The sequence below is a fragment of the Eucalyptus grandis genome, chromosome 6 (assembly GCF_016545825.1).
Source record: "Eucalyptus grandis isolate ANBG69807.140 chromosome 6, ASM1654582v1, whole genome shotgun sequence".
Lineage (NCBI taxonomy): Eukaryota > Viridiplantae > Streptophyta > Magnoliopsida > Myrtales > Myrtaceae > Eucalyptus > Eucalyptus grandis.
This window is the reverse complement of record NC_052617.1, coordinates 6140049-6282953: the sequence shown is the minus strand read 5'-3', so window position 1 is coordinate 6282953 and position 142905 is coordinate 6140049. Positions and strand designations below refer to the sequence as shown.

At 40.3% G+C, this 142905-nt stretch overlaps 10 protein-coding genes, 1 long non-coding RNA gene, 1 other non-coding gene and 3 pseudogenes across 14 annotated transcripts in view; 9 read left to right on the top strand and 6 right to left on the bottom strand.

Annotated features, from left to right (window-relative positions):
- Positions 1-951, bottom strand: part of LOC120294262 (proline-rich receptor-like protein kinase PERK14) — a 984-nt gene extending 33 nt beyond the window's left edge. Inside the window, exon 1 of the mRNA XM_039314255.1 lies at positions 1-951. This exon is cut by the window's left edge and continues 33 nt beyond it. Within this exon, the coding sequence (XP_039170189.1) occupies positions 1-951 (951 nt within the window).
- A 6237-nt stretch (positions 952-7188) lies between these two features.
- On the bottom strand, positions 7189-10074 carry LOC104456650 (DNA-directed RNA polymerase I subunit RPA12). Its single transcript, XM_010071502.3, has 6 exons — positions 9835-10074; positions 9517-9642; positions 8546-8586; positions 7696-7755; positions 7546-7602; positions 7189-7429 (listed from the first exon to the last, which is right to left on the bottom strand). Exons 2-6 carry the CDS (start codon positions 9632-9634, stop codon positions 7355-7357), a joined length of 351 nt encoding a protein of 116 aa, XP_010069804.2. The 5' UTR covers positions 9635-9642; positions 9835-10074; the 3' UTR covers positions 7189-7354.
- A 19214-nt stretch (positions 10075-29288) lies between these two features.
- Positions 29289-29943, top strand: LOC120294713 (annotated as a pseudogene).
- Positions 29944-30230: 287 nt separating this feature from the next.
- LOC120294712 (ABC transporter B family member 13-like) lies at positions 30231-35116 on the top strand. Its single transcript, XM_039315144.1, is given in 11 exon segments — positions 30231-30449; positions 30669-30928; positions 31026-31339; positions 31436-31659; positions 32249-33011; positions 33184-33276; positions 33279-33424; positions 33628-33896; positions 33898-34238; positions 34241-34306; positions 34309-35116. Coding segments are annotated over 11 exon segments (3081 nt in total). The 5' UTR covers positions 30231-30386; the 3' UTR covers positions 34851-35116.
- A 170-nt stretch (positions 35117-35286) lies between these two features.
- Positions 35287-46633, bottom strand: LOC104430034 (vacuolar protein sorting-associated protein 35B). 2 transcript variants are annotated; one of them, XM_039316108.1, is made up of 22 exons: positions 46336-46633; positions 46104-46200; positions 45784-45907; positions 44518-44703; positions 43750-43837; positions 43505-43561; positions 43333-43422; positions 43086-43208; positions 42130-42204; positions 41995-42054; positions 40845-40961; positions 40470-40709; positions 40334-40399; positions 40091-40180; positions 39406-39495; positions 37958-38047; positions 37385-37453; positions 36664-36744; positions 36442-36549; positions 36254-36357; positions 35859-35972; positions 35287-35786 (listed from the first exon to the last, which is right to left on the bottom strand). In XM_039316108.1, the coding sequence occupies exons 1-22, from the start codon at positions 46426-46428 to the stop codon at positions 35576-35578; spliced, it is 2373 nt and encodes a 790-aa protein (XP_039172042.1). In that variant the 5' UTR covers positions 46429-46633; the 3' UTR covers positions 35287-35575. The 2 variants fall into 2 exon arrangements, with proteins under 2 accessions (XP_039172042.1, XP_039172041.1); XM_039316107.1 differs by having other exon boundaries at positions 43505-43567; positions 46336-46632.
- A 272-nt stretch (positions 46634-46905) lies between these two features.
- On the bottom strand, positions 46906-49404 carry LOC120294954. The gene is made up of 3 exons (XM_039316109.1): positions 49094-49404; positions 47636-48023; positions 46906-47512 (listed from the first exon to the last, which is right to left on the bottom strand). Exons 1-3 carry the CDS (start codon positions 49139-49141, stop codon positions 47013-47015), a joined length of 936 nt encoding a protein of 311 aa, XP_039172043.1. The 5' UTR covers positions 49142-49404; the 3' UTR covers positions 46906-47012.
- Positions 49405-65405: 16001 nt separating this feature from the next.
- LOC120294261 lies at positions 65406-67753 on the top strand (annotated as a pseudogene).
- A 32-nt stretch (positions 67754-67785) lies between these two features.
- On the top strand, positions 67786-69213 carry LOC120294956. The gene is made up of 2 exons (XR_005552311.1): positions 67786-67839; positions 68818-69213. It is a non-coding gene; the product is annotated as an uncharacterized LOC120294956 (long non-coding RNA).
- A 4034-nt stretch (positions 69214-73247) lies between these two features.
- Positions 73248-93162, bottom strand: LOC120294955 (annotated as a pseudogene). Its single transcript, XR_005552310.1, has 26 exons — positions 93024-93162; positions 91822-91917; positions 91496-91639; positions 90706-90815; positions 89732-89896; positions 87880-87980; positions 87694-87766; positions 87484-87619; positions 85081-85241; positions 83855-83978; positions 83675-83773; positions 82880-82986; positions 82697-82748; positions 81474-81575; positions 81242-81387; positions 80958-81139; positions 80619-80857; positions 80386-80540; positions 79113-79241; positions 78853-78970; positions 78537-78732; positions 78311-78422; positions 78070-78224; positions 75601-77019; positions 74779-74995; positions 73248-74080 (listed from the first exon to the last, which is right to left on the bottom strand). The product of XR_005552310.1 is annotated as an uncharacterized LOC120294955 (transcript).
- A 2478-nt stretch (positions 93163-95640) lies between these two features.
- Positions 95641-99437, top strand: LOC120294694 (prostaglandin E synthase 2-like). The gene is made up of 6 exons (XM_039315096.1): positions 95641-96043; positions 96655-96789; positions 96926-97025; positions 97173-97267; positions 98752-98919; positions 99014-99437. The coding sequence occupies exons 1-6, from the start codon at positions 95701-95703 to the stop codon at positions 99178-99180; spliced, it is 1008 nt and encodes a 335-aa protein (XP_039171030.1). The 5' UTR covers positions 95641-95700; the 3' UTR covers positions 99181-99437.
- Positions 99438-99588: 151 nt separating this feature from the next.
- LOC104416370 lies at positions 99589-122723 on the top strand. The gene is made up of 12 exons (XR_005551738.1): positions 99589-99656; positions 102632-102717; positions 115828-116865; positions 118817-118903; positions 118984-119115; positions 119903-120034; positions 121270-121335; positions 121417-121527; positions 121669-121761; positions 121925-121958; positions 122128-122198; positions 122297-122723. It is a non-coding gene; the product is annotated as a protein FREE1 (transcript).
- Positions 105183-107181, bottom strand: LOC104416034. The gene is given in 6 exon segments (XM_018861809.2): positions 105183-105238; positions 105241-105451; positions 105454-105687; positions 106085-106423; positions 106800-106925; positions 107016-107181. Coding segments are annotated over 6 exon segments (1125 nt in total). The 5' UTR covers positions 107175-107181.
- LOC120294826 (prostaglandin E synthase 2-like) lies at positions 109356-113128 on the top strand. The gene is made up of 6 exons (XM_039315512.1): positions 109356-109727; positions 110340-110474; positions 110645-110720; positions 110867-110961; positions 112467-112634; positions 112729-113128. The coding sequence occupies exons 1-6, from the start codon at positions 109385-109387 to the stop codon at positions 112917-112919; spliced, it is 1008 nt and encodes a 335-aa protein (XP_039171446.1). The 5' UTR covers positions 109356-109384; the 3' UTR covers positions 112920-113128.
- An 8769-nt stretch (positions 122724-131492) lies between the features above and the next one.
- Positions 131493-131930, top strand: LOC120294260 (MDIS1-interacting receptor like kinase 2-like). Its single transcript, XM_039314254.1, has one exon. It carries the CDS (start codon positions 131493-131495, stop codon positions 131928-131930), a length of 438 nt encoding a protein of 145 aa, XP_039170188.1.
- A 56-nt stretch (positions 131931-131986) lies between these two features.
- On the top strand, positions 131987-135006 carry LOC104416367 (MDIS1-interacting receptor like kinase 2). Its single transcript, XM_018860081.2, has 3 exons — positions 131987-133957; positions 134043-134481; positions 134595-135006. Exons 1-2 carry the CDS (start codon positions 132133-132135, stop codon positions 134444-134446), a joined length of 2229 nt encoding a protein of 742 aa, XP_018715626.2. The 5' UTR covers positions 131987-132132; the 3' UTR covers positions 134447-134481; positions 134595-135006.
- The last annotated feature ends 7899 nt before the right edge of the window (positions 135007-142905 follow it).

Below are 142905 nucleotides of genomic sequence, written 5' to 3'. Positions count from 1 at the left end.
GACAGACACGGAGACACAAAACATCACCATACCACCAGAACAAAACCATACTAAAAGCGGTTCAGGTCGGGCGATCATGTGGACCCCTTTTAGCTCGAGTTTGTCCCTTCTTGAGCTTCGGAAGAAAGTATGCAGAAACGTGTTCAGGGGAGACGGAGGATCCGCCGGAGATTGTCGGTCGCGCCGGCGTCGACTCCGGCGGCCTCGGCGTTGCAGCTGAGCTGCTTCGGCCTCAGCAGAGAACTTGGGCAACGGCAAGCTGCTCGGAGGAGGCGATATCGCGTACATCACAGAGCCAGAGAACTTCTCCAAATCTCCCAAAACAAGCGAGCGGAAACCCCCATCGCCTCTCAACGAACCTTTGGACACAAAGACGTGCCTTGGGAGCTCATCCGGGTCGGGACCCATCGAGCATGTTGACCCGATAATCGCGTCCCCGTCGTCGGCTGACGGGTTATCCGAACGTGGGGCGGGGGGTGATTTCACGGGGTTCTTGGTGTCCTTCTTTTTGTTGTTGGGGTCTCGCCTTTTCGGCCGCTTCGGAGAAGACTTCTTGGGGGTGAGCGGCGACGACTGGGGCTTGTTGGTCTTCACGTTAGAATTAGGGGGTGGGAGAGAGAGGGAAGAGTAGGGTTTGGGCAAAGGGAGCAAAGGTGGCTGGCCCTGGTGGTGACGAGGAGGGACGCTGTTGAAGCCGAGAGGGCTGGAGACCGGCTGTGATGACGGAGGAGGGTGAGAGAAGGAGAGAGAGCGCGAAAGAGGAGGTGGATAGAAGAGCAGCACATGACCCGCTCCTCCTCCTGCTCCGCCGTGGACGGTGCTCGTGGGAGACGGTTTCGCTGTGAAGCTATGGTGGCTGTGGTGGTGGTTTCTCTTCGGCATCGTCTTGATTGGCTTGCATGGGGGGATCGGCTGGTGATCCGGTGCGTAAGATGCAGCAACTGCTTCCATGGCGGCGGCTCCTTCACGAACTCGCAGTAGAGAGAGAGAGAGAGAGAGTTCTTTGATCGAGATCTGGGAAAAAACAAGAAACCTATGCTATCAAAGGTTTTCAAACTGATTCACAAAAAAGACAGTTTGATGTCTGAGCAGCCTGAGCTCTTAGGGAAAATCCGTACGGATCAGCTTACAGAAACCTACGTGAGGGGGCGGAACGAGAAAAACGAGACTTGAAAATCAAAACAACGAAAGATATCGACGGCCTCTCGGGTATCAAAAGATCAAGAATAGAGAGAGCGGAAGAGAAGGCAAGATATATAGGACTCCGAACATCAGCTACATGCGTCGATTCACGATCGACCGATACGAGCACCCTTTTCCTTTAGAGATTCCACAGGGTTTCCCTGATCTCTAGCTAGCTTTTCTGGGAATGAACGCAGCTTTCTGTCAGCTCGCCCCATCATTTTATAGGCCAAATATCACCAACGGCTACACAATGCAACCTCGGTCTTCTTCTTTTAATTAATCCCCCATTCTTCATTTGTCTTTTTTTTTTTTTTTTTTTTTTTTTGCCTCCTTAGATCTCGTCCATCACGGACCTCTTTCGACCAATGAGAATTGAGTAAGTATCAAGACAATACATCGTGTAATAGGGATTATAGGAAAAAAAAAAAAAAACTCTTTATGTGGCTTGATTTTATGGTCACGCCTTTTAAAAGCCGTCAAGAGTTCGGAGCTACAAGTACGGTTATAATATACTCTTTCCATGTTTTCGTGCTGTATCAATCAATATTTAAAATCGCATGCTTTTACTTTTTTCAATAAATGAAATGAATTTTTATCGAATGATGCGATATCATTTTTGAAAATTCAAACTTCATGCTTAAGCATCTTGATCGCGCAATCCCGACGTCAAATATACTGTCGCCCTTTCGCCCGTACAATACGTTTGGCCGAATACGATGGAATAACGTGGCTGTTTACTGCTAATTTACCCGACAACCGCTGCGGTCGGTCCACTGTAGGGCGGCAACCGCCATTCGTATTTCGGCCGTCGGATCGCGTCTGGGGGAGATAGCCGTTGGGGGGATCCGGGCCGTCGATCGGCCCTTCCTCGGGGTCCTCGAAGTTGGTGTGCGGGGGCCGGGGGACCGAGCGAATCCTGGCCACACACGATAAATAAAGGCAGTGGGGCCCGCCGTGCCGCTTCGTCGCCCTACCCCCCCTAGGCGTCATGACCTCATGTGCGGGGAATTCAAAAAGGTGTGGTCGAAACAAATAAAATAATAAAAAATATATATAAATATCCCGATATAAGAGAGTTTCTTTTTTTTTTTTGGGTGCCCCTCCCTCTCTCCTCGAGGCGTTGCTAGGGTCCCACAGGAGGCACGGTGGAGGCGCACGTCTGTGGACACGTGGCGATCGAGTGGCCAATCGGGGCCTTCCCGTGATGAGATCTTCCCCCGCGAATGATTGGTTGGGGGAGAGGGGGAGCTGGCGGGGCCTCCCCGGTCTCGGCAGTAGAATATGGTCCTGAGAGTTTGCCTATTATTCGGGTTGTTGGTGTTATTATTAGTAGGTCGCAACAAATAATTTTTGGTTTTTATATGGTCCTTGCTTTTCTGTTTAAGTTTCTGTGACGTGACAAGGCCGTCGACTTCCTTAATTGTTTGGTGTTTTAATTAAGTTATTGATAAAACCTTTAGTTTATAAACTATGGAATTGGATATATATAGTTCATATCTCGCATTTCTAAGTGAAGATCGTCATGCATATTTTCTCATTGCTCCCTCTGGTCTATTATGTTTATGCTTCTACTACTAAGTTGAGCTGAGGAATGGGGGACTACTCTCTTCAACCCAGATAACACTAGGTAGCATTGTGAATGTCAATGTAATCACGTGGCTAATAAATTGCATGGAAGTAGAGCTTTCTAAAGGTTTATTTATTTATTTATTTATTTTGGGGGGGACATTCAGATATCAACCATAACATGCAAAATGCAATGAGTATTACATGTGGAATTAATATGCAGACTATATTCTCAGTACAGACAGAGTTGAGACGAATTGTTTATGGAAAATAAAAAATCGATATTCAGATCCAGAGGGTTCGGCAAAAAGTGCAAACACTTTGATTACGCCTATCAACTTGAGTCATGGTTCGCATGTTGCACGGCTCATGGTTGAAGATAAAGTGATTCTCTGGCTGAAAATTTACCTATTTAGGTAAGTATTCTCTTGGGAAGGTGCCATAGTGTCAAAGGGTACCGGCCAAGATATTTCACACCCCATTGGTGACTTCGCTTACCAGAAATTTCCTTTGGAATCTATAAAGCTCATGTGGACAAGAACGCGTAAAACGACAATACACAAAACACAGACAACGGCTGCGGACATCACGACTTCAATCTAAGAATTAATAAATCCGTCATCAATCAAATTTCGGGTTAAACTATAAGCACGTGAAGCACCGCCTTGTGGACTTGTAGTTGAAAACTAAGGCCCCAACGAAACCATGAATATTGCTATTGGAGGAGCAGCCACCACAGTTTTCCGACCACAAATAAACAAATGAGGAAGGAGCTGGAAACCCTAGTTGGGGTATATATATTCATGAGGGCTCCCAAATTATCAACTAGGCCAACGCCAAGATTGCCGACTTTCTACGGTTTCTTTGAGGAAGACGCGAGATATCCTTATCAATCCGTCGAGACGACTCTTGGCACTAGACTATAAATTGTGGGGTTGACCCAAAATTGGGGGATTTAGATTGGCTTGGGTTGTGTGGAACCATGTCATCTAGATTGTTAAGAATATTAAGAGTTTCTAGTAGAATTCTTTTTAGTAGATCTAAGATTTTTTTAGAAAACGGGAAAGTGATGCGTATATAGTCGATGGACTTTGTCTAGGTGTATGATGTAGTTCCTAAACTTTTGATTTGTTCAATGTCGTCATTGAACTATTAATAAATGTTCAATGCAATCCTTTTGTTTTCTCAAATGACAAGTTGGACTTTAATTGATGACATGGATTATTATATGCTGAGTTGGATTTTTAGGAAAGACGAGTGAAACATGTCTATCTTTTTATCCATATACTTTGGCAAAGTAAAAAGAAAAAAAGGCTTTAACATTTCCATTATTATTTGATGACGTGGATTGTCATAACTTGATTTTAGATGAACATCTTACTTGGATAATGCATGCGCAATTTTTTGTTGCTGTTGTCCACTGTTCAAACTTAATGGATTGGAAGTTATTAAGTTGGATCAGCAAAATGATGACATCGAATATTTTCTTATAATTTAGGAACTTGATTAAACATTTACTAATAGTTTAAGGGCCACATTAAACAAATTAAAAGTTTAGTAATGGCATTGCATATTGGACCAAAGTTCACGAGCAATTTGTGTAATTTTCCATAATAAACTTGGCCACAAAGAAAATAAATATTTTATATCCATTTTCTTTCAACAAGCGAAATTATTAAGATGGATAGGGCTAACCTATATTACATGCGTGGAAACTATTAGTGTAATTATTAAGGAAAAAGTTATCAAAAATCCTACATTATATTCACTGTGACACATTTATCATAAACTTTTTTTTTATAATATCAAAAGTCTCAAATTATGTCAATTATAATACAATTACCTTAAAAAATTTTGTGATATAAAAGAGTCAAATTTGTACTTATGTAACATATTTATTCTCAGTCAAGATTCCCTCAAATGATTTTTCAGTCAAAATAACGTTGTTTTTATTTCACTTATTGGTGCTATGTCAATACTTGTTTGCCTTTCAGCATTTATTTTCAATGATGCTTATTGACAGAATCTTGATAGAGTATAAATGCGTCGCACAAATACAAGTTTGAGATTTTGGGTATCACAAAAAAATAAAATAAAATAAAATAAAATAAATGTATAATAATAGGTATAATTTGGAGTTTTTTAAAACTTTTTCCCGAATTATCATTGGTTTCCTTCTTCTCTAATTTTAAATTATGTTATCATAAATATTTTTATCGTCTTATGTTAGACGACCGGCCGGGCGGATAGTATTAGGTAATGTGGGTCCAATCAGATTTGGGCAGTCCATACGCGCATATTGATTCATATTTTTCACATAGTGCATTAATTTAGCAATTATTATCCGGTGAGAGAACCGCACATTTTTCTTGCCTCTCACTAAAATTCAAACTTCCATTCATCGACTGTTTCCCTTAATCTGCAGGACTGATCCCGTGTAATATTCGCTTTTTGTTTTTTTCTTCTTAATTTTAATTTTAATTGAAAGACATGCCCTTGGCAACATCTTCTTGGCCTCACTAAGTAGGTTCCATACCTCGCATTTTTAGCCTATACAAAATGCTCCTAAACTCTTACTTCGTTATATCCATCGATCTTCAATGATCTATTTAAAGAAATTAAGACATAAAAAATGTAATGATCTTTATTTTTATTTTATTTTCCATATATATCCTCCACTAGTTAGTACTTTAAAAAGACCAAGCCATTGGCATGGCATAATCATGCACTATTGTAATTTTAGACACTATTTTACTTAATTATGCACACTAAAAGAGTTATGAATACAAAACTAAGTGATGAGATTCTTAAAATGCTGGAAGAAACAAAAGAGAATCAAATGGAACCATCTTTCCATTAGAGAAATATCATTTACACAATGTGAACGAATAAACGACTTTGTGACAATGACGAGCAATGTTGACTTCGCCAGAGTAATTTCTTAATTAGAAAATAGAAGATGAGATAAATATCTTTAGAATAAAATTGTAATCAAAGAAAAAAACTAAAAGGAAACTAAGATTACAATAATTATTATTGTGGTTGTTATTATATTCTATTTATATATCATCATACATCCATCCCTTCATTTGGTTTTTCTTTTCTCCTCCTCCTTCTCCTCCTCATCATTCTTAGTATTGTTGTTCTCTAATTATTTTAAAAGATATTTCTTTTTCATATTACTACATTTTTCTCTAGTATTAAATTTATTTTTGCGCAATTAGTGCCGCGGCAGAGGAGTTATTTGACTGAAAATAAAGAAGAATTACAGTTTTACCCTTGGAAATTGACATATCAAGCGCGTGCAAACAAGAAAAAAAAAAAAAGCATGGCAGGCGTGACAAAATGAAGATCTTTATTATTGAAGTTTGAGAGGCAGGCGTGCATCATCTTGAAAAGTTCAGAAGGATTTCGGCTAAATCCCCCTTAAAGTATTACTAGATTGATGACAGCTCCGTTGCTAGCTGTCTTCCATATCTGCTTGGAAGCGCGGCCGGCATGCAATTCAAACCTGGGATGCATTCGATCCGGCTCGGGCCATTTGGTTTAACTTTAGTATATTTAAATAAATGAGCATTTTGTGAAAGCATTTTGTGAAACCAAAAGTATTTGGATACTATTTTTTGTGTAGATTTACAAAGCAACTTTAAGGGTAAAAGAAAAAGGAAAAAAAAAAGAAAAGAAAAGAAAAAAAAGGGAAGGAGATGCAGCTGCATGCAGGGAGAAAATCGCAGGAGAGATCGTGCAACCTAGACAAAGCCCGAGGTCGAGCAGCCTTAGGCAACGCCGCCTAAGGTCGAGTGGATGAAGCAGTGTCACCTGAGGCCGTGCAACCTCAGGCAGTGTCGCTTGAGTCACATTGCTCGACCACCTCGGGTGGCGGCGCTTGGGTTGTGCAACCTAGGCGACGCCTGAGGTCACCCGACCTCAAACCACCTCGCTTGAGGTCACGCGACCTCAGGCGATGCTTCCCAACAGCCAGATTTAGCTGCTCATGGCTGAGCGCCACCCACAGGTTGAGCTTTGCAGTGGAGCAGCGAGTCTGAATCCAAGGAAGAAGATGATGAACAGTGTTTTCAAAAGCATTTGACAAATAGAGACTCAAAAATTTGAACCAAACGCCTAATATTTTTCCCAAAGCCCCTTAGGAATGTTAATGCTGAACCAAACGGTCACTTCCATTTGAACCTACGTATACATACTCCCTAGAAGAATCATCAAGCCAACAGTGGCTTTTATCTCTGGCCCCTATACGTTTTCAACCCTTGTTTCCTATGGACATGAACTACAGTCTCACTGATGATTTAGACTTTAATGCTTGAATCTATCCATAAGAAAGAAAAAGGTAATATTGGTTTCGGACACAGTACAGCCCGTTTTGCTTAAGGGGTTATTTTCATCTTCTCTTGAGCAGTGAGTGAGCTTAGACCACTTGAGAACAGCAAGAGCAATTGCTCCAGTGAAACTCTAGGAAGCTCATTCTGGAAATTCCACAAGGAGATGCACATGCTTGAAACAAGAAACTTAGCAGTGTAAACATCACCACACAGTACAAAGCTCCCTGCGGACTCAAAATTGCATAATAATCCCATAAGTCGTACAGTTAATTTTCCGTAATGGTATCCCTGCATTTGGTACATGTCAAAAATGTAGTTTGCCCTTCATCTGCCGATCTCATCTGCAACAGGGTCAAATATCAAGGAGTGAATGACGAGAAAAGGGAAGATGGGAAATACTTGTGTTAGGGAAGATTGGCATGAGAGAGAATAGCAGCGCGCTGAACTTGTACATTACCTGCTTCCGAGTATACTCGAATTCATCGTTGCCACATTTTTCACACTTCCGAGCTATCTGAGAGGCAAGGCCGATATACGAGAACATCACAATCGGTCCACAAAGAAAACATCATGCCGTTATACTAATATAGCAAAATGTAGCCACTACCGTTGCCAATTTCAGCTCCCCCTCCTCGAAGGTAGACATGCCAAGCTCCCTCCTTATGTCCTGAGATATGGTAGATGACCATGAGAAGCTTGACATTTTCAAATGTGTGATCCAAAGCATAGGCAAGATTAAGGAGGACAAAGCCTTTTCCCAACTAAAGTACTACTCTAGGTGTTGCTTCAAAGTAGATAAAATAAGGGTCCGTGATTCAATGTGTTAATAAGAAAAGGTTTAAGATGAAATTATTATTATTATTTTAATCCTCTTTTAACAGGACAAAAACAGAAGTCTAGTGATCCCTACCAAATTCACTCACCAATGTCATGAATTCTACATGATGTGGGCACTGTTTAATTCAATAATGTTAGAGAAACCTTCAAGAGGTATACGCATCTATTTTGCAGCAGAACCACTCATCTCAGTACCTTTCAATCTCAACATCAGAGGTCAGTAATTGGAAGCAACAATAGTTAGTTGTGAAAAATTAAGCTTCACTAACAACAGACAGCCTCATATTTAGGTTGTGGCCAGTGAATTGAAGGCCTTCCAGAAGCGAGAAAACTTGACGTATTTTTCCATCGTGAGTAGGAGTTCACATTTTTGCCAAGTTGGTGCCCTTTCTAAGCCTCAAATGTTCTTCAGTACTGAAGAGTCACCATAGCCATTCAAATTTTTAGCATTTCCTATATTTTATGTTCACTCTACAAATGACTATCTAGGCAGGAGAACACGATGAATTATAACTATATTCTCTTAAATTGTTGAACTAGTAGAACATGTACGCACTTAACTCATGTTTTAAGATCCAACAGAGTGCATGCATCAATCAGTCAGCTAGTTCAAGGCATACCTGAGCGGTTACTCTGTACTTAATTTCTTTTCCAGCAATATCTGAGAGCAAAGTCATCGATAAGGCACATTATTGAGAAAAGTAGAAATTGACTCGAAGAGCAAATTGGTAAGGTCTAATAAATAGCTAACCGGCAACTACTATTTGAAAAATAACAATAAAAACACACAATGACTGAACAGCCACACCACTCCAAACAAAAAGACAGCAGACATAGTAAGAGAATGAGACAACCGTGCTAGGATATGCATTTCACATTAGTGGTTTGACCTGAAATGGCTAATTTTTCCCCAAACTAGTGGTCTCGGCTGTAACCAGTAACAAATTCTGTGAAAAGCCTACTGAGTAATGATTTTGGCCAGCACAATAGTTTCTCCAAATTCATATTAGCCAGTATTACAGGTAGGGTGGCATAGAAAGAATTTTTCTTCAGCCTCTTCCTTTTCCTCCTCAATTATCAAATTCTCAGGGTGTCTCTCAATGGATCATCCTCCTCATCATCCTAAATCAAGAACTGAGATACTTCTAACCCATACAAACTTACAAGGGGAATTGTCCCAAGGTATGCAGAAGGCTCAAAATGGAACATTTGCAGATGGAAAGATGAAAACTTTCTGATATCCTAGGCAAAGAAACTATTTCTTTCCAATGCATCACGAAAAAAAAAAATCAAATCAAATCTTTGCAGTGTAAAAGAACAATGGTGAATCCTTAACAAAAAAAAAAAGAAGAACAATGGTGAACAATGCCACTATAAAAGGGCAGAACACAGACAATAGCATTATAAAAAGAGCAGAACACGGAAAGAGCAGGACACAACAGCCTATCCTGAGAAGCAACACTTAACAATCTTGAGACTTCATATAAAATTCAGTCTCATGCCAACTTCAAGACCCAGAAAAATAGACTCCAAAAGCAGAACCATCTCTATAATTATTAATCAAGCAGAGATTGAAAACAGAGATCCCAACCTTTAGTGCTCCGCTTAAAATTGCACAAAGGGCACTTGGCAAACTTGACCGAACTTAGCGTAAGCATCGTCCCACAGAAGTCGCAAAACAAGAAATCACGATCTCGGGAACGCGCCATGAGTTAGCCTGCAGAGGACAACTCAAAATCAGATTTTTTTCCCCTCCTCTGTTTCCCTTACAAACAGCCGAAAGCACACAAATTCATACGAGGGTGTCGCCTGCAGAGAAGCATTCTAGAAAAAATCGACATGTCTCCAAACTGTTCTACTTCTTAGAACCCAACCCATTCAATAGCTTCAAAGGGAGAACGAGACTCACCTCAGCGTCGACGTCGAATCAGCGAGCCAGGCGCGGGCGACGGCAAAGACCAGCGGCGAGTCGGAGCGGTCGAGCTGCAGAAGAACGGGAGGCGGAGCTGGGTTGCTGCCGAGAGAGAGAGAGAGGGAGAGAGAGAGACGGCAACCGCGACGGCGACGGCGACGGCGACGGCCGGAGCGAGAGGCAGGGAGGCTGAGATTTTGAGTGGAGCTGTCCATGTTCCACCCTAAAACTAAATAGACGCGTTCTATAGATTATAATTATCGAGTATATTATTTTGTTAAAATTGTTTATCTGTTTTTCAAAATTTTATATGCATTTCGAGTCTTCATCAACAAACATATCATCAAAATCCAAATTTACGTATTTTAAATTTTCACTATCAATATGTGAAATTATAGATGAATCGTGTCATTATACTTATTTTAGATTTTAGACAATTTTTTTTTTTTTGTATATTTCATTTTCATATAATATTTACATCCTAAAAGTAAATAGATATTGCCTATGATTATTCAGTGCATTATTTTGTCAAGATTGTTTTATTTAATTTCTCAAATTATCAAGAGAATCATATAATCGTTGTTGAAAGGCAAGTTGATTATTGTATATGATACATAGCAAAAATTATATGTCAATATCTACCATATCATATAGAACTGTTAGCGTCATATCATATAGAACTGTTAGTATCTATGTTGGCAATTTCTAGTCAAAATTGGCAGAATGAATTTTATAGACAAAACGTGAAAATATTTATTACTTAAATGAATAATTGAAACATTTAAAATTGAATTATGTCATATAATGAATTTAATATTTTTTTGGTAATTTTCCTGATTGCATGCTTGGGTTGACATGAAAGGGGGCCACTGTCCCTTTGGGCTGATTGGTTTTAGGTATGCCTTTTATCAAAAATATATAATAATTTATGAAATCACCGTATAAAATTTTTATATCTCAAGTTTTGTATTTGGAGTTGACTTTATGTCCCCTCCCCTAAGCTATGTTTCTAAATTTTTCACTGACCTTCATCATCACAGAGTTGACATGTAACATTCATTTGCCAAATACCAGTGGAGACATAAGGGGAGTTTTACGTGATAATTATGCAGACTAATAACTTAGTAATCATGTTGTGCATGTTGAATAGCACGCAATGGTCATTTAAAATTGAACTGATAAAACTAAAATATGCGTGGTGTTATTATAATTGTGTTGCATTGTAACTATGGTATAAAATATAAATATTGCAATTATGTATTTGGTATTATATATTTTAGAGCTACAACATCTCTAAGTTACAATATCTTTGAGTTGTGTGAGGTAGTTTCTCGTAGCCATAAAATTTTGACAAGCACTTTATTCAACTTAAAAGATATTAAAAATTAAAAGTATGTACAAACTCAAAGTTATCTTATAGGAAAATAAATTTATAAATGACTACCTCTTCATAATGGATTATCCATTTTATATATTAGATGGCGATGACGAGCCACACATGTTTGAAATGAAAATGTCATCATAGACTTGACTCATATGCCTGTCAAATAAAGTGAAGAAGGTTTTTGTCTCATGTATGTATAGAGCCAAGTAGGTCATGAGCAAAAGACCTTAAAAGGTTCCAGCCATCAGGCAGGCTGCCCCTCTCTGGGGGAAGTGGAGCTGAACGGGGCTTTTTATCATCAGGGTTTCCCCCCACAAGAAACCCAAGGAACAAGCCCGAGGAGGGCAATGAAGACAACCCAGGGGAAACGAAGCCCCTGGGGGTGGGCTGAGCCTCCCCGAGCTCAAGTTAGGCTTGCGGTGCCCCAAATTCTTCACCGAATCCAAGATCTAAAGTCTGCTTAGCCCCCATTTACGGGGTTTAACTGGATTACGGGATAACGTCCCACGTATCCCCGCCAACTCCCGTCAAAGGGAGGGGACCCACCTTCGGATCCATATGAAGCCCTTCTCCTAGCCGCATCTTAGGGCCTGTTCGGAAATGAAAAAGGCAGCCCCCACGTGAGTGGGCTGCCCGGGTGGCGGCGTAAATAAGAATTTCTCACATCCAAGTAACCCTACCAAGACAATAAACAAAAATTAAATTCGTGACCCATTGTGCTCAACCAAATAACATGGAATTCTACCAAACCCAGCGGGAGTCCACCAATATGAATGGGAGTCTACCAATATATTTCAAAGTCTCTTGGCAATATAAGTCTATTGGGACTAATTTGGCCCGCAACAAAACATCACTATGGTAATGATATAGTCAACAAAAGATGCCACAATGTTTTGTCATAAAAGGCAACCTTATTGTTCACATTGGACTTGTTTTTTATTATAAAAAAAAGCCATGTAAAGCTTTTTATTGAATTTTTTCGCCAAAAGCACTTAAGTGATCATTTTTTCTTCAATGTGACATTAAAGTGATTTGATGAAAAGTTTTTACACTAAAGTAATTGCTATATGGAAATTATGACACTTTTAGTGTTATTGTCTTCTTAAGAATCAACACTAAAGTCTTTAAAGTTGCAAAGCAGTGGTAGATTGAGGACTGAATGCTATTATAGATCTGTCTTTAATGGAGAAAATAGGTCAAATTGAAAGAGAAATATGTCATGTGAAATATTAACTACTGTTCAAATTCCAAATAAATCTACTAAAACATTAAAAAAGGAAAAAGAAAAGAGAGTGACACCTCCAATCATTAGCCGTACAAATTCAAAGTAATTTGTCTACAACAGGGCCATTCCCAATAATCAGCCGTACAAATGCAGCTTCAGTCAATTCCAGCTCAAACCATGTGGATTTTCACATTTGCGGATGACTCATCAATTCATTTGTTCTAGCAGCGCTACGTTCCAGCAAGTACCTCTTCTCCTCCATGAGCATCAACTATTCTTTTTATTTATTTATTTATTTATTTTTTTTTTTTTGCGGGTTGTGAATAATATAGGAGGAGTTGCTCATGGTCTTGATCTGCTATACTATAGAGTTTGCCTTCGCCACTTTGAGAGATGACTGTTTTTGTTTCAACAAATTAATGTTTGTTTGCACTATTGGTGCTGGATTGACGTGAATATGCACGAATTTTGGTAGTCTTTATGATGCAATTAATCGTTCCCTGTCAATTGAATTGTAACTGTAAAATATTGTTTATGAGTTGATATGCGTTGTAATGCTTGCCATATAATCAAATGGTCACCTTATTTGAGTTGAATTTTATTCCATATGATTTGACAATATCAGAGATATAATTCAGTAAGCAAGCAAGCTGCAAATCTCAGGTTAAGTTCTTTGCGAAAACATATCATAAGGACTGCACTTTATCATGAATAACTGAAATTTTTGAGACTGTTGTCAGCGGCCGAGTAGCATGTACATGGGGAAAGCTACTGTAGGTAGAAAAAAATTTGATGGACAAATGTTTTGGTAGATAAGCTTTCTGAAGCGTCGTGTCTTCCAGAACCAGTAATGACTTGTTGCAACAAACAGACTTTTGAGAAGGCTAATAATGGAAAAGACAAATCTACGAACAGGGCAATATACGTTTCTCATCTTCATGGTATCTTTATACGTAAATAAATTGTCATCTTGGCAGTGACAAGATTACTTCACTGTGCTTGGGAGAGCTTTCTAACCGCAGTGATGTTTTGGTGTCAAAGTGGGATATAAGTCGCCTTCGGTAGCAACAGACATACCTGGGGTTTTTCACATGTCAAAATGCTTTTCTCAAAAATGCACAGTATGATGTTTCTGTGAGGACATTGCATGAGGATTTTTATATTGTGTCTCATCAATGTTATGTTGGGATGCCTGAAACAGACAGTGACTTTGGAAGATGCGGTTGAGGAGTGGGGCGGTGAAATCCTCTATGAAAATGATTCCAAAGTAAGTCACAATGACTGTGGAAGATGTGATCGAGGAATGTGTTGATGAGATACTTTGATGAAAACGATTCAAAAGTAAGTCTGTTAAGACTTTTTATGTGCTCATCTGGCATTTACGAAGTGTAGTGCCTGCTCCTACTTCAGATTTATTAGCTTTTCTTGAGCTCCATGGGTACAGGCACCTTTCAAGACATTGCAAAGAAAACAGGAGTAAAGCCATGCCGTAGCTTGCTAAATCAAACTTCGATCCAGCCTGGAAAAAAATTAGAACCGCAAAAATGACAGAGGGTTGGAGACAACCTCTCTACCCCTTAAATTACGGTTGGATTTGAGACGCAACTCATTCTAGGGCAGCTCTGAAAAATAATACCATCTATGCATGTTATTGTGGAACTGCCAATAGCAGGACTTGTACTGAACTAGAAGAGTCCTGAAACGTTGAGTTGCATCTTTGGCTGATTAAGCCGGAGCAGTGATTTCAATAAAGGCTCTGAGTTATCAAACTTTTAACGGTGTGCATCTTAGGACACTAAGTATTATCTCCAGTTGCAATGTGTTTCGTCAGCAGATACAAAAACTGCGGCGTCATGAAGAATAAGACACCGAGTATTGTCTCCAGTGGCGATGTGTTTCGCCAGCAGATACAAAAAATGTGGCTTCATGAAGAATAAGACGGACAAGGATATCCTCATGGCCAAGGAAAGTGCAAAATTCGATCCTAAAGAGCATCAAGCTGCCATTTTAGCTTCATTTCAGTTGAAAAATTAATTGATATGGTATTAATTAATATCCAAGAATCAAGTTTCCTAAATGGCTAGCCAATAATGACACATTTAAAATTATGTGGTGAATTTCTCGCAGGCTTTGTAATTATTTCTGATTTAGAATAGAACTCCTTCTCACACTTGTTTTCTCAATACAGACTATCAAAAAGAAGAAGTATGATAATCAAGTGTGAGATTTGAACTCGGCATTGTTATATCCATGAGCCAATAGATATGACATGAGGCTGAAACATTTCTTCGCGTACATCATTGAATTTGCTATTCTACAGGATTTTATTCCCAGTGATATCTTGGGTATAACAGGAGGAAGTCGAGAAGAAAAACTGGCTAGTAACAATGTGATCAGATGGGATATTTGATGTTGACGATAACACAGCCATCAATCAGATTTCAGAAGAGTTGAATATCAAAATACCAGAGGTAATATCGTCACTTTAGTCCTAAGATTTGTACCCAAGATTCTTCATTGCTTGTATCTGCCTCCTGAGCTTTGGATCCTTTTCCGCTCATCTCTGCTTGAAGTAAAACTATCCTTTCAAACACAGCATGGGATTTAGAGTTTGATTGGTAAGAGGAGATCTCTGCTTAAAACTGTGCTAAAGCTTGCTTGGAATGGGGCTATCTATCATATCTGGAGGAAGAGAAATGATGTCTTGCATGATCATGTTGTTCCTCAGATTGTTCGAGTCATTAAGTTGGTCGTTTTCTCTGTCAGGGTTCGAATTCAAGCCGTGTTGCAGGAAACGAATTTCTTTTTGACAGATGCAGATGAAGCTTCGCGTTCGAGATGGGGGCATTGGGCTGTGGTTGATAAGAGCAAATCTGATTTTGGGCTTTGGAGAAATTCTGGATGTTCTGGCGAGCCCTGTGAATTTGGGTTTGTAGGTTGTTGATAGATTTGTAAGTCGTAAGGACTTGGTACCATTATTGTGATATTGGGCTTGTATATGGGCCTAGTCCGTCCAGTTCACCTCAGAAGTTTTTTTTTTTTGGTCGGTAGTTCACCTCAGAAGTTGAGCAACGAAAGGGTTACCAAAAATGTTAACATGAAGATTCTAGACATGCTAATCCTCCATAGATCTTGATATTCTGTATATATAAACCATCATGCACATGAGATTAAATTTCTCATGCTCCTCTTGTTTGCCCTGATAAGAAAAGATGGCTGGGAAGATGAGAAGACTTGAGGGTAGTAAAGGACATAATGGCAATTTAATTAGCACTTGATTTATTTCAATGATTTTTAAAATCTGTCTCTCTGTAATTATTTGCGTTTGTGCATTCAATCTTGTCATTGCACTGAAACAATTTACAAGAGTTTAAAATTCTCACGGGGCAACTCCATATAAGCTTAGAGCATGATCATGTAGAAATTTTAGGGAGTTTACTTTGTCTCGAGAGTGATTTAGAGGATATAATATCTAATCTATACGTATATATATGTATATATATAGATATATATATACATATATATCTCAAAGTAAGAAATCACCAACTCTTCTGCTTAGCTAATGATAATAGTCCCTACCATGATTATTAATGACTAAAACGGAAAGTGTAATACATTAGTAATTTGTCATCAAACATAACCGGATAAGTTAAGTTGGGCAAGGGCAACGGTTATAAGCATATTGATCCATGTAGAAAAGCAACTAATAGGATGAGGGGATTATCATGAATTATAATTAATTGAGTGATTAAAGGATGCCATCGGTCCAAAAATTATTGGAAGAAAAGACAACACTAAATACAATGTTTCTCTGCAGATGACAATGGAAGTTACACAACGAAAGACATACGACAACTGTGAAGAACAATGCATGGAGGCTTGCCCCGACTTTTGGCTTATAAAAGATGGAGGAGACTTGACTTTGCAAGTTGGATGGATGAAATAAAAAGCAGAACGTGGACGACTTGAGTGCATTCTCACTTTTTGTGAAGCCACTTTCTATTCCCCGTAATTAGGACCTTGTCCCATAGAATAAAGTGTGTTTTACGATACTTTTGCCATGTAAAGGCTGACTTTTTGACTTAGGATATGAAAGCGTGGGTCATCAAGAGTCAATTTGCATGAAAAAATTGATGATGATTTGATTCTTGGTTTTCACTTTCCACCAAGTCCAACACAATAGAGTTCGAACGGCAAATATTAATTAAAAAAGAAAAGTAGGATGCCAGTTAAATTGCCAAACATGCCTTCAATTATGCCAAAATCAGATATTCGGGGCTTCCTTAACTAGACGTTTGTCGTCTTCTAGTCTCTGCGGCTGATGGGCGGCTTGCCAGATGCAGAGATATCCCAAACCTGCAATTCTGGCCATCCTCTTTAATTATGCATCCTTCTGCCGTGGAAGATGGGTGACTTCATCCATCCGTGGGTAGCGCAGTTGGTTAAGATCTCTCCTTTAGCAAAGGAGGTCAAGGGTTCGAAACCCTACGTTGTTAGCGATTAAAGCGGGGCTCCGACGGTGGGTTGCTAGATCAGTTTTCGCCGAGATATAGTCGCTGTTGGGATGAGACCCCAAATCGGAGTAAGCCGACAAGGACAGGCTTCGACAGATCCTCGGTTACCAAAAAAAAAAAGATGGAGTGGCGTCAAATCCTCGCCCTCTTGAGCAATTACGCAGACCTTTCCACAAGGACTTTGTGCAGGTCTTTGGATTCCGCCCCGAAATTGAGTCTAAGACTAGACTCTACGGGAGGAGGAAGAAAGTTCCCGGAAATGACGGTAAAGATCCCCACGTTATTGCTTGAGACAATTCCATGACTGTCAATCCTAATCTTTGGACCGATTGTTGATCTTTATTGTCTTCTTGCGCTGACGAGGACAGGGACCGCTGCCCCTCAGAGCTGCTTGCTTTTTTGTCCGAATTTTATCAAATACGTATCATTTTATGAAATCATCGTAGGACATTTTAATATCTCACCTTCGTAACTAGTTACTTGACAATAAAACCCAAACCTACAATTCTCGCAAAATCCTCTTTAATTATGTGTAATTCTGCAGTGGAAGATGGGGGTGGCGTCAAATCCTCATCCTCCGGAGCAGTTATGCAGACCTTTCCACAAGGACTTTATGCAGGTCTTTCGATTCTGCCTTTGAAATTGAAGCTAAGACTAGACTCCGTGGTGGAAGGACGAAAGTTCCAGGAAATGACGATACGACGTTACAGCGCAATGCGATTCCATAACTGCTTGGGTTGACAAGGACGGGCACCGCCGCCCCTCAGGGCTGCTTGCTTTTTCGTCAAACTTTTACCAACTGCCTATTATTTTTGTGAAATCATCGTGGAAAATTTATATATCTCACTCGCATAACTAGATACTGAAGTTTACTTTACGTCACCTCCCCTAAGCTATGTTTCTACGTTCTTCTTCTTTCATATATTTAACCTTCATCTGCCAATTACAAGTGGATACATAAGGAGATTTGACTTGACAATTATGTAGAATAGCAACTTAGTAATCAAGTGAATTTATGTTGTGTATATTTAGCATCATGCAATGATCACTTTAACTTTGAATCAAATTAATAAAAAATAAAATATATTGAATATAGTTGCAGTTGTGCTGCGTTGTAACCATGGTGCAACAAGTATTGCAATCTGTGTATTTGGTTAAAGCATATTTTAAAGCCACAACATCTTAAAGTTGGGCAATTCTCTAAAAGTTTGAAAGTTATTATTGTAGCTCTTAATTGTTAAAAGAAGCACAATATGAAACGAGAAAGGATATTGGAGATTCAAAGTATCTAGAAATTCAAAGTTATCTTAAAGGAAAAAAATTCATAAATGACTACCCACTTTACAATGAATTTTCTAAATTTGTTTACCAATAGTGATGACCAGCGTCATACATATCTTTTAAAATGAAAAATGCCATTACAAAGTTACTAATAAACTTTTCAAGAAAGGCAGAGAAGACTTTCACATCATGTATATAAAGAACCTAGCAAGTAAGAATTTTCCACAACCAAGTAAATCCACCAAGAGAATCAAACTTGTGACTCCACTAATGTCATCTCAAGGAGACTTTGACTTCTTTGCATTAGAATTTAAGTGCATTGCTGTCCTAGAGCCACTGTGCTGGACTGAAAAACAATGAATTCTATCAATATCAGCCCACCGATGTGAAGTGGACTTTGCCACTATATTTCAAAGTCTCTCGGTTAACATCAATCAATTAGGACTTATTTGACCCGCAATAAAACATCATTATGGCAATGGTATAGTCAAGAATCCGACCAGCAGAACCTTTAGAACGGGTAACACACGCTGTGAGCCCACCAGCAGACCTTAGAGAGAAGACGTGTGTCCATCAGCATCTGACAGACTTTTCTAGCAGGGTTAAAACTAATAGATGATTCCAGAAAAATGGGGTGAGTCTAATAGCTATCTAAAAGGGGTAGGATCTTGCATATTAAATTAAACCCCAACCCGCGGGGCAAGTTGATCACGTCTTATTGGGGACGACGGGAGGAGGAGAAGTTGGAAGGCTATGTGAGCCCACCAACAGCCCTCAGATTAGACTTGTGTAGATGGCTTGGCTTATTAGAAGAGTCTAAAAACTTGACGGGGCAACTCCATATAACCTTAGAGCATGATCTGGAATTGTTTAGGGAGCTTATTTTGTCTTGAGAGTGATTAAGAAAATACAATATATATATACACGCACATATCTTAAAAGTAAAAAATCATTGACTCTTCTACTTAGCTAACGTTAATAATCCCTACCATGATGATGAATGCTTGAAACAGAAAGTAAAATACATCAGCAATTTGTCGTCAAACTTAACTAGATTAATTAAGTCGGGCAAGGGCAACCGTTATAAGCACACTAATCTATGTAAAAAAGCAATTATTATTAGATGCATGTAGGAACATCCGAATAGGATGAGAGGACTACCGCGCTTGATGCGAAATATAATTAATCGAGTGCTCCAAGAATTCTGTTAGTCTAAAAATCGTCGGAAAAAAAGAGTAACACCAAAGGAAAAACAATGCTTCTCTGCTAATGATAATGGAACTTGCACAACGTACAACGTACGACAACCGCGAATAGCAACGTATGCATGGAGGCTTACAAAAAATGGAGGAGACTTTGACTCTGCATTTGGACGGATGAACCGAAAGGCAGAGCACTGACAACTTGAGCGCATGTAAAATGGGGAAAATTATCAAGATAGTGCTAAACCTATTACAATTTTTTTTTTCGACTTAGTCATAAATCTTTTTTTTTAGGCCAATTCGGTCCTAAACATTTTATATTTATGTCAATTCAATCCCGTTGGCCAATTTTATTTGGTTGGCGTTAGCCATCCGGCCAACACTAATGTGACAATTTTTTTAACAATTTTTATTTTTTTTTTTTTCTTATCTTCTTCCATTGGCCCATGAGGTCGACCTTGCTAGCCACTAACGAGGCTAGCCCTCGTGATGGCCACTTTTCTTTTCCTTGATTTGGTTTGTCGTACAAACGATTAAGGTGTGTTGAACAATACTTGATGATGGGGCGGCTTGCAACCTGCAGATATCCCAATCCTGCAATTCTTGCAACGTCTTCTTTACTTATGCCAACATTTGCAGTGCAAAAATGGGATCGTATCAAATCCTCACCCTCCCGAGCAATTATGCAGACCTCTCCACAAGGATTTTTTTATTTTATTTTATTTTATTAATTGCAGTTGATTGTCGCCCTAACCCATTCTAACGCCATAAAAGAAACAGATTCTGTCGACTCCGGCACACCTATGGCAACAAAATCGAATTCCGTCGCCTTAACTCTACCTAAGGCAACAAAAGAACAGTTTCTTTCGTCGCCTTAGGCATATCGACGGCGACAAAATTATTTTTGTCGCAAAAACTTTTGCGACCTTAGGTAGCTTTTCTATTGGTGTAATTAGAGCAATTTAGTTGTAGTGGATTGTTAAATCATCTATAGACGTTTCAATAACTTAAAGCAATTTTTACCTATTTCATGGAATAGTAAGATGGAGAAATGCAGTGCCCATTGATGCCGGGAAGAAAGCGCTTCCAAGTTACATTCACAAACACGTGCAGTACTCGTTTTCTAAAGCACCGAAGTAGGCCTGATCAAAGAATATCGTCGATAAGAGGGACGATTCTACGATGGAGAATTTATAACCCAATTCACCGACTATGATCTATGACCGGTACTTATAAGATGACTGGAAAAGTTAATGTCACTTTGGTGAAATTACTAATCTATAAATATAAAAAAATCACCTTGGATAATAAAAAGTTAGTAAATCACATGTGAAAGTAACATATGATAAAAATTCCTTTTCATTCTGAGTGTAGCCTTCGATGTTAAGCTGTTGCGGTGTTCATCTCCGGCATGTAGTGTACGCCCTGAGAGTCGGCATGACAAAGCCGACATCAGATATTATTCCGTGTTAATGTTTCTTTCTGTCCATCCTCCTCATGATTGATATAAAGTAACGAACACTGTAACGAGTATATGTCTAGGAAATAAAAATTCTTTTAACCTGAATATTTATTTTACCGGCTTGTGCACCTATGGCTAAACTAACTTCGACAGAAATTCCGATCTTCCTTAACCATGACAAAATGAGAAATCATTTTGACTAAATTGTATATGAAATTACTCGTGTGTCGACCAGACCAACAGAGCTTTTAGAATGGGTAACACATGTTGTGGGCCCACCAACAGACCTTAGAGAAGACTTGTTTCGATGACTTCACACTTGAGAAGGGCTATATAAGTTGAAGCACTCTCCATTATCAATAAACTCACTTGCATACTAAATTACAAAATGGGGTGGCATCAAATCCTCGGCCTCCTCCCTTTTCTCCTTTTCTTACATTCCTTCGTTCCCTTTGCCTCACCCCTTTGCCCTCCTAACCAGCGTGATGCCTTGCTCCATTTTAAGAATTCCTTCGTGCTTGATGTCGTGGCATCGGACTATTGTCATTCATATTACTCATCTTATCCAAAGACAAACTCATGGGCCAAGGCTGTAGATTGCTGCTCATGGGGTGGTGTCACTTGCGACAATGTCACCGGTAACGTCATCAATCTTGATCTCACTTGCAGCAGGTTTTGTGGCGCTCTTTATTCCAATAGCTCCCTCCTTCTCCCGAAGCTTGAGAAGCTGCTGTTGCGATCTTGTAATTTGACCAAGTTTCCCTATTTCTTGAATTCATTCAAAGGACTAACATATCTAGACCTCTCTTCCAATATGATTAGAGGGAAGGTCCCAGAGTGGTTTTGGGGAATAAGCCATGGTACATTGGAAAAATTAGATATTTCTCATAACCTTTTGAGGGGAGGTATACGACCATTGCATTGGAAGCGATTGTGGTATATTGACCTTGGGAACAACTCATTACAAGGACCACTCCCAATCCCTCCACCTTCTACTTCTCACTTTTATGCCTCCAAAAGTGGTTTCACCGGTGAGATCCCATCTTCAATTTGCCAGTTGAGTTTTCTCAAGTCTTTAGATTTGTCTAACAATAAACTCTTTGGAAATATGCCACCATGTTTTGGTAATATATCCAATCTTGTGGATCTAGATTTGAGCAACAATATATTACAAGGATCAGTACCACGCTCCCTAGTCAAATGTGTGAAGTTATTTTCACTAGATCTCAGTCACAACGAGTTCAGTGATATCTTCCCACATTGGCTAGAAGCACCGAAATTGTCCTCCCTTCATTTGAGTTCCAACAACTTTTATGGCAGGATCAACCTCACTACCTTTGGACTCTCCTTCCCTTCTCTTGCATATTTATTTCTATCCAACAACAACTTTTCGGGATGGTGGCTCACAGAGGATTTCTCAAACACCTCATTGATTGTAATAGATCTAGCCAACAACAAGTTTGGAGGGCCACTTCCACTTCCATCTCCCATCACCATTTACTACTCCATGGCAAGTAATATTTTTGTAGGGAAGGTCCCTTCTTTGATATGCAATGCCACCAAGCTCGGGATGATTGACTCGTCTAACAATAGCTTAACGAGTAGCTTGCCTCCATGCATAACAAATTTTAGCACCCATCTATCAATTTTGAACTTGGGAATGAATTACCTTGAGGGCATAATTCCTCAATCATTTTCTTGGAGAAATGGCTTGATGACTCTTGACTTGAGTCAAAATCGGTTTGAAGGAAAATTGCCCCAGTCCCTTGAAAAATGTGAATTTCTAGAAATTCTGGATCTCAGTAACAATCGGATTAAGGATACATTCCCAGAATGGTTGGGAACACTCTCGCAACTAAAAGTTCTTAATTTGAGGTCCAATAATTTTAAGGGTTTTGTGGATATTCCCATGCAAGTTGACCTCTTTCCCAAGTTACATATTTTAGACCTCTCCAACAATAACCTTGGCGGTCCTTTGCCAGCCAAATTGATTATGAACCTTAAAGCAATGATGAATGACAATTATGAGCAAGAAACATCATTGTACATGACACAGTCTTTTGAAAAGAGTTCATATGAAAATTCTATGTTCATAACCCTAAAAAGCTTAAGATTGAGGTATACGAAAATCGGCACCTACCTCAAAATCATTGACTTATCACACAACTCTTTCAAAGGGGATATCTCAGGACTTATTGGACATCTCAACTCTCTCAGAGGGCTCAATCTTTCTCATAACCACTTTACAGGTTCCATCCCTCAGACTCTAGGAAACTTGACCACTCTTGAAATGCTTGATCTTTCTTCAAACAAGCTTTGTGGGGGAATTCCTGAAGCACTGAGAAATCTGTCATACCTTTCGTCCTTAAACCTTTCGGACAACCAACTCGCTGGTCCAATTCCTCGTGGCATCCAACTCAACACTTTTGAAAGTGAATCATTTAGTGGGAATCCAGGCTTATGTGGACTTCCATTATCAAAAGAATGCTCTCCAGGATTGTCCTCGTTAACTTTCAATTGCAAACGGCATGAGGATTGGTTCAAACAGAAAACAGTGTGGATGGGCTATTCATCGGGAATTGTAATTGGGATTTCCATAGCATATATTGCAGTTGAAACAGGAAAGCCTAAATGGCTTGCGCAAGGTGTGAGAATGCTAGAGAGAAGAGCAGCTAAGTGGATGGAGAAGCCAAAAGCGAAGACCATTAGATTTCGTAGACAATGAAATTGTTTGAGGAGTAGTTTCTTTAAACTATACAATGTAGATTCATTGAATAAAGATGTAACTAGACAAGCTTGAAATGTCATTTCCCTTATTGAGGCTTGTTTCTAATGTCTTCTATTCTTGTTTCTTTGTGCAACTGTGTATCACATTAATTGAGAAAATTAATAATGAGATTAAAAAAAAAGAAATAGAAAAGAGATTCATTGATTCTTGTTTCTTTGTCAAGCACACAGCTTTAAAGAAAAAAAGAAGCTAAAAATAGAAAAATGAAAAGGCCATTAATCTCTAGTTATCTTTTCTATCATCATGTTGGCTTTTATTTGTCCATGAAGTGAAAACGCTTTAACCCATTCAGCCAAAGTAATTAATAAATTAATCTACCGAGGAAATATGTCCCCAAGAATCAACACTAAGGTGCGAATGGTAACGTTTCTGTTTTTTTATTATAGGGAACAAAAACAAAAAAAGTGTTTCTGTTCTAAGGAACAATTTTTGAATAAAAGAACGCGTTTGGTAACGTTTGTTCCGGGAATAAAAAATGAATAGAAACACGTTTGGTAAATTTTATTCTTTTTTTATTTCTTTTAATTTTTAAAACATTTTTATTTTATTTTTCATTTTTCCTTTCTTTTTATTTTTTATTTTTTCGGCCGCCACCGGCCTCCGCGACGGCCGATTTGGTCAGGGCCTCGCCCAACCATGACAAGGCTCGCCGTGGTTGGGCGAGGCTTGGCCTCACCCGCGCGGCGACGCTCGACCTCGTCGGGGCCGGCGACGCTCCGGCGAGGTTGCCGACCCTCAAGGGCGTTGCCGGCCCTCGATGGCCTCGCCGGCCATGGCTGAGGCCGGCGACCGGCCAAAGAAAAAAGAAGAAGAAAAGAAGAAAAGAAAAGAGAAGAGAAGCGTTTCTGAAGAAGTGTTTCTTTTATCCGTAAACAACTATTTTGTGTTTCTTTTTTTTGCTCCAATTTTGTTTCTGAAACAAAAAACAAAAAAGAACAGAAACGCAACCAAACGCGTTTCTGTTCTTTTTTTGTTCCCGGGAACAAAATCCGTACAGAAGTGTTCTAGAACGTTTCTTGGAACGTTTCCATGCACGCCCTAAAATTTTAGAGTTTCAGATCAGCAGAAGATTGTGAACTGGAAGCTATAATACGTTGTCTTTGATGGATTAGAAAAATGTTGAGTGCAATATTCAAAGTATCTTTAAATTCCAAATAATCCCACGAAAAATTCTTTGAGAGAGGTCGATGACATGCGGTTTGGGGGACTCGAAATGACTTGTAGCTTCTCCATGTAGCCCATGAAACCTGTTGGACTAATAATTAAAAATAATAATAAATTTGAGGTTGTCACAGTTTGTGAATCCTTGGGAATGGATCTTGCAGGTTGGTTATTACTCAAGAAGACCATCTTCGGCGCTCACGTTTTGTTCCCATTTCAATCGCATTGGTAAATTTGTCCAATTGATGACCTACCGGTCATGTTATCCATTGTAATTTATGAAGCGACTCACGGAGAGATTCCATCTTCCGTCTGCGTATTACGCTCCCTTGATACTCTACGCTTGGTTTGTAACAATCTCTTTGTCTCTATTCCTGATTTTTGGGAAATTTGACAAACATCCCTGAACTAGACTTGAGTGCCAATAAGTTTGAATGGACATTACTCCAGTCTTTAGACAACTCTGCACGATTGTTCAATCTAAATTTCAGTCACAACTAAATCAGTGATACTTTTCCAAAGTGGTTACTAGAAGCACCTTCTTTAGGAAACATCAATCTGCGGAATGAATTTTATGGCCAGATCGATCCTCCGACTGCTCAATTTCTTCCATCGTCAATGGGCCGATAAATATTTTCTCCACAGGTTGAACTTGTGAATGGTTGATCTATCCAACAATGAATCTGAAGTCCTCTTCCAATTCCACCGCCCACCACTCTCTTCTATTCCAATGCAAACAGCAAGGTAAACGTGATGAGCACCTGGACATATAGTTGAACATGTTTGGATTGAGCTTGATTAAGTTCATGTAATAAACAAGCAATCCGTTCAGACATGAATGAGAAAACCTTTTGTTCATGAGTCAACCCTTTCAATATTTATACTGTCAGGTAAACATGTTCGTGTCAAAAATTGCCAGCCCTATTTAAACATGTCATATATGAGCTCAAAAGGTCGATTTGCACACGACGCGTTTAAGCATTCTTGTTTAAAAAGGGTCACCTGTCTAAAATTGGCCAGAAATACACGTTGTGTTTGTACTTTATATTGACCCGGTCGACAACCATACCACCCCGAGACATGCAGCAACACTTTTGACAGATCCTGTTCCTCTCTCTTTTACATGCGTTTTCAAGATCGTGAACAGTAGGATAAATCACGGGCTACTTGGACCAGTTGATAGTTGTAACTTGTAAGTGAGAAGTAGGTACGGACTTGTGGCTGAACCTTTTCCTTCGTGAAGCGCAAAACGCTGGAGTTGGTTTGATCTTAGTGTGAAATCAATGAATCCTGAAAGTGACATGGTTTCCCGCTGCGTTCTTCGGTTGTTCGAGGAAACCATGAATTGTCCAACAAGGTCAATATGGACCTCTGAAATACCTTAATAGCCTCTCCATCCAGTTGAGACTGCAATCCATAGTCCAAATAGGTCGCCCAGACGTCTTGTTTGCACTCAGTTTCATTCGTCTACCTAAACCTGGCACATCCTTCATCTGTTTAGCAAAAGATGCATGTTTGGATCGAGGCTCCAAAAGGCAGTTCTGATTTTTTTCTGAGATAATTAGAGATGGAGAGTGCGATCCCATAATCAACGTGGTCATTGTTCAACACTAAACCCACATTTCATAATAAGTGATAGATGGTTGCAACATCTTGATGTCTTGAGATATACAATGATTGAAACATCTCTTTGTACATTGAGATATACACTGATTGAAACATCTCTTTGTACATAGAATTCTCACTACTTTAGATTATATTCCGTTGGAAACCCAGTCATATCATTGAACGACACTTTTGGTCTAGTATTGGCCAAGCCACCTGCACAGCAGGCCCAATATAAGTTGGGTTAGTCGGCTATGTAGAAATACATTTCACTCAACCAAAGAAAGATAATGAAAAATTGGCCATAAATATCACTAAAGACCATCCAAGATATCTCCGCATGATTAGTATGTTTTGTATGTAATTTTCAGGTCGACGTGGCAGGGCTAGGGCAGATTTTGCTCTAATGACTTCAATAAATTCCTCCACCTTTCAAGAAGAGCAACGTGGAAGAGAAGCGGTTGGATTGGTACTCATGAAATTGGTCTGCATCTCCATCTACAAAGTCTTATCAAGACATGACTCCCTATCCAAGGATAACACCGCTCGTGCACCGCTTTTGCAGCTAAACAGTCGGCAAAATAATGGCATCAACCATGGCTAAAAACCTGAAGTCGTAGGATGTGGACATATTTCCATTAATTGGAGGCAGATCCATAAGTCGGATTAAGTTTGAGTCCGATGGAAAATTATTCGATTCAAATTAATTACATGTAGATTGAATAATTTATACACGATCTAATTCATATTACTAAAAATATTTTTATATTTAACTAAATATAAGAAAACTCATATCCAAACTGAATTTAGAGATATGAGTGAGTGAGTGTGAAATCAGGTGAGGACAAGAAGGAGTGAAGAAAGTCATAGAAAAGAGTTAGGTTTAAATAAGTTGCGAACCCCTTTAACACCTATATTATATTAGGTTTTACCATTCTAAACCGATTTATAATTCATTTAGTGAATATAACTATCCCATATAACAATTCAATCAATCAAACATAGGCTAAAAAAATAGGTTTATGATCCATTTTGACAGGTCTAATTGGAGGTAATTTATCCATGACGAAACTTAAACCTCAACAACAAATTTGAATAATAATGTTGTAATAAACCACTGGCTCTAAGTCCTGTGGCAAAGCACCCACTCGGGATCTACGAGGTGAGGAGTTTGACCCCTCACCTCTTGCATCTCGCCCCACGAGTTGATGCGTATATAGAGATGCGGTTTCGATCCCACATTGAAGTACCCACTTCGGATCCTCCCTCATGTTCTCAATTCAGACAAACTCGATAACATTCGATTTGGACAAGGGATCGATCCAGCCACCTCCCTTATGTTCTCAGTTCGGACTGATCCAGTAACATTCCATAGGGACGAGGGATCGGTCAGGCCACCTTTAGACGTTTGGTTCTACGTATCCTAACTTCTCCTCCCTCCTTTGCTAAGAACAATCTTATTCATCCGCACGTCATGTGACAAATTGCCGCGAAATCGCCTATTTCCTAGAATTTCGTCCTTTTTACTGATTGAATTTTCACATTGGAATGGGAAAAAGGGCTAGCCTGAAAAGGCCAATATCATGGTCACCTAAGCTTCTACAAATAAATTCTGACCAAACCCAAATTCATGACAAATTGTACGGTCAGTCGAGACGCTGACCCGCAGTAACTACCTTTGGTGGATGAGTCGTCAATGCCACAAGACTTAGCTGTCCTACAGCTCACAATGATGCATCCGTAATATATGATACTAGCTAACTCGACCACGCTTGGCTCACATTTTCCATGGCGCCTAAATGGACTGATGAGAATTCCTGATCCTCCAATCCATGTATGCAAATTGCCGGTTAGGTTTAGTTCTACTCCTGTCCATCACCATACCCGCGGTGATATGAGATCGCCTCGTTTTATATGACATAGATGCAACATGCCTTGAAATGTAAGTATACTCTCCATTAACACACGGTGAGAGAGATGTACAATTGCACGCCTCGTGTCAATTCGAACCTCTCCCTCTAGAATGGAAGATTTGAAATCAATATCGTCTAAACGATCCATTCTATCCAAAATCAAGTCGATTGTATAATTCAGAACGATAAAGTTTGTTAGTACATGTTCGGGGTACTTTGCTCCAATCGCAACTCTATCAAGACATGTACACCGAGCAGAACGGGTTCATGGCTTTGTGATCCGATGGCTAAGACGATCCACATTCAGCACTTTTAATCAAACCGGCCACTGAACTCCGATTTCAATCATGCCATGCACCGGACTTTCACTTCTTAGGGAAATTATACATCTATATAGATTCCTAGTTGAGCCATGAAGTAGTGATTCTAGAGAAGTTTTGACATGTATGTGAACATGATATCATGTGGGTCTGCTGAAAGCCCGCAACATCGTAGTCGATGGTTTCGATCGGACAAATGTCCCCTGGAAAAAGACAGAGGGACCACATTGAATACGAGGGACCTCCGTAGCCGGAAAAGCTCTGTGCAGAAGCGGCAAAACCAAACTGTTCGAAGCTTCATGGGTACGACACTCTCTCGCCAGCCAATCGCTCTTCGTCTTCTACATTCTCATCCTCACTGTCTCTCTCCGTCTCTCTGTCGCTCTGTCTCTATCTGTCTGTCTGTCTCTCTCTCGAAGCTGCAGGTAGTAATGAAGCCGGGTTTTGGTTGGCCAACTATTTCCTGTCTGCATTTATTGGCGGGAAAGCTGGCCTGTGAGGTTTCCCCCTCCCATCCTCGCACGAGCTGCCCATGACCACGAAAGTGAGCTCTTTCTCATGCTCTGTTCTCGTCTCCTGAAGCTCTGCATTTCAAATCCTCTGTGCCCGTTGTCGTCGTCGTTGAGCGATCATGAAAGCACCTGAGCTTGAGCGCGAGCCTGCAAATGACCCGGTTCGTGATGATCGGATTCCGACGCTGCCGGAACCAACTAAGGAGCAGGAGAAGGAGAAGGAGAAGCCGAGCACTTCCTTCTTCGGCTTGTTTGTGGCTGCCGACAAGATTGATTGTTTTTGATGCTCTTTGGAAGCGCCGGCGCGTGCATCCACGGTGCCGCGCTCCCTGTGTTCTTCGTTCTGTTTGGCCGGATGATCGATTCTCTCGGCAAGCTGTCTTCCGATCCCCACGGATTGTCTTCGCGTGTTTCTGAGGTAATGCGTGGCCGTCTGGCTTCATTCTCCTCGGAGTAGAGACCAGTGCGATCAGTCGTGCTTTCAAATAGATTTATGAGAGAATAGAGTACAGTTTTCTTAGGAGTTCACAGGTTTAAATTGATGCTTTCTTTTGCAAGCTAATACATCGTCAAAAGGCCAGACGCAAGCATCTGACATCCTTATAACATTGCAGGATGCTCTGTACCTCGTGTATCTAGGAGTCATCGTGTTCGCATCGGCATGGATAGGTATGCATCAAGCTTGTTATGGATGAATTTTGTTCTTTCAACCGAACAAATTCCAATAATCCATCCCTATCTGAGCTTAATTCCTGGTCATATAAGTCTTTAGGTGTTGCATTGTGGACACAAACCGGGGAGAGGCAAACAGCTCGTTTGCGGCTTAAGTATCTGCAGGCAGTTCTTAGGAAAGACATCAACTTTTTTGATACTGAAGCTAAGGACTGTAACATTCTTCACCACATTACAAGCGATGCAATACTAGTACAAGATGCAATTGGTGACAAGGTATATGACGAAAGAAATCTGCATGCATATGTGTATTCTCAATCCCTGTTGCGATAAGGGTACACTTCCACAACTTATTCCTTTTATGCACTGCAGACAGGCCATGCTCTGCGTTACCTTTCGCAATTCATCGTAGGATTTGCTGTCGGATTTACGTCGGTGTGGCAGCTCACGCTTCTGACCTTGGCTGTTGTTCCGTTGATAGCATTTGCCGGAGGAGCTTATACTGTTATCATGTCTTCTCTATCAGAGAAAGGTGAAGCTGCATATGCTGAAGCAGGGAAGGTTGCAGAAGAGGTAGACACTAGCTTTACCGATGAATGTGTTTCTCTTAGTAAGCAATAGCATTGTCTTCTTTTTTCAATCCAAATAATGAAAAATTCCGTTTCAGACGCTTCACCCAACCTCTCCTCCTAAAACCCAAATTATGTTTTACTTAGCTGCTTACTTCACCCCACAAGTTGATTAAAGTAACTGAAGGAGCAACTCTTTTCTACTCCACTTTGCATGGATCAGGTTATCTCGCAGATTCGAACGGTATACTCTTTTGTAGGGGAGGACAAAGCAGTCCAAGCATATTCTAAGTCACTTAAAGTTGCACTAAAACTGGGGAAGAAGAGCGGTTTTGCCAAAGGAATGGGTGTCGGCTTTACATATGCTCTCTTATTCTGTGCTTGGGCATTGCTACTGTGGTATGCCAGCATTCTCGTCCGGCACCACCATACAAACGGAGGGAAAGCATTCACGACCATCATAAACGTTATCTTTAGTGGTTTGTAAGTCTAGCACACCGCTGTAACATCCGGCCTCCAGTTTTCTCAGGACACTGTTCATTGTTTCTTCTGATAAGATTAAGTACTTTCATCTTCGCAGTGCGCTGGGTCAAGCTGCCCCAAACCTTGCTGCCATCGCAAAAGGGCAGGCGGCTGCTGCCAACATCATTAGCATGATACAAACGAATAATAAGCCATCTAAGGGATCTGATGAAGGAACGAAATTGTCAGAAGTAGCTGGAGAAATTGAATTTCGCGAGGTCTGCTTTGCTTATCCATCCCGTCCCAACATGGTATTTGAGAATTTGAGCTTCACCATTGGGGCCGGCAAGAGCATAGCGATTGTTGGTCCGAGTGGTTCTGGAAAGAGTACCATAATCTCCTTGGTACAACGGTTCTATGACCCAACTTCAGGTATCTATCATCATGCAGTTACACTGATCGTCATATGGTCAAAACTCTTATCGCTGATGGCTAATCAAATCAATCTGTCGGTTATGATGCTTGTAGGCCAAATTCTGCTTGACGGACATGATCTCAAGACTCTTCAACTAAAATGGCTGAGAGAGCAAATGGGATTGGTTAGCCAAGAGCCAGCACTGTTTGCCACTACTATAGCCAATAACATTCTATTTGGTAAAGCAGATGCTGAAACAGAGCAACTCGTAGAAGCTGCTAAAGCTTCAAATGCACATTCCTTCATCCAAAAGCTTCCCGATTGTTATTACACTCAGGTGCGTTCCTCTGATTATCAGAGCTCGTCTCTCTGGAAGAGCTGCAGACTAAAGGTTTCGACATTTAAGTTCACTTTGCTGATGGTGCAGCCATTATCCACGTTCTAACTTTTAACAGACAAGATATTCCCTTTTGCTTTTAAAATGTTCAGTCATTTCCACTGCTCGCTCTGTAGAGGCAACCTATTCTGTCAAGTCAAATCCTGAGAAAACCACCCGATCCATCTCCTACTTGAAAGTAATCAAACTACCTCTTTTTTCTAACATTTACATCCAGAAGATTATTATTTATGGGAGCTCCACTTCAGAGTCCCTTTGAGCGGAACGAATGAAACGTCTTTACATGGGAAAAACACAAGAGAAACCTTCCTCCCATAAATGGAGTTTCCCTTCAGTCATCAAATGCAGTCACTGAAGTATGTGCATAGAAAGTTGCTTACCTATACTTTTCCAATTTGCCCGGCCTACATAGAATATGGGAGTATAGTTCATCTGATGAGTGCACCGGATAGTACCCTTTTTTTCTGTCCAGACTGTCACTTGGTAATTGCTTCAAATGAATGATACTTGACAACTAACATTAATTCAGGTGGGAGAGGGAGGAACCCAACTTTCTGGAGGACAGAAGCAGAGGATTGCCATTGCAAGAGCTGTGCTACGGAACCCAAAGATACTACTTTTGGATGAGGCGACCAGTGCCCTTGACGCAGAATCGGAACTTGTTGTCCAAGAAGCACTTGACAGAATAATGACGAACAGGACAACAATAATCATTGCACACCGCTTATCCACAGTCCGAGATGTTGATTGTATCGTTGTCCTGAAAAACGGCCAGGTCGTTGAAAGTGGAAACCATTCAGAGTTGTTATCTAAGGGAGGCGAGTACGCGACCCTTGTGAGCTTACAGTTAACTGAAAATGACACTCAATCGAGCGCACTATGCCGCTCGGGTTCTTCTGCAAATTCTAGCTTCCGAGGAAGTTTTAACAGTGAGCACACTACACTGCCACAGAGGATTTACCAAAACATTCCCCCAACGGACACTGCTGCCTCGGTATCAATCTGGGAGCTGTTAAAACTGAATGCCCCTGAATGGCCTTTTGCATTGCTCGGGTCGGTTGGTGCGGTCCTGGCAGGCATGGAAGCTCCTCTATTTGCGATTGGGATCACCCACATCTTGTCTGCGTTTTATTCACCTGATGCTCATCGTGCTAAGCAAGAGGTCGATCGGATCGCGCTCTTATTTGTCGGAGTAGCTGCTATTACCATCCCGATTTACTTGATACAGCATTTCTTCTACACACTGATGGGGGAGCGCCTCACAACCCGTGTTCGCTCATTGATGTTCTCAGGTTCTTTTGCTTCAGCTAACTTGATTTGTAGAATAATTTGAAAATTTTACTTTCAGATCCAGATAATCAAATCAATACAAAAATGAACTTCACTAGGCTTCATAAGTATTTCCATTCACCAGATCAATTCAATTAAAGACTATCTTGGAATAATGCATTACCTTTAATGCAGCTATCCTCACCAACGAGATTGGGTGGTTTGATTTGGATGAGAATAGCACCGGTTCCCTAACAACAATTTTAGCAGCAGATGCAACACTGGTGCGGGTGCACTGGCCGACCGTCTATCGACCATTACGCAGAATGTAGCACTCACAGTGACGGCATTTGTCATTGCCTTCAAATTAAGCTGGCGGATAGCGGCTGTTGTCATTGCTTCCTTCCCGCTGCTTGTTGGAGCATCAATAACTGAGGTAAATTTCTGAAACCATCCTAAATAATGATAGAGGTTGCTTGCGTGAATTCATCATCTGGCAAATAGGCCAAAATGAACTTGTCGACTGAATTTAGCTCATCCCATTCGGCCCACTGATGTTTTTGCTTTCAAGACTGTTGAGTGCTCAAAATAACTTCTTGAGTGTGTCCTTGCATCCCCCCACCCCCCAAAAAAATGCAGCAATTATTTCTAAAGGGATTCGGAGGAGACTACAGCACTGCCTATTCTCGGGCCACTTCATTGGCACGTGAAGCAATTGCAAACATTCGCACCGTCGCTGCGTTTGGTGCTGAAGACCGGATCTCAGATCAGTTTGCTTCTGAATTAGCCCAACCAAACCGGCAAGCACTTATCCGAGGGCACATATCGGGGTTCGGCTTTGGCATGTCACAGTTCTTTGCATTCTGTTCCTACTCACTCGGCCTTTGGTATGCTTCCGTTCTAATCAAGCACAGAATCCAACTTTGGAGACATCATCAAATCCTTCATGGTTTTGATAGTTACTGCACTAGCCGTTGCAGAGACCCTGGCTCTCACGCCAGACATTGTGAAGGGCAAGCAAGCGCTAGGGTCAGTTTTCCGTGTCCTCAAGAGGCGGACTGCCATACATCCTTACAGCCACATGTCGAAAATGGTGCTCACGGTCCGAGGAAATATAGAATTCAGGAGCGTCAGTTTTAGGTATCCGGCCAGGCCGGATGTACGCATCTTCGAAGATTTGAATTTGAAAGTTTCGGCGGGGAAGAGTCTTGCGGTGGTGGGACAAAGTGGGTCGGGAAAGAGTACGGTGATCTCCTAGTGATGAGATTTTATGACCCCACCTCTGGATCAGTTCTTATAGATGGCTGTGATATAAAATCCTGAACTTGAGACAGCTAAGGTTAAGGATAGGTTTGGTCCAGCAGGAACCGGCATTATTCGCCACGACGATATATGAGAACATAAAGTACGGAAATGCAGAAGCTTCGGAAATAGAGGTGATGGAGGCGGCCAAAGCGGCGAATGCCCATGAGTTTATAAGCACGATGCCGGAAGGGTACCAAACAAACGTCGGCAATAGGGGAGTGCAATTGTCGGGAGGACAGAAGCAGAGGGTGGCCATAGCAAGGGCAATCCTGAAGGACCCTTCAATCCTCCTCCTGGACGAAGCGACGAGTGCTTTGGACACGTCGTCGGAGAAGTTGGTCCAAGACGCTCTTGATAAGCTCATGAAAGGCCGGACGACGATCTTAGTGGCGCACAGGCTGACGACCATCCGAGACGCCAATAGAATCGCCGTGCTGCAAAATGGCAGGGTAGCAGAAATAGGCCGTCACGACCAGCTCATTGCGAAACCCAGTGGACTCTACAAGAAATTGGTCAGCCTGCAACAGGAGGAGAAGAACCCGGAAGCAATTTCTTAGCCAGCATGTGGCGAGGCAACGATTATCGAGTTATTGAAGCCTAACAGATAAGATAGTAGCCAAAACCTACCGGTGAGCTTGAATACGTCTCTCATTAAGAATTGTTTAGCCTTTGAGTAGAAGTCCTGAGTAATTTGTCCAGGGCATAAGAAGATGCATGCACAGGTCAAAAAACCTGATTACATTATAGCTTTATTGGCAGTGTAATTGGTTAAATAATTTTCTTGATTTGTTCAATAAAACTCAAAAGCATATCGCTTTTTATACGCTAGCCAGCACTACCAACAGCACAAAATCTCGATTATTTATAGCTGTCGTCGTTATTTATTTATTGTTTTCTTGGAGGTAACGTGTTTGGTTTTCGTCAAAGCAAGAAGGGAAAATGGGTATGCATGTAATGTAACTCAAGCGAAAACACAAAGAAATCTTGCCTCACGGGAACGAAAAGGTCTAAAAGAACAAAAGAATAGCTGTACAAGAGAGGCGTGTTTATCTCATTCACATTCGAATTACAGTAAACCACTTGTTGATCTGAACCAAATAACTTATTTTTCCCCGACCATCATAATCTATGTCGAAGCAAACCAAGCCACCTCTTTTCTTGAAGAGTCCATGCCAAAACTCTGGTCAGGCTTCTTCTTCCCCAAAAACATGTGCCCCGGCCAAAGAATCACACGCGTACCCGCATTGTGTTTTGAATATATCATCTACGATTCAACTGGAGATCACACCTTAATTGGCTCGTACTTCTCGCCCATCATGCCTCCCTTCTCTTTTTGATATTGGATGTACCGAACTGTGCTGACAAAGAATGTATCTGAAGCTGGATCCTGGGTTGTGGAATCGCTTTGCATCTCGTTCTTTATTAGCTCAACCAGGCTCTGAATTGCAGAGCTTGTGACCTGTGGGTTGCCTTTCTCAAAAAAGTAGAGGTACCTGAAACACAAATTCTCGTCAACTGCACCAAGGAACCAAAAAAGAAGACTGAATTTTTATAATCTCACTCACTTGTTCAAGATTTCCACAAAAAGTGTGACTGGGCCAGCGCTACCCCGTGTAACGCTGGCCATCTGTTGTGCTGCATTTGCTATTCTCAAAGCACGTTTAAGACAAAGTAGAACCCTGCAGTTACAGGAGATAAATCCAAAATTTCATGCTCTTGCAAAACATTTGAAATGAGGAGCACATCCCAAAAACTAACGAAGGTCAAATACAATGAAGAAAATTATACTCGTCATCCCAGCAAAGGAATGACTTCCTTGATTTTGATCCAATCGCAAAAATGAATCCCCCAAAGGAGAATATTGACACAAGTATTCCTTTTCCTTTTCCTATTGCATAAACACAAACAAGTCCCCAACAGAAGCTGAAAAAAGTGAAGGTAAAAGTAGGGAAGCGGGCACCTTTCTCCATCTTTAATGCCTTCCTGACTGTCGACCCAGAAAAGGTGGGAACATGCATAAACTGCTCTGCACTGGTCATGCTTCTTCAGAAGCTTTGCAGAATACTGACAGACATGGGAGAAAATTTAGGCTATAACCTAAATAATTTAATTAGAGAAAGAAGCAGAAAAATCTACAAGCATTATTACCCCAGTTGCCTTGTGTGTTAAAGTATCTCTATTCTCAACACCAAATACAGTCATCCGCTGGAGACTCCCAATAATTAAATGTATTGCTGTAACCTGGGCTTTGGAGTCCTTAAAAATATTGCAAAAGAAAATGGGTCCAAAGCATACAGTCTTAGTTCCTCATTTGTCAGTCAAAGAGTCGAAATCTCATAACTAATCATATTAACAGTGTGAAGCAATTACCGCAACTTCTTCTTCATATAGTACAAAAGCCTGGGTAAAAAATTCATAAGCCACTGGTTCAAGATCACAATCGCCGGCAGCCTAGCATTCCACATGCAATGCCAAAAAAGTAATGCAAACTGAAAGTTAAAATTGTTGCACATAGCACAGCCTTGTTTGCCACTACACACAATTACTGATAAGGAAATCACGAGTCTCTTTGTAATGGAAAATATTATGAGTATTAGAGTAATGTACAAAATCTATGCAAATGATCTGAAAGCCTGAGACATTATTTTCCTGACTAAACATAGCAAGTGAAAGGGCAAGACTAACATGGAACTCATTTAGACACTGACAAGGGCTCAAATTAGATAAAGGCTTATTACTTGAAAGAAACAGAATTTTGGGGTATCTCACGAAAGTGGTTACCCAATGTTGGCTCTATCTTGAATCAGGTCACTAACACTTTTAAAATCTTCAGTCAGGTAATGTTGACAAAAGTGATCCCAATTGCAGTAATTTCAGAAGTAGAATAAATTCTCTTAAAAGTCATGAAAATTAGGGTCACCTATATCTTTCTGAAAAATCTAACGCATATGATGTTAGAAGCATTAGCAGCTTTTCAGTTCTGAGCAAAAATAAAAGAAAGGAATTCTTTCTTCTACCTTGATGAGGAACTAAATCATACTACACCTCATTTGGTAGAAGAGGACGGGGAAAGGAGAAGGTCATAGTGTACCTCTGCACATTGCAGATATAACCTTAGTGCAAGTTCAGGTGATGGTACAGATGAAAGAGCCTCAATTATCTGAAACAAAAGTGATGAAAGGTGAGAATTGCATCTTACTTTTTTTTTAACAAACAGGTGAGAATTGCATTGGTTCCAGTAAAGACTTTGCCCAACAATGTCCAATTTCGTGGTAAAGAAGAATGAGCTATCAATGGATCATCTGAGGTCGAAACCACTACAAGTCATATGGAACAAGCTGGGAAGGCTGACCAATCCTTAGAAGGGTTTTTTGTTTGTTTTTGGGTTGCGGGTGGGGGTGGTTGGGGGTTCCTCCCCACCTATGCCAGGGCAAGCAAGAAGAGCAGAGTTGTGAAAAATTAGAACAGTGGGGGCATGGGCTCCTAGGATGCGAATTCATACTAAGAAAGAGGACCAGGTATGGGGTTGTTCAAGTTTTAATCATTCAGTACTAGAATATTAAAATTGCCAAAAAACTGAGAATGGAAAGATGAAAAAGTCCATGTGCATAACAAGGTAACTTGACCTACAAAGAGTTGCAGTAACAAACTTAAATAACTACACCTGGCTCAAAAGCTGGAAAAGTTTTCTAGGAGTTGCAGGCAATTCTTCTCCCACAACTTCACCATCTTGACTTTGCAATTGCCTGACCAACTGTAGATTGCAACACAATGTCCCACGCAGTTAATATATAGTTTTCAAGATCAAACTACACACTTCCAGGTGAAAATTGAAGACCAACTGCTGGACCTAAATCTCTGAAGATGGCCAACTACTCCGGATAAGTCTCTTTGGGTTAACATTTGTTCCATTCTTACAGAATTAGTAAGTAGAAATATTTTAAGCTTACATTCTTCAAAAGTTGCAGTATTTATCCTTGTGTATGCTCCCAAGCAGGTTTAAAAATCATATTCATATCTCTCCAGAGTACAGATATTTCTCAAAATCCAACTCACGCTTACATGGATACAACAGGGGAAAAACACGGATTACATGAAATGCAAGCTGACAAAAAACTGTCGCCTTAATTCACTTCCAGTTCAGAATATTCAAATTGATGCCAGAGTACAGTCACAAAACTAAAGAAATAATAGGATTTATCATAGAAAATTATCCAGCTGGTTGAGAATATTTAAGCAAAGAAAATCTGAGCTCATATTGTCTGAAGGTGGGTAGGGGACAAAAGGGGAAAAAGGAATTTTAACAAATGCAAAGAGTAAATAATCAATAAAGTAATGACTCCAAGCAATCGGCTATCAAGCTTTTGATTGTGACTGTTGTAGCAACCCCCTTTATATGTTAAAGTAATGGGAGCCACGTAAACATTTTGTTTAAGCATCTGTGATGCATCTCCTTTTTATATTGGAATAGACGATGCTGCCAAAAGAAACTCTACCTCACAATTCCTGATATATTCAGCATAAAAGAGCTCTAATGGATGCATAATGCAGTATTAATTCATGGCAACCTGGAAACTTTTGCCTAATGGATGCATTGTCTTTAGGTTGTTAAATGAGAGACCAAAAAGAACTCAGATTCAAAAGTTAGTGATGAAGGCTGAAGCTAAGCAGGTCTATCTACCCGCATTCAGTTTGCTATTTCATCTAAAACACAGATTATCTAGACTTTAATTAGTAAATTATGCTTCAGATGTAGTGATACCATTACCCAGTTGTTCCTCCATCAAACACTGAATTCTAGACCTCTAAGTAATTTACGCACATCAAATACCTGCTAAAAGGGGAGATGAAAATCAGCAGTTAGAGAACCCGAAAGTGACTAATATAAGCTACTTACTTTGGAGGAGTCCCTTCTTCGCATAAATATGACGGGCAATCCAACAACAAAGTAAATGGAAAGGGGGCAGGAATAAAGAAACATATTATACCAATTCTCAGATGATTCTATTTCTGCGAATTTTTATCCGTTTCGGATCTCACTGTCTACTTTCCATGTGGATAATCAATTAAAAGTTTTCAACAGGTCAGTCAAGAGGGGGAAATAAAGCATACCCTGAGGGCAGAAAAAACAAGCGAAGGAACTGTAAAAGGCAGGCGATTTGGACCTCCATCCATAATGTGCTTTTGCACTGCACATATAATCTGCAAATTAGAAAAATTATGGAATAAATTACCAGCCGTTTCATGGTCAAAGAAACATTAAGCAATGATAAAAGCAGAGGACACTGGATGATACCCATTGTTGCTTGAAGTTAGAAAAGTATTGGTTACATCATAAATAACATATTAAACTTAATTAAATAACCCATTAATCAGGATCAGTTCTAATCTCTACTCAAGATACCCAGACCACATTTCTCCCTATGATAAAGCTAACCATCATAACTCTGTAAAACACTATCAAAAGGATTTCTTCATCAGTCAAAATGTTAAAAAATATTGTTCCTGAGCTGGAACTCTTAACAGATATACAGCAGTAATTCACAAACAGATATGAGACAATCTAACTTTTCCATAGTCCAAGATGTACACATGCGACGTGATCAGACCACTTTTTTAAATTTCCCAGGTGATGTCATTTGTCCTTAACAAACAAGACAAGTTGTCTCCCTTCCTGTCAAATCCCCATTCTGTTCATAAAAGCACATATGCAGACACCAATAACAGATAACTCTTCTCTCTAAGTCATTATTACCATAGAGAATTAGCATAAAACATGCATCAGAACATGATTTACCTTAAGCATTTCTTCTGGGTCATTGTTATATAGCATATGTATAAGGCGAGCAACAGAATTTTGCTCTTCGTTGAAGTCTTCCTCATCAAGCTACAGTAAATGTTTGATATGATAAAAGTGAGCAGGAAAGAGCATGAAGTGAAGTAATGTTGAACAAACAAAGATATATGTCAAATAACATTATTTAACAATACCTATTGACACAATTTGCAAATAAAAATATGATAACATACTTATCATTACCTCATCCTCAGCTATTCCCTCCACATCTTTAACAAGTCCTTCAATTAATTCAAACAACACCTCAACCTACAAACCAAATTCAGAATTTAGTCACAAATTCATAATAAGAAATACAAAGCGAAAGGGTGATACAGACCTTATCAGCCTCCTTGATGCAGGTGTTATTCTTCATGATGCTTTGAATTATAACCAATGCCATTTGTTTGTTTGTCGAACTATCAAGGTATTCCATGACGCGTGGATAATTAGGAAGCGTCAAGGCTCTGACAACATCATTGTATTTCTCTATTGGAGCACTCAGGAGTGCAACAATTTGTTTTGTTGCTCTTCTGTCTTCAAGCTTTGGTTTGCCAGAGAGCTTCTTAACACATGCTCCCTGCACAACAGTTTTCACAGAATTGATAGATCATGCCCACACACCTCTCTAAATTGATGGTGACATGAAGTATGATCTCAAGACATGATCCATTGTCACTGGAATCAGTTTAATAAGTATCAGAAGAGCACATACCAGAACTTGATCCACATAATCAAGCCGATCAGGGTGGACACGGAGAGTAAATGTGAGAAGAGAAACATACAAAGAAATTGCTCCAACAACTGGCATCTCAGCGTGGGCATCTATAACCTGCCATTAGATTGTAACTCGTTAACCTGGATCCTACATACTTTAAGTTTCAAAATTTTTCCATGAAGACATAAAATCATTGAAGGAAATAGAGAAGACCTAGATTTGGTTTGCTCTAGGTATTTCCTATAGGCTTGGATTATTTGGTTCCTCAGACTTTTAAAGTTGTAATCTAATGCTCTCGAGCAATATGAATTCTTCGTCTCCACATATTTGTTCACTGTTTCAATGCATTCTTGTCAAACTCAAACAAGTAAATGCAATTAGCAGTTACATGTTCTAGAATACATCCTTACTAGGATAAATTCTTTCCTATAATTACCTCATTTAAGTATAAAAAAATGCTTTCATGTAATAGCCTAAGCTTTCAAATCAATTTACTGTCATCCCTTAAATTTTGCATAGTGTCAAAATAGGTCCTTCGCTCAAATCTCTCTATGTTTTTGCTTGCCTCCCCATTTATCAATTTCCACACTTCAATTTTAGTCCCAAATTTTATACATTAGAACATCTAATTCCCTCAATAATCATTTAGAATCAATTGGTCCCTACCCTAGACCTCATATTAAGTACAAGCTGATAGTGTTTCTTCCATGTGAAGCATATAATGGGAGAAGTTTAAATTTAAATAAAGTATAACTGCAAATCTTGGGTTCCAACCAGGAAGCTGCCATCCAAAACACACGACTCAAATTCACCTAAATGAGGATGAAGACCAACTATTGTCAAAATGAATACTTAAGGGATAGTTTGCAAAAGAAGGAGCATTAAGTTTGGGTGAATTTTTTAAGGACCACTGGCTATATATCCCCAAATTTGTTTTTGTGATTAATTGTTCAGCTACTCTCATAAAGTCTTAATGTCCTTTGAAATCCAGATCTATATTTTCCATATGACTACCTAAAATTTGGGAGGAGTCTGCAGCTTGGTGTAAGCTCAGAACAGCTAAAAGAACTATCATGAATTGAATTTTGGGATCTTTACAAGAAACTGATGCCTGAATTTCCTTCAGGACACAAACTTAGCTATTCACCTTCCAAATGGCACTGCTCAACTTAGCAAATGCCTCCACTTGCAGAAATTCTGGTAATACCTGACATTAACCAAAGAAAATGTCAATAAAGTTGGAGAAAGAAGATCTGCACAAGCTTTTATTAAGCTAACTTACATCTGGGCTTGAGGCAGCATAATTTGACAATCTATCCATCAACTGAGACAGCAGCATCTTGACGTCAACAGTTGGCTGAGTATCAAAACTAAGTCAGATGAATGAAAGAATAAAAGTTCAAATCTCTACGGGATCTATCAGTTTATCTTTCTTCAACGACTAGCAGCATTAATTATATCGTACTAATGGGTTCTTGAAGATGACATATACCTACTTATGAGAAGCTCTACCACACAGTCCTGCATAATATCAGTTGGAAAGGAAAGGAAAGGAAAAACTTGAAAGTATACTGCTCAGTGCAGGATGACCATGGGAGAGGTCACGTTTTTCTTTCTTTTAGAGAACAAATAAATAAGCCATTGTTTTTCCAAGATCCACCGTTTTATATCTTAAGATGAGCTATAAATAATATTTGCAATTTGGCAGTAATAAAGAGCCAGTTTGAAAAGAAATTTTTTTGTATCTTAAAATGAGCATGTAAATTGATACTGACAATTTCGCACTGCCAAAGAGCCAGTTGAAAGGAAATCTGATACTCATCAGTGAATTCGAAGTTCTGATAGAACGTAGCTCCCAATTGCAAAGCTGGCAAGCTTCCCATCCAATTTAGTGATACTTTGATCTTCCCATGCAATAGTTGTTTTTACTGGCTAAAAGATCTGGATGTTCAGGCAAGTCTCATGGAAACTGTAATAGTATGACTGCTACACTGAAATAATCGACCAGGAACCCTATGCCAGTCTCACAACAGTAAACTCGTTTTCAAATACATAAGTAATCTTCATTTAAGTTCAATTTTGTGAGAAATAGAGTCAATACACATAGATAAGGGAAAAGGTGGTAGAAGCAATGTCATCATAGCAGCAGCAGCAGTGATGGCAAGATGCTGTGTTCTATTCATAGCAACAAACATGCTAATTAAATCAATAAGGTAAGTATACAAAAGAGCTGCCCACCTGAAGCTGAGAGCAAGAACCCAATAACGCCTCAAGGGTCTGCAAATGGTATACATCTGGGAAGACCTGGATCAGGCATTCCATCAGATAATACTGGGCAAGATCATCTTTACAGTTGACAACCTGTTCAAAGACAATTTTATCATGATATTATCAAAGACTATGATCCAGGCTTTGGAAGAAACAAAATTCAAAGTCAGTAACCAGAATGAAAATGATAGTCAATGCCTATAATCAATCATGATACCTGCTCCAAGACCCCAGGAAGAACAGTTTCTTTGTATATTTCAAGATCCACACCCTCTATCTGACTAAGAACATGGAGGTTTTTCCCTACCTGGGAAAATTAGTCATGATTAATTTATGTGTCTTAATATAACAGAGCTGAACCTTGGATGGAGACAATGTCAGATTATTACAAGATCACGAAGCTCACTCCTTTCTTTTTCCTGCTTCTCTCTAATCCGACCAAGACCCTGCGACTAGAATGTCAAATTGAATGCCTCAACCCAGGATCACCAAAGACAATGAATGACAGACAAGCACCATAAGACCTACATGCCAAAAAAATTATAATTTCATGATTCACTTGTAGCATGTAATTGCAGATACCATGGCACCATAAATGTCATTGAAGTATATCATAAGGATGAGCAAGGTTCACCTGATGCTGCATGCGGACCCAAAGCTTATTCATTTCAGTAAAATTTTGCAGCACAAATTCAACAGCATCCATAACAGTGTCGCCACCTCTGCAGGTTGACATGAAAGCTGATAAATCAAGAGGCCAACTGATCGAGACGATTGACTTGTAGCCAATCACTAATCATGTCCAATTTGTTACTATATACTACATAAGGATATATGAAGCAACTGACATTCCCAGAAAAGATACAACTACGAGGCGAAACTAATGAAGCCACAATACCTCAGCACTAGATGTATTCTATAGTTTGGATCTATAAGAGGATTTAATTACCAATAAACAACTCAATGTATGTAGAAGAAGTACTATTGAACTACAAGCTTGCCAAACACAGTATACAGAGAGAATGCATCAAATCTGACCACATTATCCTGGATGGGAAGAAGAAAGGAAGGAAGGAAGAAAAAGTTTGCATCTTAGTGAAATTTCACTACAAGTACAAACTCAGACATGATTCTCTGTCTCTTCGTACTTTCTTGAAGAGTCAATCTCCACCTTGAACAGAACCAACAAGGGACAGAAATAAGAAATAGAGCATGAGTCGTTAACATGTATTTTGTGACTTTTTCATTAAGCGAGCAGATACCAATATATTTGCCTATTAGAGTACAAGCCTCATCATAATGTCAGCCTGTCTCGCATGCAGATCTGTATCCAGGAAGAGAAGGCCGGTCCTATTAATGAACTTGAATGTGAAGTGGAAAAGCATAGAACAAGTACTCATACCCTTCATATTCAGAACCAATGTCAGGTAACTTATCTCTACTGACTTGAGATAGGTAACTTCTTAAAAACAGGCCCCGTATTGGATGCTGAACACCACGGCACATCTCAACAAGATCTTTAAGGATATCCTTGGCAGGTGCTTCCTTGGACTTGATGTACACAGATCCCACAGTACATAGGAGATAGCTGAAATTCCAAGATAAAAGCTCAAAATGCACTCAGAAGAGATTGGCAGGGAAACAATTATGTGATCTAAGTGTGAGTGAAGGATACACATAACAAGATGAAGATAGTAATACAGCTACAGAAAAATGTCAACGAGAAAAAAGATGCATTCCCATGGAGTTAGAAACGAAGCATCGTAATAAAGAAAAAGTTACTACAGATGTAACAAGTGCATTGGATGAGGCAACATCAACTCCTGGAATTAAGGGTCATTTCATATGAGAATCTTGATTGGCATTCTTCTCTGGCAATACAGTGAAGTGTGATTGATTAACATACATGCTATGACTTGATTTGCGTACATGGTGCGAAACAAATCGCACTCAGACATAGTTCTCTGATCCACATGGTCATTGTGTGAAATAGAATGTCATTGCCACCTTCATGCATATTACAAACATCCAGACTTTATTTTTTCTGGCTACCAATCCACGAAGTATTAAAGGTAGTGCCTTTTGGTGGTGGGTTGCGCACTTATGTACCACTATAAATTTCAGGTAGGATAATCCCACACTTTCGGCTGGTGCACTGCTCAGATATTGTTTATAACGACTCAGCCTGATTCATGTGGGCCAAGCCCCCAAGGAGCACTAGAGGTGGTGGCCTTTCAGGGTGGGGCTCACTTATATATCGGCCGATAATCGATCTCTCTATCAAATTGGGACTACTCCAGCTCATGCAAAGGACAGTATGAGCTAATGCTTTTTTCTCACACTTAACAACTTCCAATAATCACCTGACTTTATACATCATGGCTACTCATAAAAAGGGTTTGTAGATGGATTGCAGGGGTAGAGAAGGTTAAACCACACACCAGAAGCTACCATGCTGTAACAGCTGAATTCAGTTATGAAGATCATGGATTAAATTCGTATGGTCAGCAAATCAAAACAAACACGTTATAGCAAAGCTGAGAAGACACAAATAACCAAAAGAAAGAAGTTCCGCCCAAAAAGAATGGAAAAACAGAAGAGAAGAATGAGGCCATAATCAAAAAGCTTTGCCAACCAAATGGCGTTTATGCACATTCCTGTCACTTACAGTCGGGGCAATATGTTGCCAGCATGCTGCACGAGCTCATACAAATCGACTATGGAAACGCCGTGCCTGCCCTCGTCCTTGAAGAACATCTCCAGCCCCCTCAGTTCATCGAAAGCTCTCATATCTAGTGGTCAACCAAACCGAAAAACGGCTAAATCACCGACAAAACAAAACCAAACCAAACGAGCACACCTTGCTCAATCGCCTTCCAAGTTCAGAATCTACCGAACCACATCGAAAGAGAGCAATTTCGATAGCAACAGAATCACTCCACGCCAGCAAGTCCAGGGAGGGGGACAGAGAGATCGAGAGGGACGTACAGAGATCGTAATACTTGTGGGGAGAGAGATTCGAAGTCCGGAGCTCGGACAGCATCAGGGCCGAGTACTTGAGAGCTTCTCTCAGGTTGTTGGCGTCCTGAAACGAGAAAGGATCGAGCGAGAACAGCGAGATCAGAAAGCCAGGTTTTTAACGACACCCCGACGCGGCGGCGGCGGCGGCGATCGGGGGAAGGGGGAGGAGGAGTTCGGAGACGGGGCGGCGAGAGAGTACCAGGGCGCGATGCATGTAGAAGGCGTTCTGCTGGATGGCGGCGATCCCTTCGGCCAGCCATTTCTCCTCGTCCTCGGGTCTTTCCAGCACCATCGACGCCGGTCCGAGAGATTGGACCCCAGAAGGAAGAGAGAGAGACGGAGAAGGAGCTGTTCGTGCTTAATCACGGGCGAACGGGAAGAAGAACGAATGATGCCGGGAGCCGTACGCGACCCTGATCGGTCACCACTCCCGAATTAGCAGAAGCCAATTTTTCCTGCGCTACGAAATGATTCGCCGCGCGGCGGGCCTACAAAACGAGTCGGTAAGACTTGGAGAATGTGATGTCGAGATCTACCAACCAACATAATAACCGTTTTTCAACGCCCGCATTTCCAGTTGCATATGAAACGCAAATCACTTCCATTCATCACATCATGAATCATTGTCGTCCAACAGCAGCGACATTCAGCACAGTTCGGTTTTTGAGCAGGGTCCACGAGATCGTACGACGGACCTCAGGTTTATCCAAGCGCCATTTCTGATCATCTTTGAATCAAAGAGCGACAATTTCCATACTACTAGATAAGGTAAAGGGACAAAATTTCTCTTTCATTTTGCTCAAAATTTCTCTTTCGTTTTGCTCAATTTATGTACATCTGTGCCGCTTTACAAAGTAATTTGAACGGAAAAAAAAATTAAAATGGAACAGTATAAGGCAAGGCGTAAATCTCGGCCTCAGGTAAATAATGGGCTTGCGGCGGCCAAGTAAAAGAAATTGCTGTGTCGTCCCCTACTTTAGGCCGCTGAGATTTACCCTCTACGCGTTTCGTCTTGAAAAGCCAGTCCTCATCATCAGGTTCACCAAGTCTGTGATCCAAAGGAAGGGGCACCCAATGCTCTATCAGAGTTTCATATGTGGATTCAAGCTCTGACAATTCATTTCTGGCTGATGGAGGGACAGTCGGAAATGCTGTATCTAATTGAGGAGAGACTTCTGGCTTCACCAATAAAGCCTCCTTCGCTTCCTCCTTCGCAGTAGCCGAAGGGATGTTTATTTGACAAGGCGCATGACTCGTCTCATGCAAATGCTGCTTAGAAAGAAAATCTGTTCTTCCGGATGTAGTGCACTCAGGTTGTCCAACAAATGGACTCTCAGGTGCTGCTGCTCGTTTCAACCGGATTCTGAGAATGTTGCCTATAATGTCAAAAAAATAGATCCGTCAAATATAATCACCAAGACCAAACACCAGAACCAAACAAATGCAAATGAACAAAACTTTACCACGCACCAAACAAATGCAAATGAACAAAACTTTACCACGCCGTTCAATGCTAGAGGTCGAGGCATCTTGTCTACTCTTGTTGCTGCTGCTCTTGCTCCCATCAGATAGGTAACCAACTGGTTGCTCATGCTCTTCTGTAATTGAACTCTTCTCCCCTTGCTCAGAGTAGTCTTTACTCATGGGAGGGGAGTCTGAATCAAAAACTTTTTTCTTCCCCATTTTGGAGTCTTTACTCACTGGAGGGGAGTCTGAATCAAAAACTTTTCTCTTCCTCATTCCTGCCGGTGTCGGTGGTTTCTTTACCTTGCTAACATTACCAACATTACCAGCAAAGGGTTTCAGGGGGTTTTCGGTCTCCTCCTTTTCCCTCTTGTTTGGCTTACTTCTTTTTGTCTCAGCCACCTTCTGCTTTTCCTTCTGGAGCTTTAAAGCACCAGAAGACATTTAGCACAGAGACAGGAAACCAGGGACCAGGAAACCAAGAAGCAAGCACGACCAAGCATTATCATAAAGCATTGGTCGCAATAAGACAAGTTTTCTTGTTCTTTCCACATGAAAGAACCGACACATTCAGGTCCAATCAATCCACTCACCCCCAACCAGCAGAAAAAACAACATAGGCAGAGGTAGATAACATTATTTCTACCTGTTGCTAGTGAACATCTAAAAAGGCTAGCATCAGCAGCCAATATGACAATTTTTCGGCACCATCAAATCCGATCGATAATAAACCAATTTCGGAAATCTATACAAGGATGCCAAACCAGTACAAATAAACAGACAAAATTGAGTGTGTTCGTCAATCTCAGGAAATAACTTGGAGAATACATGAAACAGATGTCGCCATTTAAAACAAGCCATACACCCAGTTTATTGTTAATCATTAGCAGGATTAAAGATTAGATGCACGATAAGACATCTCACAAAACGGTTTTAGTGTTTTTTTGGGTCATAAGTTTTAGTCCAAATCACTGAAATTAACCCAACAAAGAATAGGTGCAAGTCCGCATATTTCGCATATTTGAATAGGTGCAAGTCCGCATATTTCGCATATTTCGTAGATGCATCAAACTATTTAGTATTTAAGTTCAAATTACTCGTGCAACAAATACCAAACAAAGGCACCAGGCAGGAACTACAATCTTTAAATCTTTACAAGAATGGCACCCAAGCTGGGTACGTCAGAAAGCATTGCCTCACTAAACACTAAACACAGAATATGGACAAAGTTTGCTCCTTTCACTTCTTGCCCCCATCATGTACAAAACATAGAACCCCATAATTACAAGATCCAGAAAATACACAGGCAACCAGCGTCTACCACTACGCGCAACACAACCTTCCACCCGGCGGCAACCTCAAGATCCAGGCAAACCTCACATCACATGTACAAATCGCTACCCAGACCCCCGCCAATCACGGCCGGAGCAAACCAAGGCCGTAGACAAAACCGAGAAATTGCGAGACAAAACCGAGAAATTTGCTCAACCAACCTTAAGAGACCCCATCAAAGTCTCCTCAGCGTCCCTCTCTTCACGCATCCTCGCGAGGCGTGTAGGGAAAGCAACGAGACATCGTTCCAAAAGACTTCGCCTTTCGCCCACACGAGAGAGGTCACCCACACGAGAGAGGATCGCGAGGCACGCGCTCGGATCGAAACCCCGATTCGAATCGGAGAGGAGGAGTAGAGGACGGAATCCCGCCTGCAGGCGCGCGCGCGCGACGGAAGGAGGAAGATGGAGAAGACGAGAACGCGCGAGAGAGGAAGAAGAAAACCCTAGCCCCCAAAAGATTCTGATTTCTGTACCGCCTTTTGCTGGGAGGCAGGGGTCGTATTTATAGCAGAGGTCGACCGACTTAAGGTTGCGTGGCTGTGATGTACCGATAATACCCTTTTGTTATGGTTCCGTCTCGGCTTAGTCTTCCCCACCGGCGCCGCCGGGTCGGGCCTTACGTTGGGCCTGACGATTTCTTAGTTGGGCCCGCCCATTATCAGAGATTATTAATGCCTCTAAATATCCTTGACCGATCGAAGTGGACAAGTGGAACTCCATTCCGCGAAGAGATTACTCGTCCAGGCTCTCCAAATTAATCCTTCCAGCTGATTGATTAGGCTTACGCGAGTCTAGCGGGTTTTCAGGCTCATGAGTCATGACCACCTCTCATTATTGGAAAAGTTCCAAAGGATAAGGTTAGGTTAAAATGTCGAGACCGATTTCGACTCTTGTTCGAATATAAGGTCATTGAAAAATCGAATCTAATTGCTTAAATTAACAAAATAAATGCGGTGCTCTTTTGATCTCTCATAATCTCAAGCATAGGTGTACTTACTCGTATAGGTTTTTCTTTATATTCTTAATTTGCACCATGTAATTTGGCCATATGTTATTGACCAGAAAAAAAAAACTATATGTTGCTTTAGTATTTAGATAATTGTATAAATGATCCCTTAATTTTAGATCAGTGTGTAATGTGTTCATGAATTTTTAATTTGTTCAATACATGTTATTGAATTTTAAACTAATATTCAATGCCATAGCTTGTCGATTTTTATTTTATTTAATAGGTCCACAAACTTTAGCATATATTTAATCTACTTCTTGTATTATATAAACATGTTCTAAATTATTTCTTAATTTGAACTAATGAAAGGATGTTATTAAACGTTTTTACTTTTGGACTAAATTGAATATGTATTAAAAGTTTATAGACAACATCATATAAATTAGATTTTTAAAGACCGCGTTGCATGATGTGCAAATATTTATAAATTATATTAAACAAACAAAATTTGAAAAATTATACTTTTCATTAAAATTTTGAGGTCTTTTATGTAACTTCCTTTCCTAATAAACCGTGATATTCAATGTATTGGTGCCAAACAAACAAATTGCAAAGAACACGCGCTAGTTCCAAGGAGAACCTTCCACGGGTAGACTCTTCAACTCGTTTGGTAACCATCCAAACAAAGGTTCAAATTCTAATTCTTTGTTTCCCAATCGCTTAGAGCCTAAAATCGCGTTTGGTAAAAAAAAAAAAAATTTTCACGGGAATAAATTTGTTCCGAGAACAGATTGTGAATAGAATTAAGAACAAAAAAAAGTTGATTTTTGTTCTAAGAACAAATTTGAGAATCAAAATCAAGAACTCCTCCCTTCGGCCATCTCGCGATCGCCGTCCACCACCGCCCGCCACTATTCGCTATCCGCCGTCCACCATCCTCTCGCCATTGCTCGCCGTCCGTCGCCGCCGGCCGGAGACTCGCTGATTAGGGGCGAGATCCGGCGAGCTTGTCGGGAGGCAAGCCCAGCCACCGATGCTAGCGAGGCCGAGCCTCGCTGGGGCTGGGTGAGGCCCGCTTGGCTACCGGCGAGGTCGAGCCTCGCCACCGTCGGCGAGGCTCGACCGACGAGGGCCGACCTCGCCGAGGTTGGCGACGCCGATGAGGTTGCCGACCCTTGTCCGGCCTCGGTGGTTGTGGCCCGACCATAAGAAAAAGAAGAAAATGATAAAAAGGAAAAGAAAAAGGAAAGAAGTAAAAAAAATTACTTAAAAATTAAAAAGAAATTAATTTAGAATAAAATTAATAAGTATTATACTAAGCACAATTCTATTTCAGAATCAGAAATTTTAGACAGCTATTAAATGACTTAAAATACTTAAAATCAGTTCTTAAGAACAGAATAAATTTTTTTATTTCTAATAATCAACTCCAATTCTTACCAAATGCGCCCCTTCCATGCCGCCGCTCGCCATCACTCTTGCACCGAAAAGTTCCCTCCTGCCCGGACTCGGACGATGACGACGAGGTCAATCAGGAGCCGCCGCTTGACCAGCGCCGCGGCGGCCGGCGTGAGCAGCCACTGCGGCGCGCGTCCCAAAGACCACCGCTGAGCCGCGCTCCGCGATCTCCGGCGGGCACGAGCTCCCCGTGGCTCCCCGAGGTACCGAGCGGCCGGCGCCGGCCGCCGATCCTCCTCCGCCCAATGGCGCCGCGGGGCCACTCAGTCCTCCGCCGCGACACAAAAAAAAATTAAAAGTTATCATTTTCACCACCGGCAAACAACATGCAGAGAAAAGATTATAGGAAATACAGACATTTTCCCAAACTGGGCAAAAGGAAAGTATTATGACATGTAAAAATTCTGGGTCAAAAAAGAGAAAATGAATGTAGATGATTATTGACATGGCAGGCCTCATGAAGCTAACTAATGTCTTTGTCGATCAATGGAAGTTTTGCCACTTCTTCCGAATCAAGGGAGTTCTCAAACATTGTAACTTCTAAGCACTAATTTTTTTAAATGAGCCCAATGTGCCAAACTTGTCTAGTATGTGGTATTATTTACACATCCGATCTAGCATTGCAATCGATAGGAAATCTACCCAAGAAAACTCTTTAAGCCGTACTTGAGTTAGCGAGTAGGTTAGGCATTTGAGTAGCAACCATCCTTGGGTAAAACCGTATTTTGCCTCAAATTCTCTCTATTTTTATTCATATCCATACAAGAAACTTTACAAACTTGGCTATCTTTATAGAAATGAGAAATTTCATCTTCTTCACAACAACAAACCCGACTAATACCGCAATCAAATGACTCCCCAAACTACTTCAAACCAAACATTTGAAACATAACGCAAAACAAAGCCGTCGAAGCGAGACAAGAAAAATCATGAGAGCGGCATTTACCGACGACATGGGTTCCGATAGCCGCGGCGACAATCGCCCGATGGGGATGGAACGCCGCCGCGTGAGGCTGCGAGGGCTTGAGGCCTCTCCCTATGTGCCTCAGATCCAGATGCTGCACCGTCGACCACTCCATCTCCTACTCACCTGAAACTCCGATTCCCATCCTCAGCATCGATTCAAAGAAAAATCAAAAAGGGACGTGAGTGCCCAAAAACAGCAATCACGAACAACAGCTGCGCACGGAAACATCCTCGATCGTCCGCATTAAGCTCAATTCCGTAGCCGAATCGGTCGATGGCGCCAGCTCGGAGATCGCCATGCCGTGAGAAGTACACGAAACTACGACCGGCGTAGCTCCGATCCACGAGCAGGCGCTTGCGCACAGGGATGGAGGGAGACCGATCTAGCAGTGATGGAGTTCGATCGAAGAGGAGTTGCGGAATTACCTGGAAGATCGCTCCTTAGATTCGAACGCGCATTTGAAGAACCGATCGATGGAATGCCGAGAAGCTACCAGAGAGATCCCAGAGAGAGATTGAGGAAATGAAGACGGCTGAAATCGAAGAAACAGAAAGCTTCTTCCCGTTCCTCTTTTTTTTTTTTTTTTTTTTTTCCTTTTTTTTCTTTGATCGTACATGGGCCCAAGGGTGGAGCGGATCCGCCGAATTAGCTCGCACTCTGGGCCGAACGGCCTACACAAACAAACTTCCTCGGTTTGAGTCCATTTAATTATTTAATCAAAATTTTTGAGTCAATTTATTTTTGTAAAATCTTTAATGCGGGTCGAAAGGGTTAAAAATAGACCCAATCTCACCCTGAATGCTGCAAAGCGTTTACCCGCCACAACCGGTGCATATAAGAATAGCGCAGGATCCCTCACATTTATCAACAATATATGATCCCGGGTAGAATTTTTTTTTTTTTGGTCGGAATCCCAGGTAAAATTAACTAGCCACAAGCAATGCATAAAAGAAGAAATACAAAGTTCTCTCACCATTATTGAAATATACATACACGATTATTCAGTCCCGTGCCACGTGAAAATTCCATGTAAAAATTTCGCTTCAAAAACATTTCACAAATATCATGCTTAAATATATACGTGATAAGTATAAAGCATAATTATTTATTAGTCAAGTGAAAGGACGGTGCTCAGAGAAATCATCCTTAACTTGATATTCCAAAATGATTTTGTCCAACATTTTGTTGATTTTTGTGTCATCATTGTGCAATTGCCAAGTGAAAATGAAAGAGCTTCCCGGACAGATTTACAAAAGTTGAAAATACAATTTCATGGAATTTCCAGCATATTATGGTCTCTTGCTATTTTATATGCAATAGTTTTCCTAAGCGTATTTATTTGGTTTCCATCATCGATCAATATATCGTTTGCAAGTTCATCCTGCATAAGTTCAAACAACATCATCTACTAGCTCAATTCAGCTAGAACATCAATAAGTCAGAACAGCAAATCAATCTAAAATTGCTACAGAATTGACAGATTTCAAATGTGCTTTTCAGCAACCAAACGACATCCACTATGGGTGTGTGACGTATCAAATCAAAGCTCTAGAAGTGTATTTTTTATGTCTAGAAGGGTTCGAGGTCAAAAAAACCTCATTTAGCACTTCATTTTTAGCCAAAACAATAAGTCCATCATAAAGGTATGAAATTGCAGATTAACACAAATCACGCTCAATCAACCTCAAATTCATGATTATTGATCGTCAATTCATAGACAATCACCCAATAACATTGTATAAAAGTAATCAACCGAATGAAGCACTCATAAGAGAAGCAAAGTCAACAAACAAAACCTCCTCGCATGCTCAACAATCACAGCAGCATACTTCAAGTCATATTTTCAGAATAGTGTGTATATTTTTTAGATGGATTCGAGTTGACAAATGACTTACATTCGGGGGCTTTAATACACCAAATCAAAGCTTAAGATGTGCACGTCTAACTTCTAGCTCATCACTTCACAAAACAACGACATTTAAGAGTTCAAAATAAACCTAACAAAAACATACTCATCCATACTTTGACTTGAGCTACATTTAATGTACTAACCTTGAATGAATCGGCGAAGGATCGAAACCCTATGTGCCTCGGGATCCGCATGCCGACCGTTCTAGAGGGTAGTGGGAAGGTAAGGAACTTATCATTGCATTTCCTCTGCTTAAGATTCTAGTTCAACTTCAACTCCAACTTTACCTTTACCTCATTGATTGATGGATATGCCTAGTCGATCTAACAATTTTCAATAAAGGTCATCATTCAAATATACCATCTTGCAAAACGGTTTCAAGTCGACATCTGTAGCCATGTTTGTAAGTGTACGAAAGTTAAATTACACTAAAGAAGAATTGAATAAAGAGATAAAAGGGGAATGAAAAAGGAAAGAACACATATACTAATAACCGGAACTCAACTAAATCACCGCACCACGTGCGAAGTTCTACTCGGCCATTTTAAGTCGAAACCAAACGAAAAGTAGCAAAACTAATCACACCGAGCAGCTTGATCACAGCCAATCACAACAAACCCGACTAATACCGCAATCAAATGACTCCCAAACTACTTCAAACCAAACATTTGAAACATAACGCAAAACAAAGCCGTCGAAGCGAGACAAGAAAAATCACGAGAGCGGCATTTACCGACGACATGGGTTCCGATAGCCGCGGCGACAATCGCCCGATGGGGATGGAACGCCGCCGCGTGAGGCTGCGAGGGCTTGAGGCCTCTCCCTATGTGCCTCGATCCGCATGCCGCACCGTCGACCACTCCATCTCCTACTCACCTGAAACTCCGATTCCCATCCTCAGCATCGATTCAAAGAAAAATAAAAAAGGGACGCGAGTGCCCAAAAACAGCAATCACGAACAACAGCTGCGCACGGAAACATCCTCGATCGTCCGCATTAAGCTCAATTCCAGAGCCGAATCGGTCGATGGCGCCAGCTCGGAGATCGCCATGCCGTGAGAAGCAGTACACGAAACTACGACCGGCGTAGCTCCGATCCACGAGCAGGCGCTTGCGCACAGGGATGGAGGGAGACCGATCTAGCAGGTGATGGAGTTCGATCGAAGAGGAGTTGCGGAATTACACTGAAGATCGCTCCTAGATTCGAACGCGCATCTCGAAGAACCGATCGATGGAATGCCGAAGCTACCGTAGAGATCCCGAGAGAGATTGAGGAAATGAAGACGGCTGAAATCGAAGAAACAGAGCGCTTCTTCCCTGTTCCTTTTTTTTTTTTTCCTTTTTTTTTCTTTTGATCGTACATGGGCCCAAGGGTGGAGCGGATCTCGGGCCGAATTAGCTCGCACTGGGCTGAACAGCCTACACAAACAGCTTCCTCGGTTTGAGTCCATTTAATTATTTAATCAAAATTTTTGAGTCAATTTATTTTTGTAAAATCTTTAATGCGGGTCGAAAGGGTTAAAAATAGACCCAATCTCACCCCCGAATGCTGCAAAGCGTTTACCCGCCACAACCGGTGCATATAAGAATAGCGTAGGATTCCTCACATTTATCAACAATATATGATCCCGGGTAGAATTTTTTTTTTTTTGGTCGGAATCCCAGGTAAAATTAACTAGCCACAAGCAATGCATAAAAGAAGAAATACAAGGTTCTCTCACCATTATTGAAATATACATACACGATTATTCAGTCCCGTGCCACGTGAAAATTCCATGTAAAAATTTCGCTTCAAAAACATTTCACAAATATCATGCTTAAATATATACGTGATAAGTATAAAGCATAATTATTTATTAGTCAAGTGAAAGGACGGTGCTCAGAGAAATCATCCTTAACTTGATATTCCAAAATGATTTTGTCCAACATTTTGTTGATTTTTGTGTCATCATTGTGCAATTGCCAAAGAAAATGAAAGAGCTTCCTGGACAGATTTACAAAAGTTGAAAATACAATTTCATGGAATTTCCAGCATATTATGGTCTCTTGCTATTTTATATGCAATAGTTTTCCTAAGCGTATTTATTTGGTTTCCATCATCGATCAATATATCGTTTGCAAGTTCATCCCGCATAAGTTCAAACAACATCATCTACTAGCTCAATCCAGCTAGAACATCAATAAGTCAGAACAGCAAATCAATCTAAAATTGCTACAGAATTGACAGATTTCAAATGTGCTTTTCAGCAACCAAACGACATCCACTATGGGTGTGTGACGTATCAAATCAAAGCTCTAGAAGTGTATTTTTATGTCTAGAAGGGTTCGAGGTCAAAAACCTCATTTAGCACTTCATTTTTAGCCAAAACAATAAGTCCATCATAAAGGTATGAAATTGCAGATTAACACAAATCACGCTCAATCAACCTCAAATTCATGATTATTGATCGTCAATTCATAGACAATCACCCAATAACATTGTATAAAAGTAATCAACCGAATGAAGCACTCATAAGAGAAGCAAAGTCAACAAACAAAACCTCCTCGCATGCTCAACAATCACAGCAGCATACTTCAAGTCATATTTTCAGAATAGTGTGTATATTTTTTAGATGGATTCGAGTTGACAAATGACTTACATTCGGGGGCTTTAATACACCAAATCAAAGCTTAAGATGTGCACGTCTAACTTCTAGCTCATCACTTCACAAAACAACGACATTTAAGAGTTCAAAATAAACCTAACAAAAACATACTCATCCATACTTTGACTTGAGCTACATTTAATGTACTAACCTTGAATGAATCAGCGAAGGATCGAAACCCTATGTGCCTCAGATCCAGATGCTGACCGTTCTAGAGGGTAGTGGGAAGGTAAGGAACTTATCATTGCATTTCCTCTGCTTAAGATTCTAGTTCAACTTCAACTCCAACTTTACCTTTACCTCATTGATTGATGGATATGCCTAGTCGATCTAACAATTTTCAATAAAGGTCATCATTCAAATATACCATCTTGCAAAACGGTTTCAAGTCGACATCTGTAGCCATGTTTGTAAGTGTACGAAAGTTAAATTACACTAAAGAAGAATTGAATAAAGAGATAAAAGGGGAATGAAAAAGGAAAGAACACATATACTAATAACCGGAACTCAACTAAATCACTGCACCACGTGCGAAGTTCTACTCGGCCATTTTAAGTCAGAAAACCAAACGAAAAAGTAGCAAAACTAATCACACCGAGCAGCTTGATCACAGCCAATCACAACAAACCTGACTAATACCGCAATCAAATGACTCCCAAACTACTTCAAACCAAACATTTGAAACATAACGCAAAACAAAGCCGTCGAAGCAGAGACAAGAAAAATCACGAGAGCGGCATTTACCGACGACATGGGTTCCGATAGCCGCGCGACAATCGCCCGATGGGGATGGAACGCCGCGCGTGAGGCTGCGAGGCTTGAGGCCTCTCCCTATGTGCCTCGATCCGATGCTGCACCGTCGACCACTCCATCTCCTACTCACCGAAACTCCGATTCCCATCCTCGCATCGATTCAAAGAAAAATAAAAAGGGACGCGAGTGCCCAAAAACAGCAATCACGAACAACTGCGCACGGAAACATCCTCGATCGTCCGCATTAAGCTCAATTCCGAGCCGAATCGGTCGATGGCGCCAGCTTGGAGATCGCCATGCCGTGAGAAGCAGCATACGAAACTACGACCGGCGTAGCTCCGATCCACGAGCAGCGCTTGCGCACGGGGATGGAGGGAGACCGATCTAGCGTGATGGAGTTCGATCGAAGAGGAGTTGCGGAATTACCGGAAGATCGCTCCTTAGATTCGAACGCGCATCTGAAGAACCGATCGATGGAATGCCGAAGCTACCAGAGAGATCCCAGAGAGAGATTGAGGAAATGAAGACGGCTGAAATCGAAGAAACAGAGCAGTTCTTCCCGTTCCTCTTTTTTTTTTTTTCCTTTTTTTTTCTTTGATCGTACATGGGCCCAAGGGTGGAGCGGATCTGGGCCGAATTAGCCTGCACTCTGGGCTGAACAGCTACACAAACAGCTTCCTCGGTTTGAGTCCATTTAATTATTTAATCAAAATTTTTGAGTCAATTTATTTTTGTAAAATCTTTAATGCGGGTCGAAAGGGTTAAAAATAGACCCAATCTCACCCTGAATGCTGCAAAGCGTTTACCCGCCACAACCGGTGCATATAAGAATAGCGCAGATCCTCACATTTATCAACAATATATGATCCCGGTAGAATTTTTTTTTTTTTTTTGGTCGGAATCCCAGGTAAAATTAACTAGCCACAAGCAATGCATAAAAGAAGAAATACAAGGTTCTCTCACCATTATTGAAATATACATACACGATTATTCAGTCCCGTGCCACGTGAAAATTCCATGTAAAAATTTCGCTTCAAAAACATTTCACAAATATCATGCTTAAATATATACGTGATAAGTATAAAGCATAATTATTTATTAGTCAAGTGAAAGGACGGTGCTCAGAGAAATCATCCTTAACTTGATATTCCAAAATGATTTTGTCCAACATTTTGTTGATTTTTGTGTCATCATTGTGCAATTGCCGTGAAAATGAAAGAGCTTCCTGACAGATTTACAAAAGTTGAAAATACAATTTCATGGAATTTCCAGCATATTATGGTCTCTTGCTATTTTATATGCAATAGTTTTCCTAAGCGTATTTATTTGGTTTCCATCATCGATCAATATATCGTTTGCAAGTTCATCCTGCATAAGTTCAAACAACATCATCTACTAGCTCAATCCAGCTAGAACATCAATAAGTCAGAACAGCAAATCAATCTAAAATTGCTACAGAATTGACAGATTTCAAATGTGCTTTTCAAGAACCAAACGACATCCACTATGGGTGTGTGACGTATCAAATCAAAGCTCTAGAAGTGTATTTTTTATGTCTAGAAGGGTTCGAGGTCAAAAAAACCTCATTTAGCACTTCATTTTTAGCCAAAACAATAAGTCCATCATAAAGGTATGAAATTGCAGATTAACACAAATCACGCTCAATCAACCTCAAATTCATGATTATTGATCGTCAATTCATAGACAATCACCCAATAACATTGTATAAAAGTAATCAACCGAATGAAGCACTCATAAGAGAAGCAAAGTCAACAAACAAAACCTCGCATGCTCAACAATCACAAGCAAAGATACTTCAAGTCATATTTTCAGAATAGTGTGTATATTTTTTAGATGGATTCGAGTTGACAAATGACTTACATTCGGGGGCTTTAATACACCAAATCAAAGCTTAAGATGTGCACGTCTAACTTCTAGCTCATCACTTCACAAAACAACGACATTTAAGAGTTCAAAATAAACCTAACAAAAACATACTCATCCATACTTTGACTTGAGCTACATTTAATGTACTAACCTTGAATGAATCAGCGAAGGATCGAAACCCTATGTGCCTCAGATCCAGATGCTGACCGTTCTAGAGGGTAGTGGGAAGGTAAGGAACTTATCATTGCATTTCCTCTCGCTTAAGATTCTAGTTCAACTTCAACTCCAACTTTACCTTTACCTCATTGATTGATGGATATGCCTAGTCGATCTAACAATTTTCAATAAAGGTCATCATTCAAATATACCATCTTGCAAAACGGTTTCAAGTCGACATCTCGTAGCCATGTTTGTAAGTGTACGAAAGTTAAATTACACTAAAGAAGAATTGAATAAAGAGATAAAGGGAATGAAAAAGGAAAGAACACATATACTAATAACCGGAACTCAACTAAATCACTGCACCACGTGCGAAGTTCTACTCGGCCATTTTAAGTCAGAAAACCAAACGAAAAAGTAGCAAAACTAATCACACCGAGCAGCTTGATCACAGCCAATCACAACAAACCTGACTAATACCGCAATCAAATGACTCCCAAACTACTTCAAACCAAACATTTGAAACATAACGCAAAACAAAGCCGTCGAAGCGAGACAAGAAAAATCACGAGAGCGGCATTTACCGACGACATGGGTTCCGATAGCCGCGGCGACAATCGCCCGATGGGGATGGAACGCCGCGCGTGAGGCTGCGAGGGCTTGAGGCCTCTCCCTATGTGCCTCGGATCCGTATGCCGCACCGTCGACCACTCCATCTCCTACTCACCCGAAACTCCGATTCCCATCCTCATCGATTCAAAGAAAAATAAAAAAGGGACGCGAGTGCCCAAAAACAGCAATCACGAACAACAAGCGCACGGAAACATCCTCGATCGTCCGCATTAAGCTCACCCCAGAGCCGATCCGTCGATGGCGCCAATCGGAGATCGCCATGCCGTGAGAAGCAAGACACGAAACTACGACCGGCGTAGCTCCGATCCACGAGCAGGCGCTTGCGCACAGGGATGGAGGGAGACCGATCTAGCAGTGATGGAGTTCGATCGAAGAGGAGTTGCGGAATTACCTGGAAGATCGCTCCTTAGATTCGAACGCGCATCTGAAGAACCGATCGATGGAATGCCGAAGCTACCAGAGAGATCCCAGAGAGAGATTGAGGAAATGAAGACGGCTGAAATCGAAGAAACGGAGCAGTTCTTCCCGTTCCTCTTTTTTTTTTTTCCTTTTTTTTTTTCTTTTTGATCGTACATGGGCCCAAGGGTGGAGCGGATCTGGGCCGAATTAGCCTGCACTCTGGGCTGAACAGCTACACAAACAGCTTCCTCGGTTTGAGTCCATTTAATTATTTAATCAAAATTTTTGAGTCAATTTATTTTTGTAAAATCTTTAATGCGGGTCGAAAGGGTTAAAAATAGACCCAATCTCACCCTGAATGCTGCAAAGCGTTTACCCGCCACAACCGGTGCATATAAGAATAGCGTAGGATTCCTCACATTTATCAACAATATATGATCCCGGGTAGAATTTTTTTTTTTTTTTGGTCGGAATCCCAGGTAAAATTAACTAGCCACAAGCAATGCATAAAGAAGAAATACAAGGTTCTCTCACCATTATTGAAATATACATACACGATTATTCAGTCCCGTGCCACGTGAAAATTCCATGTAAAAATTTCGCTTCAAAAACATTTCACAAATATCATGCTTAAATATATACGTGATAAGTATAAAGCATAATTATTTATTAGTCAAGTGAAAGGACGGTGCTCAGAGAAATCATCCTTAACTTGATATTCCAAAATGATTTTGTCCAACATTTTGTTGATTTTTGTGTCATCATTGTGCAATTGCCAAAGTGAAAATGAAAGAGCTTCCTGACAGATTTACAAAAGTTGAAAATACAATTTCATGGAATTTCCAGCATATTATGGTCTCTTGCTATTTTATATGCAATAGTTTTCCTAAGCGTATTTATTTGGTTTCCATCATCGATCAATATATCGTTTGCAAGTTCATCCTGCATAAGTTCAAACAACATCATCTACTAGCTCAATCCAGCTAGAACATCAATAAGTCGTAACAGCAAATCAATCTAAAATTGCTACGTAATCTGACAGATTTCAAATGTGCTTTTCAGCAACCAAACGACATCCACTATGGGTGTGTGACGTATCAAATCAAAGCTCTAGAAGTGTATTTTTATGTCTAGAAGGGTTCGAGGTCAAAAAAACCTCATTTAGCACTTCATTTTTAGCCAAAACAATAAGTCCATCATAAAGGTATGAAATTGCAGATTAACACAAATCACGCTCAATCAACCTCAAATTCATGATTATTGATCGTCAATTCATAGACAATCACCCAATAACATTGTATAAAAGTAATCAACCGAATGAAGCACTCATAAGAGAAGCAAAGTCAACAAACAAAACCTCCTCGCATGCTCAACAATCACAGCAAGATACTTCAAGTCATATTTTCAGAATAGTGTGTATATTTTTAGATGGATTCGAGTTGACAAATGACTTACATTCGGGGGCTTTAATACACCAAATCAAAGCTTAAGATGTGCACGTCTAACTTCTAGCTCATCACTTCACAAAACAACGACATTTAAGAGTTCAAAATAAACCTAACAAAAACATACTCATCCATACTTTGACTTGAGCTACATTTAATGTACTAACCTTGAATGAATCAAGGATCGAAACCCCATGTGCCTCGATCCGGATGCTGACCGTTCTAGAGGGTAGTGGGAAGGTAAGGAACTTATCATTGCATTTCCTCTCGCTTAAGATTCTAGTTCAACTTCAACTCCAACTTTACCTTTACCTCATTGATTGATGGATATGCCTAGTCGATCTAACAATTTTCAATAAAGGTCATCATTCAAATATACCATCTTGCAAAACGGTTTCAAGTCGACATCTGTAGCCATGTTTGTAAGTGTATGAAAGTTAAATTACACTAAAGAAGAATTGAATAAAGAGATAAAAGGGGAATGAAAAAGGAAAGAACACATATACTAATAACCGGAACTCAACTAAATCACTGCACCACGTGCGAAGTTCTACTCGGCCATTTTAAGTCGAAAACCAAACGAAAAAGTAGCAAAACCAATCACCGAGCAGCTTGATCACACCAATCACAACAAACCCGACTAATACCGCAATCAAATGACTCCCAAACTACTTCAAACCAAACATTTGAAACATAACGCAAAACAAAGCCGTCGAAGCGAGACAAGAAAAATCACGAGAGCGGCATTTACCGACGACATGGGTTCCGATAGCCGCGGCGACAATCGCCCGATGGGGATGGAACGCCGCCGCGTGAGGCTGCGAGGGCTTGAGGCCTCTCCCATGTGCCTCAGATCCAGATGCTTTTGCACCGTCGACCACTCCATCTCCTACTCACCCGAAACTCCGATTCCCATCCTCAAGATCGATTCAAAGAAAAATAAAAAGGGACGCGAGTGCCCAAAACAGCAATCACGAACAACACCGCGCACGGGAAACATCCTCGATCGTCCGCATTAAGCTCAATTCAGAGCCGAATCGGTCGATGGCGCCGCTCGGAGATCGCCATGCCGTGAGAAGCGGTACACGAAACTACGACCGGCGTAGCTCGATCCACGAGCAAAGCGCTTACGCACAGGATGGAGGGAGACCGATCTAGCAAGATGATGAGTTCGATCAAGAGGAGTTGCGGAATTACCCGGAAGATCGCTCCTTAGATTCGAACGCGCATCTCGAAGAACCGATCGATGGAATGCCGAAGCTACCAGAAGAGAGATCCCAGAGAGATTGAGGAAATGAAGACGGCTGAAATCGAAGAAACAGAGCGCTTCTTCCCATTCCTCTTTTTTTTTTTTTTTTTTTTTTTTCTTTGATTGTACATGGGCCCAAGGGTGGAGCGGATGGGGCCGAATTAGCTGCACTCTGGGCTGAACGGCTACACAAACGGCTTCCTCGGTTTGAGTCCATTTAATTATTTAATCAAAATTTTTGAGTCAATTTATTTTTGTAAAATCTTTAATGCGGGTCGAAAGGGTTAAAAATAGACCCAATCTCACCCCCGAATGCTGCAAAGCGTTTACCCGCCACAACCGGTGCATATAAGAATAGCGCAGATCCCTCACATTTATCAACAATATATGATCTCGGTAGAATTTTTTTTTTTTTTTTGTCGGAATCCCAGGTAAAATTAACTAGCCACAAGCAATGCATAAAAAGAAGAAATACAAGGTTCTCTCACCATTATTGAAATATACATACACGATTATTTTGTCCCGTGCCACGTGAAAATTCTATGTAAAAATTTCGCTTCAAAAACATTTCACAAATATCATGCTTAAATATATACGTGATAAGTATAAAGCATAATTATTTATTAGTCAAGTGAAAGGACGGTGTTCAGAGAAATCATCCTTAACTTGATATTCCAAAATGATTTTGTCCAACATTTTGTTGATTTTTGTGTCATCATTGTGCAATTGCCAGTGAAAAATGAAAGAGCTTCCTTGACAGATTTACAAAATTTGAAAATACAATTTCATGGAATTTCCAGCATATTATGGTCTCTTGCTATTTTATATGCAATAGTTTTCCTAAGCGTATTTATTTGGTTTCCATCATCGATCAATATATCGTTTGCAAGTTCATCCCGCATAAGTTCAAACAACATCATCTACTAGCTCAATCCAGCTAGAACATCAATAAGTCGTAACAGCAAATCAATCTAAAATTGCTACGACTGACAGTGATTTCAAATGTGCTTTTCAAGAACCAAACGACATCCACTATGGGTGTGTGACGTATCAAATCAAAGCTCTAGAAGTGTATTTTTTATGTCTAGAAGGGCTCGAGGTCAAAAACCTCATTTAGCACTTCATTTTTTTTAGCCAAAACAATAAGTCCATCATAAAGGTATGAAATTGCAGATTAACACAAATCACGCTCAATCAACCTCAAATTCATGATTATTGATCGTCAATTCATAGACAATCATCCAATAACATTGTATAAAAGTAATCAACCGAATGAAGCACTCATAAGAGAAGCAAAGTCAACAAACAAAACCTCCTCGCATGCTCAACAATCACAAAGAAGATACTTCAAGTCATATTTTCAGAATAGTGTGTATATTTTTTAGATGGATTCGAGTTGACAAATGACTTACATTCGGGGCTTTAATACACCAAATCAAAGCTTAAGATGTGCACGTCTAACTTCTAGCTCATCACTTCACAAAACAACGACATTTAAGAGTTCAAAATAAACCTAACAAAAACATACTCATCCATAAAACCTAACAAAAACAACGATATAGAGAGAGAGAGAGAGAGAGGGCGAGGGCGAGGGCTTTGGAAGCACGCCGGCGCGGCAACACAGAGAGGAGCGAGAGAGAGAGAGAGAGCGAGCGAGCGAGTGAATGGAAAGACGGGATGCAGAGGACGTACTTATGCTTGCGGTCGGGGGAGGATTAGGGTTTCGTTCCCCTTGAAGTTACGATTTTGCCCCCAGTAGACTCGCTTCCGGGCCGGCTCGCTCTTGGGCCGCGGCCCGTCCTTGTTCTGGGCCGGTACGGGAGAGCAGTCTTTTCACCAAGGCGATTGCCGAGACCTCGTCGGCGAGCTCCGTCGCGTCCCACTTCCGAATCGACGCCAGCCTCTCCCTCCCCCCCCATCGCCGGAGATCGAAGGGCCAACGATCCCCGATCGCGAGCCAACCGGCGCTCGATCGCCGAAGCCGCGCCGAATTCGGCCGCCGCCGCCGCGGCGGGGGTCATGGCCTCCGATTGCTTCCCTCCGTTCATCGCCGCTCAGCTCAATTACCTCGTCCACCAGTCTACTCTCGGCGTCAAAGGTACGGAACTCGGTTCGGCTCCCGGACCGTCCTTACTTTCGAGTTTTGCGGTTTCCGTTTTCGTGAGCGAGCTCCGGTGGTCGCAGGTCGAGAACGTGTGGTCCGGGAGCAAGAGCTACCCCGGTGCTCGATCAGTTCACTCTGTTGATTCCTTACTGCCTGGACTACATCATGTAAGTCGCACCTCTAGTGCTCTGCTTTTAGATGGCGAAATTCCTGGTATCCTGCGGATGATCGGTGTCTGATCTGTTTGCTTTACGCGTTCCTCGAATGTCCGGACCGCGCATTTCGACGCAATGTCAGAAGATTTTAGGTTGTTTAGTTGAAGCGCACGCTTTTGGTATTTGTCTATCGTCTCGGCTACATTAGATTTTGGCGAGTAGAGTATCTGCCGTGTTTGCCTCGAGGCGGAAAGCTTTGTGATCTGAGATGATTCGTCGGTGTTTGTGTAGGGGATGTTCTATACAACGGGAGTTTCCCTTTGTCCCCCAGATGTTATATTCGCGCCAGAAGATGAACATTTTCATCCGTTTCGGCTGAGGAGCAGGGAGGAGGAAACGAAATGGAGGGAGCCAAGAACAGCTTGTCTGATTGGAATCACAAAGACCCTACTCGGCTATGTGCTCTCATCCAAGAACTGAGGCTAGTGTTCTCTCGAATTTGATGTGTCGTGGTTTGTGGATGTGAGTATTCTAAACGGTCGAAAGTCGTTAACCGGAGAATGACTTTGCTAATTAGGGATGAGTACACGGACTATCAGAGGAGACGTGCTGGAGAGGTTGATGATGATAGGCTGACGTTCGAGATTAGCACTATTTTGTCTAGGGAGGTAAATGACTCTAGACACACTAAACTTTGACTCTTCCATTATATTATGAGAAGCAAAATGATGATGTGACTCTTATCATGAGCAGTCTTGTGACATCTAGATTGCTTGTATGCTTGAGACATTTGTTGGCACCGCATATGTGGTATTTGAACTTGACTAGTTTGCCGAAGTTTTAATCAACCTAATCTTCTCTTCCCACTTTTTTGTAATCTATTGGTTCACTATAGGAACAGAATCTTCATGATTCTGCTTCTTAAAACCTCTCATATGCAATTGTGCCGTCCTCCAAATATGAAGTCCGGTATGACCATAGGATTCTATCTCTTGCATTGGTTGAAATGGGTAATTACCAATGACAGGGTAGGTTCTAACTAGTACATGGTTCCTACAGTGTAATTGATCAGTGGATAATAAAACTGGTCTGATAGTCACATCAATATTGATGGTAGAAATTTGTTTGGACTTGCTTATTTACTTCTTTACTAATGAGGTGATATAACTGATGTCTCATTTTGATTGAGTTCATTCCACAGTCCATCCAAGTTGTTGGACCATTCCTCATCTTCTTGTTGTGCATAACTCCCTTTTCTTTCTACAGGGAATTGAAATGCATATGAGTTCTGGACTTGATAAGGTATTTCTTGGAAGGATGTGTTCTGTATTCTCATTTAAGTTGCAGCAGTAGTGTTGTATTTGAATACCATTCAATTATATTTCTGGTTATTGTGCCTTTGAATTTTAGCGTAGCCACAGGGGGTAAAGTTTGCAGTTCCCCTGGTGGACATGAATATAAACAAAGTGGTGCATGGATGCCCTTGGCGACATCTCCAGAAAATACATTTACAGGTCTCCTCAAATTTTCTGTTGAATGTATCTTAAATTCAATGGCATGCATATGGCAATATGGGAAATTTTCATGGTGGCAGGTTGTGTATCCAGTTGGAAAAAGTATGTATCTGCTGCCTCCGCCTCTCGTCTTAAGTTAGTATCTACTCCTGAATTGAAGGCTTTATTTTCTGTGGACGATGTCAAGCTTCCTTCATGGGTGGATGGAATGTACGTATAGCTATATGTTGCGTGGTTCATGATTCTATTTTCTTGTAGAAAAGTACTTATTTTCAGGTGTTGCTTTCTCTTGCTTTGATTTCTCTTCCTGGAAGGTGCATGGCTGAATACCTTCCCCATCTCGAAGAATCTCTTCAAGGACAGGTCAGCTGCATTTGCTTGGCAGTTACTTGTGACTGTTGATATCTTCTCGAATGACTATTATACTTCAGAAGGTTAATACCGAATTCTTCTCAGATTATGGAAGCAGTAGCACTAATCGATATTAGGAGGCACTTTATCGAGGCATTAGCCCCTGTGTTTGGCAGACCAGTGGAAGCTGATCCGGTATGCATGATCAAATGTGTGCGTGGGCAGATATGTCAATCATTATGACTAATCCCTAATACTCATGGCTTGTTTTCCCAGGTCTTTGCAGAAAAGCAACGGTTCTGGTTGCCTCTGGCGTATTCACCTTTCTGGTATCACTTATATTTTGCTATGTCTTCTTTATTTTAGACTCTGATATCACACTCTGTTGCAACAAGCATGAGCTCGACACAAGAGTTGGGAGAGAGAGGGAGCTGTTCTACAACGATGGCACAACGGAGGCCACTTCTTTTCGATAGGAGTAGCTAAAGACATTGGAGGTAACAGCAGTTGAGAGAGAGAGAGATTCCTGCCAACCATTTTGCCGCCATCGCCGGCCTTCATGGCGATGGTGGGGGTGGCGGCAACAAGGGCAGCCCTTGCCGCCTGCTTCTTTTTCTTTTTAGCTTATTTTTTACTTCAATCTTAATTAAAAATTTGTATTAAAAATTATATTTAGACAAAAAAGATGTCGTTTTAGCATTATGTTTTGTGTTTTAGCCATATTATCGTCATGGAAGAGAGTATAAATATTAAAAAAATCATGTTGGCATTTTTCGTTTATCAAGTTAGAAGAAATTAACAAGAATGACTTAACCGCACGCCAGATAAATTTTAGAATTTAATTGCATATTTTGCAAATTTTAGGATTCAACTACACTTTCGTGATAAATTTTAGACTTTTATTGCACGTATCTTACGAAGGACACCTAATTTAAGTTGCATGTGCCCGTCCGTCATGGGGAAGAATGGTGCACGACAATATTGTTTCTTTGCCCTCCCTTTGGTTTGTCCACATCGTTTGGTTGTCCTGTTATGGAATATGCTCCCACTAGTTCTCTCTCCCACATAGTGCATATTACCTCCACTACAACGAGAGATTATAAATAGCACAATTGAGTACATCAGTTTCACTCCCAACACATCAGTCTTTCTTTAATCATCTCAGTTGAAAAGTAGATATAAAAGAAAAATAAAAATTTGTCCAACTCTGTCATACCACGATGGCAAAACACTTTCGCTTCTCTTTCGCATGTCGGTGCTCTTTGCTTTTGGTTTTGATTTTGTGCCATGACGTTTCCATGTTGAAGAAAGGCATTTGAGGGAAGTTTCAAAGGCTCATCGTCGTCATCACCACCACCACCATCATGAGACGGGTGTGAGCGCTGGAAGAAGTTTCGGAGGTGGTGAAGGAAGAGGTAAGAAGAGGACGAGTAAGGTTGAGCATGTTGCAAATTTTCGATCGACCAAGCCTGGTCACAGCCCTGGTGTTGGTCACTCAATCAACGCTTGAAGCTTCTTCACTCCCTCTCTCTCTCGCTCTCTTTTCTCTCATTGAATTTCTTCGGCCTCAAGGAGTTGGTTCTACCGCGTAATTCTTCTTCTTTGTACTTAAAAGCTCTCTCTCATTGAATATCTTGCAGCTTCAAGGAGTTGGTTCTACAGTGTAATTATTCTTCTTTGTATTTAAAAGCTCTTTCTCTCTCTCTCTCTCTCTCTCTCTCTCTCTCTCCCCGCCCATAATTTCCGGTTGTTCGCCAATAGGTGTACATTGCTTGGAAAGGCGAGGATGATCATTTGCTCCATTGCACACTAATCAGTCCCAAAACTCTTGCATGACTTAGAAACTTTCAAATCTGCGATGAATGGCCAAAACTTGGGATAATCCTCAATCCACCATCAAGTTTTGGCAAGACCAGGATATATCGCCGGAGTTTACGTAGACGATCCAAATTATATATAGGAAACTAACAAGTAGAAGATCCTTAGAATTTATGGGAAACTGTACCTAAGGAGTTTGGTTTTAGGACGGTTTAAAATTTTATCTAGCTGAAAACTGTGATAATGACGAGAAAAAAAGAAGTCACTAATTACTCTACACAATAAAGAAGCAGCTAAAAGCGTAAATGCATAACTCATTTCAGAGTTTAGAATGATTTCAGTATCAATTATGTGCGTAACCATTATTTAGTTACAAAACAAAAAGTCAATTATATAGCTTCATGAATGTAACAATGACGAAGAAATATTCCAGAAATTGGATTGGGTCGGAAATAAATTTTTGCTTTCATACCATTCAATCTTCTTTTTAGAGTATAATATTTGAAATAATAACTTGAGGTATTTCATTCAAAATGTTTTGATATCCAATGCTCTAAGTCTACTACAATCAAAACTTCAAGAGGTCCCGGATCGAAAGCTGCGATTCTAACACATCTTAAGTGGGGGACCATGGTGATGGGAATCATGTACTTAGTCTCCTTGAGGTATAGGGACCCGGCCCTTCGATGTCGTTCGGCACGACGGGCCCATGGTGGAGTCTCGATTATCAAAAAAAAAAAAAAATAGATGAGATTCTTCTTCGAGGAAATTTAACTGGTTTCCTAGGAAAAATTAAAAGGCAGAGAAGGCATCATCTTTTTTTTTTTTTTTTTTTTATGAGGGACGGTGCCGTTAAGTAATAATTTCTCTTTGAAAATTTGTTCCAAAAGTTATTTGGTTGGCTTTATTAGGTTTTAGAGCAAATGGATGTGTTTAAGTTAGAGAACTAAAGTTGGGTCATGGTGAATCTCTTTGTTGTATGTATTAGAGATAACTTTGGCGTGCCTAGACTTGAGTAATGTGTACCTTATCCATGTCAAATTATTCAACATGATTTATCACGGGTAAGTTTCACAAATTCAACGACCGTGACGTGTGACTTCGGCTTAAAATGAACTCCGATTAGAGAGGGAAAATCACCAATTCTATCGTTATCTATCCATCTAAAAGTTGAGGCAAACTAGTAGGAGATAGAAGTACATTCCATCATCTAGATACTCTAATACCCCAGACAGAGTGAATTTCTCAAATACAGTACACCCAAGAAAAGCGAACCAAATACAGCAGTTTCGCTTCCTCGAGTGCCAACGCCAGGTTGACTTCAGCAAGAGGTCATGCGCACTAAATTTTATAATCCAAATGAGGAAAGGCTGTTACCACAGTTTTTTTTTTTTTTCCAAATGAGGAAAGGCTCAGTAGTATATATTGTACGATAACACACTCATAAAAGAAAAGATCACTCAATATTATCCCTAAACTTTTGATAAATGTTCAATCTAATCTTTAGATTATATGAAAATGTTTAATGTAATCCCTACACTTGAATTAACAGAAGAATAGCATTGGATATTTTCATATAGCATATAGACTAGATCATATATTTATCAAAAATTCGGGATCATATTGGACAAATCAAAGTTTAGGTGACAATATTGTACGTTGGTTTAAAGTTCATGAATCACGTTTGACAAATTAAAATATTAGGGATGATATTGCATTTGCATATCGGGTTAAAGTTCATATATCATTTGATAATTATTCCAAGTACAAATAATAACCATTACTAAAGCACAATATTGACAGAGTGAATAGTCGACTTTCTACGAAGCCCTTATTAATTTATCATGAACAATGCATGATCATTTGTAATTAGTATGTCATTGCAACACAGCATAGACCTATACTAATTCAGTCTGAACACTCCTCTTGACTCGCTCTCGAGGTAGATCATGCATACTATACGGGGAACACACGGTAATGGGGTTGTGCAATTTTGCTAATAAGCAAATCGACATTGGCAAGCTAATGTAATCGGTAATTAGCTTATCCATGGATAAATTAACCAATCAATTCTAAATATATTATATGTATGTCAATTTAGTCCTAAACATTTCATTATTGTTAATTTAGTGATAAATTTTTGTGTGAAATTTCAATTTCTCTTTAATCATTTTGGTACCATATAAAAATATGGTTAATATCACGAAAAATCCCAAACTGGTACACATGTGACAAGTTTACCCTAAACTAAATTTTGGTCACGAATAATCCCAAACTACAATACTTGTCACAAATTTATCACAAACTAATTTTTAGGTCACCCAAACTCCACACCGGTACACTCATGATACATTTACCATCCATTAACTTCTTTCAAATTTTACCTAAAATTGTTAAGCTAGATGACACAAGACAAGAACTTAATTGGCATGGCAAATCCACATGATAATCCATAACAATTTGGGGTAAATTTATCATAAATATACCAACTTGAGATTTTTGCTAACCAAAAATATAATTTGGGATAAATTTGTCACAAGTAAACTAGTTTCTGATTTTTGTGATCAAAAATCACAAAGCATTAGTTTGAGGTTTTTGTAACATTAATCCATAATAATGAAAGATGAAAAGAGAAATATCGACAATTTTGGTGCACCCATTAGACAATGTATTACAGGTACGACACTGTAGCACCCAATTTACAAACTGTACCTAATATTCTTCACCAATATATATAACCAAGGGTGCACGACTTGAGAATTATTCAACACCTGGAATCTCGAAGCTGTGACCATCGGTGCACGATCTAAAATTTGAAAGATCCCCCCTAAAAATGCTTTTCGGGTCAATCGGCCCCACGTGCACTCATTGTAGTGGCAAACAAGCAGGTTTAAACTCGAGCAAGTAGCTACTTTAGTCAATCTCCGGGACATGATTGTTAATCGTGAGGGACAAAGATTCGTCTTTTCCTCACTCTGTCTCGGAAGGTCAGTCAAACCTCGTTGGTAGGCCTCACTCCAAAGTATCATTTCCATGCCGAGATAAACCCTCGTGGCTGGAAAAAGCTAGTTGAAGCGTGCGCGGTGCTCATGAACTTTGATCCCGCATTACTGATACATGTCCTTAAAAAGGCTTGTGTATATTTCCACTAGAATTCAAGATTGACTAAAAGATTCTCAGGAATCTTGCCCTGGGACAATCCGAAGCCATCTTTACATCTAACTTGCGACAAAAACAATACCAGTGCATTATTCCTTCTCCTTGGAATATGAAGGTATCAGAGAGGTATCAACCATTAAATAGCTCGATATTTGGAGGTGTTGAAGGATGGAGAGAGATTATAAAATGAACGTAGACCTTATTATAGTATGGATTTGAATGCTACTGACGTGGAACCAAAGATACATTTCAATACACCTGCGGAGGATCTGGTGGGGACATCGAAGATCGACTTTTCATTTGGCGCATTCCCTCGGAAATGATGATAATTTGGACAATCATTGCGCTTTTGTTCGTCAATACTTTAGTTCCTACCAACACTAAGGCTTGTTTTCCCTCCTACTTCCCTCTAAAGGTCTTTGGGACCAAAGGGTAAGTCAAAATATATCTTGGTCAGAGAATCAGTGAATCTATCTATATATCGCCGACAGCACGCAGTAACTAGACAAAGCATCACATAAGCAATTAGAAGCAAAATCCTGCAACAGCATCCATCAAAGATAAACTACATCAACCGCCAATAAAAACCATGGACACTAGCGCTCCATTCGTCCATGAAAATTACCCCCGGTTAAGCCACAAGTTCTTCACAGGAGAGTTCCGATGTAACTTCAGAAAACAACTTCACTTGGTCTTTAGGACATTTGATTTCCGGCATCTATCATTTGCCATAAAAACTTCCACAACAAGCCACTCTTCCTTCGAGTCACTCTCTAGTCTTTCCTTTTTCCATTACAGATCAATGGACAATAATCAATGAGGACCTTCAACTAGTAGAATTTGTATGTTACATATACACACCGGTGACATGAATGCGTGGCCATGACAAAATGGCTCAACATATACAATGAATAAAACAAGGGGAAAATTTGGAAGCATACCACAAGCTCCTACAAAAGAATACAGAGAGTACGTACCTAAAGGGCACACGTTCTATTCAAACTCTCCAATAAGCAGCTTCAACATCCTACAGAAGCATTTTATCTAGCAGCACCTTGAATCATTGAGTAAGCAACATGAAGCCTAGAGGATCGAGAACTCAAAACTCTCATATCTGTGTATAAATGAGAGTATGTCTTTAGCCGAATGGTGAAGGTACAGGAGCAGGACCTGCAAGAGCATCCGATCTTTTGATGCTTCCCATACCACATATGATGCATCCAGGAGTTGATAAAGCTGAGAACTTCGCTCCACATAGATCACAGACATCGTACCCAATAGTTGAAAGACGGCTGAGAGTGGCAGCACAGAACTGAGAGGGATCTTCCAAAGGATCAATAGATTTGTTGGACAAACCCCTCTGAACGCACATGTCAATAAGACTCCTTAGCTCGTCCTGTTTGCCTGGAGGTGCTTTTGACAAGAGGAGATCAAGCATCTGCTTGGCATAAGCAAAGTTTTGAACATCCATGTTTCGTTTGATGGCAGTCCGAATGCAATTTATTCGGTGCTTTGCAAGTAGTGGCAAAGAACCCAAATGTCGGGATAGTCTGGCCATCTCATCTTTAGCACTAATTGCACTGGCACCTTGGACTTTTGCAGGCGTCCAATTTCCTGTGGTATCAAAGTCAATAGAGGTAGATGTGGTCTGAAGAAACTCAAATAATGGGGAAAACAATTAAGCGGACTCCTTATTGATTATGACTACTTTATCCTCCCAAACTCTCTGCATTATATCAAAACAAATTTCATATCACAGAGGTGGCACTGACAATGTCACAGAAAAATGGGCTTCACTAACAAGAAAGAACCTCGTGCAATTACATATAGTAATCACTTTTCTGGGCACCGCTTACAGAATGGCAAAGTGAAATTTTACTCTGGCTGTATAATGTGAGCAGATGAGGTTCCATGAGTGGGTCTTGCTGTAGTCAAATTCTCTATATTCAGGATATGACTACTCAACTAAAATGAATGCAGCATTCTCAGAAGTGGCAGTCATACATCGAAAACCATAGAAGATTAGACCATGTCTCCACAAATATTCCTTTGTAAAATGTGCTGAAGGTTTTCAGAGCTGCAGTGTCAATATAAAAAATGTAATGATGCAAGTTTGGGCATAATAATATGGCCAAATTATGGATATCTAGAGGAAATAGAGTTCACCTATAAGAATAAGTCGTGAAATTTGCATGTTCAACAATACTGACAAAATGAACCGAAAGAGATTTTCAGACTTAAACTGACTTGCCTTCAAAATCAAAACGAGCATTTCATTAATTTACATTAACTGACAGAAAAATTACCACACACCTGTAGAAGAGTAACTGCAATTTTGTACTGAGCACAAATAGTGCCTTGTGCCTTAATATCAGCCCCACGTGACTGGTCCTTTGCAAGTGCCAGGAAGGCTTCATCAAAACAAGATAATGCATCAGCTAGCTGATTCTGCTCAAGGTGTACAAGACCAGTTTTAAAACATACTGATGCAGCAGCCCCACGTGGAACCTGTAAATGCCAACAACATAAAATTAACATGCATTCCATATGAGGAATTCATCAATCAGTTGTTGAAGCAGAGTGGGAGTTCAATGTGGCCACTGGCCAACTAATGCATAACCTCAATGTACAATCATCTAATCATATATCAAGCAAAACTTTGACAACGTTAAGATTGCAACATCATTGAAAAATGAGAATAAAACAGGATGCAGCCCCACTTTGTTGTCCATAACAAGAGAGATCAAATGGAGTTCTTCACAAAATTTTAAAAAGTAAAAAGAAAAAAAGAAAGAAAGAAAGAAATACTCAATAGATCAAGGTGTTAAAGTATTTTACTTCATATAACATAGTTCCAGAATCTTGCTCTTTGCCATACTACAGCAGCAGCATTATCAAACCATAAGCATTTGTGCAGTCTAACACAACTTTCATACTATAGCAAAAGGAGAGAAGCAAAGACTAGCCCGTTACACTAGTCTAGAACTTAGAAGCCCCAAAACTACTCTTCATGGGATCCAAATAGGTGGAAATGCTTCTCAATACTCAAGAGAAGAAATCTATAGGACAATTTCACAATTCAATATACGTCTATGTAAATAATTTAAGTTCACCTGTCCAGGCCGCACGAATGCTGGTGGAGAAGCAGGATGGACAGGTTTTCCAGAATCTGTGGAAGCTGAAGCCCCAAGAACACTAAGATCAAGAGGTTGGGTTGAGATGGGGACTTGAGCCTGAGGCTGCGGTGCTACTACAGTGTGAGCAGCAGTTTGTGGTGGAACGCCACCATCAGGAAGTCCAATTGAATCAAGTGGGACAGCAGGTTGTTGAGAGGCTTGAGGGGGAACACCACCATCAGCAAGCCCTATATCAGCTGCAGATGTATTGACCTGACTAGTTGTTGCTTTTCCAGTTTCAACGCCTCTAGCAGGTTCACCCATTTTTGAGAGAGATGTCCCAGGAGGACGCAATTGAGCTGCAACCTGCAGGGACGATACGGTATTCTGGAAGAAGTCCTCAGGAATGGGTCTAGCTGTCACCCCCATTCCCGTAATGGCAGGACCAGGCTGTGCTGCTGGTGCAGATTGTGATAACACATCAGTACCAAAAATATCTGCAGGAGCAGAAACCGGACTAAAACCTGCAGGGCCAGTAACCATTCCACCAGTTGAAGAAGCAGAACGTTGTGACAAGCTCTGCCCAATATCCAATGACTTTGTCCTACTAATTGATGAAACTAAACCCTCACCTAGCTTGAATTGCTTTGTTGCCTCTTTGATCTTGTCAACATCCACGGGAGAGGCAACAGGTTTATCTCTAATTCTTATTTGCAATTTCTTTGTTTTGGACACACCTTCCTCATCGCTGCTGCTACCATCATCACCATACATTGTTTTCTTAAATTCTTCTTCAGCTTTGGCTTGTTCGTCTGCAGCAGTAGCAGTATGCATTGTAAGGGTTTCCAGACCCATCAAGGATTCAGCCTTGGAGTCGGCCTTGGCAATGCCATTAGACGTTGATTTCACCAAAGAAGTTTGTATACCATTTGGCTTACTGTCATTTCTAACAGGAATGAGAACTTTGGCCAAGCTGTCTTCCCTAACTGCCACAATATTGCCCCTTCCTTTGATTGAACCCAAATACACACCAATATGATCTGCAATTATAGATGGAATAGCACCATCATCTGTTTTCATATATGGCATAACTTCAGCCGCAAGCTCCCACTGAGGTATGTCCTTCAGATTAGTAGGGTCTTAATTTCCCAGTTTCCACCACCCCACTCGGGTCCTTTAGGGACCATGCTCTCTGCAGCAAAATTAGCAAAAATTCCTTGTGTCCATCCTGTAGAGCGGACTCTCAAAATTCGTTCACAATATCGCCGGATTTCTGAATCGCCACCATCTTCCTCCAATTTCTGAGCAAGACGTCGCATGGCACTGGGGTTCAAGTGGCATATAAAGAGATCCAGCATACTTTCATAGTCAGATATGACTTCAAAAGTCTCTTTTGCATAGTCAAACTGACCATACCTGCATGTCAATTCTCTATTAGCAACTGAAGGCAGGCACAAGTAAATGGACCCAAGTACAATATTATCTCTTCAATACACCATTCTGTATGCACTTGAGGTCAAGTGTCAACAAATATTACATATGGGACCCATACACTAAAGCAGTGAAATAGACAAGATTATGTATACTTAGGCAAGGCTAGTATTGCCAACTTAAACAAATATACCATGGTATTCAACCACGCGACCCAATCAACAATATTCGCAAGCTTGAGAATAATCAATTTTCAAGGCTCCCCAAGTCAATATTCACGTTAATAACTGACATGGTGTTCGTCGAAAAATAACGCTTAAACAATACATCAGAGCTTCAAACTGCATTTCGGATATATTTTCAGAGATATTCGTGGAGAATGAAATGTGTCACCTCACATGTTAAACAGAAGCAGCAAGATCACATAGAAATTGAATTCCATGCATCTTTTTGTATAGCAGTCTAAGTATCATTTGGAATAACAAAGGATGCATGTGTGTAATATGTTTGTCATCATGCTATATGGAATATAGCTAAAAAGGAATTAACAATAACATCACCAACTCAAAACCACTCCAGACTTCTGACCAAAAAGGAAAAAAAAAAAAAAAAAACCCACTCCATAGTAAAAGCCGTCAATGTCTCACTTGTCACACTATTGGCAGTCAAGCTCAACAAGCCAGTTCTTCCAGCACCAAATCATCACTGCCCAAACAAATATTGCACAAATTTCCAGCAATGACCTCATTCATACCAATAGGATTTACAAATCCAAGCATTTAGACCAAAGAATATACAAGAAAACAATAGATTTCAACAGGAAATCCCTTATACATTACTATATTGATTTATTATAAATCTGGTGTATATGGGAGCAAATGTCGGATCAAGATAATTACAAGCAGAAACGGAAATTAACAGTACAGGTGGACTTTAAGAGTTGTAAGAATTGAAACAAATTATTAGGAATGACATGTAATGTGAACATTTCTCGAGGCAAGTGAAGTTCCCAACTAGGTACTTATGTCTACTTACTTGATACAGGCATATCCCAATTGTCGAAAACGATGGAACAAATGAGAAGTTGGAGGGCATTTGGGATAGTCTCTCGAACGCAAAAACTCATCCTTCAAGACTGATAGAGCCGTAGAAAATCGGAGGGCTTTAATTGCATATATACCCCTCAAGACCTAGACAGCCAAAACAGTAAATAAACAGGATAGGTCCTAAGATGATTGATTATGATGAAGTCTGTTGAACATGGTGAAAAGCAAACCTGTGTGAATTGTGGACCCGATTGAGAGAGTGATACAGCTAAATCCCCACAAACAGGAGGACCTCTTGCGAGGATGTTGAGTGATCGTGGAGTTATACGCAAGCTGTCAAACCTTGTTACCCAAAAAAGATATTGCATGTCAGGTTTCACTAGGATCTCATGCAAATTCATTTAGCAATAACATGTACATCTTCACTCCAGACAGTGTAGCATCAGGGTTGAGTACCTTGACGTTATTTGATATAGTATCTCAGAAAGGTCAATTTTTTGCTCAAAGTGTTGTTGCATTGTGGCAAATCCAATAAGAAGAGGTTCAAGAAGTCCAACAAGACAGCTCCTAATTTCAACTCCTTTCTTCTGTCTAGGATTTATTTCGGTAGGGGTGGCCAGCAACAGCCTATCATTCAAAGCACCTACCAAAACTGGAAAGGAAGATCATCCTGGTGTCAAGTACAGTGACAGTGTAAAAATCAAAAGATGAAATATAAATTTAAAAAATGCTGGAAATTTTTAAAACATCCTAAAAATACAAAACTCAGCACCTGCATAAGGCATACTGATAGAGAGAATGGTCCTTGCTTTCCCATCCCAGCCAAGCACGCTAATTGAACTGGCTGTGGAGAACAGAAGTGCAGGCCCAACCCATAAAATAGATCTGAAGTAAGGTGAAGTTAAGAACATACAATGTTCTCATCACATCAATAACAAAATTTTCATAATCTGTACATGTGAAAAGCATGAACTCTACTGCACATGTAGCCAAGAGGAAAAGGCTAATTGAAAAGCCTCTAAATTAGGATATTGGAGGCATTCCTTTGTCAAATCTGGTAGAACTGGTTGCCAGCACATCAAGATCAGCAGATGCTATAAGAACCCTATGCGTAGTAATTATTCCTGCAACAAAGCCTCTGAGAGTTTCCTGCCAATGCACCTGCCGAAGTCCGACTGACATCAACATTTGAATTGGCAAACGCATTTATTCAATGTCATACATAAAATTACAAAAGAAAAAGTATACTAGCACATGTCAATAGGATTATCGACATTAAACAACAATACCTAACAATCAGGACATCAAGCCAGTATGATTTAGATGAGTTCAATTAATCACATAACAGCAGATAGGATCACATCAAGAGGTAACAGCTATGTCGTTGAACCAGCAACAAGGTGGCAAAAGAAGTCAGAGGAGAGGACATGAATCCTCCACAAAACTAGAGTGCATCATTTGAAATTGATACTAAAAGAAAATTTAAACCACATTTCTATGACCACACCCTTGCAGATTCTGAAGTGAAACAATGGAGCTTTTAAATCTCCTCATTCTTGAAATTAGTTCACAGATAGGGAAAGAGGAAGAGGATCAATTTTCTTACAAAGAGATTCTCATTTCCTACCGAAAGTTACAAAAAACACATGCTATAATATGTGCACAGAAGCAGTTTCATTCCTATCAGCAGCACCTCAACACATATTCCTCAAATGTAATTTAACAATGTTCATCCAGATCCACTATCTACAGATCGCAGATTTGTCTTCCAAGTGCACACAATTCTCAGGTGCTCCTGAACAATCTAAAGCCTATATCTGCCCTCAATAAAAAGTTAATTCCAATTCTATAGCTGGTTGAAATCGGCAAAGTGTCCTCATGACTAGTATTAAGAGAAAGGTTTCCCAAATCAAACTGCAAACTACATGTGGCCAAAAAGCGAAAAAAATCACAAGCTCATGCAGGAACCAAGAGTTTACAGAAATCCTATGTTATAACATTCTAACAGACCCACAAAAGATAAAATTAACTACAATGGTGAAAATTGCTCAGATCTCTGCTCGACAAGGGGTATCTTTATGCTAGTGTCACACAGAAAATAAAAATATATCCTCATGGACATTTTCTTATATCATTTGTCAGGACTGCAGGTTGCCTGGACAAAATTAGTTAAAGGTCAAAGATAGCCCTCTTCTTATCAGGAACATTTTCATTCAAGTGGCACAAAGGGGATACCAACCCATTTGCAAAATCAATTACTGGATAAAGAGTCCAGAAGGCTTAAAACATTTCTAGTTAACATTACCTGGAGAACAATCTCATTTACTTTCAGCTTAATGGATTTTTTCCCTTCTGCTTTTGTCGATATGTAATGGCCATTTGTAGTTGAAAGGCGGGACCCTTGGACCAGCTTCGCCAAACCGATGGTGTTCCCATGTGAAGCAAACATCAAAGTTGACTCTGCACATTAATCTGGATCATGTAAAAGCATCTAACAAGATATATGAATGACAAAAGCAAATTCCACTCTTCAGGTACCTATAGGAGTCGTAAAATTCTATCAACTTCAGTTTCAAACATGAATGGAAGAGGGCCTTGAATAGAACCAACATTAGTATCTGCAGATTCGCTTTGCTCAGCACTAGAAGCTTCCTTCTTCTGATTATCAGCTTCTAGTAAAGTTCCTCCTGGTAGTACAAATAAAGAGAGTCCAGATTTGTCGTTGTCGAGTACTGCAAACTGATTCTCATTTGGACCAACAAATGCAGCATCTAAACCTGAAAAGTTCAGAAATAAATGATCTAAGTCATTCTGTGGCTTTTATATCGATGTACATGAAGTAAAAGTGGATTTTCCTTGGAAATTGGAAAGACAAACCTTTGACCGAGCTCCCCTTACTGTTAGCAGCCTGAATATTAGTATTTTCCCAGTAAAGGAAAACTTCATTTGCAGCACCTCTGCACTCATAAACAATGAGAAAAAGATGCTGCTTCATGCTGTAGACTATGCGTGTTGGATAGTAATCCACATTCCCAGGGATCTGCAATTGAAATAACATACTGCATCAATTATAAGAGGACAAGTTTCTGGAGACATTAGCCTAAGGTGATTGACAATTCAAAACAATATTCCAGATGCCAGGGTTTTGCGTTGCATCATACCGATTTTGAAGTTTCTTGTAGATAGAATCTGTCCCAGAACAAAGATTGTATGCCATGAGGTTTAGGTCATCTACATAAAAAGCTCGGACAGGATAGTGAAGGACTCGACTCTCTTTATTAAAGAAATTCATCTCCAAATGGAATGGCTGCCAAATGAAAATGGCTTCAGACAAAAATACAATGAAAATAGATAGAGATTGTAGAGATTGAGCATCAGAGACTGAAAAGTTACCTGGCAAACAGGAATATCTTTCAGAGGATGGCTAGCATTGGAGACAGTAACAAGGGGTAATCGAGAAATAGGAGCACTTTTTGCATGACCTTCCATGAAATGCTGCAACAACATACCAATAAGTAGTGTGAACAATCTGAAGAGAAAATAGAGACAGGCTAGCTAATATCATAGGGTGGAAAAACACCTACTACAGAAAAACATCAAATAGCACCCACAAATCTGAAATCTTTTCCAGCATGAAAAATAATAGAAACAGTGAAACCACTTATTGCCAAAGGTAAAAATGTCATCATTTCCTGATAAAAATTCAAAGAAAGTTGAAGTTCAAGGGTTTTGTCAATATGAATTTAAAGCAATTTAACCAGCCCAGACCTGATAAGCATTTCAATGCGTTAATAGTAAACAAATTTAGAGCACATTCCTTTGGGCCTTCAAAAAATTCCCAATCCAGGCCTACTGAAAGATTGAAACCCATTGCATGGGTTACGCTCAATGAAAGTCTTTTTAAGGTTCAAATTTTTAGCTAATGCAGCCAACTGACTTCTGAACTGAAATCTGAATTAATTATGCTCCATTTATGAAAGACAGAATTAAGTACATATTCTCATTCAAACCAGGAGACACTACTACATCTATATTCAAAGTGCAATAACACAAAATGCAGCTCTCAGGTAAACCGTCTTAGTTAATATTGTGCTTGGGCAAATCTTATAGCGTATTTCAGATGCAAGAAGATTTATAAATTTAAAACTTCCACAACTCAACCATACCCTTATATGTAAAGAGTGATTACACAACCACATAAGACTATGTTATACAGCCCACCCATGGTTCAAAAATCTGGAAAGCAGAAAAGGACTCATGTCTCGGCTGATACTTCTTTTCATCATACTGTGTAACTTGGAGATTATATATTCAATAACTTTGAATCAGTCTTGTATTTTATTAGCAAGCTTTCCTTCTGCTATCTAATCTTATATATTAATCATGTGGTGAACGATTTTTCAGTAAATTTCATCGAATATACAAAGGACTGGAGAAGAAAAAACAAAGGCCAAGGAGAAGACTGCAACATGCAGCCACACATTGCCAAATTAGTTAGCTGAGGTAAAAAAAAAAAAAAAAAAAAAAACCATTAGATATATATGTGGTAAAGCACAGAAAGGTGAGACAAATAATCAACATTAGTCCACAAAAATTAAAGCAAAGAAGAAACATACGCTATAAAGAAATGCCTTCCTTGCAATATCTGAAATTGTAAGGTGATTTTGACTGGAAAAAAGATCAAAAAGAAATTAATCATTCAACAAAGATACAGAATAGCATAAATGATTTCAGCAAACAGATAAGCTCATGTAACAGGGTATAATAAAAATGAACGCTGTGAGAATTTCTGGACTCACCCCTTCAAGTGATGCTCTTGCAATTGTGCTTGAAGTTGATGCTCGACCAAGATTCCAGAGGAACCCAAGGAGGAAAGTTTCTCTTTCAAAACAGATGCTGCACATCACTTATGAATTATTAGTTCACATATTGGAAGCTAGAATAAAAATATTAGCCATAACCAATGAAAATATTACTTGATGACAGTAAAAAAGATGATATATGATTAGATGTATATTCAGGATGCACTAGAAGGATTTCAGGAAAGTCACTGATGATGGTCTATAATTTTACTAAAACATACAAAAGCAAATATTTCAGAATGCATGGATTGAAGATAAGTTCTCTAACCCCACAGAGGAAAAGTGTATAACAATTAGAACTAAAACTTAACAAGAAAGGGGACAGAATTCAAAGGGATTCAAGATACGTTCAATCACCCATTGGGTGGAAGAGAGGGTCATGAAACTAGAACCTAAATCTAATGCCTAGAGGTCCATGGTAATTGCCAAGTAAGCCACTCCTTTTCTTGGTAAAATCACACATTTTCCTCAAAGAAGGAATTTAAACATCCAAAAGTTATCCATAAGTTAGACCAAACATTCACCAAAGAAACACATTGTCAATAAATATAGCTCATGACTATTAACTTGACTGAAATTGCTTGAAAAGCATCGACACTATAGAATATCCGAAGATGCAGCAATAAATTGAGAGAAGGATAAATCAACTTATACATAGATGAGAGTATTCAGCAGTTGTTAATAACAAAAAAATAGGTCAAATGGTACATCAAGGTAAATACTAGAAATCACCTGAAGACCCCTAGCACTTTGGAGAACTGCAAAGAGTTGTTTCCGTCCCTCCCGAGTGTATGCAGCTCTACTTTTCGGGTTGTCAGTGCTTGCCATACTCTGTCAATGGAAAAAATGAGATTCATTTCACAAGTCCAATCAGGATACTTTGGTAGTAATAAGTAGATGGCTGCACGTAACTGCAAAGAGAAGAGTGGCTAAATTCAATTTGGGATGCACTTCTAATGCTCTAATCCGTGGTAAGGGATACACCGTTTCTCCCCTTGTTGAGATAAAATGTTAGGGATATCAATTGGTTCAATTGCTGCAGCCAAAATCAAGAAGACCATGAGCCAAAGCAGATCAGAATATGTGCAAGTACATGCAAGGCAGAGGAGAAACTAGACATCAGTTATTTCAGCTCCAGCACTTCAACAGTTGACAACAACATCAAAGTTGCAGAAGTCAAGAACTCATGAAGAAAATGAAAATACATCTTTGGAACACTGATTCTGTTCATAAGAAATTAGTAGTCAGGACTATGGAACACCAGTAATAATTATTTCTTATTTGGCAAAATATTTGTTATATGTTAACAATGCCACATAGATTATGGAGCTTTTACTAATGACTCCTGCAAAATAGACTGCATGTGATCATGATTATTGCTTTACTTTCCACATCCAACTGGATAATTTATAGATCGATACTGAATCATCCTATCATGCTTCAGATAAGCACTTCATTCACATAAAGAAGCAAACCAAACTCATGCTGACTTCTTATCGATGCAAATTTTATATATGGGTCAACAGCTGGAAGACTAACAATCCAAAAAGAAGCAGCTTTCACCCATGGAATGGAACATATTTTAGCAACTGGGGGTCAAAAACCCATTATTTCAATATCCATGAGAAAAAAGCCTCTTCACAACTTTCAATATCAAAAGCTGGTCAACAAGATGCAGGGAAAACAAAAATACTTAGAATACTTATCGAGCTAGCTGCCAAAAAGCCAGTGCAAATCTTATCAACCAAGTAACAAAACACAAAGTTCAATCCACAACACAACAAGCACCATCCACCAGACTCCCATGATACGTAATAAATGCAAATTGAATTTCCAACACAAACCATCACATGGTTTCCATATTTAAGTTCTTTTACATTATCTCATATGTAAAATGTGAAATCATTGCCAGCATTTAAACATATTGGACTGAAATAAGAATTTAAAATAGAGGAGAAATCAGAGTTGCTCGCGTCAGGAAAGAACTTGACAATTTTTTTCCTTATAAGATCAAAACACTTTGCACTTCCTTGAGTATCAAATGACGGTTTCACACAAAAAGAGACGACGGGAAAAATCAGCATATTCTGCTATGGTGATGTTGTGAAATGCATGAAGAACCCATAAATCTGGAATACCTGCAGGTTCAAAAAAATTTGCTTGCATGGGTGGTCTGTTTGGATTAAGGTTCACACGTGTTTTCCAGACTTGAAGGTTCCCATCCTTTGAAAGTGTGACTAGCAGCCGCAGCATTGAAAGCCAAGCAATTGAAATAATTGGTTGAGAACCCACCTGCGTACTGGTTGCACGTAATTAGAATAATGCATCCATGGTCAGAAATTGTTACTGGGGCAATAAAATTCTTAACAGAACATTATAAACACAGTAAGAATTGCGTCACCACTAATCCAGAATGTACCACACAAATATCAATAAATTAGAAAAAAGTACTGCAAAATTGTTATGATATCATGGACAATCCAAGCATCTTTTTGTTTTCTTTTGGCTTGGAGGACCCCACCGTTTAAAAATGACATCTCTATATCAAATTGCAACTAGTCCAGATCATAATAACAAGTCGTGAAGCATTATACACCAATTGCCTAGAGACGCTAACTGTACCATGACTTTTTCATCCACATTCCAAAAAAATTCCACTGGGCATATTATCCAGGATATTGACCCCCTATTAAATGCTCCAATTATCAAGATCTTCAATCTTTCCAAAAGCTAATATTTAAGGAAATGTCTCCCTTCTATTGTGATTGATCATCTGTACATAGGTGAATTCCCTTGGTGCTTCATCAATTTACCCACATAAAAGAACTACATTGATGTCATGTCTAAGGACAGAATTTTAAAATAGCAATGGATAGAGCTTTAATAATTTCATGGCAACAATTGTACTGCAAATCAATAGCTATGACCAAAAATATAACTCACATATTATTTTTTCGGGTTCGTATATAAAAGTAACTAGACCATTACCGATTCTCCACTTCTAAAGCTTGAAACATGAAGATTTAGCTACTTTTGAGATATTATAAACAAAAGATTAGCCACTGTACATAATGTACATTATGCATGTTCACCACACACATTGCAATAGGCATTTGATTCCTAGTATGTGATCATGCTTCAGAAATGCCAACTTCAGTAAATGCAGAGACCTATAATTACACTTGATTGACTGGAATTAAGACCTGCTTCACTCAATGATACGCCCACAAAAGTGATGTAAAAATCAATAAATGGAAAAGAATCAGAAGTTGAAGGTGGACCAAGGATGATTATAACATTAGTAATTCACCTTTGTGGATGACAAGAGTGAAAACAATGTTTTGATTTAGACCAGAGGTGCTCAAAAAAATTGATATCCTATGTCACAAGTTAAATAAACAGCATGGGTTCCTCTATTGGCTACTTTTCTATGGACACATAGGATGCTTCTCCTTTATTGAGTCTCCAAATTAATTATCCAAACAAAACAGATACCCATGCATAGGGAGTATGAAATCTAACTTTCCTACACTCGATTGATTCCTATAAAATGTAGTAGCAAAAAACCCTCCCAACCCACTCATTGAAGGGGAGAATGGATAATCCAAGCTCATTGATCATTATTTGAAACCCTATGTAGCAGCAAAAAAACGCCTCCCAACCCACTCTTTGAATGGGAGAATGGATAATTTAATCTCATTGATCATTATTTGAAACCCTAACTACTACCTATTTATGCTAAGTATTCTCCTTCCTCAATATAATCCCATAATGTATTTCCCTGCAGCGAATGCATGTTAACTTATAGTCATTGTCAACACGGTTTCTTTGAAGTCATTGTCAACATGGTTTCTTTGTTTAACTTGCAGGTTGCATGGTCTATTTAGTTTCATGGGAATCTTAAGCTCCATTGATGAAAATCAACTTAGATTCTGATTTTCTGGGACTTGCCTTGGCAATTAATTCATCAAAGTCCATGATCTGTAACAAACTAGAATAACTGGTTAGGTGATTTTACCAGTGGGTTGGGTTTGGTTGAAATATTTGAACCCAAATATGTCACTATAAAGGGCATCAGGTAAAAAGAAGAGATGTCATTAAGGAAAGAGACTTAATATACCCCCAACTGAATTGAAGCAAACCCAATCACAAACAACTCTAATTTAGATGCAATAGACAACTTTGACTATGATGATGATGACAATGGTGATGGAGAAAGGAGATGAACTCAGAACGTCCTACTTCTGTAGCAGCATACTTCAATGAAGCCGCACCAACTACCAAGGAGCAAGTAGACAAGTTGACTCCCAATGAACCAGCCCAAATAACCAAACTGGTCTAAAACACAAATAAAAATTCTGAGCCGGTATGACCAGGTTGGTTCATGTTCTCAAGCCTCCGAACTTTTCTAAACACCCGAAGATTCAGTCTCTTCTACCTTTCACATATTTATGATACTATAGACGTGTCATTGACAAGATGAAGCCCCCTAAGCATAACAAATGACCCCAATGCATCACAAGATAACTATTAGAACTTACATTCCAATCATATTAGGTCTCTCAGTGGAGACATCCCATGCCAATAAAGTACCCCGTCTATCACCAACAAAAACCCATTCTAAAGTAGGATGAAAAGCGAAGGCACTGGTTCCAAGGAGCTTGATAGTATTATCAACTGCAATGAAAGCAAAGCCAGTTAAAGCCACACATTAAAATGTCAAAAGGACGCATAGTGGAATGAGCTCTCACGTTGTAATGTGTAATGAACAGCATATGTATGGATGTTGTAAGCTCGAATCAATCCATCTGCATAAGCTACATACTGTAGTTGGAAAAAAAAAAAGTAAACGTTCAGCATTAGCAGTACCCACAAAGGAAAAGGACAGAAAGTTCTTTTAACTGAAAGTAAAGAGAAAAAGGAAGACAATATGTTACCAGGACAGGAAGGCGAGGATGGCAAGCAAGATTGACAATAGGTTTCTTCAAGTCTGTCTTTATTTTTGTTGGTGCCCTACCTCCTTCAACAGTTCCAACAACTACAAGCATGTGCCAGAAAAAACAACCTTATTAATATGGATCCATCAATAAGGCCAGAACAAAGATTTATCTGCTTTGCCAGAATCATATTATTTAAGAGCAAGTCTAAGGCTCTGTGCATGAAATGACAGTTCTGTAGCTACAATCTGGAGATTATAAAGCTCAATAAGAAAGTAGCTCAAAAATGAGCCCAGCAGATGACTGTTTGAGTGGCATTTGTGCTTTATCTTTCTTTCTATGCTTTTTTAAGGACCTTTTCCATGATATTTGAATAAGCTATTAGAGCCCAATTGGTGACGCCTTTTTCCAGGATCACAACGTAAGATCTATTCCCTAGAACCCTTTCTACTAAAGAACAAAAAGACCAAGATGATCCTTATGCAACAGCTCAAAAACATATGCAACCATATATCGATGCAGCACTGCTGAAATTTTGCTAAGGACATCTGTCGTCATCTTGTCTTGCACATTATATCCCAGATAAGAATACAGCAAACGTACTTTCAGTTTAAAAAACAACCAAAAACAATTAGCTTTCCAGTTCTGGGAAACAAATTTCTGAATCAGAGCATTACCAAAGCCCACACAATAGAGCTACAAGATTGCATCTACTGAGCTATCCATCCAATCTAAGTAGTAGCATCTCAACTCAAGTAATGTAGTATATAGGCTTTTCAACGATATTGAATATAACTAAGTGATTGCATAATGCCAAATTTTTCTGCAGTAATTCTAAATGTAGTAGAGATATCCTGGTTATCGGTTAAATCAGATACACTCATTTTTAGTCTTTTTTCCACCAACATCAGCTCATGGCTTGATGCCCACAACTGTATTCCTTCCATCTCTTAATACCATTGGTCTAAGAACATCTTCCTTTCTAGGTAAGTAAATTGAAGATGAGAGAGGACAGAGGTGTAAGTGTGCTTATTGGCAGAGGCCCACTCAAGCATAATGCATGATGTACTTTACTATTCTGGAAGTGTGCATAATGCATGCCTAACAAGGCTCTTCTTTTATTTCTTCAGCTCATCCTTGCTTATCTTTCAGAATATTTCTCTCTTCCAATTTTCAATACCTGCCACTTTATTCTCCACTTGCTATATACACCCGTCAAGCCATCATGACGGAAAAAACCTACCAATAGACTTAAAGCCTTCCATATTGCCTCACAAACCAAAGCATAAACATTTATTAGTGTTTTATAGCTAAGATCTGGTCAGAGTTTTATGCTCCTACAATATGAACTGGATCATGGCAGGTTATAGATTAAGCTTGGCAGAGTATAATAGGCCCCTTTAGTAAAACAGTTCGACTTTCTTGTACCTTTCTTCATAATTTGGGCCATGGCTCTTGAGAGGAAAGAGTTCCCCATTAAGATATTAACAGATAGGTGGGTGATAACTTTGTGCTCTTGGAATATTGTAAGATCTCTGAGTTTCTCTAACCCTTGAGTTCTGTTTATATTAAAATGCTTCAATAAATACAGCAGACTCTCAGTTTCTTTCTAGCTCAGAGGTTCTTTTTGTATATAGATTTACATCCCTTATTTCCTCAAAAACGAATCCTTTACCTTCTAATAGAAAATATACTCTAAAAAGTGTGTGCGAATTATATAGTATACATGCATGTGTGTATTGGCGCCCCCGGGAGAGAACAAAACAAATGCATAGGAGAAAAAGCATAAGATGTAAAAACTAAACATTTCATAATGGATCAATAACTAAATCAAATGAAGAGATCAACTAACCTGTCACACTCATCCTTCGATGAAAACCAAAAACACAACGGGTTGCAGAGGGGTCAAAGCAAGATGGACTTCTGTGTCAATGGAAATCTGCTCCATCCTCTTTTCAGGTGAATGTAACACACAGGTCTGTTCGGAGTCAAAATCACAAGATCGAATTGTGCAGTCCTGTGAAGGGAATGAATAAGAGCAGTGAGGTGAAAAGAAGCACAAGTGAAACAACACCCACCCAAAAAAAAAAAAAAAAAGGAAAACTGCTTCAGATAGGTATCTAATACACGAAGAAGAGAATCAAACAAATAAGACTGCAGCATGATTTAGAGATGGAAGATTACCACGAGTAATGTAAATTTACAATGACTAACTCAATGAGCACTGAAAGAGAAGAGGCAGGGTTTCCTCTCAATAACTCATGCTTGTCCATGAGTGAAAAGGAAAGGAAAAAAATCAGTAAAGCAGATACATTTGGTATATAGTAAATGTCAATAGCTATCTACTTGTTTCCTTCATGAAAACTGAAACAGATACGCTAGTGTAGATCATTCTATTGGATTTAGTTTACAATAAGAAGGAACACAGCAGATCTAGATTCTAGAGATGATAGTCAAAGCAGTGGTCATCAAATTGTGTCCCTCATTGGGGTCACAAAAGTATCACTCACTTCCATCCAGCTGGAAAATTGGTAATTAACTGCAAAAATTTCCTCACTATGAAAATCATGCACTCCTATTTATCATGTGAACTTTACAAGTATGTGCATCTGCATCCATGCATAAGTTTGTGCGACATGTGCAACTGTTACATATCGACCATGAAAGAAAGGATCCTATACCTATATGCTCAAGTTATGATACCACCAGCCTAAAACATCAAATAGACCATGCAAGGACAGTAACGCAGAAACATCCCAGGAACATATCGTCATCTTCATTTAGCAACTTAAAATCCTATATGCAGAAAGCCATCAAGAAACTGACCTCAAGGATAGCAATTACAGCATGCCCACTAGTGGGACTATACTGCATCCGAACAACAGGAGAACCGATATCAATTGACGAAATCTTGCTTCCAGTAACTGCATCAAATTCTGGTTGACACAAAAAAAAATTAAAAGTTATCATTTTCACCACCGGCAAACAACATGCAGAGAAAAGATTATAGGAAATACAGACATTTTCCCAAACTGGGCAAAAGGAAAGTATTATGACATGTAAAAAATTCTGGGTCAAAAAAGAGAAAAATGAATGTAGATGATTATTGACATGGCAGGCCTCATGAAGCTAACTGATGTCTTTGTCTGATCAATGGAAGTTTTGCCACTTCTTCCAGAATCAAGGGAGTTCTGAAACATTGTAACTTCTAAGCACTAATTTTTTTTAAATGAGCCCAATGTGCCAAACTTGTCTAGTATGTGGTATTATTTACACATCTGATCTAGCATTGCACTCGATAGGAAATCTACCCAAGAAAAACTCTTTAAGCCAGACTTGAGTTAGCGAGTAGGTTAGGCATTTGAGTAGCAACCATCCTTGGGTAAAACCGTATTTTGCCTCAAATTCTCTCTATTTTTATTCATATCCATACAAGAAACTTTACAAACTTGGCTATCTTTATAGAAATGAGAAATTTCATCTTCTTCACAACAACAAACCTGACTAATACCGCAATCAAATGACTCCCAAACTACTTCAAACCAAACATTTGAAACATAACGCAAAACAAAGCCGTTGAAGCAGAGACAAGAAAAATCACGAGAGCGGCATTTACCGACGACATGGGTTCCGATAGCCGCGGCGACAATCGCCTGATGGGGATGGAACGCCGCCGCGTGAGGCTGCGAGGGCTTGAGGCCTCTCCCTATGTGCCTCAGATCCAGATGCTGCACCGTCGACCACTCCATCTCCTACTCACCTGAAACTCCGATTCCCATCCTCAGCATCGATTCAAAGAAAAATAAAAAAGGGACGCGAGTGCCCAAAAACAGCAATCACGAACAACAGCTGCGCACGGAAACATCCTCAATCGTCCGCATTAAGCTCAATTCCAGCCGAATCGGTCGATGGCGCCAGCTCGGAGAGGAGTTGCGGAATTACCTGGAAGACATTTAGCACAGAGACAGGAAACCAGGGGACCAACAAATGGACTCTCGGGTGCTGCTGCTCGTTTCAATCGGATTCTGAGAATGTTGCCTGTAATGTCAAAAAAATAGATACGTCAAATATAATCACCAGAAGACATTTAGCACAGAGACAGGAAACCAGGGGACCAGGAAACCAAGAAGCAAGCACGACCAAGCATTATCATAAAGCATTGGTCGCAATAAGACAAGTTTTCTAGTTCTTTCCACTTGAAAGAACCGACACATTCAGGTCCAATCAATCCACTCACCCTCCCCCAACCAGCAGAAAAAACAATATAGGCAGAGGTAGATAACATTATTTCTACCTGTTGCTAGTGAACATCTAAAAAGGCTAGCATCAGCAGCCAATATGACAATTTTTCGGCACCATCAAATCCGATCTATAATAAACCAATTTCGGAAATCTATACAAGGATGCCAAACCAGTACAAATAAACAGACAAGATTGAGTGTGCTCGTCAATCTCAGGAAATAACTTGGAGAATACATGAAACAGATGTCGCCATTTAAAACAAGCCATACACCCAGTTTATTGTTAATCATTAGCAGGATTAAAGATTAGATGCACGATAAGACATCTCACAAAACGGTTTTAGTGTTTTTTTTGGGTCATAAGTTTTAGTCCAAATCACTGAAATTAACCCAACAAAAGAATAGGTGCAAGTCCGCATATTTCGCATATTTGAATAGGTGCAAGTCCGCATATTTCGCATATTTCGTAGGTGCATCAAACTATTTAGTATTTAAGTTCAAATTACTCATGCAACAAATACCAAACAAAGGCACCAGGCAGGAACTACAATCTTTAAATCTTTACAAGAATGGCACCCAAGCTGGGTACGTCAGAAAGCATTGCCTCACTAAACACTAAACACAGAATATGGACAAAGTTTGCTCCTTTCACTTCTTGCCCCCATCATGTACAAAACAGAGAACCCCATAATTACAAGATCCAGAAAATACACGGGCAACCAGCGTCTACCACTACGCGCAACACAACCTTCCACCCGGCGGCAACCTCAAGATCCAGGCAAACCTCACATCACATGTACAAATCGCTACACAGACCCCCGCCTATCACGGCCGGAGCAAAACCAAGGCCGTAGACAAAACCGAGAAATTGCGAGACAAAACCGAGAAGTTTGCTCAACCAACCTTAAGAGACCCCATCAAAGTCTCCCTCAGCGTCCCTCTCTTCACGCATCCCTCGCGAGGCGTGTAGGGAAAGCAACGAGACATCGTTCCAAAAGACTTCGCCTTTCGCCCACACGAGAGAGGATCGCGAGGCACGCGGTCGGATCGAAACCCCGATTCGAATCGGAGAGGAGGAGTAGAGGACGGAATCCCGCCTGCAAGCGCGCGCGCTACGGAAGGAGGACGATGGAGAAGACGAGAACGCGCGAGAGAGGAAGAAGAAAACCCTAGCCCCCAACAGATTCTGATATCTGTACAGCCTTTTGCTGGGAGCAGGGGTCATATTCATAGCGGAGGTCGACCGACTTAAGGTTGCGTGGCTGTGATGTACCGATAATGCCCTTTTGTTGTGGTTACGTCTCGGCTGAGGCCCGTTTGGTTCGGCTTTTGGGGAATGCCATTGGAATACAAATATCTTTGAGAGAAGAGAACTTTCGGAAATGTTAGGCCGTTTGGTAAATTTTAGATTAAACGCAACTTAGATAAACACCGTTTGGCAAAATTTACATTTAGAATTAGCTTTGGTTATTTTTTATTTTTTTTAAAGTCTCGAAATCAAATTCCGGCGGCTGGCCACCGCCGGACGGCCACATCCGGTCTTCTTGCAGGACCGCCGATCTGGCGCCGGAGGTCGCGGATGCCGATCTCGGCCGTCCGGCGCGGATCGCCTTCCGGCGCCAGATCCGCCTCAAGACCGCCCGATCGTCCGTCTGCGGCGCCAGATCCGCCTCAAGACCGCCGGGACTGCCTCGCCTGTCGCCCGGGTCGCGAGACCGGGCGACGCCGCCGAGGTCGCCCGACCTCGGCGAGGCTTCTCGGCGGCGGTCGCGGGCCGAGCGCCGCCTTTGGCAAAGAAGAAGACGAACGGCGAAGAAGAAATTGAACGGCGGAGAAGACGATGAACAAAGAACGCGATGAACAAGTAAATTCGCATATCCGAATGCCCAATGCTCAAAGCTGGTCCCCCAAAGATTCGCCCGGCATTCGCCAAAGATTCCAAATGCAAACATTTTGCCAAGTAGCATTTGAAACCCGAACCAAACACCCTTAAATTTTTCCCAAGGGGCTTTGGGGCTCAAAGCGCCTGGGAAAGTTCTCGAACCAAACACCCCTAGTCTTCCCCACGGCGGGCGCCGTCGGGCCTACGTTGGGCCTTACGTTGGGCTGACGATTTCTTAGTTGGGCCCGCCCATTATCAGAGATTATTAATGCCTCTAAATATCCTTGACCGATCGAAGTGGACAAGTGGAACTCCATTCCGCGAAGAGATTACTCGTCCAGACTCTCCAAATTAATCCTTCCAGCTGATTGATTAGGCTTACGCGAGTCTAGCGGGTTTTCAGGCTCATGACCACCTCTCATTATTGGAAAAGTTCCAAAGGATGAGGTTAGATTAAAATGTCGCGACTGATTTCGACTCTTGTTCGAATATAAGGTCATTGAAAAATCGAATCTAATTGCTTAAATTAACAAAATAAATGCGGTGCTCTTTTGATCTCTCATAATCTCAAGCATAGGTGTACTTACTCGTATAGGTTTTTCTTTTATATTCTTAATTTGCACCATGTAATTTAGCCATATGTTATTGACCAGAAAAAAAAAACTATATGTTGCTTTAGCATTTAGATAATTGTATAAATGATTCCTTAATTTTAGATCAATGTGTAATGTGTTCATGAATTTTTAATTTGTTCAATGCATGTTATTGAATTTTAAACTAATATGCATTTGTCAGTTGTAGATTTTTATTTTATTTAATAGGTCCACAAACTTTAGCATATATTTAATCTACTTCCTGTATTATATAAACACATTCAATATTATCTCTTAATTTGAATTAATGAAAGGATGTCATTAAACATTTTTACTTTTGGAGTAAATTGAATATGCACTGAAAGTTTATAGACTACATCATATAAATTAGATTTTTAAAGACGACATTGCATGATGTGCCAATATTTATAAATTATATTAAACAAATGAAATTTTGAAAATTTGTATTTTTCATCAAAAATTTTGTTTCGAGAAACAGATTGGGAATAGAATCAAGAAAAAAAAGTTGATTCTTGTTCCGGAACGAATTTGAGAATCAAAATCAAGAACTCTTTCCTTCGGCCATCTCGCAACCGCCATCCGCCATTTGCCGTCCTCTCGCCGCGCCCCGCCGTCCACCATTCTTTGGCCGCCAAAGGCTAGCCAAACTAGAGTGAGGTTCGACGAGCTTACTGGAGACAAGCCCAGCCACTGGCGAGGCTCGGCCTCCCAGCATTTGGCGAGGCTCGACCGACGAGGTTGATGATGCTCCTGAGGTTGCCGTCTTACGCCTGGCGCGCCGCCAATCCGACGACTAGCCACAAGAAGAAGAAAAAGATGAGTAAAAAAAAAAAAAAAAAAAAAAGGAAAAAAAGTGAAAAATTTATTAAAAAAATTAATTTGAAATAGAATTAATAAATCTATCAACGTAATTTTATTTCAAAATTAGAAATTTTAAACTTTTAGAAAAGATATTTAGAATCAGTTCGCAAGAACAAAATAAAATAAATCATTTATGACTATAATCACCTCCCGCTGCCCTTCCCCGCCGCTTCGCCATTACTCTTGCACTGAAAAGTTCCCTCCCGGTTCCGGAATTCGGACGATGACGACGAGGTCGATCAGAGGAGCCGCCGCTTTGACCCGCGCCGCCGCGGCCGGCGGAGCAGCCGCCGCGGGCGCGTCCCAGCACCGCCTCCTTCGAGCCGCGCTCCGCGATCTCCGGGTGGGCACGAGCTCCCCGTGGCTCTCCGAGGTACTGACCGGCCGGCGCTGGCCGTCGATCCCCTCCGCGTCCAATGGCGCCGCGGGGGCCAGGCTCGTGTCCTCCGCCGCCGCCGCGGCGACGTCTCCGGCTCGGGAAGAGGGCTCGCGAGGGGCGAGGTTTCTCCCCGGTGACGTCGTCCTTTACCAGTACGAGGCTTGCCCTTTCTGCAACAAAGTTAAAGGTTAGCTACCGGGCTTTCTCTAGAATCTCTTAAGAAGCTAGAATAGTTCAGCGAGGGAAGCGCTTCGCCGTTTCGGTACGTGCTGCTTCTTGTTTGCGTGGGAAGTAATCGGTGTTCTTTGGCCCTCGAAGGCTGAGCATGCGAAGTTTTGCTGTAAGAGATTCAGTCTAGTGGTGTGTATGCACTGAGAGAGGCATCTTGGGGATGTACGCTTTGGCTGATCCCTCTCTCTGGTTCGAATCAGAGTGTCCTCCAGATTTTGTTCGCTCACAGTGGTTTCTTTGTATTTGTAGCATTCCTTTTTTCCTCTTATCATCACAAAGGGAAGTTGAGGCTTGGGGAAATGTAAAATGATAACAATGAAGTTAATCGGATCGCATTGGACACCGTAACCAGTATCTACAGAATATGTAGGAAGATAGTTCTTGGCCAGGAAAACCAAACTAAAGTGAGAGAATTTAAAATGCTGAAGTGTGCCTTCGCTTGTGCTGCTGGTATTACGGCATCTCTCATGATTGTTAGTACGTCAGTCGTTGTCCATTATTAATCTTGCATGTGGGTATCATTAATTTCATTATGATGTTGTTTGATTTTCTTTTCTTTTCCTTCAGCATTCTTGGATTACTACAAAATACCGTACAAAGTTGTGGAGGTCAACCCCATCAGCAAGAAAGAGATCAAATGGTCTGATTACAAGAAGGTGCCTATACTGATGGTAGATGGAAATCCGATGAATGACTCTTCAGGTTGTTGGTCATTCCCCTTATCCTTTTTATCTCATGCTTGTTCTTTCATGTTGATGCGATTAATGATATCTAACTTTGGAGTATTCAAGCCTATTCTGCCGAACATGCAAGTTTTTGAAGGTCTTTTGATTTTCAGTCACACTCTGCAATGACCGATTTTGGTGTGTGCATCAGTTGTTCGGAAAAATTCATCCTGATGACTTGGCGGAAAATGAGGAGGAGAGGAAGTGGCGTGGGTACAATTAACTTCTCTGCCATTTTCTTTTTTTTTCTGGGGTTTCTGTGACTTCATTTCCTTTCATCCAAGCTATCTTAGACATCTCCTGTTATGTTTCACACAATGTCACTGACTCACCATTGGTGTGTAATACAACTGGATGTAGGTGGGTCGATAATCATTTGGTTCATGTTTTATCACCAAATATATACAGAACTCCTTCAGAAGCCCTTGAGTCATTCTACTATATTACTACCCATGGTAAGGACAACATATGCATTGGTGTTCCTGAGTTGTTTTTGGCAACATATCTGTGTCTTTTTTTCCTTTTTTTTTTGGAATTTTTACCCCATTTAGTTGCTAACTGTTGATAGCTTGTTCCAATTCCAACAAAAAGAAGCAATTAGCATGGAAATATTTGCTGGCACTGTTACTTTAATACTTAGCTGTACTTTCTATTGCTTTACAAGTGAAAGAGCTGTCTACAAGCTGTGCGAAAGCACTGTGCATTTTACCGGTAGCTAGCAAGTAGACAATGGAAGCTCAACCTATGGATGTGCTTAAGCATCTATTTTTCGAAAGAGCATGATCATCATTGATCATTGTTTACCTTCTACTGAGACATGAGCAGTGAGGCTAAGCTAGGTGTGTTGTTATGCTTTAGTTCACAGTAGTTGACTTGGCAGTGCCCTTTTTCTGGAAAGGTTTATTTTGGTATAGCAGCAAGAGTTGACAATGAGTCAAGCTGTTTGTTTAAGGAAAAAGCAAGTAAACTCTGGTCAACCCCATAGGGAGCTTGGTCCACCAGCTCAAGTTTTCATGTATTTCCGCAGTGATATGGTATCACACTTGTTGTCTATTGTAGGACATCAATTCTAAAGCATCCTTAATTCTTAGATCATAGCTGTTTTGAGCATAGTAGGGTTTTGAATCCAGAAACCATCTTTTATTCCCAGATCATAGCTGTTTTGAGCACAACCAGAGCTTTCTGCGAATCTGTGAAGTTTCTTTTTTTGAAGATAAACGAGTTTAGATTTTCTGAATGCCCACATCTTTTGACACATACAACCCAGTAAAATGCGTAGACAATTATGATACTAAGAGTCATACACTGTGGCAAAAGTTTGCAACTGATTCATGATATAACATTAGACATGCAAAGGCACCACAAAGACTCAATCAACATCCATGTGGTCTTCCTTCCATCATGTGACTGATCTGACCTTTTGTGGTTGGGCTAATGTTGCTGTTGATCGTGATCTTTTATTTCTTTTAATCATGTTTAGTACTAGACTCACTGTAATTCATTGTTCGGCTAGGGTTTGGCTCTAGGACCTGTAGTTGAAGTGCACTAGTTTTCATATTCTTAAGTCTTTGCTAAGCGCTTAGAGGATCCAATATCTATACTCTAGTTTCATCTATTTCTAGTGTATTCTAAGCTTTTATGAGATCCATACTCTACTTTCATCCCTTTCTATTGTTGCCTGTTTTAGTTTGTCAATTCTTTTTCTCTCTGATCTTGTGAATTTATTGTGTACTATAGTTTCAATAAATACTAGTTTGATTCACAATTTCTTTTGGTGATGTTTTTTATTCTAAACAAACAGTTTAGAGTGCACCTTTTCTGTACTCCTCGGTGTATTTCTCCTGCTAATTGTGATGAACATCTACTTATTGAGTACCATACTTGCTCTATATACTTCAATGAATTATGATTATAGTATGATGAGGATCCACAATTATAGGCAACTTCAGCTTCATGGAGAGGTTAATTGCCAAGTACAGCGGAGCTGCAGCTATGTATATGGTGTCGAAGAAGTTGAAGAAGAGACACAACATTACAGATGAACGCGCAGCCTTGTATGAAGCTGCTGAAACATGGGTGGATGCTCTTAAAGGGAGGCCATTTTGTGGTAAGCTCAATCGGTTCTGCTCATTGGTTGGTCAGAAGCAGTGAGAAGAATGCTGCAAGACTTGACTCTCTTTTCTGGTTGTTATCTGCAACAGGTGGCGCAGAGCCTAATTTAGCTGATCTCGCTGTTTTTGGCGTGCTGAGGCCGATCCGGCACCTCCAATCTGGGAAAGATATGGTTGAGCATACTCGAATAGGTGAATGGTATGACAGAATGCAGCATGCCGTGGGGAATTCTACGAGAGCAATGACTCAGTCGTGACAGGAGTCTAGGGAAAAAATTTAGAGCAAGGCGGATGTTGTTGTTGAGTCGGCAATGCCCTGAGTCTCATAAGAAACACCCCCCTTCTTTTTTTCTGTCGGCATTTTGAGGCATATCTGCTGTTCTTATAGCATTGATAGAGTACCGTGTCAATAAGTTGTTTTTGCCATTTTGACACGCACTTCAATGAATTGTACGCACTGATTGCACTCTAAGCTGGTGATAAAATCTGCAAGCGGTGGTTAGTGTTCTACGAATGTATGTGCACTGGTGACCTGATGCTTGTTTTGCGGTCTATGTTATGAGGCTCGCCCTCTGCTGCTGCTTGACCCTGGAGAAGCTTTCTAAGCATCACAGAAGTCGGCACGGCATGTGTTGAGACATTGAAGTCGAACCCTGGCCGATAAAATGATAGCAGAGTCTCTGCATCTTCTAACCGAGTTGTTCGGGATTTTGACCCTTGACTGGATCCTTTGGTAAGTTCCTCAACAGTCAACAGGCCAGCCAACTCTAGGGATCATTGACATTCAATTTTCTGCTTTTTCTGCACCTAATAAAATGATAATATATTAAAATGCCTCAAATTGTCATGAGCGAAGGTACTTATATTTAGGGCCCATTGGAAAAATGCAATGGGGAGGAGTTCTCCGAAATGCTTTAGTGTTTGGCAAATTATAACTTTAAAGTGTATTGGAAAGTGACTTTGGTGTAAATACTATTTGGTAAATTAAATATTGTTTGGTAAATTCTATATTTACAAAGGGCTTTTATTAATTTAAAAAAAAATTAAAATCAAATCTAATGAAGCATTGTCATCGTCCGACAGTTGGCCAACCGCTGGCGGCCAGATTTACCTCCGATGAGGCTATCCGGTGGCTAGATTTGGTCATCGGCGATTGGTTGGCCTCTGGTAGCCTCGCTTGAGGTCGGCCTCCACTAGATATAGCCTTCGACCCTCGCCTAAGGTTGGCCTTCTCTAGATCTCGGCCTCCATAAGATGAACAATTGCACCCAAAAAAAAAAAAAAAAAAAAAAAAAAGTCAGCAAATGAGCAAGTAAGAGTGGACTTGTATTTCGAAAATGTCAAAAGTTCAAAGTAGATGCGAAATTGTTTTGGACTTTTAACATTTCTAATACGACATTTGGTTAATGTACTTCCAAAAATGCTTGCCAAATGCCTAATAATTTCCTCAAGGAACATTGAGAGCTCATAACCTCTTGAGAAAACCGAACCAAACAGGATTTTGGTGATTATACTTGATAGTTGTAATTCTCCAATAAGTTTTGACAAATGACAAATTAGAATCGCCCCTTCACATCTAGCAATTTTAGTCTCGCACGGTTGAATATTTTCGCACTAGCATATTTCAATGAAAGATTATAAAAATCTGAATTTAGTGCAATTCTTTTTGTTTTTTTCTCTTTGAACTTGCTTTCATGATTGCGATACTCTTTAACGGAGAGCTTTATTAGGGTGCATTTGATAACTTTTCTATCTCTAAGAAAAAATTTTGTTTAGAAATAATTTTATTCATTTTTGTTCTTGAGAACAAAAAAATAGATTTTTTAATCTTTTATTTTTGTTCCATATATATTCGTTGGCAACTTTTCCATTCCAGCAAAATAGAATAATTAGCTGACAATTTATATTATTTTTTTGTTTTGTTTTGAGAAGCAAAAGAACATAAAGATAAAAAATCAAGATAATTACAAAACATATCCTCAATGGTAATTATCTTCAAAATTTTAGTTTTTATACTTATGGTCAGTAATTTTTTACAAAATATTAGTAAAATTATTGCATTTTTAGCATACCCAACATTTGAAGATTTTTGTTACTTACTATTGTGGATTTACATGAATCGGATTAGCTGATTTTGTTCTAGTGTTGTTTTAATTCCGGTTCCTAAAAATGGAATTGGTGTCTTGATGGTTCGATTTTTGAAGATTGACTGAACAAAACCAACTAAGTATATTTTATTATTTTATTATTTCTTCAAAAAATTAATAAAATGTGAGTTAAATGCTATCTATTCGGTTCCAAATAATGAGAAAAGGTTTAGTGGAGAAAAAGTAGTAGGAAAAATAAGTGATTAATTTCATTGTATAGGATTGGAGCTCTCCTGTCGCACGCGTGTCCACGCCTCCCCACCGCCCGGAACCCCGAAATTCCAATCTTGACCTTGAACTTGACCTCACGGAGCAACCGCTCCACCAACGCGGCTCACCATAACTCGGCGTGCGCCGGCTCCACCCGATCTCTCCTCTCCCCACGAACGAACCCTCCCTCTTTTCTCTCTCCTCTCGTGTCCGCGTTCCTAAGGGCCCGCATGGTTGCAACTTGTTTCTGTTCCCAGGAACAGAAATTTCTGTTTTTTTGTTCTGGGAACAAAAAGAACAAAACGCGTTTGTGTGCGTTTCTGTTCCTTTTGTTCTTTTGTTCCTGTGAACAAAAGAAACAAAAACAAGAAACACAAAAACTTGTTTCTTGTTTCAAACACAAATCGAAACACTTTTCTTTTTTTTTTTTTATCTTATTTTTTGTTCTTCTTTCTTTTGGCCGGTCGCCGCCCTCGCCATGGCTCTGGCGACCGGCCGACGAGGGCGGCGGCCTCCCAGCCCACGCGAGCTCGCCGCCCCGGCGCGAGGCCGACGCTCGCCGTCCCCGGCGAGGCCGAGGCTCGGTAGGCGGGCGGCCTCGCCTCGCCATGGTGGGCGAGCTCGAGCTCGCCCGAGATCCGCGAGGCCGACCTCGCCAGCCGGCCGGGCGAGCCTCGGCCTCGCCGAGCCACCGCTGTGCGACGCCGACCGCGGTGGCTCTAAGAGGCCGAGGCTCGCCGGCCGCCGGGCGAGGTCGGCCTCGCCGGATCTCGGGCGAGCTCGAGCTCGCCCACCATGGCGAGGCCGACCTCGCCGCCCGGGCAAGCTTGATCTCGCCCGATCCGGGTGGCCCGGCGAGGCCGCGCCTCGCCGCCGGCTGGCGAGCTCGGCCTCGCCGGATCAAGGCGAGGCCGACCTCGCGCCGGCACGGGCGAGCTCGATCTCGCCCGATCCGCCTCGAGCTCGCCAGGGCGGCGAGGCCGACCTCGCCCGGCGGCGGCGAGCCTCGGCCTCGCACGGCGGTGGCTCGGCGAGGCCGCGCCTCCCGCCGCCGGGCGAGCTCGGCCCCTCGCCGCCGTCGCCGACAAGGCCTTGGCCGGCGACCGCCAAAAGAAGAAAAAAAAATGAAAAAAAAAAAGAAAAAAAGGAAAAATAAGAAAAAAATAGAAAAAATAAAAGAAATAAAAAAATTATCCAAATTTACCAAACATGTTTCGTTTATTTTTTATTCCCAACAAGTTTACCAAACGCGTATTTTTGTTCAAAAATTGTTCCCCGAGCATGAAATACTTTTTCTATTTCTCGTTCCCTGGAACAATTTTTAAACAAACACAACCAAACGCGCCCTAAGCAACCGGAATCATCTTTCCTCCTCCTCCTCCTCCTCCTCCATCTCCATCGACCGAATATCCAATCCAATCCAATCCAATCTCTCTCCCCCTCATTGCGACTACACCGCCGCCGGAAAATTGACTCCTACTGATATTCAATTTTTGAATACCTCTTGCAGAGCAGAGGCCATGGACTTCAAAGATTGGTGTGAAAGTGAGTGTGTGAGGCTTATTGGGATTAAAGGTACTTCCCCACACTTTTCTACAGTATTCCTTTAAAGTTTAATTTGGTCATTCTGTGGACCATTCATAATGCGATAAGTGGTAGCAAATGAAACAAAAGATTGTCAGCAAGAGCGTGAATGAACCTTTGTAATGACTGCTCAATTTCAAGCCTATGCAACATTTTCTTTACCAGTAATATAGCTTAGTAAAGAGCATGAAGCTTCAAAATAAAAAAGGACCTTAGTGCATTTGATCGTGTTATTGTAGCAAAATATCATTTTCTTGATTTTTGCAGATATCTACTTCCACTCGAGTATAATGCAATCATCATCATTATTTTTCTGTAGATACAAGTTTCCTGGAATATTGCTTGAAGCAGTCACGATCAGAGGCCGAGATGCCGCTTTTGATTGAGAATCTTGGATCCTTTGATCCGGATCATGAGTTCATTGACAAATTCCTGAACTACAAGGGATTGTTACCAGCAGACGTGCTTGAAAATTTGAAATTGCCTTTCAAAGTCGGAATGATGGGAAGGCACCTCTTGTCAGTGGTGCCGGAGATGTGAATTCTGATGATCTAGGGCAGCTCGATTTCTTAAGAGGTCCCGACGAAGAGGGGGAAGAAAGGGAAGAAGGCCAGCCCTTCAGTTTTAGGATTTATTATTGTTGTCAGTAATTGGATCATTATGGGCGAGATCCAAACGGTCGAAGAGTAGTTGGGTTTCATGGGTTGGATGTAAATACATGTTTTGATTGAATGGTCGAAAAGTCATCGTCAGATTTTTATGGCTGACCCTTTTTTGTTCTTCCTTTTAGAGCAACAGCTGCGGCACTAATTTAATCTGCTCCAGCCATTTTGTGCACTCTGTAGTTTAGTCATTTTAGCTGTGTCAAACTTGTAACTTTATTTCAAGGGAACTCGTTTCCTTTCTGTTCTTGGAATACTTGGTGGAGTCCTATGACCTGTAATGCAAGAATTTTCTGAAGTTTCTGATTTGTTAATAACAATAGTAAACCCTAATATCCAGCTGCGGACTATTACCTTAACAAGCGAAAATTACCAATTTTTTTTTTAACCCTATTATAATTTTTATTAATTTAATCCTAAATTTTTTAATTATATCAATTAAGTTTTATACATTTTTACGTTTTGTTAATGGTTGGAAGTCACTGCATTTTTTTTTTAATTCTCTTTTTCTTTTTTACTGTTTCCGTCTAGGCAGCCCTCCCTAGTCACAGTTGAAAAAAAATAAGAAAAGAAAATAGAAAAAAAAATCGAAAAGCATTGAAATATTATTAAGAATTCTCTCTATCAAGTATCGGCCGTGCTATATACACGTAGGATGGCTAATATATATGTTAGCGATTTCCAACTAGATGAATGCAATTGGCAAAACATGAAAACTCAATTGAAAGATTTAGTACCGAATAGATTAATGTTTTTTTTAATATAATTTTCCCCATTAAGCAGCTAGTAGCCTCGACTCGGTTCAAGGATATTCAATCGGCATTGTGCAAGCAATTAAGGCTTTGTTAATTTCATGAAAAATGTGTTGTTTCTAGAAAATATTTTTCAAGAACTTATTTTTCAGGAAAATAACAACATATTTAGTCGTCCGACTCAAACCTGAAAATGAAGTGAAAATTATCTTTTGCCATTCGGTATTTGATTTAATTTTCCTCTATGCACTCCTTTTGATCATTTATTTTTTAATTTTATATTTTATTTTCTTTTAAAAATTCAAAATTTTAATTATTTCTTTTTTTTTTTTTCCCTTTCTTAAAGAAGTTGCCAGCCAAGGCGATGGCTAGCAAGCTGAGGGATGAGCTTGCCAGCCTCTAATGATGCTTGAGCATTGCCGATCTATAAGGCTAGAGCCTTATTGCCCCTCTAATGACGATCGAGTGTCGTTGATTTGACAAGGCTTGAGCCTCCTGTTCTCAAGCTATGCTCGAGCCTTGCTGTCCTTTGGGGCCATTCGAGCTATCCTATGGTTGGTCGCCAACCTATGTTGTAGCTAGCAATTGGTTGAAGAAGAAGAAAAAAGAAAAAAAAGGACAAAAATAAAATATAATTAAAAATTCAATTAAAAAAAGGAAAATAGAAAATAATAAATAATTAAAATGAGTAGTGAAAGAATGCGTTTTCCTTTATTTTTCATGAATTGAACATTGAAAACTTCGGAAAACATTCTTGAAAGTAAGCGAACGGAGCCTTGAAGAAAAGACAAAGCTTCACCGATCCTCTTAATTCATAGTCTCTTTCCTGTATTTACATTGCCTTTCTTTTGTTCTTTGTCCACGTATTTGCTATGTAATTCAATTCAATAAGCAGCAGCTTGACTCATGACATTCCCTGATCTCCACCTTCTTGTTCCCTCTTCAAATCTGCAGGTGGTAAAAGCAATCCATGGACAACCCACATATGTTGAAGTCTACCTCCTCGATCCTCCAAGTCTCCTCGATCTTCCGCTTGTGATTCTGCGCAGCTCCATACCTGAACATGGTCACCGAAGTCTTCCCACCGTGAGCGATGTTGATCCCATCGACGTTTCTGTAGTCCTCGATGGTCGACTCCATTGTGGTTTCCCAGAAAACACTGTCGTTCCCCTTATCGACTTCATCCTTACTAACTTGGTGTCCTCGAAGTGGACCAAGAGGCCGGTCCTCTGGCTGAAGTAGCCCCACACCTTGTGATGGGCGAGCTCGGTGTTTGGCGAGCTCTGTGCTTTGAGGATATTTTGGGCCGCCTCGATCTTTAGAGCAAAGCAGTCTTCACCGTTGATCGTCTTCTCCCCAATGCATACTGCATCCAGGAATAGGTTGGCTGTCGATCTTGGGTCCAAGCCCTAATGATAAGTAATGAAATTTAGAAAATTTAGATCAGACTCCAAAAAGGACCAATAAAACTGAACAAATTGATTGTTAATACGATCCCCCAACTCAAATAAATTCATCATTGATGATGACAATTGTTGATTATTTTTTATTTTCCGGCATTTGATTTGAAGTTCTTTCCCTGGAAAATCTGATCCTTTCTGGTTCTGCTAAAAGAATCTCCAATCATTCCTTGTTTCAAAAATGACTTCTTCCTGCTTTGTTTCTATGAGAACGCTCATATCTCACAAATGTAGTCAATTTTTACCAAGATTTCGAACCGTGAAGCTACCCAAGCCCGACACACGTTTTACCAAGAATACTGATTTCTAAAGCCAGAAGTTTTAAGAGTAATCATAAAAAGGATACCTGAAAGAAGCGGCGAAGGGGTCTAGGAGGACCGCGATTGGCATGGCAAGGCTGAGAGGAAGACTGGTTCCAAGCGACTTTGCCGTTGCTGCCCGCGCTCACCTTGAGTCCCGCAACCACCAGCTCGAGGAACCAGAGATCGGGGTTCTTCTGCCACAGCACGAACCCGCCGACCTCATTACTCCCGGTGGCGTGTACGCTGCCATCGCCCTGCCGCATCTCAGACGCCGCCATCTTCACCTGCCCCACCGCGTACATGCTGTGCACAGCGTTCAATGCCCCTTGCCCTCCTGTGGCCGCCAAGTACTGCTGAATTATGTACTGCGCGGTCGAGGCTTCCTATTTATCGTAATGCCACAGAGAGATTTACTTTAATTTCATTCTCAAAACAGTAGGAAAATAAAGGAGAAGATATCAAACAATTACACATGCAAGCCACGAATACCCTATCATGAAAAGACCTTTTCTCAAGGGCAAAAATGAAAGAAAAGAACGTGATAATTTGCAAATAAATCAAACGTGATTTCCTGACCCATCGATACAGGATCTTCTGGTGCGTAAACTTTTGCAGCGACCAAAGTCGAACGGAGGGCAAAATATTGCTTTCCAAGCACAATGACGAATTAATCATCTGAAAGAGAACTAGGAATCGTTCTTCTTCTTCTTGTTTTTGGCGGGAAAGTTAGTGATGACAGGAGGTTAGGAGTAGGCTTACGATGGTGCAACCCTTGAGGGGTCGGGTTAGAGCCTGATCTGACTGGACCTGGAAAGGAATGAGAGGCGACCCGACGAGCTTGAGCAGAGCCATGAACTCGTTCCTCGACCCGGATGACAGACGCTGCTGTTGCGGCGATTCTGACGACGAAGAAGACGAAGCATACGAACCAGAAGAAGAGGAGGAGGAGGAGGACTTGTTGCAATAATCGATGGCGGATGAGGACGAGGACTGGGCCTTCATCAGAGCGCGGAGGTTCTGCCATCTCAGCACGGCATTGCTACCCATGCTGGTGAACATCTCCTCTGGGATGGGCACCTCCAGGACGGTGTCAAGGCCGTCCTCCCTGTCAAAGTTGGGGCACATCTTCCTCATCGACAGCGACGACCAAGAGGACGTCGTCGTCGCGTACATTGATTGTCTCTTTATCTATATACTTTTCGCTCGAAGGATTTCTCGTCTTTCTTTTTGACCCTCCAAGAGGGAGGAGGAGGAGGAGGAGGAGAGAGGAAGGTTTCTTCTCCCCTCTCTGAGATAGAATATAATAGTTTTTTCTGGATTGTTTTGGCTTTGGTTTTGATTTGGTTTGGAAGTTGTAAGGGGCGAATCAAAAGAAGAGAGAGAGAATTGCATTGCATTCTTTGTAGTTGACGTGCAGGCACGAATTCAGGGCTAAGTTTGGTTGGTTTATTTTTGGGTAGTCAACGAGCTGGTCGTGGTCAAAAGTTCATCCGCAACTTACAACCGATTTCGCCTTGGCCATTAAGAAGTGACAGCGTGGATTTCAAATTCCATTTCCATTTCTGTACCAGGTTATCTCCTATTGATATTGGATCTCTATCGATCAATGTAGCTAACCCTCAATATTGCTCTTGGTAAGACGGGCGATGAGAAGCCAATGAAGTTATGTCGCGACCTGACCTTGTCAAGACCCAAATGGAGGGGAGAAACGGGCAATGAGAAGCCAATGAACATCTTTATGTCGCGACCTAACCTTATCAAGACCCAAATGAAAGAAAGAAAATATCAAGTTTAAGAGTACGAGTTCCCTTGTGAAGAGATTGGGTGTGGAGTTCGAACTTCGAGATAACCCTACCATTACACCTTATTATTCATTAGGAACTTTTTACAATGTGTATTTTCCCTCGATTTCTACGCAATTAGATACTTAAGTTTGAGGACTTAAGTTATGTTAATATTTTTATTAGTGCCCTCTCTGCAATTGGATTTTGTTCGCCAAACAGATCCCCGCCAATCATGGGAGCCGGAGCAAAACCCAAAGGCCGTAGACAAAACCGAGCAGAGGACGGATTCCGCCTGCAGGCGCGCGCGACAGGAGGAGGAAGATGGAGAAAACGAGAACGCGGGAGAGAGGAAGAAGAAAACCCTAGCCCCCAACAGATTCTGATTTCTGTACCGCCTTATGCAGGGAGCAGGGGTCGTATTTATAGCGGAGGTTGACCGACTTAAGGCTGCGTGGCTGTGATGTGCCGATAATGCCCTTACCATCGGCGGCCTCCCGAAGAAAGAGACCCGAGCGCCGCCGGGTCGGGCCTTGCATTGGGCCTGAGGATTTCTTAGTTGGGCCCGCCCATTGTCAAAGATTACTAATGCCTTCAAATATCCTTTGACGGATCGAAGTGGACAAGTGGAACTCCATTCCGCGAAGAGATTACTCGTTCAGGCTCTCCAAAATTCCAAATTAATCCTTCCAGCTGATTGATTAGGCTTACACGAGTCAAGCGGGTTTTCAGGCTCATGACCACCTCTCATTATTGGAAAAGTTCCAAAGGATGAGGTTAGATTAAAATGTCGAGACTGATTTCGAATCTTGTTCGAATATAAGGCACCTAAAAAATCGAATTTAGTTGCTTAAATTAACAAAATAAATGCGGTGCTCTTTTGATGTCTCGTAAGCTTGAGCATAGGTGTACTTGTATAGATTTTTGTTTTATATTCTTAATTTGCACCATGTGATTTAGCCATATGTTACTTACCAAAAAAAAAGAAGAAAAAGCTATATGTTGCTTCAGTACTTGGATATTTGTACAAATGGTCCCTTAATTTTGGATCAATGTGTTTATAAGTTTTTTATTTGTTCAATGCATGTTATTGAATTTTAAACTAATATTCAATGTCAGTTATAAACTTTTATTTTATTTAACAAGTCCACAAACTTTTAGCATATATTTAATATACTTTTTGAATTATATAGAAATGTTCGATATTATCTTTTAACTTGAATTAATGAAAGGTTATTATTAAACATTTTTAGTTTTGGACTAGAATGAATATGTACTGAAAGTTTATGGATTGCATCATAAATATTAAATTTTAAAGATGATATCTCCTAATATTCATAAATTATATTAAACAAATAAAATTTAAAAAAATTGTACTTTTCATCAAAATTTTCAGGTCGTTTATGTAAATTTCTTTTCCTAATGTACCGTGATATTCAATGTATCGGTGCCAAACGTACCAGATTGCAGCAACACGCGTCACCGTAGCATTTTCCGTCACGCGCCAGTTCCGTGGAGAACTCTTCCCTGCCGCACTTTCAAACCGGTTCCAGAATTCGAACGATGACGACGAGGTCGATCAGAGGAGCCGCCGCTTTGACCCGCGCCGCCGCGGCCGTCGGAGCAGCCTCCGCCGGCGCCTCCCAGCACCGCCTCCTTCGAGCCGCGCTCCGCAATCCCCGGGCGGGCACGAGCTCCCCGTGGCTCTCCGAGGTACTGACCGGCCGGCGCTGGCCGTCGATCCCCTCCGTTGCCAATGGGGCCGCGGGGGCCAGGCTCGTGTCCTCCGCCGCCACCGCGGCGACGTCTGCGGCTCGGGAAGAGGGCTCGCGAGGGGCGAGGTTTCTCCCCGGCGACGTCGTCCTCTACCAGTACGAGGCTTGCCCTTTCTGCAACAAAGTTAAAGGTTAGCTACCGGGCTTCTCTAGAATCTCTTTAGAAGCTAGAATCGTTCAGCGAGTGAAGCGCTTCGCCGTTTCTGTACGTGCCGCTTCTTGTTTGCGTGGGAAGTAATCGGTGTTCTTCGGCCCTCGAAGGCTGAGCGTGCAAAGTTTTGCCGAAAGAGAGTTCAGTCTAGTGGTGTGTATGCACTGAGAGATGCATCTTGGTGATGTACGCTTTGGCTGATCCCTTTCTCCGGTTCGAATCAGAGTGTCCTCGAGATTTTGTTCGCTCACAGTGGTTTCTTTGTATTTGTAGCATTCCTTTTTTCCTCTTGTCATCACAAAGGGAAGTTGAGGCTTGGGGAAATGTAAAATGATAACGATGAAGTTAATCGGATCGCATTGGACACAATAACCGGTATCTACAGAATATGTAGGAAAATAGTTCTTGGCCAGGAAAACCAAACTAAAGTGAGAGAATTTAAAATGCTGAAGTGTGGCTCGCTTGTGCTGCTGGTATTACGGTGTTTCTCATGATTGTTAGTATGTCACTTGTTTTCAATTATTAATCTCGCATTTGGGCATCATTAACTTCATTATGATGTTGTTTGATTTTTTTTTTTCTTTTCCTTCAGCGTTCTTGGATTACTACAAAATACCGTACAAAGTTGTGGAGGTCAACCCCATCAACAAGAAAGAGATCAAATGGTCTGATTACAAGAAGGTGCCTATACTGATGGTAGATGGAAAGCAGATGAATGACTCTTCAGGTTGTTGGTCATTTCCCTTATCCTTTTTATCTCTTGCTTGTTCTTTCATGTTGATGCGATTAGTGATATCTAACTTTGGAGCATTCAAGCCTATTCTGCTGAACACGCAAGTCTTTGGAGGTCTTTTGATTTTCATTTACACTTGCAATGACCCATTTTGGTGTGTGCAGCTATTATTGATCAGTTGTTCGAAAAAATTCATCCTGATGAGTTGGCGGAAAATGAGGAGGAGAGGAAGTGGCGTGGGTACAATTAACTTCTCTGCCATTCTCTTTTGTTTCTGGGGATTCTGTGACTTCATTTCCTTTCGTCCAAGTTACCTTGGACATCTCCCTGTTATGTTTCACGCAATGTACCGACTCACCATTGGTGTGTAATATGACTGGATGTAGGTGGGTTGATAATCATTTGGTTCATGTTTTATCACCAAATATATACAGAACTCCTTCAGAGGCCCTCGAGTCATTCGACTATATTACTACCCATGGTAAGGACAACATATGCATTGGTGTTCCTGAGTTGTTTTTGGCAACATATCTGTGTCTTTTGAGGAAGCAGCTTGCTGAATGCTCCCCCTCCTTTTTTAATTTTTTTAATTTTTTTACACCATTTAGTTGCTAACTGTTCTTGTTCCAATTCCAACAAAAAGAACCAATTAGTGTGGAAAAATTTGCTGGCACTGTTATTTTATTACTTAACTGTACTTGCTATTGCTTTACAAGTGAAAGAGCTGTCTACAAGCTGTGCGAAAGCATTGTGCACTTTACTGGTAGCTAGCAAGTAAACAATTCAAGCTCAACCTATGGATGTGCTCAAGCATCTATTTTTCCGAAGAGCATGATCATTGTTGATCAATGTTTACCTTTTCCTGAGACATGAGTAGTGAGGCTAAGCTATGTGGGTTGTTATGCTTTAGTTCACAGTAGTTGACTTGGCAGTGCCCTTTTTCTGGAATGGTTTATTTTGGTATAGCAGCAGGAGTTGACAATGAGTCAAGTGTTTGTTTAAGGAAAAAGCAAGTAAACTCCAATCAACCCCGTAGGGAGCTTGGTCCAGTGGCTCAAGTTTTCATTTATTTCTGCAGTGATATGGTATCACACTTGTTGTCTATTGTAGGACATCAATTTACAGCATCCTTAATTCTTAGATCATGGCTGTTTTGAGCATAGGAGGGTTTTGAATCCAGAAACCATCTTTATTCCCAGATCATAGCTGTTTTGAGCATATCCAGAGCTTTCTGAATCTGTGAAGTTTCTTTTTTAAAGATAAACAAGTTTAGATTTTCTGAATGCCCACATCTTTTGACACATACAACCCAGTAAAATGTGTAGACAATTGGGATACTAAGAGTTATACACTGTGGCAAAAGTCTGCAACTGATTCATGATATAACATTAGGCATGCAAAGGCACTACAAAGACTCAGTCATCATCCACATGGTCTTCCTTCCATCATATGACTGATCTAACCTTTTTGTGGTTGGGCTAATGTTGCAGTTGATCGCGATCTTTCATTTCTTTTAATCATGTTTAGTACTAGACTCACTGTAATTCATTGGTCGGGTTGGGTTTGGCTCTAGGACCTGTAGTTGAAGTGCACTAGTTTTCATAATCTTTAGTCTTTGCTAAGCGCTTACAGGATCCAATATCTATACTCTAGTTTCATCTATTTCTAGTGTATTCTAAGCTTTTATGAGATCCATACTCTACTTTCATCATTTCTATTGTTGCCTGTTTTAGTTTGTCAATTCTTTTTCTCTCTGATCTTGTGAATTTCTTGTGTCCTATAATTTCAATAAATACTAGTTTGATTTGCACCATTTCTTTTGGTGATGTTTCTTATTCTAAACAAACAGTTTACAGTGCACCTTTCTGTACTCCTTGGTGTATTTCTCCTGCTAATCGTGATGAATATCTACTTATTGAGTATCGAACTTGCTCTATATACTTCAATAAATTATGATTATAGTATGATGAGGATCCACAATTATAGGCAACTTCAGCTTCATGGAGAGGTTAATTGCCAAGTACAGCGGAGCTGCAGCTATGTATATGGTGTCGAAGAAGTTGAAGAAGAGACACAACATTACAGACGAACGCGCAGCCTTGTATGAAGCTGCTGAAACATGGGTGGATGCTCTTAAGGGGAGGCCATTTTGTGGTAAGCTCGAATGGTTCTGCTCATTGGTTGGTCAGAAGCAGTGAGAAGAATGCTGCAAGACTTGACTCTCTTTTCTGGTTGTTATCTGCAACAGGTGGCGCAGAGCCTAATTTAGCTGATCTCGCTGTTTTTGGCGTGCTGAGGCCGATCCGGCACCTCCAATCTGGGAAAGATATGGTTGAGCATACTCAGATAGGTGAATGGTATGACAGAATGCAGCATGCCGTGGGGAATTCTACTAGAGCAATGACTCAGTCGTGGCAGGAGTCTAGGGAAAAAATTTAGAGCAAGGCAGATGATGTTGTGGAGTCGGCAACGCCCTGAGTCTCATAAAGAACACCCCCCCTTCTTTTTTTCTGTTCTTATAGCATCGATAGAGTACCGTGCCAATAAGTTGTTTTCGCCATTTTGACACGCACTTCAATGAATTGTATGCACTGATTGCACTCTAAGCCGGTGATAAAATCTACAAGCGGTGGTTAGTGTTCTACGAATGTATGTGCACTGGTGACCTGATGCTTGTTTTGCGGTCTATGCTCCGCGGCTCGCCCTCTGCTGCTGCTTGACTGTGGAGAAGCTTTCTAAGGATCACAGAAGTCGCCATGGCATGTGGTGAGACATTGAAGTCAGACCCTTGTCGAGAAAATGATAGCAGAGTGTATGCATCTTCTAACCGAGTTGTTTGGGATTTCGACCCTTGATTGGATCCTTTGGTAAGTTCCTAAACAGTCAACGGGCCAACCAACTCCAGGGATCATTCGTATTCACTTTTCTGCATTTTCTGCACCCAATAAAACGATAATATAATAAAATCCTCAAATTGTCATGAGCGAAGGTACTTATATTTAGTGATTATACTTGATAGTTATAATTCTCCGATAAGTTCTTACAAATGACAAGTTAGAACCGCCCCTTCACATCTAGCAATTTTAGGCCCCGTTTGTTTGCACTTTTTTTTTTTTTTTAAACAGGTTTTCTGTTTTTTTGTTCTCGAACAAAAAAGAACAAACGCTGCTTGGGTGCGTTTCTTTCTTTTTTTGCTCTTTTGTTCCCAGAACAAAAAAGAAAAACAAGAAACACAAAATTCGTGTTTCTTGCTTCTGGAACACAAATCGAAACACTTTTTTTTTTCTTTTTCTTTTATTTTCTTGTTCTTCTTTCATGGCCGAGGCCGGCCGCCGCCTCGCCACGGCCGGCGACCCGCCGACGAGGGCCGCGGGCTCGCCCACCCACGGCGAGGCTCGCCGCCCCGCGAGGCCGACGCCGCCGTAGCCGGGCGAGGGTCGGGCTCGCCATGGCTAGGCGAGCTCGAGCTCGCCCGCCCATGGCGAGGCCGACCTCGCGCCGGCTCGGGCGAGCTCGGCCTCGCGGATCTCGCCAGATCCGGCGAGGCCGAGCTCACCTGCCGCGGGCGAGCCTCGGCCTCGCCCGGCGGTGGCCCGGCGAGGCCGCGGCTCGCGGCCGCCGGGCGAGCTCGGCCTCGCCGGATCAAGGCGAGGCCGACCTCGCGCGGCCGGGCGAGCTCGATCTCGCCTGGGATCCGGCCTCGAGCTCGCCTCGCGGTGGCCCGGCGAGGCCGCGCCGCCCGCCGCCGGGCGAGCTCGGCCCTCGCCGGCCAAGGCCTTGGCCTAGCGATCGGCAAAAGAAGAAAAAAATGAAAAAGAAAAAAGAAAAATAAGGAAAAATAAGAAAAAAATAGAAAAAATAAAAGAAATAAAAAAATTATCCAAATTTACCAAACATGTTTCGTTTATTTTTTATTCCTAACAAGTTTACCAAACGCGTATTTTTGTTCAAAATTGTTCCCCTGAATGCAAATACTTTTTTCTATTTCTGTTCCTCAGAACAATTTTTAAACGAAACACAACCAAACGCGCCCTTAGTCTCGCACGGTTGAATATTTTCTCACCGGCAAATTTCAGTGAAAGATAATAAAAATCTGAATTTAGTGCAATTTTATTTTGCTTTTTCCTCTTCGAACTTGCTTTCATGATCACGACTCTCTTTAACGGAAAGCCTTAGTAGGATGTAATTTGATAACTTTTTTTATCTTTAGAAACAATTTTTGTTCAAAAAATAGTTTATTCATTTCTATTCTTGGGAACAAAGAAATATATTTGTTTTTTCCTTTTGTTTCTATTCTATATCTATTTGTTTTGTACTTTTCTATTCCAACAAAATAGAATAATTAATTGACAATTTCTATTTTTTTTATTCTGAGAAATAAAAGAACAGAAAATAAAAATAAAGGATAATTACAAAACATATCCTCAATGGTAATTATTATACAAAATTTTAGTTTTTGTACTTATGGTCAGTAATTTTTTACAAAAATTCATAAAATTTTTGCCTTTTTAGCATATCCAACATTTGCAGATTTTTATTAATTACTATTCCAAATTTTCATACTAAACCCATTGTGTTAATTGCCAAATGGAGTCGTAAAATTAGGGGTGTGTAAAATATAATTCCCGAATTGAATCGGATTAGTTGGTTTTGTTCGAGTGTTGGTTTCTAAATGTGGAATTGGTGTCTAGATGGTTCATTTCCAGGTAATTGGATTGAACCGAACTAATTAAGTATATTTTTTGTTTTATTTTATTGTTTCTTTAAAAAATTAATAAAATGTGAGCTACACACCACCTCAATTTGGTTTCAAATGAAGAGAAAAAAATTTAATGAAAAGAAAATAATAGAAAAAAAAAATAAGCGATCACTTCATTGTATCGGATTGGAACTAGACCAAATTATTGGTTCAGTCCGGTCCCGACCTTAAGATCAGCCGATCCAGCTCCTAAGAATCGAATCGGGAACCACCTCTACAAAAAATTTCATCAAAAGTCAACCGAGCCACACCATCGGACGCCAGACGAGACGGCCGTGGAAAGACCACTCTGGACCCCACCGCCACCGGCCTCTCCTGTCGGCACGCGTGTCCACGCCCTCCCCACCGCCCAGGAACCCCGAAATTCCCATCTTGACCTTGACCTCGTGGAGCAACCACTCCACCAACGCGGGCTCACCATAACTAAGCGTGTGCCGGGCTCCACCCGATCTCTCCTCTCCCCCACAGAACGAACCCCTCCCTCTTTTCTCTCTCCTCTCGTTTCCGCGATCCTAAAGCAACCGGAATCATCTTTCCTCCTCCTCCTCCTCCATCTTCTTCGACCGAAAATCCAATCCAATCTCTCTTCCCCCTCATCATGCAGCAAGGCGACTACTCCTCCGCCCCGTACTACCACTACCCTCACCTCCCGCCGAACCCCAACCCCGCCGCCGCCGCTGATCCGCCGCCGATGTCCTTCGCCTCCGCGCCCCCTTCTCCTCCGGCTACTCCCCTCCGATTACCCCGCCTACCCCCTACGGCGCCCCCGCCCCGCCCCCGATCCGATCGCCCCCCCCGACCGCCCCCTCCTACGCCCCGCCCCCGATCTCCAACTCCAACCCCCAAGCGCCGCCGCCGCCCCCGCCGCCGGTGTCCTCCTTCGTCCCTTCTACCCCGCAGGCCCCCTCCTCCTTCCCTCCCTTCGATTCTCACGCCCCTACCAGCCGCCCCCGCCGCAGCCGCCGCCGCAGCAGTCTTATTACGCGCCGCCCCCGGCCCCTCCGCCCGCCCCCGCGCCCGCGCCTCCCCCGCCCGGGCCCTACGATCAGCTTCAGGCCGCCGCGAGCTACCCTCCGCAGACCTCGATCGCGCCCCCCGCCCTGAACCCTAGCTCGGTCCCCAATCAGAGCACGAATTCGACGTACTCGTCCATCTACGCCTCGTCGGCCCCGTACAACCCACCGTATGAGCCGACGTATGATAATTCCGTGAAGTACGATCAGGGGGGATCGTTCCTCGATGATAGGTATGGCGGGGGATACGGTCGTAGCATGTCCGATTACGGGTCGGATTTCTACAGGAAGCAATCGGATGTTTCGCAGTATGGTTCGGGTTCGAGGCGGGAGGACGCGTATGGAGATGGTGTGTTTGCTTACGAAGGAGGGAAAGTCGAGCCATATGGTGCTCGAGGCACTTCTTCGAAATCATCGACCTGGTCTGCGTTCGATGATTATGGAAGACCAATCAGTTTTCCTCTGGGAAGGAGTCTTCAGTCAGCTCACCGAAGATTGTAAGAGCAGTGCCCAAGGCGGAGACGCAGCAGGATGTAAAGAGTGGGGTCCAGAAGTTTAGGTGAAGCTCTTGCCTGAAAGTGGTTCTCAAAGTACAATGGATGTTCTCTGTCAGGTTTGTCTTTGCTTGTTCATTTTGCTTAATTTCTATCTTTAGAAGTTTATAGTGTGCAGAGTAGTAAGTTCATCGTTAGTATTTCAGCGCTACTGAATTTTACTCGTTTAATGCCTAGTTCGTCTTAAATCAGAGGCTAACCTAAGATTCTTTGGGGGTATTCTAGGACAGATAGACCGTATGAACATCAAAGTGATTCATTACAAAAAAATAAACCTGCAAAGTATGGGTACAAATGATCTGATGCAACTGAATATATTACATCTCTTGACCGTTTGAGTTGTGATGTTATGATAGTTTTCATTGTGATTCTTCATTGCAAGTGAACTGAAGTAAATGATGTTTTGGCTAAACTGCCATAATGATTTTAAAATAAAAAGCAAAGAACTTTCCTTTATTGGGCAACACCTGTTTTTTTTTTCTGGAAAACCTTAGCACATCCTACACTAATAGCTTGTCAGAGATGCAAGATTGTAATTTCGTATTGTCTTCATTATTCCAGTTCCTGTTATACTCTTTGCTTATTACTGAAGCAAGTAAAAGGATTGCCTGCCTTAGATGCTAATGCTAATTTTTTTTTTTTTTTTCCATTAGCTCATGTCTTAAGAAGTTGAAGATATGCCCTTTTGATCTTTAAATTTCTTGAAGATCACTGTTTGACGAAATAATTGTTTGATAGATGTGTTATGTGGATTTATCATAAAATTGTGGATTATGAGGATTGTAGATGTTAGTGATAAATGCGATGTTAGCAATCACTGTTTGTAGATGCCTTCAAAAAGACTAATATAATAAAAATTACATAAGTCACCATAAAATAAATCAATAATGTAACTATTACTGACCAAATTATATAATGGGGGAAGGACACTGACTGCATTTGCTGTAGAAAACGTTAGTAAACAACCTAGACTAGCTAAAAGAGGAATGGTGAAAATTGGTATACCTTGAAGGTTTCTTGTTTAGTACCCATATTAGCCCAAATAGTTAGGTCCTCTTTGACAGCTTAATTAAATGCCAATAACTGAAAAATTTGACACTTAATAAGATTAAAAGAGTCTGGTAATACTGACTAATTTTGATTAGACAGATTCATTTAAGCAAAAATTTCACTCAAGATGAAGTAAGGAAGCAGTTACTTAATTTGTTTGATGGAAAAACTTTTGTGGGATTTAGAACTTTACCAATTATATTGCTAAAGCCTATTATCACATCTGCAACTCCTTTTTGCTGAGAAACTAACAAGATGCAATGTTTATCTTCCAAAGCTTATATTGATCAATCTTTTGTTAAGCACTTGTTTTGTTTGCCTTAAAAATTTTCTTTCCTACTAATTTGAAAATTTAACATTTTATAGGTGTATACATGTCAATATTTGCATTTTTCTGAAAGATGTCGTGTTTTGCATAAAATAAAAATCGAATTATAAGCACTGCAGGATTTGGAAAAAATAACTTAAAATCCATACAAATCAAACATATACAGTGTCTAAATTCTGAGAACTTATTTTTCAAATTTATCGTAAGAGCTGTTCATTGATTTCTCAATCTCATTAATAGTTACTTTCACCCTCTTGCCGAGTGCCAATTATTGCAAGAGGAGGAATAGAACACCTATTAGTAAACCAACATAATTCCCTTTGGCATTGATAAATCATGGTGTACGTGCACTGTGTGTTTCGTTCCCCCGCACCTGGGGGGAAATATGAGGTGGAGAACACCTATAATTGAACTCATTGATTTCGTTACTATTCATATTATCTCCTTACCATGTTCTTAGTATTAATTCAAAGATCTTAAACATCTCTTTGTTTTGTTGTAAGATACCTATAGTAAACAAGAGCTGTGACCAATACAGTAGATCATTTTGTCTCTTTCTTGCTTTTATCCTTCAGTCATTTGGTGGTTGATTCTATTGCAACTGATTCTTGATGTTACGTATTCTCTTTCAGATAGGCTTGGATGGAATTCGTATGCTTGATCCTTCGACAAGTCGGACTTTGAGGATATACCCTTTAGAGACCATCACCAGATGTGAAGTGAGTTGATTGTCCTCTTTTACATGTTCTTTTACAGTTTATAACTTAATGTTGACCTATGGATGCATTGTGCCACGCAGGTGACAGATTCATCTATATTTTCATTTTGGTCAAAGAGTTCTGTGGATATTGAACCCAGACGTATTAGATTACAATCAAATCGTTACACAACTAACACACTCCTTGATACGGTGACGGCTGCGACTGTTCAGGTAGAATGCTACATCTGCATTTACCAATTATGTGCATGATGTGGTGGATGGATAAATTAGTGGGCTGACAAGGCTTGTCCAATGTGTGTGTGAAGAAGACTTTTAACCCTGTTATGTTAATATGTTATAATTTGTAGCCACTTATGAATGAATTCTCACACTCTATTGCTGTTGCTTAGATATTGAGTATTTCCTGCCTTTTTCCTTGCTTTCATGTGCATACTGGCGCAAGGCCAAAGTCCTTCCTTTCACATGCATAATGGTGGGATTTGCAAGGCCTTGCAGAAATGCAAGTCAGGCCTTCACTCATTTCTAAACTTTGAAACCTCACTGGACTGGCTGGTTTGACTGGAACTGGTCTAAGGTCTGGTCAGATTTAGACTACTAAATTGTCTGTGGCTAAACTGGCATTGGATGTTTTAGAGTTTTCATCCAGGGACTTACTATTGGATGTACATTGTTCACACCAGCCGTTCATCGGCTGAACCATAGTCTTTGTGGATTTGAACCTATGACCGGGGTCCAAGGATTGAGATGCACTTGTGCGCTTGAACTGTTAGACCACACGTTGCCCATACTTGCAAAGAGATGAATTCATTTAAGGATCCATATCCCTGCATTAGACCATCAATAGAAAATAGCTCCATAGTTTTTTTTTTTTTTTTTTTGTGGACCTTAACATATTATTTATTTATTTATTTATTTTATATAACTTTAAATAGCTCCATAGTTCAGCTGATGGTTTATGTGCTTTCTGGACTGAAAGTAAATGTTTTACATGCTCCAGTTAAAGGAAATGGGTGGAAGGACCAGGCCTTCTGATCCTGTAAAGACAAGTGAACAGCCTGCAGAGAGGAAGAAAGGTATTGCTGACTGGATGAATTTGATGAAGCCTGGCAATGAGGAGAAGGATCACTGGGTATAACGCAAAATCCATTTTTATCTTCTTCATCCTCCCCCCCCAGGGCAGGGCATATGCCGATGGAATTGATGTTATTTTGTTGCATTGGCTATTTGGGCAAGCATGCGTTAGTTTTTTTGTTGCTTGTGGCATTTTCCCTGATGCTGAGGTAAAAGTTCCTTCAGTCGGTGGCAGCTTCTGTTTAAGCTTTGGTTTATTTTGCTGCAATGGTTTGCAAGTAGGCTTTTGGGAAAACAGGATTGTTTGGAGATCTTGATCTGTCTAGATTTGTGGAACTCTATTGAAGAAACAAACTTGCTTCATGTGGACTTAAACGCATGCATTTACATGAACTTGGAAGCTCCATTAGGCAAATGGGATGGAAATTTTAAACTATTTAGAATTCTTCCAGCTTTGCCAGAGTCTCTGTACAGATATGCTTACCTTACGTCTTTGCACACCTGTTTGATTGGTTCTCTTGTGGCCTTACCATAAAATTGCCTTTGTTTCGAAGCATCTAGTGGTAGTCTTTGAAATGGACTTTTAAGGATGTTTTTTATCGTCTTATTTTATGTGGCCCCTCCAGCTTTTTTAAGGATTTCCATTTTGAGTTATATCAATTCTTGAGCAATCACACATGCTCCAAACATCTTCAAATTGCTTATGCATATTTGATGCCTTGAAATCCATTTGGCGTGAGTATTTTCCAGAGTGTGCTCTACAAGATTTCGCACTTCATCATCCCTATTTTATTGTCCATTTCATGGAAGATCTGACAATTATAGATGTTGACATCCTTTTGTATCCTGGATCTCCCTCTTTATAAGGGCTTAGACTAGCTACATAGAGATCTTGTGCAGACCAAAATTGGCTAGCAACTTGTGCCATGCCATCAAAATAGTGTTTTTCTTTTTGTATTTGTGTTGGTCATTTATGTCATCAACATAAAGTGAAAATATGGATCAAAACATGTCAAGTGTGTCGTCTTTGAATTAATCATAGTCACCAAATGCTGATGTCTCTCAGTAAATCCTTTTTGTGTAAAAAGTTATCACCTTTTGAAATAGTATTATATCGTGTTTTACCAGGCGTTTTGTATGCATTTATTCTCATTCTTCTTCTCAATCTTAGTGAGAAGAATGAGAAGTTACTATCAAAAGCATGGAAGTATCAAATCGTTGGTTTCCTTAGAATCTCACATCAGCCTTGTTTACCATAAAAGCTACTCACATTCCTTGGTTTTTGCTTATTAGGTTCCCGATGAAGCAGTTTCAAAGTGTACAGCTTGTGGATCGGATTTTAGTGCTTTTATTCGCAGGGTACATACTTTTATATCACTACTAGTCTCTTCAGTGTTCATCTGTATTGTTTTCCCTCATGTCTGGTTTTTTTGGATTCAGCACCACTGCAGGAATTGTGGAGATATTTTCTGCGATAAATGTACCCATGGTAGGATTGCCCTAACTGCCGAAGAAAATGCTCAACCAGTTCGCGTTTGTGACCGTTGTTTGGTATATTTCTAGTTTCTTTGAAGTGAATGTACCCCACATGTATCTTAGTATGTGCTTGGGCCTGAGACCTGTTACAACTTGCAATAGGCTGGCATATTACACTCCTCATACCTTGTCACTCTAAACAATGGGGTTTTGTAGGCTGAAGTTACTCAGCGACTGAGCAATGCGAAGGAAGCATCTAGTAAACCGGTGGGATTTCAGAGTCATGAGGACCTTGCAAGAAAGCTTCAGGTAGTCTTTCTGATCCTTTGCATAGATAGCTTCAGGTAGACAAGTTCCCTGTAATTTCTTTGTGGCAAAGTCTTCGGACAACTTTGCGCAATCTTTTGTGAGGCTCTTTTGAAGAAAGTGTGTTGTCACGCTATAACTTTCTGACATTATTTGTATGTGACAGGAGGAAATGGAGAGGAATCGCAAAGGATCAGCGGGTAATTCTCTAATCTTAACTGGATACACTTGTTCTCAACGCAGCTGTTTCTTTTCAGAGGATCCGTTTTTTTGATGTACCTGATGGATTCTGTCATGAAAGTACCCTTTTTTGGCTTGTTGTTAGTTGAGCTTCTGTCTAGTGTTGACAGAGGAACTGTCTTTTTACAGGCTCCCAGTCAGATGGTTCTGGAAGGAGGATGAAGGAAGTTGCCTGTCCCATATGCACTGTTCATTTGCAGGTATGAGACCCTTCACCAACAACAGCAAGGATGTGTTATGTTGGTCCTATTGTTAAATACTTCCATATTAAAAGGGGTGTGCTCTGGAATAATTGCAGGTCCAGGTTCCAACCTCTGGTTCTGAGACTATTGAATGTGGAGTGTGTCAGCATCCCTTCCTCGTGAGTGCCCACTAGTGCCACCCTCTTTGGGCAATGAGGCTTCTGCATTATAACTTCTTTGAATTGTTTAGCATGTGGGAAAGGGCTTTGGATGGCTACAATGAGATTAGTGACCTATTTAGTAAATTCCTTTGCTTTCTTTGGAGAATTTGAGCCAATGTTGGTAGTTCACGATATATTACTGTAAATTGAGATTTGAGTTGGTGCTGAGTGTGATAGTGACTTTTGTACATGGATGAACTGCAGAATTGTTGGTGCGGGTATTGTGGTATGCATATCGCATGCCAGTGGCTTGTTGCAAGTTACCTTTCGATGTAAAAAATATTTGATCATGTTAATCCTGTGACTTATTTGCATTTTTCTTCTTGCAAGTATCTTCTTTGTAGTTTGAATTATAGCTACAGTTTGCTTGGGCGTACCCTGTCACATACCTCATAATCATCAAGATCCAAGGGATAAGTTGCAATAAAGTGGCTTAATTGTGTTGGGATGCAGTTTAATCATGTTCATTTATGCCATGGGTCAGGTGTTTTTATATACTATAGGAAGGTATTCATCGTTCCACACTGTCTGAGGATTTTCTTGGTGGTTGTGAGCGAGACACCGAGGACGATAATCTGTGCGTTTCCCCACCTTAGTGAAAAGTCGACTCCGTTCCGCTACAGGGTATTCAAATGGTCCAAGAAATTGAAACAAGTCCAATAGGGAATGCTCATCCTCTAAAGTGAGCACTCTAGCTCTTTCTAATCATGGAATTATGCCTGGAATGAAAATAGGGAATGCCTATTAGAGTGATGAAAATAGGGAGTGTTAAGAGTGGTTCTAGGTTCAATACAAGTTCCATTTGGAACTTACTCGCTGAAAGAGTATTCTTATTTTTTGGAATTTAGAATCTGTTCTGTATACTCTGAAACCTAAAACTTACTTATCCTGAGTTTTAGGGTTGATTTCAAGTTCTATTCAGATTTATTTCTATTATTAATTGTATAATTGTAATGAATCTTCATTTTTAATGACCACCATTTTCCCTCTGTACCAATTGAGAATATACAAAATCAAAAGTCACCTTACCAGCACATTAACAATTGGAGCTTATCACACCATAACACTGAAGTATTGAACATATATACTTAAAAATCGAACCCCTATATTCATCACAAGACTTATGCCTTTAACTATTACCTTTGACTGTTCACTGGACTTTACCTCCTTTACTACGACTTCTGAAATGAACGGAAACTGAGGGTATGAAGTAAGATGGCCGTGTGGAGATTAACTAGAACGTTTTTACGAAGCATTAGTAAGTGTGACCTCAACTCTAGCCAAGCTCTCACCATTGACGATCATTTACAGGCATTGGAACATAAAACACAAAAACAACGAACCAAGAGTTCAGAAACAGATTCAGATATTGAGAAATCACTAGGACTTAGATGTGAATGGCTTGAAGACCAGATAAGGTCATTGAACCTAAATCACTTTACTTTCAGATTATACAAGAACGAGGTTAACTCCCTCTAAATCCTCAAACATTTCATCGAATAGGTGAATGGGCGTCTTAACTGAATGATGTAGAGGCAACGATTCAATTCCATATTGATACTACAGCTGCTCAATAAGTCATTTTCGTCTGAGTCCTAGAATTCTCATAAACATTTCATCGAACAGGCGATCGCATCTCAACTGAATGATCTAGATGCTACTTGATACTATATTGGTACCAAAACTGCTAAATAAGTTCGAAACACTTATAGATACTCATTGTCATAAACCAAAACGTAATCGGTACTAAAACTCTCTGGCCTACATTTCATAGATCTTTCTTTCCCAACAAATATCCTTCCTCACCCCGAAAAATGTTATCTTTCCTCAAAACTGATTCCTCCTCTCCGTGTTGGTCACTCTCCCAAACGATTATTCGTGGTTATGGGCAGAGGAATTGATCACCGCCTCCTCCACCTTCCGCCCTATCCCTTAGCCGCGTCTGCGTGCTCTGCTCTTCCTCCTCACGTTTCAGACGTGATGGATTGAGCTTTAGAGATTGAACTTCAGGCTCCATGTGTCTTGCTTTTATTTAATAGAAAAGCTTATTATCCCCAAGAACAAGTATCTTATTTTAAGGAATTTGATCTTATTTTATGTTTCATATCTCTTTCCCTATTTACATCAAGCATATCGATAACAATAAATAACATGAAAAAACTATAAATGAGTTATATTAAAATTCAAACTGGCATAAAGTATATTGTATTAGACAGTATACTATTTTAATCAAGTTAGTTATAATTGATTTTTTCACTTGTTTGTGTATATGATAACCAAGTCAAAAATAGGTTACAAGACAATATCGATATTAAGAGTACACTAAAAATAAGTTATATCAATTTAATCTCTTCTTTACTAAATTCATTAATTTATGGGAAAATTTCAAATAAAGGTCTAAAGTGAACATTGTTTTAAATCAGTGTGTGAAGTGTTATTATTTTTTTTAAATAAGGATTTGAAGTAGATATTATTTCAAATAAAGGCTTGAAGTGCCTATATCGGTGTCAAGAACAACCTAAATTCGGTGGACGTGAAGGACAATTTTATCTTTTAAATTTTTAAAATTTTTACCTTTTTCTTTTTAAAAAAACTTTAAAAAGGAGAACACAAGTGGGAGGGAGCCGCTCCATCGCCCAGTGGGGCAATGGCAAAGGCTAGCGAGGTCACCACGCTTGAGTGAGGGTCAACAACTTGTGGCGTCTAGAGGCGAGGGCCTCATCGGCCCTCTTCGAAAGTAGGAGAGAGTGGCGACCCTCTCCCAAATCTGGGCGAGGGTGAGCAACCCTCGCCCTAGCCTCGGCCTCGGCGAGGTTGCCGACCCTCGCGCAAGCCCGGTGACCCTTGCCCAAATCAGGTGAGGGTTGTTGCCCTCTCTCATTTCGGTGAAGGCATGCTGGCCTTCACCTTTGGTTGATGAGGGTCGTTGGCCCTTGCCTAGGCATCGACCTTTGCTGTCGCCCCACCGGCGATGGGGCACCGACACGTACTTGTGTTTTTCCATTTTCCTTTAAATTTTATTATTTTTAAAAATTTTCATCTAATTTAATTTAAATTTAACCGTGTTTAAACAAAAATATCATTGATTGGCCGTAATAATTTACCAATCGGCAAGCTGGTGAGACTAGGCCCTTATTTGAAATAGTTATAATGACTTCAAGCTCTTTTTTTGTGATTGATATAGCCACTTTAGGCTTTTATTTGAAATAAGGTTTACTTCTTGCCTTTATTTGAGAAAATGAGAGCACTTCGAGCCTTTATTTGGAATTTTTCTTAAATTATTTTTATTACTTTTCGAAAATCTCCATTTTTTCCTCAAATTAAATGAATTTTGAGGTTCAATCTTCATTTGAGTCTTATAATTGAAAAATCCAATGTCTTACTTCTTAGTAGTAAAAGAGTATAGTCAATTTCATGTATATTGAGTAGATTCCATTTTCTAGGGAAAAAATGGCATCGGCAGCAAGATGATGGCCAATTGAATATTTATGAAATAATTTAAAATTCAATTGACTATGAGATAGTGGGTAAAACGTTTAGGATTTGTTTTGTACTTATCCCAAAAGCTTTTTTGTTAATTCGTGCTAAATGAAGAGCTTATGAACTTGGACTTACTCCATCATCAGCAATTTGATGACACATCCTACGGGAATAGTACTAGAAATGTTTTAAATCTATTGTATTGGTACCCGTTCAGTCTTAAACTTTTTAATTAGATTAATTTAATCATAAACATTTTTACATTGGTACCAATTCAGTTTATTCGACAAATTTTGGCCGGTCGATGCGATGTGGATGTCGGCCGATGATCGCAGGTTGATGTGGCAATTTTTAAATAATTTTTAATAATTTTTTCTTTCCTTTTTCCTTTTCTCCTTTCTTCCTCCTTGGTTTGTCCTCGCGGTGGCTGGCGAGCCTCCTGCCGGTGGCTCCAAAGCCCTCATTGGCCTTCGTTGGCCATTGGGCGAGGGTCACAACCCTTGCTTGGCCTTGCCCAGGGCCGCAGGCGAGGTGGCTTTGCCCAAATTTGGGCAAGGTTAGCCTCGCCTTAGCCTTGCAGTGGGCAAAGGTGAGGTTGGGTGAGGGCCACACCAATGAGGGCTTCACGGCCCTTGCCCAGTGGCCGACGAGCCTTGCCGGCCATTGGGAGGATAGTCCAAGGAGGAAGTAGGGAGAAAAAAAAAGGAAAAAAATTCAAAATTCAAAAAATTATTTAAAAATTATCATGTCAACATTCGGCCACCGGCCAACGTCCACGTTAGCTTTAACTGGCAAAAAATTGGTTGGATAAACTAAATTGATATCAATGTGAAAATGTTTAAAACTGAATTGGTTTAATTAAAAAGTTTAGAACTGAATTTGTATCAATGCAATAGGTATATGATTGTTTTAGTACTTTTACCCACGTCCTACCTAGATGAATAATGTGACCGTGGCGCCTTAAGATGTTTGCGCATGAAATTGTAAACTCCTGAAGTCTTATGATCCTCCATAACAAATAGGTTATCAATGTGGTACTGCTAATTTCTCTTAGCTATTTTCTATTATGCCATTGAGTTGTTGGTTTCTAGATTCTGCTTTTTGGTGATTTAAGCTCCGAACCAGGTTATTAGGGGACATCCAAGCGTGTTGCACCTTCTTCTTCGTTCGTAGTAAATTGGACAAAATTTGCACTGACGTGCCATTAAGTGGGTGGTGGTTGTATCTTTTAGTGTCGCGTGTGATTCCCTCTCATTCTCTGCTGCAAACTGATAGAAAGATAGATTTTTAGGTGTAGAGACGAATATAGAGACGCAATCACAGAAGGAGAAGTCGCAGAAGAAGCTGCAGACGATATGATCGCGACAGGTACAGAGACAGGGAAAGGTGTTACCGTCACCGGAGCAGGAGCTATAGCAAAAGTCGAAATCATCGTGGAGACTAAAGGGCGCCCAAATATGATCACGAGGGTCGAAAACTCGTTATGTAAGTGTAATTACATTTTAAAAACTTTCAAAAAGTATGATTGAATCATAAAAATTGTCATACCAGTCCAATAAAATCCTTCTGTTGATTGCACTTATTAAAATTTTAGGATTTGATTGTATTTTCGTGATAAGTTTTAGGACTCGTTTCTATTATACTTTTTGAAAGTTTTGAAAATTAAATTACACTTTTTAAATAAATTTTAAGATCTTCGGTGCTTTTATCATTTTTTATATTTTGATCGTGTTCTCGGTGCCATTTGGCTAGATCATTGGCCGTCGTTTTTGCAAGAATGGGTCAACCGGGGCAAGATTTTGCTTCATTAATGCCAAGTGAGTAGACTCCCCTTTTGCGCGCTTAAAATTGCATAATGTGTGGCGCAACCTACGTTTTGATCTCGTGGAAAGTCGAGTGTTCACATAGGTCACGAAAGGCCATGACTTTTACATCACTTTCCTAAAAGAAATCTCTGCCAAAGTCTTTGGATTTCATTTAACGAGTGGGACTCGATTCCAAAATAGAAACTGATCAAGTTCGTAAAGTCACCAATGAAAACTACAAAATAAAATATTTTAAAGTCTTCAAGGAACCAAAATTACAATTGATATAGACCTATCTATGAAATCCAACCTAACTAGGGGTCATCACTAGCCTATTGAGGCTGTCTAGGAGCCAAGTGAAAAATAATTTTACGTAACTAAAGATTTGAGATCGGGCACTTGATTATACTAATTCTCGAACTAGTGTTCTTTTGGTATGCTAACTAATGTTGGCTAATGATATTACCTAGTGGGGGTGAATAGGTGATTTCTTTGACCTTGACAAGAATTGCGGAATTAAAACGATCCAGTTTGATACAAGCTTAATCGGATGAATTAAAGTCTTGGTATAAACAGTCTGTTCATATTCTTATAGCAGTAGGTGTTCCACTCTGGCAATTTTTTTGGGTCCTGACGAAGTTTCCAGAAAACGTGTTCGATTCGTTGGCCTTACTTTCGGCCAACGCATTAGTTGCGAGATTCTGACAAGCAACGGCGATGAAAAGTCTTGGCATTAGCGGTCTTGTAAAAGATATAGCGCGATTGATCTTATTTAAGTGTTCGGACTCCGTGACCATATGCTCTGCTTACTTTTCTCTCGATTCTTTACAAGGGTCTCCTCGTATCTGAAAGTGCAGGGTCAGCCCGTAAATATGGTGGTTTTGTGAAGATTCAGGGCGATAAGGAATATCGGATGGGACCAAAAGTGCGCCATGAAGCCCTTATTGAATGTATCTGCCGGAAGTTGGGGTGGCCCAAATTGGTGTTCTGGTTGGGGAATTAGCATCACATGTTGTGATCTCGGAGCGACAAATCCGAGTGCCCACATCTAACATATAATTTTCATGAGCTCGGCTATCTTATTGGTGCCGTACTTTTAATTTTCTAACCCTCTAATACCAGCCTCGGCTTTCAATGGAGGAAAACAGGACAGTACTTTGACCGGTTTCTTTCTTTTTTTTCATTTTTACATTGTTTCCATTTTCTCTTGGCTTAATTTAGGATTAGAATATTTATGAAGGCCCAAAAAGCACCTATCTGAATGGGGGAAACTCTACATATCCCATTAAGTTCAAACCCTTGAATTTAAAAAAGAAAAAGAAAAAAAAATTACATTCCACAAAAACAAATAATAACAAGTAAGAAGGTTTTATCACTAAGCTGAAAGAAATCGTTAATGTCATTAGAAAGATCTATTAAATTCCAAAGATGAGAAAAACTTGAAATGTTGGCTTTATAACTAATAAGAAAATCATTGTGCATTGTGACTTCTAATTCATTCTGCTCGATTCATTGCTCTAAAAAGACTCTCTAGTAGCCTAAAAACATTAGCTTTCATTACTACAGACTTAGGATTGCTTGGTGTCATATCTCACTCATCGCTAGCATCTTCAATTGAATTGTTTATCTCATCTTAATCGCTAACATTATTTTCATCAGTAGAGCATTGTGTGGCTATAATATGTGTGTGTATATATACCAACTAAAATTCGGCGTTATAAGACATCTTACTTTCTTGTAATCAAAGAAGTAAAGATTAAAAACTTTCTCCATTGTCATGTGTTAATCCATTGCAATATCCTCAAATAATCAAAAGTTCAAAGTACACTAGATATTCACCTTCATTTTTTTTTTTTTTTGAGTTCTTAAATTTCTTTTATTTAGGAATGAAATCCACCAAATCTGTTTTTTTTTTTTTTTTTGTTGCCAGAGATTAATATTAACTATTCAAAAAGTTGCTATTGAATTCTTCCTATACTACTTATTGTTCAAATATTATCACTTTGATTTTTTAAAATAAAGAGAAAAATGAATAAATCCCACCAATTTGTTGACAAAAAAAAATTATGAAATCGACAAGTTAGTATCATTGCTCCCAACTTCAAAATCATTGGCTGACATTCCACTATCTATTTTATAAAATGATCATACGGTCATGTATTCACTTTCCAGTTTCAATTTACTATCATCTTGAATGTTCTAAGTTGCGACAAAATGGTGGGTTGTATTTGACCATAGTGAAAGCTTATATTTCCTCCAAGCTAGAGAACCTTGTGAAGCCTTAGCTTTATTCCAAAAAAAGTAAATTCTAGAATTTTAAGAATAGGTAAATAGGATTAGCTCATTAGCAGCTCGAGCTCATAGACATTTCTATTTTGTTTGGATTTGAGGTCCTTTGGAAATTATGGTCATTTAGGAAGGAGAGAATTGCCTGAAAAAATCGAAGTGCCTTTGTGGTTATCTAAATAGGTCTTAAAGAAATTTGGGCTACATCATACAACATTTATTATAATATAATTATTGATTATAGTTTTCTTTACATTTTTAGAATCGATAATCTTTTAAATTTATCTGGTATTATTCCTAATAAAAGATAGGTTAAATATGAATGGATAGAAAAAAGATTCAATCTAACCACTACTTTTGTAATATAATTATGGCAATCCACACTCAATCTCACTTGGACCCAAATCATATTCAACTCAACGCAAGCTCCAAATTTTAGCAGTTTTTCACTTCAAATATGCTGTTAGTTTTCTTTTTTTACCGTGTTCTAGATCAGCTGTTCTAGATCAGCTGTCATTTCTGCAAGAATGGGGTGGACCGCGTCTTGATTTGGCATCGTGAATGCCGTGGGAGAACACTTTCCTTATACGCTTTGAATTCAAAATCGTGCAGCACGACGTGGGGTCTGATCTTGCGGAAAATTGGGTGCACCCACACCTCACGAAAGACGTTGACTTGACATCACTTTCCTCAAAGACCTCTCTGTCGAAGCCTCTGCTTTTCGTACAATGGGAGGGTGGGACTCATAAATAGGTCAGACCAAAAAAAAAAAAACCTCCGAAATGGGGACTGACCCAGTCAGAAAAGTGACATACGAAGACTTCAAAAGTAACAAGTCTTCAAAGAACCAAAATTCTCCACTTACGGCCTAAAAGTAATGTAAACGTACCTTTTGTCAGTCTTCACTTAGGCCATTTTATTGCATTCCCATTATCATGGAAAATGATAGGATCGTGACTTTTTTCTCAGAAAAGACAATCACCCCAGTCCACCTACAGCATAAAAGTAATATAAACGTACCTTCTGCCAGTCTCCACTTAGGCCATTTTATTGCATTCCCATTATCATGGAAAATGATAAGATCGTGACTTTCACAACCTATTTAAGCATCGCTTGTAGCCTCAGGAAAACACAAACCAACTTATCCGAACTAAAACAGGAGAAGGAAAAAAAGAATCCATGAACCCTTCATCAGAATTCAAGAGGGTCATGAGCCTTGCGGCTGCTCTTGTCCTTTTCACTACCTTTGCCATTCCACTCCCTGTTCATGCTTCTCTTGCAGAAGCACAAGCTCTCTTCAACTGGAAGTCTGGTCTTGGCAACCATTCGCTTTCTTCCCTCTCTTCGTGGACTTCCTCTCCTCATAATGTCACTGGTTCCAATTCAACCATGAGTCCGTGCACTTGGCGTGGCATCTCCTGCAATCGGGCAGAAGCGTGGTCGGCATTAATCTCACCAGTGCCGATGTTGAAGGTACGCTTGATGAATTTCCATTCCCATCATTGTCTCATCTCGCGAATATGGACCTAAGTATAAATAGTCTTTTTGGCCACATTCCTTCTCAAATTAGTCTCCTGAGCAATCTCACCTATCTTGACCTCTCTGTTAATCGGTTCTCGGGGAAAATACCACCGGAGATTGGCTGTCTAAGGAAATTGGAGGTCTTGCACCTGGTGTCCAATGAGTTAAATGGCTCAATTCCCCAAGAAATCGGGCAATTGCATTTGCTTAGTGAAGTTGCGCTATATTCGAACAAGTTGAATGGACCCATACCTTCTTCATTAGGCAATTTGAGCAAATTAGCTGTCTTGTATCTCTACAACAACTCCTTTTCTGGTTCTATTCCTGCTGAAATAGGAAATATGACAAATTTGGAATTGCTCCACATGAATTCCAACAACTTGACAGGATCAATCCCTTCTACTTTGGGGAACTTAACCAAATTAAGAGAGTCATGACTATCTCTCTAATAAGCTTACCGGTTCCATCCCCCTAGAACTGGGGAATTTGAACCTTCTTAGCTCGTTGAGCCTAGATAGAAATAATCTTACCGGTTCAATCCCGCCAATATTAGGCAATTTGACGAATCTTATCATTCTTTATCTCTACGGTAACCAGCTTTCTGGTCACATTCCTAATGAGTTAGGAAATCTCCGCTCTATGCTTGACTTAGAGTTGAGTACAAATCAGCTCACTGGCCCAATTCCTTCTTCGTTGGGTCACTTGACCGACCTATTATATTTGTTCCTCCGCGGGAATCAACTTTCTAGTTCAGTTCCTAAATCCTTGGGGAATCTGATGAACTTAAAGATGTTGGAACTGGATGCCAACAAGTTAACTGGCTCCTTACCAGAAAACTTGTGCCAAGGTGGATTTCTTGAAAGTCTCTCAATGAGTGGCAACAAGTTAACTGGTTCTATCCCTAGAAGCTTGAAAAATTGCACAAGCTTAGTTAGACTTCGCCTCGAGAAAAACCAGTTGACTGGAAACATCTCCGAGATCTTTGGTGTCTACCCCAACCTAACCTTTATCGACTTGAGTTCCAACAAGTTCTATGGAGAAATCTCAACAAATTGGGGAAGTTGCATGAGTTTAAGTGATCTAAACATTGCTGGAAATAACATCACTGGTAGCTTGCCTCTTGAGATCGGAAACGCGACTAAACTGAGTGTAATTGATCTATCTTTCAATAGTTTAGTCGGGGAGGTTCCAAAAGAATTTGGAAAATTGACTTCTTTGGAGACTTTGAATCTAAGCAGGAACCAACTTTCTGGCCAAATAAGTCCAGAGATTGCATCGCGACCTAGTCTTCTAAAATTGGATTTGTCGTGGAATAGATTAAGCAGGTCTATCCCACAGGCTATTGGGAATTCTTCAAAATTGACCCACTTGTATTTGAGCAACAACCAGTTGAGCCAAGATATTCCAGGGCAACTAGGGATGCTAACTCATTTGAATGAGCTAGACTTGAGTTGTAACTTGTTAAGCGGTGACATCCCAATTCAATTCAACAAGCTAGAAAGCCTAGTGAAACTCAACATTTCACACAATAATCTTTCTGGCCTTATATACAAGACTTTCAAGGATATGCGAGGGTTGGCAGAGGTGGACATCTCCTACAACAAGTTTGAGGGTCCCATCCCCACCACCATGGCATTTCAAAATGCAACAAAAGAAGCATTTGAAGGCAACACTGGATTATGTGGAAATGTCGAAGGACTTGAGCCATGTAATCAAGCGGTGGTGGATAGGGAAAGCTCTCGGGCTGGAGGTAGAGTGTTTCTTATTGTGTTTCCTCTGGTAGGAGCAGTTCTTCCGTTTATTTTCTTTGGAATTTTCTTCATTTTCCGTAGAAAGAAGATCCATCGAACAGTGGAACTAGCACCCAAGACAACTGAAGTCTTTTCTCTATCAAAGTACGATGGAAAGATCTTATATGAAGACATCATAGAAGCTACTGGGGCATTTGATGAGATTTATTGTATTGGACGGGGGGGCTGTGGAAGTGTCTTCAAGGCCAAATTAAGATCAGGTGATATAGTAGCTGTAAAGAAGATCCATCAAACGGTTGATAGTGGGCAAGCGGATCAAAAGGAATTTCTGAATGAGATTAGGGCTTTGACAGAAATTCGACACCGCAATATTGTGAAACTCGAGGGCTTTTGTTCGCATCCACAACACTCTTTCTTAGTGTATGAGTACTTGGATAGAGGAAGCTTGTCTACAATCTTGAGCAATGAAGAAGAAGCTAAAGAGTTGGACTGGAACAAGAGGGTGAATATCATAAAAGGCGTGGCATATGCTCTTTCTTATATGCACCATGATTGTAACCCTCCAATCATTCATCGAGATATTTCCAGTAACAACATTCTGCTTGATTCTGAGTACGAGGCGCATGTTTCTGACTTCGGCACAGCTAAGCTTCTTAAGCTGGATACATCAAACTGGACTGCAGTCGTCGGCACATATGGTTATGTAGCTCCAGGTAAACTATAAAATCAACTTTTGATTCAAAGATTGAGCTAAAGCAATGTCTTCGTGCTAATAGATATATCACCCTCTTTGTGTAGAGCTTGCTTACACAATGAAGGTGACGGAGAAATGTGATGTTTATAGCTTTGGAATAGTGGCCATCGAGTTGATCAAAGGAAGACATCCGGGTGACAGCTTTTCATCTCTAGTAGCTCCAATTGACATAGAGATCTCGGTTGTTTTGAGGAATATATTGGATTCACGCCTGCCAACACCCACACCAGGCATTGAGGATAAACTTCTGACCATCTTCCAGCTTGCAATTGCTTGCTTATCTGCTGATCCCCAACTCAGGCCGTCGATGGACACGATTGCTCAGAGACTATCAGCTCGTTCAACCACTTTCCATGGCGTTCAATTTTCAGAGACAGCCGCTGATCCTGCGAGAGATACAACAGCTTCAAGCAATTTCCTGGATCAATTCGTAGAAGATATCGTCTGATTAATGATGTTGCTCTGTCAACCACACGCAAGAAGGTCTAAGATCTTCTTTAATGAAAAATAGAGTCGCTTGAACTAATTGATTAACTCTCAAACTTTTTTCAATATATTGTTTCCCTCACTTATGTGTTTACTTTATTTGCATTTAGGATAAATATTTTGACCGTCAACCAAAGTGGAGTGTTTCATATCAGCATGAGGATGCGGACTATGTTTCGTTCATGCCCAAGTAAGTATAGAACTGCCTTTTGTTTTGGAAGAAGCAAAACTAGAACATTCTGGCATCTAGTTTCGTTTGTGGAGACAACAGCTGAACTCAAGTGATATTTCAAACTGTTTCTGTATCTGGTCTTAACCAGACTAGTGTCTATGGAGTCAATGTATCCATGTCGAGTTAGACTTAGAAAGTATTTCTTTTGTATCAATGTAAAGTGTTGATGATGTATCCAGTGTTGTTATCGTGAAACCGAAATGTCCATGTAAGGATGAAATGGAACATTTATATGAAGTCTCTAAACTCTTGATGATTATTAGTCCTATATGTTTATTTTTGATTTATGTATATGCAAAATCGACTTACTTGTAGAAGAGTTTCAATTATGGATCTTTTCAGAGTGCATTCAATCAGAAACTAATTGTTCCAAATCATGGCCATCAACCATAATTTTGGGTTTCATGCAATTACTACAACCGTGTATCATGACAGAGGGCGATCAATCCGTTCCTATTCGGAGTGCTATGTGCATGTTGCCATGGCATGAGTTGTTAATAGAAGTTCAGTAGCTTTTGATTGTCCAAAATAGAGAAATCCGGACTTCGTTTTCATTAGAGCTTCGAACTTGAAGTGCTCAAATTAGGAAGATCACTGATCACCATTTCATCTCAAGAGGAAATTATCCATTGTTTCAGAAAGACTACAAGTTCTGTTCTAGCGCTACCTTACATTTTAAGAGCGTGAAGGTAGATGATATCCAGCCCTCCAAAATCTTGGAGGTTTTAAATCACGATGGGCTGGTTTTGCTAGGCCTAGCTCCATTGTCAAATACAAGTAGAACTCATTTGGGTTTTAGCTCATCATCAACCATCTTTTCTATTTTTCAGAACAGAGAACTTACATCTGGAAAATAGCCTTGCGCAAAACATGTCAGAACAGAGTCCCCTCATAAACTTCATATGGAAAACAATAGACTTAGCCTCTGAGAGCTCATAGTTTTGTGAATTTGAGAAAGGAAACCATAGTAGACCAATGTTTGACGCCACCCTCGATCACTCTTGTGTAGAACCCCACATCGTAAAATCAAAGTTCCAAAAAACTTACGCCAATGAATAGTATAAAAGAAAACAATGAAGGGACAACTATTTGAATCAAGGCGTAGCGAGAGAATGAGTTATGTGCACCCAACCTTCTCGAGTAGTTGTGTCAATTCATCTCAATTCTTGATTGTTCTGCTTAGAAGAAAGGCAACAGGAAATATGCAATGTCAAGAAAGAATCACCCGGTGGGAATTGTCAACATTTTCATTATGCCAAATGGCATATACCAATATGCATTCCACGAGTTAATGCTTGCCGATGCATTTCCATTGTCAAATAGGAAAATAAGATTGAGGAATACTCGTGAACCTGAGAAAAAATGACTTCCAGATCAAAAGAGAAAAATGGCCATGTATTCACAAGGCTTCAAGATAGTCACAATTAGGGGTATGCATGGTCCGGATGGGTAGTTCCCGGCCTAGAACTGGGAATCGCCCAATAAGGATCGGTTTCGAAAAATTGGAACCGAGAACCGCTCATTAGTTATATGGATCCACCTGAGAACCGGATTGCCAGTCCGGTTTGGTTCCCGGGTGGATCCATGGGACCGTTCTCGTCAATAATAATATTGTTTTCCAAATTCTGCCGTGAGTACTCTTCATATCAAGTAATATATATTTTTTTAAAAACCGAACCGGCTTAATTAATAGTACCATTTTTCTTTATTTTATTGGAAAACACTACCAAAGAAGAGAAATAGTTTTTTTTTTCCTATTTTTGAATCATTTCAGTTGAAATCTAAAATATTCTTTAAGTTCAAGATTTTGGATGATTGTCATATGTAGATCGTTTTTCCTTTATTTCCTAACAATGCTCATTCTCTTATAACCTTTGCTTTACTGAATTCTTTATGCAGAAACAATTCCACCAATACTTCACTTATTCTTGAACACAGTGTCTTATGTGAGTCCTGGAAGTATCCTTTGAAGGAGCCATTTGTTAAGTTGCTGAAAGGCAGCTTACACACTTTACTAAATTCTTGTAAAAACATGGAAACTGTGAGAGGAAATGGAGCCCTAAAATTTTGGTTTGCTAATTAGTAATTAATTTTTTTATTTTAATATTAAAAATTAATGTATTATAATAAAATAATCAGTCCAGTTTGGGTGGGCGGATCTCGCCTATGGAACCGGAACTGAATCGGTACCCACCAGTTCCCATAAATTGGATTCGGGAACCGGACCAGTTCCTTCAAGAACCATCGGTTTCGGGCGGTTCGGCGGGTCTCGGTTCTTTTGCACACCCCTAGTCATAATGCTTCTAGCTTCCCTAGCCATTTTCAGTCTGAGTCATTCCAACAAGTGCACTTCCTACTTGATGACGGTCTGAATTCGCCTCATGGGGCCCAGCACATCTTTAAAAAGAAAGAAATAAAAATGAGGGTGGAATGTTTTTATGGTGAAAAGAGAAAATGACCGTTTGAACAAAAAAAGAAATAAAAGAGGGAGAGTTACCAAGGTTTGAAGGAGAAGAGGCAGTTCAGATTTATTGGTGAAATTTTGTTAGAATCAGCTGAAATTTTAATATGTTGTTTGTGAGATCAAGATCATCATTGAGATCCTTCTCAGATTTGTCTTTCGATTTTTGTGAGAGTTTTTTTTACTTCTTTTGTTAATCTACTAATGATATAGTGTTGTATTGTTGATGTGTTCATTCTCTAGCCGTGTGATTAGAGATGAACTATTGAATATTATGCTATTCTTGATAATTAGTGGAAGTTTTGAACGATCTGTAGTTTTGTCCACATTGAGCATGTAAAATTTTTGTATCATTTTTGTACTTTACATGACATTTTGTTTGAAGGCAACATTGGATTGTGTGGAAATGTCGATGGACTTGAGCCATGTAATTAAGCGGTGATGGATAGGGAAAACTCTCGGGCTAGAGGTAGAGTGTTTCTTATTGTGTTTCCTCTACTAGGAGCAGTTCTTCTATTTATTTATTTTGGAATATTCTTCATTTTTCGTAGAAAGAAGATCCATCGAACAGCGGAACTAGCACCCAAGACAACTGAAGTCTTTTCTCTATCAAAGTACGATGGAAAGATCTTATATGAAGACATCATAGAAGCCACCGGGGCATTTGATGAGATTTATTGTATTGGGGGGCCGGGGCGGGGGTGTGGAAGTGTCTTCAAGGCTGAATTAAGATCGGGTGATATAGTAGCTATAAAGAAGATCCATCAAACGGTTGATAGTGGGCAAACGGATCAAAAGTAATTTCTGAATGAGATTAGGGCTTTGACAGAAATTCGATACTGCAATATTGTGAAACTTGAGGGCTTTTGTTCGCATCCACAACACTCTTTCTTAGTGTATGAGTACTTGGACAAAGGAAGCTTGTCTACAACATTGAGCAATGAAGAAGAAGCTAAAGAGTTGGACTGGAACAAGAGGGTGAATATCATAAAAGGCATGGCACATGCTCTTTCTTATATGCACCATGATTGTAACCCTCCAATTGTTCATTGGGATATTTCTAGTAACAATATTCTGTTTGATTCTAAGTATGAGGCGCATGTTTCTGACTTCGGCATGGTTAAGCTTCTTAATCTGGATACATCAAATTGGACTGCAGCCGTTGGCACATATGGTTATGTAGCTCCAGGTAAACTCTAAAATCAACTCTTGATCTTAAGGTTGAGCTATAGCAATGTCTTCATGCTAATACATATATCACCCTCTTTGTGCAGAGCTTGCTTACATAAGGAAGGTGACGACAAAATGTGATGTGTATAGCTTTGGAATAGTGGCCATCGAGGTGATCAAAGGAATACATCCGGGTGAGAGCATTCCATCTCTAGTAGCTCCAGTTGACATGGAGATCTCAGTTGTTTTGAGGAATACATTGGATTCACGCCTGCCAACGCCCACGCCAGGCATTGAGGATAAACTTCTGACCATCTTCAAGCTTGCAGTCGCTTGCTTATCTGCTAATCCCCAACTCAGGCCGTCGATGGACATGATTTCTCAGAGACTATCAGCTTGTTCAACCACTTTCCACGGCGTTCAATATTCAGAGACAACCGCCAATCCTGTGAGAGATACAACAGCTTCAAGCCATTTCCCGGATCAATTCGTAGAAGATATTGTCTGATAAATGATGTTGCTCTGTCAACCACATGTAAGAAGGTTTAAGATCTTTAATGAAAAATAGAGTCGCTTGAGCTAATTGGTTAAGTCTCAAACTTTTTCAGTACACTGTTTCCCTCACTTATGTGTTTACTTTATTTGCATTTAGGGTAAATATTTTGACCGTCAACCAAAGTTGAGTGTTTCATATCAGCATGAGGATGCGGACCATGTTTCGTTCATGCCCAAGAATAGAACTGCCTTCTGTTTTGGAAGAAGCAAAACTAGAACAATCTGGCATCTACTTTCGTTTGTAGAGACAACAGCTGAACTCAAGTGATATTTCAAACTGTTTCTGCGTCTAGTCTTAACCAGACTAGTGTCTTTGGAGTCAATGTATCCATGTCAAGTCAGACTTAGAAAAAATTACTTTTGTATCAATGTGAAGTTGACGATGTATCCAGTGTTGTTATCTTGAAACCGAAATGTCCATGTTAGGATGAAATGGAAAATTTATATGAAGTCTCTAAACTCTTGATGATTAGTAGTCCTTCTATATGTTTATTTGGGATTTATGTAGATGCAAAATCGACTTACATGCAAACGAGTTTCTGTCATGGATCTTTTGAGAGTGCATTCAATCAGAGACTAATTGTCCCTAGTCGTGGCCATCCACCATAATTTTGGGTTTCATGCAATTACTACAACCGTGTATCATGACAGAGAGGGCGATCAATCCATTCCTATTTGGAGTGCTATGTGCATGTTGCCGTGGCATGAGTCGTTAATAGAAGTTTAGTAGCTTTTGATTGTCCAAAATAGAGAAATCCGGACTTCGTTTTCATTAGAGCTTCGAACTTGAAGTGCTCAAATTAGGAAGACCACTGGTCATCGTTTCATCTCAAGAGGAGATCATCCATTGTTTCAGAAAGACTACAAGTTCTGTTCTAGCGCTACCTCATATTTCAAGAGCGTGAAGGTAGACGATATCGAGCCCTCTAAAATCTTGGAGGTTTTAAATCATGATGGGCTGTTTTTGCTAGGCCTGGCTCCATTGTCAAATACAAGTAGAACTCATTAGGGTTTTAGCTCATCATGAAGCATCTTTTCTATACTTCAGAACAGAGAACTTAGATCTGGAAAATAGCCTTCCGCAAAACATGTCAGAACAACGTCTCCTTATGAACTTCATACGGAAAACAATAGACTTAGCCTCTGAGAACTCAGAGTTTTGAGAATTTGAAAAAGGATACCATAGTAGACCAATGTTTGAACCCGCCCTCGATCACTCTTAAGTAAAACCCAACATCATAAAATCAAAGTTTCAAAAAACTTTGTGCATGAATAGTATAGACAGAAAACAATGAGGGGACAGCTATTCGAATCGAGGCGTAGCAAGACAATGAATTCTGTGCACCTAACCTTCTCACGTAGTTGTGTTAATTCATCTCAATTCTTGATTGTATTGCTTAAAAGAAAGGCAAGAGGAAATATGCAATGTCAAGAAGGAACCAGCCGGTGGGAATTGACAACATTTTTTATTATGCCAAATGGCATTATACCAATATGCGTTCCACGAGTTAATGCTTGCTAATGCATTTCCATTGTCAAATAGGAAAATCCCAGGAAAATAAGATCGAGGAATCCTCGTGAACCTGAGAAAAAAAGACTTCCAGGCCAAAAGAGATAAAAGGCCATGTATTCACAAGGCTTCAAGATAGTTATAATGCTTCTAGCTTCCTAGCCATTTTCAGTCTGGGTCATTCCAACAAGTGCACTTCCTACTCGACGATGGGCTGGGTCCGCCTCATGGGGCCCAGCACATTTTAAAAGAAAAAAAGAAATAAAAATTAGGGTCGAATGTTTTTATAGTGAAAAGAGAAAAATGAGTGTTCGAACAAAAAGATAAATAAAAGAGGGAGAGAGTCCAAGGTTCGAAGGAGAAGAGGCAGTTCAAATTCAGAATCAGCTGAAATTTTAATATATTGTTCGTGAGATGAAGATCATCATTGAGATCCTTCTCTGATTTGTCTTTCAATTTCTCTAGTAATGGTTAGAGTTTTCTTGCTTCTTTTGTTAATCCACTAATGATATATTGTTGTATCGTTGATATGTTCATTCTCTAGCTATGTGACTAGAGATGAACTATTATATATTCTATTATTTTTGGTGATTAGTGAAAGTTTTGAATGATTTGTACTTTTTTCCACATTGAGCACATAAAAATTTTATATTGTTTTTGTACTTTGTCCTTAAATTTTTATATTAGTTGATTGAGTTTTGGAGAAAATATTCATACTGGACAAGTTTTAAGTTCTCAGGGAATATTTGCTCTTCCATCAATTGATATAAATAATCTTTTAGATTTCTCGGTATTATTCCTAGTAAAGGATCATGTCAAGTATGAATGGCTGGAAAATGGATGCAATTCACATTGACCAATATAACACATATCAACCCATATTTTTGTAATACAATTTTGGTAGCTCACACTCAATCTCACTTGGACTCAAATCATACCCAACTCAACCCAAGCTCCAATTTTTAGCAATTTTCCACTTCAAATATGTCGTTAGATTTTTCATTTTTATTTTTGACCATGCTCTCAGGGGCCATTTGGCTAGATCATCAGCTGTCGTTTCTGCAATAACAGGGTCGACCGCGTCAAGATTTTGCTTCATGAATGCCAAGTGAGAAGACTTTCCTTTTGCGCTTAAAAATCAAAATTTTGTGCAGCACAAATTAGGGTCTGATCTTGTGGAAAAGTGAGTGTTCCCAAACCACACGCGAGGCCTTGACTGACTTTGCCTCACTTTCCTCGAAGACTTCTCAGTCAAAGTCAAAGTCTCCGAATTCATATAATGGGTGGGCTCAATTCCGAAAAGAGGACTGACCAAATCAGAAATGTCACTACGAAGACTACAAAAGTAACAAATTCCAGAGTCTTCAAAGAACCGAAAATTCGTCTTAGTCAGCTGTTAGATGACTACCCCTGGTCCCCTACGGATACAAAGCAAATAAACGTACCTCTTCTTAGTCTCCACTGGTTAGTCGCCGTTTTATTGCATACCCATTACCATGGAAAATGATAGGAAGGTGAGTTTTCGCCGCCTATTTAAGCATCGCTTGTTGCCTTAGGGAAAGACAAACCCACTTACCCGAACCAAAACAAGAGAAGGAGAAGAAGAATCCATGGATCATACACCAGAATTCAAGAGGGTAATGAGCCTCGTGGCTGCCCTTGCCCTTTTCACTACCTTTACCAGTCCACTTCCTGCTCAAGCTTTCCCCTATAGAAGCCCAAGCCCTCCTCAAGTGGAAGTCCAATCTTGGCAATCATTCAAATTCTTCCCTCTCTTCGTGGACTCCCTCTCCTCGTAATGCCACTGGTTCCAACTTGACTAGGAGTCCATGTGCTTGGTATGACATCTCCTGCAATCGGGCGGGGAGAGTGATCGGGATAAATCTCACTAGTGCCTATGTCGATGGTACGCTGGACGAATTCCCATTCTCATCTTTGTCTCATATCATGTACATGGACCTGAGTATAAATAGTCTCTCTGGCCATATTCTGCCTCAAATCGGTCTATTGAGCAATCTCACCTATCTCGACCTCTCTATCAATCGATTCATGGGGGAAAATATCGCCGGAGATTAGCCATCTAACTAGACTAATAGTCCTACACCTGGTTTCCAATGAGTTAAATGGCTCCATTCCCCAAGAAATTGGGCAATTGCATTTGCTCAATGAGGTTGCGATGTATTGTATGTCTACAACAACTCCCTTTCTGGTTATATTCCTCCTAAAATGGGAAGTATGACAAATCTGGAAGTGCTCCACATGGACACCAACCTCCAAACAGGACCGATTCCTTCCACTTTGGGGAACTTAACCAAATTGACAGAGCTACACCTATTTGCTAATAAGCTTACTGGTTCCATCCCACTGGAGCTAGGAAAACTGAATCTTCTTAGCGAGTTGTGCCTTAATGATAATAATCTTATTGGTTCAATCCCACCAACATTAGGCAATTTGACAGAACTCGCCCTTCTTTATCTCTATGGTAACCAGCTT

Bases quoted from the DNA above. Each gene is read 5' to 3' on its own strand.
- LOC104416367 (XM_018860081.2), top strand. From the start codon at position 132,133: ATGCTTGACTTAGAGTTGAGTACAAATCAGCTCACTGGCCCAATTCCT. The intron at 133,958-134,042 runs GTAAACTATAAA...CTCTTTGTGTAG, and splicing joins ATATGGTTATGTAGCTCCAG to AGCTTGCTTACACAATGAAG.
- LOC104456650 (XM_010071502.3), bottom strand. From the start codon at position 9,634: ATGGCGCGTTCCCGAGATCGTGATTTCTTGTTTTGCGACTTCTGTGGG. The intron at 7,603-7,695 runs GTAGTGGCTACA...CTTGCCTCTCAG, and splicing joins GGGAGCTGAAATTGGCAACG to ATAGCTCGGAAGTGTGAAAA. The intron at 7,430-7,545 runs GTAATGTACAAG...ACCCTGTTGCAG, and splicing joins TCGAGTATACTCGGAAGCAG to ATGAGATCGGCAGATGAAGG.
- LOC120294694 (XM_039315096.1), top strand. From the start codon at position 95,701: ATGACGACGAGGTCGATCAGAGGAGCCGCCGCTTTGACCCGCGCCGCC. The intron at 96,790-96,925 runs GTTGTTGGTCAT...TTTGATTTTCAG, and splicing joins TCCGATGAATGACTCTTCAG to TCACACTCTGCAATGACCGA. The intron at 98,920-99,013 runs GTAAGCTCAATC...TATCTGCAACAG, and splicing joins TAAAGGGAGGCCATTTTGTG to GTGGCGCAGAGCCTAATTTA.
- LOC120294826 (XM_039315512.1), top strand. From the start codon at position 109,385: ATGACGACGAGGTCGATCAGAGGAGCCGCCGCTTTGACCCGCGCCGCC. The intron at 109,728-110,339 runs GTTAGCTACCGG...CTTTTCCTTCAG, and splicing joins TTTCTGCAACAAAGTTAAAG to CGTTCTTGGATTACTACAAA. The intron at 112,635-112,728 runs GTAAGCTCGAAT...TATCTGCAACAG, and splicing joins TAAGGGGAGGCCATTTTGTG to GTGGCGCAGAGCCTAATTTA.
- LOC120294260 (XM_039314254.1), top strand. From the start codon at position 131,493: ATGGACCTAAGTATAAATAGTCTTTTTGGCCACATTCCTTCTCAAATT.
- LOC104430034 (XM_039316107.1), bottom strand. From the start codon at position 46,428: ATGGTGCTGGAAAGACCCGAGGACGAGGAGAAATGGCTGGCCGAAGGG. The intron at 44,704-45,783 runs GTAAGTGACAGG...TTGGAATTTCAG, and splicing joins GGCAACATATTGCCCCGACT to CTATCTCCTATGTACTGTGG. The intron at 42,055-42,129 runs GTAAGTTAGCTT...GGTTAATGTCAG, and splicing joins ATGCTGCCTCAAGCCCAGAT to GTATTACCAGAATTTCTGCA.
- LOC120294954 (XM_039316109.1), bottom strand. From the start codon at position 49,141: ATGCGTGAAGAGAGGGACGCTGAGGAGACTTTGATGGGGTCTCTTAAG. The intron at 48,024-49,093 runs GTTGGTTGAGCA...GGTGCTTTAAAG, and splicing joins CTTTGATGGGGTCTCTTAAG to CTCCAGAAGGAAAAGCAGAA. The intron at 47,513-47,635 runs GTAAAGTTTTGT...TTGACATTATAG, and splicing joins CTCTAGCATTGAACGGCGTG to GCAACATTCTCAGAATCCGG.